Source organism: Moschus berezovskii, chromosome 25 (assembly GCF_049115385.1).
Source record: "Moschus berezovskii isolate FMDL1 chromosome 25, NW_MosBer_1.0, whole genome shotgun sequence".
Taxonomy (NCBI): domain Eukaryota; kingdom Metazoa; phylum Chordata; class Mammalia; order Artiodactyla; family Moschidae; genus Moschus; species Moschus berezovskii.
Genome location: NC_142484.1, coordinates 10,744,719 through 10,862,219, shown reverse-complemented (window position 1 = coordinate 10,862,219; position 117,501 = coordinate 10,744,719). Strand labels below are relative to the sequence as shown.

The following is a 117,501-nucleotide window of genomic DNA, read 5'->3' as shown; positions in this document are numbered from 1 at the left end:
GGGGACGGCAGAGAGTGAGTGGTTGGATGGCCTCATCGACTCGACGGACATGAGTTTGAGTGAACTCCAGGAGCTGGTAATGGACAGGGAGGCCTGGCGTGCTATGATTCATGGGGTCGCGGAGAGTCGGACACGACTGAGCGACTGAACTGAACTGAACAGAAAAAAATCACTGGCTGGCCAGTGTGAGTGAGTGTCCTGTCTCCTGGGCAGGTGGCTGTCTTACTTTAGCACTTTTTAAAAGGCGGCTGCTTAGTAGATCAGACTCTCATAAGCATAGTGTCTGTCTCATGCTAACGCATGTAATTCCTCCTCAACCGTCTGAACAGGCAGCCTGTACTGAGCGCTCGCACACTGGGCTAACAGTACCTGCACTGACTCAGTTCCTGTAAGAGCCCTATGAAGTGGTTGTCCTGTTGTCTTCATTTTGCCAATGAAGATACAGGCCCAGAGGAATTGAGTTACTCGCCTGTGGTGACGTTGGCTCAGCACTTGAGCAGAAGCAATCAAAGAAACTGAGGTAGGACCCTTAAAAAGTAGGAGTTCTATGTTCTGCACTAGAAAAACATGAGTAAAGCTACTGCCTGCTCTGGGGAGGAAGCCCATGTGTTCACCAGGCTGACAGCCCACAAGGAAGAGGCTGGAAGGCAGAAAACCAGTCACCCCTATTGATTGCTATTGGCTGCATTTGGTGAGGATTTATAAGGAAGAGAGGAGCTCAGCAGAGAACTACCTGGTGTCTGAAATTCACCAGGTATGAAAGGAAATAGAACCCAGAAATCTTGGGCCTTCCAGGGTTAACAATCTATACTCTAAATAGACAAAGATAAGATGTAGGCAAACCTTTGGGCAACAAAGGCCCAGTAAAACTTTCCCTTGGATGAAGTGTCTCAGTAAGGATCAGATTAAAGGTGTGCCTCTTACTTGTGTGTGTGAGTTGTTTACTCAGTCGTGTCCAACTCTTTGCGACCCCATGGACTGTAGCCCACCAGGCTCCCTTGTCCATGGGATTCTCCAAACAAGAAAACTGGAGTGGATTGCCACACCTTTCTCCAGGGGATCTTCCTGACCCAGGGATCAGAGCCTGGGTCTCCCACAATGGAGGCAGATTCTTTACCATCTGAGCCAGCAAGGAACCTCCTACTTAATTGTTCCAAATAGCTTCAAGATGTTTAGGAGAAAGGGAGAAGCATGGTGGGGAACCAGCAAAACAAGTTAGGCTCAAGAATTAGGTCTAGGAAAAGATGGTATGAGTGTGGCTACTGGCACATGAAACCTTTTCCTTTCCTTCTTTTCAGAAGTCAGCTTCTCTCAAGAGATGACTACACTCATCTCCACTTCCCTGTCTCTCATCCTTTCCTTGTCTTCACCCCTCTAGCTTCCCACCTCATTTCAGAGATGATAAAAGCATCTCTCACCAAGGTCACGAGGACCTCCAAGTTGCTAAATCCAGTGATCATTATTCAAAGTTTTACTGTCCCCTCTGACCAATGATAGAAACCTCCCTTGCTTTTATGATTCAGCATTTCCTTGAGTTTTCCTTCTGCCTTTCCAGCCACACCTCTACCTATTTGGAGGCACATCGGCGCCCCCCCTCCCCTGCAGTCATTAGATTTGAAGTCCCCCCGATGCTGTCCTGAGAGTCGTCCTTTTTTCTCTCGGTGCTCCCTCTTGTGATCTCAGCCACACCAGGGTATCCATTACCACCTTGTTACCATTGAGCCACCAGGGAAACTCCCCATTACTGCCTGAATGTGGACAATTCTCAAATCTATGTTTCAAACCATGCTTTCCTTTGAGCTCCAGCCTGCACATCTAACTGCCAGCTTGGCTCCTCCAGTGTATCTCAAGGGTCCTGCAAACTCAGCATGTCCAAAAGGGAATGAGGCTATTCCCCCTACATCACCCACCCCCCAAAACCTCCCTAGTCTTCCTCTGTAGTCTCTGTGAAGGGCATCAGCCTCTACCCAGTTGTTCAAGTTAGGAACCGTGCTGAACCCCTCCCTCTCCATCCATTACATCCCAAGGCAGGTGGACTTACCTCCAAAATAGCTCTTGCAAGCATCCACTTTCTGTCTCCAGCATCATCACCATGGTCAAAGCCATTTACATCCTTCAGTTGGACAACAGCTATGGCCATTCTGAACCCCTTTCAGATCTGTTCTCTACCTGCAGCCCTGAAATCAGTGTCTTGCAATGCACTGTACCAGCCATGGCTTCCCCCTCCTGAAAACCCTTCAACTACTTTTAAATAGAAATGAAAATCCTGGGTCTTTCCTGGTGGCTCAGTGGTAAAGAATCCACCTACCATGCAAGAGATGTGAGCTTGATCCCTGATCTAGGAGGATCCCACATGCCTTGGCGCAACTAAGCTGGTACACCGCATCTATTAAGCTGGTGCTCGAAAGCCCGGGAGCTGCAACCACTGAAGCCCATGCACCCTAGAGCCCATGTTCTGCAACAAGAGAAGCTGCCGCAATCAGAAGCCTGCACACCGCAACTAGAGAGTAGCCCCTGCCCTCTGCAATTAGAGAAAAGCCCGTGCAGCAACGAAGACCCAGCACAGCCAAAAATGATAAAATTGGGGAAAAAAAGGCCCACATGAAAAAAATAAAAATAAAATGCTGCTGCTACTGCTAAGTCACTTCAGTCGTGTCCGACTCTGTGTGACCCCATAGACGGAAGCCCACCAGGCTCCCCCGTCCCTGGGATTCTCCAGGCAAGAACACTGGAATGGGTTGCCATTTCCTTCTCCAATGTGTGAAAGTGAAAAGTGAAAGTGAAGTCGCTCAGTCGTGTCCGACTCTTCGCGACCCCACGGACTGCAGCCTACCAGGCTCCTCCATCCATGGGATTTTCTAGGCAAGAGTACTGGAGTGGCTTGCCATTGCCTTCTCCGAAAAATAAATAGATAAAATAGAAGTTATTCAAACCTTCTAGGGAAAAAAAAATTGGGGGGACATCCCTGATGGTCCAGTGGTTGGGAATCCAGCTGCCAATGCAGGGGACATGGGTTCAGTCCCTGGTCTGGGAAGATCCCATGTACCGCAGGGCAACAAAGTCCATGCACCACAACTACCGAGCCCATAGGCTGCAGCTACGGAAACCCAACTGCCCTAGAGCCCATGATCTGCAAACGAGAAGCCACTGCAATGAGAAGCCCACGCACTGCAACTGGAGAGTAGCCCCCACTTGCCGTAACTAGAGAAAGCCCACACACAGCAAAGATCTAATGCAGCCAAAAATAAATTTAAAATTTTTAATGAAAATATTAAAACGTGACCTGTAAGGGTCCTGTACGGGATGCCTACATCCTAAACCTCGTCTTGGCCCAGCTGCCAGTTTCTTTGCTCCAGCCTTTCCAAGGCTTCTTCAGCCTCTCATCCTCTCCATGACCATTCCCACCACAGGGCCTTTGCACATGTGGTTCCTTCTGCCCAGAATTTTTCCTCCCTTTCCCTCTTCACCCCTATCCTCTTTCAGATCTCTGCTCAGGTGCATTTCCTCAGAGAAGCCCTCCCTGACCTATCCATTTTGAATCCATCATTCTTTGAGTAATGACTGTCTCCCCACTGGACAAAGGTCTGTATAGTCAAAGCTATAGTTTTCCTCGTAGTCTTGTACAGATGTGAGCATTGGACCATAAAGAAGGCTGAGTGCCAAAGAATTGATGCTTTTGAACTGTGGTGCTGGAGAAGACTCCTGACAGTCCCTTGGACAGCAAGGAGATCAAACCAGTCAGTCCTAAAGGAAATCAACCCTGAATATTCGTTGGAAGGACTGATAGTGAAGCTGAAACTCCAATACTTTGGCCACCTGACGTGAAGAGCTGACTCATTGGAAAAGAGCCTGTTGCTGGAAAAGACTAAAGGCAGGAGGAGAAGGGGTTGACAGAGGATGAGATGGTTGGATGGCATCACCAACTCAATGGACATGAGTTTGAGCAAGCTCCAGGAGTCGGTGATGGACAAGAAACTTTATGTGCTGCAGTCCGTGGGGTCACAAAGAGTTGGACGTGACTGAGCAGTTGAACAACAACCCCGCTGGACTTCAAGTTCCGTGAGGACGAGGACTAGATCTCTTTTTGTTCACCTGAGATCTGTAGTACCTGGCACATCACTTGGCGTGTAGAAGGTATTCCTCATTAATGAGTAAAAGCTGATGTGTCGATCTGAGTGCAGAGCTCAAAGCAAACTTTCCCAACAGTGAGAGCTGTGGGTGTGCAGGGGTCCGTCAGAGCTTTCATGAGCCTCCTGCTGTCCTGAGATTTCCCCCGCTGTCTAGATCCAATGGTTCAGTGTGCTTGAAGGATTGGTCCCCTTCTTTCCAGGTGGCTGGATGCCCTCTCACTGGGGAGAAGGATTTTAGTGAATTAGATCTGTCTCTCTTACTGTGGAAAGTAGAGTTCTTGGTTCTCTGCCCAGGCCTCTGAAGGACCTGGGATGCTAAACGAAGCAAACTCCCAAAGCCAGGCATGCTTCAGGAAATAGATGCATCAGAGGACCCTGGAGTCCAGGCTGCTGGGGTCCCCCCTCCCCTGCTGAGGGTGGGCCTCGGATTTCCCCTAAGGAAGCAGAAGTACCTGGGCATCGTGTCTGTGTGGGTGCTCCATATTCGCTGGCTCTCTCCTTTTTTTCCTTCTCTTTTTTTCACCATGCCGCTTGGCATGCAGGATCTTAGTTCCCTAAACCTGTGCCCCCTGCAGTGGAAGCACAGAGTCTTAACCACTGGACCACCAGTGAAGCCCCTCACTCTCTGCTGTCTTACTCCTTGTTCAGTGTGGTGGACGTTCTTAGGATCTCTCCCCACCACTCATCCCCACCAACCATGTATCCTCCCGGCCTTGGATGTGTCCTTCAGGCTGTTTTCCTGGGTAGCAGTGTTCTCCACCCTTCCCAGATGCAGGCAGTGGAGTGGCGCTTACTGTGGTCGCCCAAGCTACGCTTTCCCTGGGTCATCTCACAACAAGCCTCCCTTCAGAGGAGATTGCGTCATCCCACTTCTACCTGAGGAAATCAACTCAGAGAGGCTTGCCCACAGCCACAGAGCTGGGAATCAGCAAAACAGGATTTAAGTTGAGGCCTCCCCAGAACTTGGGTACCTCCCAGCACCCCTTTGTCCCAGACTTGCCTTGTTCATTCATTGTCATCGTGAGCTCTGCCATCTATGCCTATGTACCATCTATACCAATATCTACTTACTTATCTCGAGTGCCTTTTTATTTAAACTAATTTTAAAAGGAAACTACATCATCACCGTAAGTGGAAAAAAAATCACATCAATAATGTCACTTGCCAAAATTAAAAAGGTAACTATTCAAAAAAAATGAGATGTTACTGAATTTTTCTAACAATTATTTTTTTAAAAAAGTCAAACATACAGCAATGTCCAAAGTGTTTTAGAGTATGTATCTGGTGGTCCAGTGGTGAAGACGCTATGCTTGTACTTTAGGGGGCATGGGTTCAATCCCTAGTCAGGGAACTAGATCCCACGTGCCGCAACTAAAAAGATCCATGCCACAACTTAAGACCTGTTTATAAAAATAAATATTTTTTAAAATCCACCCAGTTTTTGATACATTTCAAAGAAAATTATAGACATCACAACATTTCCCTTAAATACTTCAGAATGCATATTATTAACTAGACTTTGATACTTTGTATTTAAGTTTTTTTCTTTTGCTGTAAAATGTACATACAATGAAAAGCACAAATCTTAATTGTATGTTTGCTGAGTTTTGACAAATGCTTACAGCAACCTCCCATCAAGATGCAGAAATTACCATCACCCCAGAAATTTCCCTCATGCTCCGTCCCAGTCAGTCCCCACAACACACCTCCCCACAGCCCAGACAACCATATCTCTGATTTTTTCCTCTGCCATGGATTAGTCCTGCCTGCCCCAGAATTTCATATAGATGGAATCACACAGTATGGACTCTTTTGCATGTGCCTGCTTTCATTCAGCACAATGTTTTTGAGGTTCATCCATGTCATCACATACATCAGTATTTGTCCCTGTTTATTACTGACCATTTGTATTCCATCATCTGACTCAACCACAGTCTGTTTGCAAATCAGGAAGATCCCTGGAGTAAGAAGTGGCAACTTAATGCAGTATTCTTGCCTGGAGAATCCCATGGACAGAGGAGCCTGGTGGGTTACAGTCCGTGGGGTTGCAGAGTCAGTCGTGACTGAGCAGGCACGCACACGAACACCCAAGCTGTTTCCAGTCTGGGGCTATTATGAATGAAGATACCATACACAAGTCCTTCTCTGAACACATGTTCTTATTTCTCTTGGTGAACATCTAGAAATAGAATTGCCAGGTCATAGGAAGGTGTATGACTAGTTTCAAAGTGACTGCCAGGACTTTTTCCAAAGTAGATGTACTATTTTATACTCCCACCAAAAACGTGTGAGACATGCAGCTGTCCCAGAGGCTTGCCAGCATTTCGTGTTGTCTGTGCCTTAAATTCTAGCCATCCTGGTAGGTATGTGCTGTTGCCTCACTGTGGTTTTAATTTGCATTTCCTTGACAAGGAATGACGTTGAGTATTTTATTTTTCATGTGCTTATTGGCCATATGCATCTATCTTCTTTTGTAGAGTAGCTGTTCAATGGTTTAGCTCATTTCTAAATTTCGTGGTCATTTTATTATTGAATTGTAGGAGTTCTTTGTATATGCTGCATACCAGTCCTTTGCCAGATATTTGTTTGCAAATCTTTTTACCCAAGTCTGTGGGTCATCTGTTTATCTTCTTAAGAGAGACTTTTGAAGAGTTGAAGTTTTAAACTTTGATGAAGTCCAACTTATCGGCTTTATCTTTTATGGTTATTGCTTTTTGTGGCTCTTTTAAGAAGTCTTTGCTTGTCACTAAGTCACGAACATATCTTTATATCTCGAATGAATTTTTAGGTGTGGTTGAGGTAAAGTTTCAGGTTCTTTTTTTTCCAGTTGTTCCCACATCATTTATTAAAAAGACTTCCCATTGGATTGCTTTGGCATCTTCGTCAAAAATCACATCTGTGACTGTAAAAACAAAAAGCAGCAACAATTTTATTAAATTTTAATATTTTAAATAAAATGTTTAAATGAAAATTAAGCGCAAATAAAAGTAGTCTAAGTGAGTTACAAAAGTTCATATGTAAAAATAAGTTTCTCACTAAGAAAAATGGAACTGGTTAGGGCTCATCCGCCATCCAAAGATACTTAGTTTAATACCATTCAGATCTAGAATGAAGGCAAGGGACTTCCCTGGTGGTCCAGTGATTAAGAATCCACACTGCCATTGCAGGAGGCACAGGTTAGATTCCTGGTCAGGGGAACTTAGGTCCTGCATGCCACGTGGTGTGGCCAAAATAAATAAATAAATTGGAGGTGGAATTCTCCATTAAGTCAGTTTTCCTTTTAAGCCATGATATTATCCAGTGCTGAGAATGCCAACAGCCATATGTGTGTAGGTGGAGAGATTGAAAGAATTCAGCTGGCTTCTCGGACACACTTTTCCATTGGTTTGTCCCATAAAAAAGTGGTTTTCAACGTTCAAGAGTAGCGTTTGCCATGGGATCCCCCCACCTACACTGTGCATTGGCCACATGGCAAGAGAAACGCGCTGACAGGTGGTCGGTGTCCTGGTCAGTGTCAGGAAGACAGACCACACTTCTTCCAGCTTTGTCCTGAGACTAATAACAGACGTGCTTACCATGAGAAGCAGATTTCCAATTTAGCTCATTAATTTCTCATTAAGAAAGGTAGAGGCACTCTGGCCATCCCACTTTAACTGGGAAATGGTGCAGAAGGGTCATGCCACTGGCCTGTCAGCTGGGGAGTGGGAAGGTGGGACAGAGCCGGCAGCCTGGTTCCCGCTGCCCTCTTCACCTGCTGCAGTGTTGCCTGTTCCTAGTGAATATGAAAGTGTTAGTTGCTAAGTCGTGTCCGACTCTTTGTGACCCCATGGACTGCAGCACACCAGGCTTCCCTGTCCATGGAATTCTCCAGGCAAGAATACTGGGGTGGGTAGCCATTGCCTTCTCCAAGGGATCTTCCCGACCCAGGGATCAAACCCGGGTCTAATGCATTGCAGGCAGATTCTTTACCATCTGAGCCACAAGGGAAGCACCAAGAAAGAGCTTTCTTTGGTGGGTCACTTATGTGTGCTATTCCCATGACTCAGCCACTTAAGGATATAAGTTCTTAAAAACCTGTTTGGGGACTTCCTAGGTGGTCCAATTGGCTAAGACTCCATGTTCCTAATGCAGGGGGCCCAGGGTTCGATCCCTGGTCAGAGAACTAGATCCCACATGTCCTGTGCTGTGCTGTTCTGAGTCATTCACTCGTGTCCAACTCTTTGCGACCCCATGGACTGTAGCCCGCCAGGCTCCTCTGTCCATGGGGATTCTCCAGGCAAGAATCCTAGAGTCGGTTGCCATGCTCTCCTCAGATCCCACATGCTGCAATTAAAATATCACAGAGGCTGCAACTAAGACCTGGTACAGTCAAATAAATGAATAATACTTTACAAAACTGTTTGTCTACGCCCCCAGGAAAACCTCAGGGGGGCTGCCTGCTTTGGGAACCTTCTGCTCTTTGGGACTCACTGACTGTATCCTCCTACTCACTGCCTCTGGAGGCCTCTGTCAGGGGCCCAGCGCTCTCATCTCTTCCTCTCCCGGCCACCGCATTCCGCTCCCCCTACGCACCGAGCCCCACCCTGAGTTATCTGTCTCACTTTTCAGTTGTGGTAGCACACGAGATCCCACTTAATAAAATAGCCTTCATCTATGAAAACAAGCCCTCTGATTCAGCTTGAGAGTGATTTCCTCGAGGCATTTCCTCCAAGAACCATCAGAGAGCTATAATCAGGGAACAGACTTACTCAGATCTGTGCACGGAGCCAGGGGAAAGGCTTTCCAGGCAGAGCTAGTGCGAGAGTGCAGGGCATGTTTGCAGAGTCTTGATGTAGTTTCCCTTGTGAGGCTGGAGCAGGGGGCGCGTGGTGGGAGGGGTTAGAGATGACACTTGGAAGGGAGGATAGACAATTTTCTACGTCGTGATCAAACCTATGTGCTTATCTGGAATAAAATGACACGATAATGTTTAAAAATTATAATGCTTGGGAATTCCCTGGTGGTCCAGTGGTTAGGACTCAGTGCCTTCACTGCTGTGGCCCCAGGTTCAATCTCTGGTTAGGGTACTAAGATCTTGTAAGCCATGTGGTGCAGCCAAAAATATTATAAGTTAAGGTGGATTAGCTTGCAGCCTTTGCAGTCAGCCAGGCCTAGGGTAAGTGCATGAGTGTGTGTGTGTGTAGAACTTGCCACCTGCCAGGCAGTGTTCTAAGCAAGTGTATTACATGGATTCAACTGGGATTTGAACCCAACCAGGTCAGCCTCCAATACTCTTGCTCATTCTGCTACCCTCCATGGTCCCTGGGGAGCATAAAGAGCTTGTTTATGTGTAACCCTCCCCTCCTACAAGTTCCGCGGAGGAAGGAACCCTATATCACACTCCATTCTTTCCCCTGTTTTAACACAACGCCTGGCATGTCACTGGTGCTCATTAATGTTCATCGACTGACTAATGGACTGATCAGATAAATGAAGGTGGAGGCTCTTCGTGGAGCTCTCTCTACTGGATGCAAGACCATTCAAGAGTGTGGCCGATGGGGCCCGTTCATGAGAACCGACAAGTTGCTGGAGAATGTCTGAATGCGTTATGAGGCCCCTTAAACATTGATTCATGTAATTTGGCTGCTCCGGGTCTCAGTTGTGGCATGTGGAATCTAGTTCCCCGACCGGGGCCCAGTAGTAAAGAGTCCACCTGCAGTGCAGGGGTCGTAAGAGTCATGGGTTCGATCCCGGGATTGGGAAGATTCCCTGGAGTAGGAAATGGCAGCCTGCTCTAGTATTCTTGCCTGGAAGATTCCACGGACAGAGGAGCCTGGTGGACTGCAGTCCATGGGGTTGGAAAGAGTCAGACAGGACTGAGCGACTGAACACACACAGAGTCAATCCTAGGCATGCTACAGCTCTGATTTTCCTACTAGAAAGGTACTTGCCAGGTTAGGCTAGACGATGATAATAAAACCCCCACGTCTCATGGTTTCATGTAGCAAGGTTTACCCCTCACTTGTACCAAGTCCAGTGTGAACTGGGCCTCTCTTCAGCACAGCTCCTTTGTGTGGTGACCCAGCCATCCAGGCTCTGTCATCTCAGTGTGTAGTCTCCACAGCTGCCACTGAAGAAGTCGAGAGAGCGGGGAAGACTCTCATCCTCTCAACTCAGAAGTGACACGTGTCACTTCTCACAGCCTGTGGGCTGGAGATCATCATGTGACCCTGCTGTCTGCCAAGAGCCTGGAAAGGGTCATCCTCCCAGGGAGCGGGGAGGAGAACAGATCCGGCTGAGCCCTAGAAGTCCATCCCAGTCTGACCTTCTGATCTCCAAATACTGCATTTGATTCACTCTTCTTCCTCCACGCAACACACATGAACCCCCTTTCCAAGAGACAAAACCCAACCCCTGCCTCTAGCCCCGGGTCTCTTGGATACCCTGAGGTCTCCTTATGGGCCTAGATGTGGCCCCTCTTGATCCAGAGATACATGAATTTAAAAGACAATTTACCTGCTCCCCCTGCACGCTCAGAATACAAACAGAGAGCAGTGGCAGGATAACCCCGGTAAAGATGCCGTTGCGGAGAGGAGATTTCCCTGGTGGTGCAGTGGCTAAGCTTCTGCGCTCCCAGTGCAGGGGGCCAGGGCTGGATCCCTGGTCAGGGAACTAGATCCTGTATGCCACAATTAAATATCCCTCATGCCACAGGGGAATAAAAAGTATTTTTAGAAAGATGTGGGAGGGAGATGGGATAGAGGTTCAGGAAGGAGGGGACATGGATGTACCTATGGCTGATTCTTGTTGATGTATGACAGAAAACCACAAAATTCTCTAAAGCAATTATCCTTCAATTTAAAATGTAATAAATAAATGATTTAAAAAATGATGCTCTTGGGAAGAGGAGGATGGGAGGCACCAACAGCCATGGTTTGGAAGCCTGCTGGGCAGACACCATGTGGGTCCCTCCTCTGGGGCAGAAGAGACCCCGTGACTGCTCTCCTACAAGGAACCCCCTTCATCGGCTCTCCGGGGCACTTGGCTTGGTCACTGGAGCCTCTTTCTTTCCCATTATCCTCCCTGATCGCATCTGAAGCAGGGGTTTTGGGCTCTACCCTCTTTGAGAATTGCAGGAATTTCTTAATCTACTTCCTGCCCATAAAATTTAAATACAATCTTAAATTTTTATTTATTGTTTCTCCTTTTCTAGCTTTATTGAGGTGTAATTGACATAGACCAGGGGTAAGTTTAAAGTGTACAACATCGTGATTTGATATGCATATATTGCAAAATGATGACCACCGTAAGGTGAGTTAATGTATCTGTCATCTTACATCATTACCTTTTGTGTGTATATGGTGGAAACTTTTAAGATCTACTTTCTTGTTGTTCAGTCACTAAGTTGTGTCCGACTCTGTGACCCCAAGGATTGCAGCATGCCAGGTTTCCCTGTCCTTCACTAGTTCCTGGAGCTTGCTCAAACTCACATCCATTGAGTTGGTGATGCCATCCAACCATCTCATCCTCTGTCGTCCCCTTCTCCTCTTGCCCTCAATCTTTCCCAGCATCAGGGTCTTTTCCAATGAGTTGGCTCTTCACATTAAGTGGCCAAGGTATTGGAGCTTCAGCATCAGTTCTTCCAATGAAGAGTTGGTTTCCTTTAGGATTGGTTGGTTTGATCTTCTTGCAGTCCGAGGGATTCTCAAGAGTCTTCTCCAGCACCACTATTCGAAAGCATCAATTAGTACTTTTAAGTGCACAGTATAGCGCTGTTAACTGTAATCATCATGGTGTACGTTACAGCCCCAGAAGTTATTCATCTTATGATTAGAATTTTGTACCCTTGGAGCACCTTCAGTCATTCCCCTCTTCCCCACCTCCGCCTCTGGCAGCCACCAATTTACTTTCTGTTTCTATGAGTTTGTTTTTCTTAGATTGCATATGTAACTGAGATCACGCAGTATCCCTTTCTCTGAGAAATTTTTTCCCTTAGCATAATGTCCTCAAGGCTTCCTTGGTGGTAAAAAATTCATTTGCCAATGCAAGAGACATGGGTTCGATCGATCTTTGGGTCAGGAAGATCCCCTGAAGAAGGAAATGGCAATCCACTCAAGTATTCTTGCCTGGGAAATCCAATGGACAGAGGATCCTGGCAGTCCAGGGGTCACAAAGAGTCTGACACAACTTATAGACTAAACAACCATGCCTGCAAGGTCCATCCATGTTGTGGCAAATGGCAGGACTTGCTTCTTTTTTATGGTTGAATAATATTCCACTACAGATACACAGTTAGGAACTCTTATACATCCTATTGATTCTGTTTCTCTGAAAAGCAGCAAGACACCAAGAACAGGGGTCGAGAGGAAGCCCTCTGGATGCACAGAGGGCATCTGATTTTCAGAGACTTGACTCTGAAAGAGTGTGGAGAGTCAAATCTGTGAAAAACCTTTTGCTTATACTACAGCAGCAAACAGCATCCCAGCTCTCAGGGGCTGGAAGCGGCACGGTTTCTCTATCACGTCCCTGTCTGCTGAGCCAAGAGCCGCTTTCAGGGACAGCCTGCCTCCAGACAGTGACTCAGTGATCCAGGCTGCTTCCATCCTGTGGTTCTTCCATCCTTACATTCCTCTCTCCAAGCACAGGAAGTAGAAAACCTACCACCACTGTTGACTGCCTCAGACTGGGGACGGCACACCTCGATTCCTTGTGTAGCACATTGGCCAGAACTGGCCACATGGCCCTAACTGCAAGAGAGGCTGGGAAAAGAAAGACTCATAAGCACTCATTGAGTGCCTTCTGCACACCCAGCTATGCGCTAAGCACTTAAACATTGTCTTTTCAGAATCCTCAGGTATGAATTCTACCACGACCTCATCCGACAGCTAAAGAAACAGGCTTGGAGGAGCTGAGTCCCAGAGCACAGGTCCCAGAAAATCAGCTGTGTGAAGAGTCAAAACCAGGCCTCTGTGCATCCAGAGGGCTTCCTCTCGCCCCCTTGTCCTTGGTGTCTTGCTGTTCACTGGCAAGAATCTCTCTGTCCCGCTGGAAAACTGGGGCTGGGTTCTTATTTTCTGCTCCATCTCATTTCATCTTCCTCAGGCGTCATGAATTTTTAAACCTGGTGCAAGATCAACCCGTTCCCCCAGAGGAGACAGCAAAAGAACAGAACAAGCAGAAACAGAACAGCCATCAAATACGCTCGGCAGAGTTCTTCCAGGAAGCATCTACCGACAGGGGTGCAAATAAACTACAGGGAGTTATGCTAGCCTGGTGGGAGGTGGGGGGCGAGAGCGCTCTGACCAGCGAGAGAATCATTTCCTTTTAGGAAAAACAGAGAGGGAGAGGGGTTGGGCTTAGGTCACTAGGGCTAAGTGAGCAGAGCCTCCAGGGCATGTTTCAAAGGTGGAGGTTTTAGGACCCTAGGCCTGGGCGCCTCTTCTGCCTTATGGAGGCAGCGGCCTTCCTGGAGCCCCAAGTCACAGTGCAGAGACACTAGAAATGGGCAAAATCGATAGTGCAACCTGAAGTCATCCTGGCCTGGCTACTGGCCTGATCCCTGGACCCCGTGTCTATACCTGTAATACTCCCAGCCCAGGGAGCAGGCTGTCACAGGGAGGAAAGTTGTCCTTGATGGAGCTGGGATCTAAACGCAGGTTGGTGAGGCCCCAAACCCTGGACTTCCATCCTAACACCAGGCCGTTCAGACCCAGGAGCCTCCAGATCCCCTTCCCTCAATTCAGTTACCTGGCCATCCTGAACCCTTCAGAGGGCGGCCCCCACTGCCCAGGGCTGACCTGAGAGATGGTTATGTGAATCCAGGCCACCCTGTTACTCTCATGCCATGGACAAGAGGGGGCCATGGGCTTGGTGTGGACCCAGCCAGCCCTTCCTGCCATGACCTTTTCTATGTCATGTCCCAGTTTCAAGTTGCTCCATCTTAGAGGGTTGCTCCAAATAGATGAGATCCAGGTGATCACATGAGGGACACCTGGCCTGGATGAGGGTTGTCAGGTGGGCTCAGAAGAGTCTGGATTCAGAAATAGCATTCCTGCGGGCAGAATGAGGGGTTTAATGAGCTCTGTTCCTCAAAACCTGTGGCCTCCACAGACAAATCTCGGGATCTCGGCTGGGAGGTACTGCCAGCGTGGGTTCCATCAGTCCCAGAGGGTGAGGCTGAGTGTGGGCTAGGTGAGTCAGGCTCCCCTCCACACTCCCCTGTAACAAGGCAAAGAGGAAGGACTTGGAAAGAGGGTGGACTGGGGTCCTGCTGTCTCACAGATGAGGGGGATGGGGGAGACATTGAGCCAGTTATCATTTTAATATATTTGAAGAAAGAGTTCCAAGGCCTTGAGGCCAAACAAACAACACATCTCAAACTAAAAACAAACACGCCAAAGCTCCTGTTCTGGCCCAGCGCCCTCTTTCACAGACAGCCAGATCAGAGAGGGTGATTAATTAAGGAAAGTCACACAGCACCATTTGTGCCAGAAGCAGACTACAAACCTAAGTTATAGAAGAGGCTCAGAAAAGAGGAGAGATGTGACCTCGGCTCACCCAAGACATTGGCGTCCCAGCCTCTTCCTCTTTCACCTAAAGGAAGTCAGCCCAGGCCTTTTCTGGGGGCAGCACCTGATTCAGTCTCCTCCCCCAGTAACCCCCTTACCTGAGGACCCACCTGAAGTCAGGAACCATTACCTTTGTGCCTACCCCAGCCTCCAGCACATGGACTTTAGAAGTTACGAGTATGGACTTTAGAAGTGCTAGCAATTTCAATTCTAGGTTGCATCCCCCAAAACTGAAAGCAAGGTCTCAACAAACCACATGGACTCTCATGTTATAGCAGTATTATTTGCAATAACCGAAAGATGGACACAGCCCACGTGTCCATCTACAGATGAGTGGATAAGCAGCATGTGACATATGCAGATGCTGCTGCTGCTGCGTCACTTCAGTCGTGTCCGACTCTGTGTGACCCCATAGACAGAAGTATTATTCGGCTTCAAGAAAGAAGGAAATTCTGATACCTGCTACAATAGGGATGAACCTTAAAGACGACATACTAAGTGAAACAAATCAGACACAAAAGAACAAATATTGTATGATTCATGGGGTTGCAAAGAGTCGGACACGACTTAGCAGCTGAACAACAAAGAGCAGTCAAATTCACCGAGACAAAAAGTCTCACGGAGGTTGCCAGGGGCTGGGGGTAGAGGAGAACTGGGGAGTTAGAAAAACTGAGGCCCAGAGGTGAGACGTTCAAAAGTCAAATAGCAGTTGGATTAGTACCGGGGAGCAGCCCCTAGACTGCTGCACCTTGTGGGCTCCTGGCCCTTGCCGCGCCCACCCTTCCCAGCCCCCGTTCCCGAGCACTCCTTGCCCAGGCCGACCCCTCGGTCCTGGAGAACCTGGGTGTGGCCTGTGGCTGGGCGGTCTAGTAGCTTCTCTGCTCGCGCCCCTCCAGGAACCGCCCCTCCCAGGATTATGAGGGCTGCACAGTTCGATCACCTGCAGTTCTCAGTGATGGCCGCTGGGTGTCGCCACACAGCAAAAAAAGTACCCACTGACCGCCGCCTCCCAGAATTCCTCCCCAAGGTTTTCGTGGGTTTGACTCTGGTGTCCCCGGCGGTTCAAGAGCCCCCCACACAGCGCTATGGGACAATAACCTTTCACTATCCCATTTGCCTCGCATCCACTGGGAAAAGGAAAACCTAGTCCCAGCCTCCCTCCAGGCTGCCTCCCCCAGCTGAGCCCCTCCCTTGCACCCTGTGCTCAGGACACCGGGACCAGGCGGTCCCACCTTTGCCTAGCCAGGATTTCCACGTGGAGTGCCCTCCCTCGTCTCCGCCTGGTGCAGGCCTACGGCTTACTAGACACTGTGCAAAGGGTATTTCAGATTCACCAGCAACCCTGCCACACTGATGCTGAGTTCCTTCCATAAGGTGCAGAAAGGGGCTCCGAGAGGTAAAAACGGGTCGCACAGCTAACGAGTGGGAGTTCAGTTCAGTCGCTCAGTCGTGTCCGGCTCTTTGCGACCCCATGAATCACAGCACGCCAGACCTCCCTGTCCATCACCAACTCCCGGTTGGTTCACTCAAACTCATGTCCATCGAGTCGGTGATGCCATCCAGCCATCTCATTTTCTGTCGTCCCCTTCTCCTCCCGCCCCCAATCCCTCCCAGCATCAGAGTCTTTTCCAGTGAGTCAGCTCGTCGCATGAGGTGGCCAAAGTATTGGAGCTTCAGCTTTAGCATCAGTCCTTCCAATGAACACCCAGGACTGATCTCCTTTATAAAGGACTGGTTGGATCCCCTTGCAGTCCAACGGACTCTCAAGAGTCTTCTCCAACACCACAGTTCAAAAGCATCAATTCTTTGGCAATCAGCTTTCTTCACAGTCCAACTCTCACATCCATACATGACCACGGGAAAAACCATAGCTTTGACTAGACGGACCTTGGTTGGCAAAGTAATGTCTCTGCTTTTTAATATGCTATCTAGGTTGGTCATAACTTTCCTTCCAAGGAGTAAGCGTCTTTTAATATCATGGCTGCAAAACGAGTGGCAGAAGCACTTTTAAAAAATATTTATTTAGCTGTGCCAGATCTTAGTTGCAGCATGCGGGATCTTTAGTCGCGGCATGTGGAATCTAGTTCCATGACCAAGGCTTGAACCCAGGCCCCCTACATTGGAAGCACAGATTCTTAGCCGCTGGACCACCTGGTCCCTGATGTGGGTTTTGAGCTCAGTCCTCTCAGGCTCCTGACGTGAGTTTTTATTGGCCACATCATGCCAGCCGTGACTGAGACTGCTGTAGACTTGGGCTCCCAGAGGGCAGTGCCATGGGGAATTTATGTTGTTAACCCTAGAACCCAGTCTTTTGCCAAGACCTTTCCCCAACTCTTTGATGGCACCTACCACTTCGGTGCCAGTTACAGCCCCACAAGGAAGTACCCTATCACCCCCACTTTTCAGAAGGGGAAACTGAGCACAAGTAACATGGTGGATTGGTTGCTAAGTCATGTCAGACTTTTGCAATTCCATGGACTGTAGCCCACCAGGCTCCTCTGTCCATGGGATTTCCTAGGCAAGAATACTGGAGTGGGTTGCCATTCACTTCTCCAGGGGCTCTTCCCCACCCAGGGATTGAACCTGAGTCTCCTGCATTGCAGGTAGATTCTTTACCACTGAGCCCCCAGGCAAGCCTTCTCACCAAGTCTTCTGGTTATTAAGTGTCAGAGCCAGGGCCCCGCCATCTGGCTTCAGAGTCTGAACCCTTGCTTGTAACCCTTTCCCTGAGAACCTTTGGAGGAGTGCCTCCCCACTCTCTGTCCTAAGGGAGTCCCCACCTGTTCTTCCCTGTCTTGTTTCTCGTGCAGCGCTCAGGGGAGCCTCTGTCGTTAGACAGGGAGCTCCTGGCTGGAGGGCCGGGCTGTGGACATTCACTTCTGTCTCTGCAGCTCTTCTTTTTTCTTCTTCTTTTTCGTCTATCCCGTGCCCATGCTCCCTGCTGGCCCATCAGGGAAGTCCCTGTCCCTGCAACTTCTGATCCCCAAAGAGACTTGTCCCTCTGGAGGGCAGGTGCTTGTTACACCTCTGCTGGGTCCTGGTCACCTCTGGGTCCAGGGCCTCTCTGTGGGGGTCAGGTAGAGACACAGTCCCTTCCTCGGCAGGTCAGTCACTCTGGGTGAATGCAGCAAGGGCATCTCCTGGGCAAGGGCAGCCGCCCTTCCCGTGGCCTCGCTTCTTTCACATCCCACTTTCTCCTAAGAGCAGGGGTGCCCTGGAACCAGCTCATACAGCTCCTGAGAGCCGAAGGAGAAACCTACAGGAAATGTGCCAGCTGACTGATGAATGCAGCCATTGTTAAAAATTCAATGATATAAACTCATAATCTACTAAATTATATTAAAAATGAAGCAGATAAATACTTCAAAGTCATCACCTTCTCATCGCATGCCTACATCTTTCTGTCGTTCATGTTCTTGTGGTTGCTTCCGTCTACTGCATCTGGTTGCTGGAAGTACTATGCCGTATATAGCGGTGGGCTGCTGACTCCATCCACCCAGTCCTCTTCTCAGGGACATTGCATTGGTAATTTGAGAGCGACCCATGATGAGAGTATTTACATCATGAAAGTGTTAGCTACTCAGTCCTGTCCGACTCTTTGTGACCCTGTGGACTGTAGCCTGCCAGGCTTCTCTGTCCATGGGATTTTTCCAGGCAAGAATACCAGAGTAGGTTGCCATTTCCTTCTCCACAGAAATTGATAAATGCTACAAATCAGGACACTTCTCCCCAACCCCAACTGCTTAGTCCCCCTTCCCAGAGATCCAACTGTTAAACATTCACAAGCCTTACGTCAATAAGAGGTAAACGGGCCCTCACAGAAGGAGCGTGGACTTGAAATTTTGGGGAATTATCTTTTGTTATTTATGTATGGCCGTACTGGGTCTCGTTGCTACATCCAGGCTTTCTCCAGTTGGAACCAGCGGCGCCTACTCTTGATTGCAGTGCACAGGCTTCTCGTGGTGGTGGCCTCTCATCTAAGCTTCTGTAGTTGCAGTGTGGCTCCGTGGTATGTGGGATCTTCCAGGACCAAGGATCGAACCTGTGTCCCCTGCGTTGGCAGGCAGATTCTTATCCACTGCACCACTAGGGAAGTCCTTGACTTACGCCCTTTTAATTCAGGTGCCTCTGCCTCTTTCCCATCGCAAAATAAAGCTGAGAAGAGCTTTTAAAACCTGAGTCTCAACTACCTGCTAGGTACTGAATCCACACTCTCATCAAATCTTCCAACAGCCCTAGAAGCGGGTCCAGTGACACCCTCGGTGAAGATGAGGAAATGGAGGTGTTAAGAGGATAAATAACTCATCAAAGGCGACAGACCAGGTTTGAACCACACTCTTCACTGCTGTGGTTTATTGGCTCTGTAATAATAGTACCCAGTTCGAGGGTGGTTTGGGGGATTATACGAGGTAATATGTGTAAAAGAGCTTGGTACAGATTTGGCTCTAGCAGATCATAGTAAACATTAATTTACCCAGAGGCTTAAGAGTGGGATCTGGACTCACCCACGTTTGAAACTCAACTCTGCTATTTTCTGATTGTGAGATCTCTGGCCAGTCAAGTCACTTTGCTTGCCTAAGCCTCATTTTCCCTGTGTGAAAAGAAGGATAATAATAGCTACCTGGAAGAGCTACTCAGAGGACTGGAGATAAAAGATGTAAAGTGTCTGGTGAGAAGTGGGTACTCAATAAATGCGAGTGATTGTTCAGGATTATCTTTTATGTTGTGTCACTCGGACGGCAATTCTGCCCAGCTCTGGTGAGGGACACCACAATAGGGGCTGGAGCCTCGGAGGCAGGACATTGCTTGGGCAGCTCTTGGCCTCCTCTCTTGGCCAGGTCAGCCCCTCAGTGGGCCCTGGCTTTAGAAGGGCTTGAGAAGCCAGGGGACGCTGTTGCCAGGCACCCGTTGCTAGGCAACGCACTGTTTCTCCCGGCCTGGCCACCTCCCTGAGGACTCAGGCTTCTCTGGAGCAGCTCCTGCCTCCTGCAGCCTCTTGCCTGACCTCAGAGCCCCTGCGGAGGGCAGGTGAGGGTTGGCCCCCGAGAGAGCTTGAGAGAGCCAAGCCAACTTCCAGTGGGAGGTGGGCAAGGATGGAGGAGTCCAGGGGAGAGACTTGGAGCCTGGGGCTGAGAGTGAGCTTCTGAGCTGGGGAGGCCAAGAATTCCCAAAGAGGGCAGTAGTCTGGCCATTCAGTCCCCAGAAGAGGGCGTGTGGGGGTTCACATGGGACTGGGGACTCTTGAGTCCTGGCTCTGCCACCTATTGTGAGCTAAGCCTTCATCACTCGGAACCTCAGTTTCCCAGCTGTAAAATGGGGGAGGGGTTGATGATAAGGTGTGGGGAAAGCAAGATGAGACGCAGGGTGCTACGTGTTGACGATCACTAGTCCTTTCTTCAGTTCGGGGTGTCGGTGGAAAGGCACAGACCTAGGAGGAAGGCCGCTGTGAAGGCTTCCATCACCTCCTCCGTGGTCCCCACAACCTGGGCCTGGGGCAGGCTCTGGGGCTGCCAGACCTACAGGGCTCCGTGTGCTCCCTTCCTAGGCCCCCTGGGGGCCCTGCCCCACAGCACCATGATGGGAAAACTCCCCCTGGGGGTTGTCTCCCCTTATGTGAAGATGAGTTCGGGGGGCTGCACAGACCCTCTGAAATTCTACGCCACCAGCTACTGCACAGCCTACGGTGAGGGCACCTTTGTGTAGGAGCCACCCCCAGGACATGGGACAGGATGGGGACAGCCTTTTAGACCTTGGAGGGTGGGGGTGAAGTATGCTGGCCCTGTCTGGGAAGCCCCGGTGTCTGTTCTCCCACCCTGCTGACCCTCAGTCCTGTCTGCCTGTTTCCCATCTGGCAGGTCGGGAGGATTTCAAGCCCCGCGTGGGCAGTCACAAAGGCACAGGCTACAAATCAAATTACCGGCCTGTGGTCTCCTACCAACAGCACCTCGATGCCCTGGATAACCCGGCCATGGGGTACAGTCTGTCCAACCCCTCCTCACCCCCTGCCTTCCCAGGCCTTAGCCCTCAGGGCCATCAGACCGCATCAGACCAACTCCAGCCTCCGCGCCTGGGGTCTGAGGTCCTGGGGGACTCAGGGACTGGTCCTCAGCCTGGGACCCAAAGGCAAGAAGACTCCTGAGGCAGCTGTGGGAGGTTGGAGGGAGGTGGTCGCCCCGCAGGGGACAAAGACAGGTGGCGCTGGTGTTAACAGCTCCTGCCCCACCCTCAGGGAACAAGTCTGCAACAATTTCCAGACGGTGACCAGTCAGAGTTACCGCCCCCTGGAGGTGCCCGATGGCACATACCCACTGCCCTGGAACTTGCACCAGACCAACTCTGGCTACTCTCGGGAGAAAGCCAGTGCGGTCACCCCCATCAAGGAGGTCAGTGCTGGGACAGGGCCAGGAAAGATGGGGAGCCCTAGTCTGGGGTGGAGGAAGGGCTGGAGGGTGGACCGGGTGGGGATACCTCCAGAAGGTGGGGCTGCACTGCCAAGAGTTGGTCCAGGCTGAGATGGCTGGGCATGTCGGAGCCGCTGTGGGCTGGGGTCCGCTCACCTGCATCACTTTAGTCCTCACCCCACGCCCCATCACGCCCCCCTCCATTTCCAGCTCCACTCCCATCACCATCATCACCATCCCCCCCAGTCCTATTCGCTCCCCACTTCAACCCCAACACCGTCCCCGCGATCCCGCATCCCTTCCACCTCTCCATGGCCAATCAACCATCCCCAGTGCTGCCGTCACGGTCACTGTTTGCACAGGCATCCCCGTCTTCTCCACTTCTGTAATCGTATGACCGTCTTCCTTATTATGAAACCTTCCCTGGGGTCCCAGACTGTAAAGAATCTGTTTGCTAACGCAGGGGACCTGGGTTCAATCCCTGGGTCAGGAAGATCCCCTGGAGAAGGGAATGACAACTCACTCCAGTATTCTTGCCTGGAGGATCCCATGGACAGAGGAGCCTGGTGGGCAATAAAGTCCGTGGGATCACAAAGAGTCGGACATGACTTAACAACTAATACTTCCTTATTCTCATCACCACCACCAGAATGGATGCTGTCATTCATTCATGCAATCAATATGTTCTAAACACCTCTTTTACTATTTTTATTTATTAATTTTTTGGCCATGCTGTGTGGATCTTAGTTCCCCAACCAGGGATTGAACCCATGCTCCCTGCATTGGGAGCACGGAGTTGTAACCCCTGGACCATGAGGGAAGTCCCACCTCTTCTATTTTTGAAGGTGATATGTGCTGGAGGAAAAAAATGTAACAAGGAAGGGGCAAGGAGTGAAGAAGAAGTAAAAGTTTCCCCTGCAAGTCAGGAGGGTCAGAAAAGAGCTTGCTATGGCGACATTAGACAAAAACTTGAGGGAGGTCAGTGTTCCTCTGGATGCAGCTAAGTGAGGGAAGAGCAGGCAGTCCAGAGAGCAAGTGCAAAGGCCCTGAGGTGGGAGCATCTGACAGGAGGAGGGATGGCAGGAAGGAAGGAGACTGGAGCAGAGTGAGGAGCCGGGTCTTCGTGGGCTGCTGTCAGGATGTGGGATGCTACCTGGGGTATGATGGGGATAGTGCAGGGCTCTGAGCAGAGGAGGATCCTGGCTCAGTTTCATTGTCGAAGGGCCCTCGGGCTGCTGTGCAGGTCCTCTGCAGGGGTCAAGGGCAGAATCAGAGCCTGGAAGTGACTGCCATCCCCTCAACAGGATGGTAATTGACTGCCCCCTCATCCCAGGTCAGGAAGGTCCATTTTGACACCCAGGACTATGGGCCCCAGGCCATCACGGGGCTGGAGCCCAAGGATGTGCCCCTGCTCCACCAGCAGCAGAACAAGGGCTCGCTGGAATGGGAGAACTCCCGACATGTGAGTGCGTGGCTCCAATGAGGGCCCTGGGCAGGGCAGAGGGGCCAGAACCCACCTCCTCCTCCCTCCCCAGGACAGGCTCTGAGCTGGCTCACCCATGTAGCTGGCTCAGTGTGGGCTCAGGACCCACACAAAGACAGGGGCGAGCCAAGGATTTGATATTTGGTATTTCCAAGACAGCATCAAAGTGGTCCCCATGAGCACCCTTAGGTGTATCTTTGGATTTAGTCCCCGAGCTCCCATCTCTCCTGACCCCCTCCAGGGGCCCTGTGCCCTGTGAGCAGCCATTTCCTCCCTTCAGCCTGTCTCCTCTCTTTGGGTCCCTCCTGCTCTGGCTCTCAGGGGCTCCAGGCCTGGAGTCCACTGTGGGGTGTGACTTAGTAGGTCTTTCTGGGGGGCCATGGTGGGTCTTCTTTGCTGCACGCAGTGAGTGGGGGCTGCTCTTCCTGGCAGCACACAGGCTTCTCACCCTGGTGCTTCTCTCGCTGCGGAGCACAGGCTCTAGGCACGCAGGCTTTAGTAGCTGCAGCGCGTGGGCTCAGTACTTGTGGCGCTCGGTTGCTCTGTGTCATATGGGATCCTCCCAGACCAGGGATCGAACCGGTGTCCCCCTGCATTGCAAGCCAGATTCTTAACCACTGGACCAGCAGAGAAGCCTGGATGTGCCTTAGTTTCAGTTGTCACAGAGGAGCTGTGCTCTCATGGTGGAAGTTTGGGTGCTGTGGCACTGCATGAAAGAGATTTGTGGGGGGGGGCAGGGAGCGGGGGGAAAGTGTTGCCGGCCCTCCTGTCTCAGAGAAACACGTGGGGCTACTCAAAGCCCAGAGAATGAAGAGCCAGCACCGCCCCCACCGCCTGCAGGCCCTGGTCTACCTTGTGTCCCCATTGCTCCATTCTCTGTGCTCCAGGGCCCCTGCTTTATGACTTCCGAGTATAATTCCAAGTATCTCAAGGAGCTGTCACATCAGCCAGGTAGGCAGATGTGAGTCGGAGCTCTAGCTACCGTCCCACCACACATCCCTACTCCCGACCCTTGGGGAGGGAATCCCTGGGGATCCCAGAGCTGGCACAGCACTAAGAAGACATCAGCAGAAGACCAGAAGGACATATAAGCAGCTTGGGGAGACCATCCTCCCCTGCCTGACCTCTGTGCTTTAGGCCTGTCGATCTCCAAAGGACAACTCACTTGCCTAGGATGGCTGCTTGAAGCCTGCCCTTCCTTGTGCTCTCCTCATCTGCTCTCTGCCCTGGACTCTGGAGCCCCCACCAGTACCCATGATCCTGGTGGCTCAGGCCTCCAGATCCTTGAAGCTGGCTCCCTCCCCACCTACTGGGACCCTGAGCCACTGGCAGCCATATGGGTGGGGCCAGCTGGTCCCAGGCCAGCAAGGGGGGCTGTCTTTTGCAGATCTCTTGCAGAAGAATTCAATTGGTGCCAAGGAGGAGACTGGCTTCACCAAAGAGTCCAACAAGAACCCCATCGTCTTCCAGCCGCCCTCCCAGGCCCTTCCTGGGGACCCAGTAAGTCAGGCTGGGACCCACTAGACTCTCAAGATGATTGAAGCCCTCCAGGCTGGGGGAATTCTAGTTTTAAATATGTATATGCTGCAGATGCCTTTGTCTAAACACAAGATGAAAAAACTTGGGCAAAAATCACCACTTTGGTCAACTCCCCCATTTGACAGATGGGAAGACTGAGGTTCAAAGAAGAAAAGCAGTGTAGCCAAGGTCACTTGGAGTTTAGACAGGAGCCCTGGCCTGCTGGTTCCCATTCAGCACCACGCTCCTCCTTCCCTTCTTCCAGACTCTCCCGTTTCCTCTGAAAGTCCAATGGTACCCATTGGTGCTGAGCTGTCCTCTGTACTCAGGACAGAGGAGCTGCTGCCTCTGCTGGCCTGATGCTCCTCCATGGCCTCTTTCCAGGTCCTCCTCCCTGGCCGGAGTGTCACCAAGTCGGACTTTCTCCCCATTTCCCACCCTCGTGTAAGCTGAGCCAGGATTGGAGCGGGGAGGGGGATGTCTGTGCTGCTGCCTGGGGTCCTCTGGTGGGGCGGTGGGGGCCATGCCGGAAGCTGTGCCAGGGGCTGCCTTGATGCCTTAGGGGGATGAGTTCCTGCCGGTGCTAGCCAGAGGCTCCGAGCGGGAGACGGGCTTCAGCCAAGTGAACGAGAGGACCCTGAATCCCAGAGTGAGTGGCCTCAGGGGGCTCCCTCAGAGCAGGGAGCACTCAGAAGAGAGGGAACAGGGAGGTTTCTTGGACCCGGTGGCATTTGATCCAGGCAGGATGGGAAGAATCAGGATCTTTGGAGATGTGAAGGAAGGACCCCTGGGTGGAGAGGCAAAGGCCTAGGGGCTGGAAAGTGAGGGGCCTGTTCAAAGCAGTGACTTGGGTGTTGAAGGAGGAGGGGCGCCGTCCTGGGGCTGGGGCTGTTGGGGCTCTCTGCCTGCCCTCCATCCATCCTGCTGCCTTGCCTTGGCCACCCAGCCACCCTGCCTGTGGCTCTGTCCCTTTCAGGTGCCCCCTCCCTGCCCAGAACCCAGCAGCATGAGCCACTGGCAATTCCAGTCTCCCCAGAGGATGCAACAGACAAATGTTGCCCTGCTTGGCCGGGAGACCGTGGGCAACAAGGTGAGGTCTGCGGTACCAGCCCCCAGCCCCAAATCCCCACTCCCCTCCTGACCTGACAAGTCCCCTCTCTAACCTTCTGGTGCAGGAGCCCTCAGGGTTCAGCCTTAACAACCCCAGCTACGTCCAGAGCCCCTATGACCCTGACGTGGATAATCACTACCTGACCACCTACAACCAAGGGTGAGCCCCCTTCCCTACTTATATTTGAGTTTGCGAAGCTGGTACCCACTTTACAGACAGGGAGACTGAGGCTGGACAAGTAATGAGTTTACAATAATTAGGGAGAACCCAACACTTGATGAATGTGGTTCCCCCAGAAGCAGATCCCGAGCCAAGGAGTTGGGTGTGAGCCCTTTATTGAGGATATCAGGGAGGGAGTAAGCAGGATGGGGAAGGGCTGGCGGCCAACAGTAGTGTGTTATTAAACCAGCTATCCCATGGGAAGACTCTAGAAACCAGTGCAAAACATACAATTCAGAATGATTCCGACCAAGAAGCAAGAGAGCTGGGGTATTCATACCCACCTCTGCCAGCCCTTGGTTAACAGCTGTCCCCAGGGGTGATGTTAAATCCCAGGTACCTCCTTGCACAGGCAAAGTGGGCTTCAACAACCCAAGGGCAGCCTTCCCAAAGATGCTGTGCAGGCCATGGGTGGGCAGGGAAGGAATAAGGGCTACTACAGGGTCCACATGCTAAGACAACACATACAGTCCATGACAGGTGGGATCCACGTACCCTCAGAAGGTAAGCTCTGTGTTGTGTGAGCTCTGGGCAAGATATGAGTGTCCTGGGCATCAAGGAGGGCTTCCAGGAGGAAGTGGCCTTAGAGCCGTGGTGGGGGCTGCCCAGGCCAGCACTGGGTGGGGAGGGCATCACACAAGTGGGAGGAAGGAGATTAATTCTTAGGAAAATCCTGCCCTCACGGCATCTGTCATCTGTGTGTCAGCATGTGTCATCTGCGTCTACACTGCCCTCCCCCAGCTCCTCCATCTCCCAGGGAGCTCTCCCCACCCACCCTGGATCCTTGGAGCTAAACGCCCCCTCTTTTGGATGGAAACCCTGAGGCTCAGAGGGCAGAAGCAGTGCCTGAGTCTGATAGCAGATTATGATGTGTGTGGCTGCTGCAGTTCCCACGGAGGGCAAGGAGGAGGGGCAGAGCCTCCCTCAGGACACTGGGGGACAGCTGTGTCCCTGCCCCTCCCCAGGCTCCTACAGACCCTTCCGCCCACCCACCTTCTCCTTCTCCACCCACCCGTCCTGAGCCCCCGCCAGCATCACACACGCTGCTCCTTCCTCCTGTGCCCAGAACCCCTGGGGTTCTGATCACCGATTTTTTTCATTTATCTCTCTGTACCCCTTCTTTGTAAACTCAAGGGCTGAGCCCACATATTACTCATCTTGGCACCTTCAGAACCCAGCCCAGGCTAGCTCAGGGAAAACTGGCAAAATGGAAGAAATGTCGAATGCCTAGAGGGGAATGGATGAGATGGCGTTCCCAGCCTCCATCCTCTCCCACCCCCGAGATATTCACAGGCCAGGGAGGCATCTCCTTTATATATACATATGTATATATGTGTATGTATGTATTTGACTGCACTGGGTCTTACTCATTGCAGCATGCAGGATCAAACCCGGGTCCCCTGCATTGGGAGCGTGGAGTCTTAGCCACTGGACCACCCTGGAAGTCTCAGGGAGGCATCTCTGTTATATAGTGGTAAAGAATCTGCCTGCCACTGTAGGAGATGCAAGATATGTGGGTTTGATCCCTGGGTTGAGAAGGGATATTTATTTGACTGCTCCGGGTCTGATTAGCTGCGGCATGGGGGAATCGAACCTGGGTCCCCTACATTGGGAGCATGGAGTCTTAGCCACTGGACCACCAGAGAAGTCACAGGGAGGCATCTCTCAAAAGTCCTTTCCACTCGCAAGTGTGTCTCAGTATCCTGGGCGGCACAGAGGGGCATGAAGCCCAGGGCGGAGCCAGGGCAGGCTTCCGGGGTAAGAGGGGAGAGAGGGGCCAGGGCCTTCAGGAGAGCCTGGCGGAGGGGAAGGCGTGGGCAAAGGCACCGAGGCGGGAGGACCCACCTGAGTGTGAGCTCCTCTAGAGCCGAGATTCCCGCTGGAGCAGAGCACAGAGGCGGCCCAGGTGGACGGAGGCCAGTGTACGGCAACCTGCCCTTCTTTCCATGTCGTAGATACTTTGAGAACATCCCCAAGGGCCTGGACCGCGAGGGCTGGACTCGAGGTGGCCTGCAGCCCCAGAAGCCGGGAGGCTATGCCCTCAACCATCCGGTCACCCGCCTGGAGGCCACCCCCGCCCCCACGGAGAGCCTGAGGCGCCTGCACCCCCATGTGGGCAGGTAGCATGCCCCCGCAGTGTCCTTTGCTGTGTCCAGCGGCCTGTCCCCGGCCTCGCCTGCCTCCTGCGTCCATCTGTCCGTCTGAGAGGCCCCTTCCCCCTCCCTGGCTTATCCTTGCCTCTCCTGCCCTTCTCACCCCAGCGACCCCTCCTCTACATGGCTGCTCCCCTGCCCTCTCCTTGGTCCCGGGAGCTCAGCCGGCTCCGACATGCTCCCCGCCTGGCTGACTGGGGTGGGGTGGGGTGTCGGGGGACAGAGCTGAATGACTGTGGTTCTGCCTTGTCACTCTGACTCCTTTTTGCTCAATTCAATTCCTCTGAAATCACATTTACACCAACAATGGCCCGGAGTTGGCAGGCAAAGACTGGTTGCGGTTTGGCCATCCGGGCTGAGCGCCGGCCCCGCGGAGAGGGGGGGGCAGAGGGGGAGAAGGCCCGGGCTCCCTGCCCACCTCCCTTCCCTCACCGGCACCCCTTCTTCCCTGCAGAACCCTGATCGCTGCGGACCCCTACTACCGAACCACGCCTCCCAGCGGTCACGGGAGCCGCTTCACTGCGCCCAACTGAGCCTGAGGCCTGGGTGAGGGGCTGGGGACCCCCACTCCATGCCGGGGTGGTCACTGTGGGGCAGCCCCCCAGACTAAGTCCTGGGTCAGGCCAGCCCTGCCCAGGGACCCCAGCCCCAGAATAGGGGGTGGGAGGTCAGGGGCATCTAAGGAGAGTGGGGGTGGGGAGTGCAGGGACCACCCGGAGCCCCTCAGGCCTCATCTCTGTTCACACAGGTTTGCGACCCCAAGGGACAGGAGCCGGCTACCGTCTCTATTCCCACATCCCCCCGGGGGCTCCCCGGCTACTTTCCTAACGAAATAAAAGCAGTGAAGCCAAGCAGTGTGTCTACAGTGTCAGAGGGGGCTGGGAAAGGAGGGGTGAGGCTGGGGAGGGGGTGCACAACTGGAGTCAAATATGGAGTCAGGGAGGCGGGGCTGGACTTGCTGTCATGATCCAGGCAAAGCACTCAGTTTCCTCGAATGGGAATGGGTCACCTCAGGCCTGTGCTGAGTGCTCTGTCCAGTGTGGGAGGGAGGAAGCGGGGCGGGGGTGGGGGGGTGGGGGGGAGGGGAATCCGAGCAAGTCTGGTGGGGCCCTGCTGGGTCCCACATTGGAGAGTTTAAAGGAGAGGGGAGGGGACTTCCCTGGCAATCCAGTGGTGAAAGACTCTGCAATTCCCCTGCAGGGGACACGGGTTCGATTCCTGGTTGGGGAACTAAGATCCCACATCCCACAAGTTGCACAGCATGGCCAAAATAAATAAATATAAATAAATAAGAAGGGAGGAAAGCCAGGCAGGAAGAGTCCCAGAGATCTCTCTCTAGAGACAGACGCAGGAGGGTCCGCAATGGATGTCTCCCTGGACACTGGACCCTGGGGGAGGGGTGGGGGCTGGTCGCAAGGCTGGTGCCTCAGTACCTTCGTGAGAATGAGAACAAGCCTCCCTCTAGGCAGTCGCCCCACGTGAATACAAGACCTGCTTCTGGAAGAAAAGACTCCCTTCCTTCAGGTGTGGCAGCCTGAGACCTCTCAACCTGAAAGGCAGAAACTGGGCTGCCTCTTAGCGCCTTCCATCACCTCCACCAGTGCTTTTGCACAGTGCCCAGCTGTCTGACCATACGCCGTGGTCCTGATTGCACCAGCCCCTTGTTTTATAAATAAGGAGCCTGGACCCGGAGGGGAGGGGATGTCTTCAAGATGCTCAAAGTTGGACAGGGCAGAAAGGCAGCAGCCACCCCTCTGGGGATGTCCTGGATGTCCCCCACACCTTGCGGCTCAGCCTGGCAGGCAGAGGGGCAGACAGTGGTCCAAGAGCTGGGCCCCCACCCTCCACCTCCACCCCTGTGGGTGTGGGAGTCGTGGAACAGCTCTGCTGGCCCCAGGGCCTGTCTGTGCTCAGGAGTTTTGAGCAGCAGGCCTGGGGGCTGTCCACGGCCTGAATGGGGCTCCATGTGGGAAGTGGGTGGCTCCAGCTGGCTCCAGCATGGGAGGAGGAGGGGAGTGCAGGACATAGAGTATCTCGACTACAAACGCGCAGAACTCAGGACCCAGTGACAGCCCCACACACTGTGGGCGGGGCCTGCTGGTCCATGGTCCCCAACATCAGGGGTAAGTCACCAGGCAGATGGAAGCACACACGCACTCCTCACCCAGTTTCACCTCTCCGTGTCCTTCCCCAGCAGTGTCCTGTTACAACTCGTGTTTCCTCCTCGCCCTGCCTCTACTAGCTCAACAGGGGATAAGGTGACAGGACACCAGAGCTGGATGACACTGTCTCTCCACCACCTCCTGCTTCACTGTCCTAAACTCAGTTTCCAAGCCTGGGGCCACCCCCACGATGTTTCCTGAGCCCGGGCTGAGCCCAGACTCCACCCCTGAGCTCCCCTTAGCCCCTGCCTTCTCCCCCGGGCTCTCAGGCAGCCCACCCTGGCCTCCCTGTCTGAGTCCTGGGCTCCAGCCCAAGGGGTTGTGTGAGGATAGGGTGACCCAGAGGGTGGGGTGGCAGGACAGGAGTCCAGCAGGGGGCCAAGGTCAAACCTAGGTGACCTAGAGCCCCTGCCTGGTGCAGGACACAGGCTTCCTCATCTTTCCATGGGGAAGCAGAGAGATAGAGCAACTGGCCCAGGTTCCCCCGTCTTAAGGATTGTGGGTGGGGGCCTGCTGGAGAGGGGCGGAGTAGAACCCAGAGTAGAAGTCGCCTGGTGGAAGAGTGAGTTGACTCCAGCTCATACCTGGCTTCCTGACCTTTGCCCTCCTCCCCAAGTCTCAAAGGGAACGAACTTTGAAGTAATGGGCAGAGTGGCCAGCTGTGGGCCTTGAACCAGGGAAGACTGTGGGCAAGGACTCCAGGGAGGGGTCAGCGCAATGTTCGGTCAGGGAGCAGGAGCAAGGGAGGCCGAGAGGTGGGCATCCCCGTGGGGAAGGCAGAGGAAGGGGCCTTGCTGGCCACTGTGCAGGGCCCTTCTCTGCCACTCTCTTCCATTATGAGGAGCCAAAAGGGCACAGACCATGTCTGTCTTGTTCACATGGAAAGCCAGGGGCAGTGTCTGCACCCTTGCAGATGCTTGGTAAATATTAAATAATGGAATGAATGAATGAACAAATTCTGCCTGCCGGTGGGGGCACCAGATGTGGGTTCTGAGCATCACCTGCCCAACACCAGGAGGTCAGTAGCGCAGGCTTCCTGCATCTCGGCGACCCAGTGGCTAAGACTGCGTGGGCCCCGCCTCCTTGCCCAGAGGCCTTGGCTGTGGCCCCTGGGACCTCTGTGCTTTGCCCCCCAGGTCACCTCTTCTCCCTCTGCGTGAGCCCCGTTGCTCTCTTCTCTGGCTCGGCCTCTGACCTGCCCCAACCATGCTCCCTGGCAGTGGCCTGAGGACCCCACATTCCAACCTTGACCCCTGGCAGGTTCCAGAACCACAGCGGGATCAGTGCCAAGCAGTCCTCTGTGCCTTGTCAGGGCAGGAGGGGTGGACGTGTTCTCGCCCTGTGGCTATTTGTGTTACTGAAACCACATGGAAGGCACTGGCCTTTGCCTCGTCGGTCTCCTCTGGGCTGTCAGGTGAATGTGTTTTCAGGGTCCTGGCCCCTCACCCCTCTGAGTCCCGAGTTTCTCGCCTGCCTCCAGCTAGCATCAGCCCAGTGCCCTGTCCTTTCCTGGGCCAGGGCTGTCCACAGAGGGTAGCTGTCCAGGCCTGAGCTGTGGAGTCAGACTCTGGGGGTCCAAATTCCAGCTCCCTGCACCCTGAGGCTGCCTCCTGCCTCCAGCTGACCATTTGAGCTACAGCTAATATAACAGAGCTCACCCTGTGGGCTAAATGAGATGACATGTGTAGAGTTTAGCATGCGATGAATAGCTACATTGATGCTGGAGCAGAGGAAACCCGAGTTCCAGGTAGAAGTGGGGATTTGAAATTGTCACAGGGTCTGAACTTTGTCCCTTCTGCTTGGCTCTGGACGGGCCCCTTCTCTGGTCCCTTCTCTGCCAACAGGCCTCCGCTTGTCTGGGAGAGTTTGGGTCACTGATCTACCTGGACAGCCTTACCTGGAGGCCCCTCAAGGGGGCGCTGTTTCTGAAGACAATTCTCCCAGGCCAATTTCCCCAGGCCTGGAAGGGACTTTGCTCACCTGTAACCAGGCCAGTCTCTCCTGGGTTGGGAAGATCCCCTGGAGAAGGAAAAGGCTACCCACTCTAGTATTCTGGCTTGGAGAATACCATGGACTATACAACGTACAGTCCACAGAAGGGTCACCAAGAGTCAGACACGACTTTCACATTGAATCCGCTACCATATTGAATCCTGCCCACCCCCCACTGAAATTTTAGAAACTGTTCTGACGTGTCATCAACAATGAGGATGATTATTCTTTGTTAAGCCCCCACAGCCTGTTGGGAGCTGGGAATATTCTGTGGGCCTTCATCTTTTGAGCAAGAATGTAGAGGGGCCTCCCTCCGGAGGAAGTCTGGGGACGCAGGTGGGTGCTGCGCTGACAGCATTGGTCTGGGGGAGTGGAGCCCTAGGCGGCAGGATGCAGACAGGTGCTGGGTGCTGTGCAATCGGCAGGCAGACATGTGTGAGGCTGGTGCCCATTACAGCACCGTGGCAGCTGATGTTGATGGGCACCATCTGGCCTAGGTCACATGGCGACCCACAGATCCACAAGCTCATGGGCTTGACAGCTGGCCAGCTGGGAAAAGGCATTGGTTGGTGGGAACTGGAGGCCTGGGGGGTGGCGGGAAGCCCTGCATGGGGAGGCTGCGGTACAGTGGTCTGCTACACACAGAGAGATGGGGACCTGAAAGGCAGGATCCGACCCCCAACTTCCTCTCTGACTGTCTGGAGAGGTCCCCAGTCCCATGGAAATGTTCCCTGAGCAGCAAATATTTTTGGAGGGATCAGACTCAGGAACCCCCTTCACCCCAAGGTCTCTCTTCGGGGTCAGAGGAGGGCCTGCTGGGTTCTCCAGCTCCAGGAATCCTGACACTCCTTGCTTCTCAAGATGCTGCTACAGACAGGTTTGCCAAGAAAGTTCTTTGAGTCATAAAACTTCACTGCTGCAAAGACCTTTGTGAAAACAAGTTCAGCCTGAGCCAGAGGGGTGCAGCCAGCTCCCAGAGGCTTACGGCTTAGTCTCTGCTAGGCATACATGGCCTTTCCTATCACATCACTGCACTGGGGGTCTTGGATTGCAGCTGGTGAAAAGCGTGGGGCTTTAAGCTTCCCTGGTGGCTCAGATGGTGTAGAATCTACCTACAATGTGGGAGACCTGGGTTCTAATCCTGGGTTGGGAAGATCCCCTGGAGAAGGGAAAGGCTACCCACTCCAGTATTCTGGCCTGGAGAATTCTATGGACTGTATAGTCCATGGGGTTGCAAAGAGTCAGATACGACTGAGCGACTTTCACTTTCACCATTTGTTGAAGTGGTATGTGAATGTGTGTGTGTGTGTGTGTGTGTGTGTGTGCACTTCAGAGGTCCTCAGGTAAAGAGGCCAGGCAGGCATCTAAGACAGGCATTCCAAGAGAGAGACTGGACAAGATCCTGAAAAAGCTGGGCTCAGAAAGGACTTTAGGAGGCTCTGGACCCAGCAAGGTGTGGTCCCTATGGCAGGACAGCTTTGCTGTAGATCCTCTTTCTCCTGGTGGGCTCTGACACCAGGTGTGGGAGGCCGGTAATGAAGAACCTGGGCAGACTTATTCCTGAGCATATATGAGGATGAGGAGGCATCTGGCAGTGTGGGGCCTCCTAGTTATGACAGTGAAGGCCCTGTGGATCTGGAACAGTGGGCCCTCCACTGTGATCACGTGACTCCCTTAGGGCTCTGACCATGCAGGGTAGCACTCAGAGCTCTTTGCAAGCATCAGAAACCAACTTTGGGGGCCTCCCTGGTGGTCTAGTGGCTAAAATCCCACCTTCCAATGCAGTGGATTCAGGTATGATCCCTGATCGGGGAATTAAGATCCCACAAGCCACTATTGTCTCAATGAAGATCCCGCATGCTGCAACTAAGACCCAATGCATCCAAATTAATAAATAAATATTCTTTAATAAAAGAAAGAAAGAAAGAAAAACCAACGTCAGCTTATTTAAGCTAAAAGAAATTCATTAAAAGGCTTTTGGAGCTCACAAAATCTTCAGGTGGACCTGAGAATATAGAGGCGACCCAGTCAAGAACCATGATCAAAATCGCCCCGTGGACCCGGGCCCACCAAGAGCTCGTGCCTCCCTCCCTGTGGGGCCCTGGACGCTGTTCCTCCTGCTGCCGCCGCCCCCACACATCCTCAGAAGGGACTCCACACAGTCCCTTCTGCTCTGCATCTCTCATATCCGATTCAAAATCTGGAACGGGTACTTCTGCTGGGTGGCTGCAGCCAACTTACCAGGGAGGCTGGGAGTTCCCAGAGTTTTCAGCTTCCATCGTAGGATGTGTGGGTTCTGTTTGGTAAAGCAGTTGGGGTTCTCCCACTCAGGAGACTGCTGGGAGGCCCAAAGAATTCAAATGTCCTTCACATGTCGGTTACCATCAAGAAGGGAACAAGCCAACTTTCCTGGTGGTCCAGTGATTAAGACTTCACCTTCCAGTTTTGGGGATGTGAGTTCAATCCCACATGTCTCGGAGCCAAAAAACGGAAACATAGAGCAGAAGCAATGTTGTAACAAATTCAAGAAAGACTTAAGAAAAAAGAAGGGAATAAGCATTTGCTGTATGCCACCCATGAGCTGGGAGCTTCACATACCTGGCAGGGCTGCTGCTGGTCCTTAAGGACTCTCTGTGGGACATGTCCTAAGCTCTTAGGACAATCTACCAATCTACAAGTTTCCTGATGCAACTGGAGCCCCTTGGACATGGTTCCCACGTGTAGGTGCCATCCCCTCTGCACAGCAGATGTAGATTTCACAGGCACATACTCAGGAGCTTGGAAACGTACCTCGGTCTGTCTGTAACTGAACTTAGATACCCATCTCTTTGTTTCCAGACCAACTCGATCCCCTTTGAATTAAAACTGTCAACTGAAAAAAAAAATCACGACGTGAGAGTTGTGAGTGAAGTTTTACTTGGGGCAAAATGAGGACTATAGTCTGAGAGGCAGCATCTCAGATAGCTCTGAGAAATTGTTCCAAAAAGGTAGAGAGGAAGGTCAGTGTACATGCGATTTTAATGAAGGCGCAGTACATGAAATTAAGCACATATTTTTCTTGGACTGTAGCCCGCCAGGCTCCTCTGTCCATGGAATTCTCCAGGCAAGAATACTGGAGTGGGTTGCCATGCCCTTCTCCAGCAGATCTTTCCAACCCAGGGATTTAACCCAGGTCTCCCACGTTGCAGGTGGATTCTTTACCATCTGGGTCGCCGGGAAGCCGCCTCCCCCACTTTTTTTTTTTTTTTTTTTACAGAGGTTGCTGCTAGTCTCATGAAGGTTACTGCTATTCACAAGGAGCAGACATCACCATGAAGGATTTTAGTGCTTTTCTAGGTACGAGGATATGCAAGAATTGGACCCAAAAAACCTTTTTCTTGAAAATATTTAACAGTCTGAGGACCAGTTCTGCCAGTTTTTGCAGGAGCAGAGAGTGCCTAATTCGTGATCATCACCCTGAACTCCTTTTGGGGGTATTCAAGGTCAGCAGCTGCACCAGCTCATAATGTAATCCTTGTAGAGGTAGATGCTGCTGTTGCTGCTGCTATTTAGTTGCTAAGTCGCGTCTGACTCTTTGCAACCCCATGGACTGTAGCCCAACATGCTCTTCTGTCTATGGAATTTCCCAGGCAAAAATACTGGAGTGAGTTGCCATTTCCTTTTCCAGGGGATCTTCCTGACCAGAGATCGAACCCAAGTCTCCTGCTTGGCAGGTGAATTCTTTACCACTGAACCAGCTGGGAAGCCGGTAGATGGCAAGTGCCAGCGTGTAGTTGGCAAAACTGTCCATCTGAGCTCCTGTTCTCTTTCATCTCCTTCCCCCGGAGGGTGCATACCTGCCTGGAGCTTGCTGCCAGGGGAGAGGCATTCGTCTGTGGTTGACTCCCCCGAGATGTGAAGTGGGCTTTGGTCATCCACACCTGTCCTGCCTGCATCTGCCTGGAAACAAGAGTGACACTCTGGCCTCTGGTTGCCAGGGTCACGGAACCAGTCCTTCAGCTGCCTTACCTGGACCACACACTCAGCACCTCTAGGTTCATCCGACACACCAAGACATCCTTGGGGGTGCATAAACTTCAGCATGCTCCCCCTCAGGACATAGGGGTCTAGCGTGGATTCTGGGAAGGGTCCAGATCACTTCCATTTCTACTGAGGCTTCTCCATACAGGCGGGGCGGGAGGAGCTGTTATATCCTCAGGACACACCTGGTAAGAGAAGTACTGGTCCCTATGCCCTGGTATTCCCCAAACACACTTGGGACCTTCATATGTAAATATAACTTATTTATTTGTTTTTGGCTGTGCTGAGTCTTCAGTGCCGCATGGGTTTTTCTCTATTGCTGCAAGCAGGAGCTTCTCACTGTAACCTTTTCTCTTATTGTGCAGCGTGGGCTCCAGAGCACAGGCTCTGTAGTTGTGGCGCATGGGCTTAGATTATCCGTGGCATGCGGGATCTTCCTCGACTGGGGACCGAACCAGTATCCCCTGTATTGGCAGGCAGGTTCTTTACCACTGAGCCAACAGGGAAGGCCCACTTGGGATCTTTTCACGGCACCCTCAGGCTCAGCCCGGGCCAGCATCCGTGTTTAGGAGTGCGGCTCTGCCCCCGCCCTGCTTCTCTTCCGCCTGCCTGTTGAAACTTCATCTCCTGTTGGGTGCGATCTTGACTTCTGTGATGACACGCGCTTCCTCGCCCCAGGGCTTACAGCATCAGTTACCGGCTCTCCAAGTTCAAAGCCTAGCTTTCTGACTTAACAAAAAATATTTCTCTCTTAGAACCTGCTCTGTGTTTCAAAGCCTCTTTTGCAACTTAAAGCCAAGGATTTGACTCTTTGTTCTGAGTTTCCTCTGAAGAGCGGAATTTGAGAAGCCAATTTAGCATCTGAATGGAAGTGAAGGGATATAAGGAAATTGCCTCCAGAGGCGCATCAGTTGCTATCTCAAGCTAGTACCCAGCTCCTGCGTTATCTCACTGACACATGATCCTTCGAGGAGAGGAGGATTGGATTCTAGATCTGGTACTAGGGTGAGGCTAGTGAGGAACTTCTTTGGGCAGAAGATTTGAAGAAGTGCCGCCAAACAAGGAATGCAGATAAATATTAGTTTAATGCAGTAATTCAAAAAATCAAAATTAATGCAAAAAACCTCTTGAGGAACACAGTAGCAAAATTTAAACACAGGATTTGTACTACTGACTTTTCCTTTTGCCACATGATCCATTATGGATCACAGCACTGGCTACGACCCTGCTTTTATTGCATGAAAATATTATTTCTCTTGACTACTGAGTTTTTTGGTGCCCCCTTAAATTTTACGCCTGGTGCAAATAACCTAGCTATCCCTAGCTGCCCTCTTCCCCCTTCTTCCCCACTCGCAATTCCACCAAGGTTTGGGACTTCCTCCAGATGTGAGAACTGAGGTTCTGAGAGGGTGAGTAGTTCAAGTCAGGACAGATGGCCCCAGGGATCCTGTGGGAGGGACACTTCCCATCCATTCATTCAACACATGTTAGTTCAGTAGGTACAATGCAGCAGGCATGCACAGGGCTGAGCACCATGGAACATCCATGAACAAGGTCTCCACCTTCATGGATCTTATATCTTTAGTACAGAGGAAAGTGAAAGTGTTAGTCATTTAGTTGCTTTCGACTCTTTGCAACTCCCTGGACTGCAGCCTGCCAGGCTCCTCTGTCCATGGAATTCTCCAGGCAAGAATACCAGAGTGGGCTGCCATTCCCTTCTCTAGGGGATATTCCCAACCCAGGGATTGAACCCAGGTCTCCTGTATTGAGGCAGATTCTTTAACTTCTTAGCCACCAAGGAAAAAACAGACTTCAACTAATTCACAGTTATTTATTTATTTAATTATAATTGGAATAAGTACTTTGAAGGAGAAATGTGGGAACTGAAGAATCTGTAACATCGGGGCTTGACTCCTGTGTTCTGAAGGATCTGGGAAGATTCTTTGAGAGTGGGAGGTTTCTGAAATTTTAAGGGTAAGCAGTGAGGCAAAGAAAATGGGAAGAAGATGGACCAGCATGTGCAAAGCTCCTGGGGTAGAAAGAAGCTGGTGCATTTGAGAAACTGACAGGAAGTGTGTTAGACCAGGTGAATTCTGTAACAAACAGCCTGTATGTCTAAATGGCTAAACATATTAAAAATATATTCCTCATTTATTTCATAGTCTAACATGAGTTAGAGAATGCACCTCCAAGGGATGACTCAGGGATCCAATTCCTTTCCACCATTGACACTGCAGAAAATAAGAGAGGAGGACTGTGTAGGGAGGTGGCATGTGTCACTTCTGCCGACATCCACTGGCTCAGGGCTCATCCCAGGGCCGCACCCCATCAGCCTGAGAACTCAGGAAGAAGTGGGGAAAAACAGAAGTTGGTGACCCTCAACAGCCCCCACCACAGGGAGGGGGACCAAGATAGGCTAGACCCTGGTGGTCATGGTTGGGACCTGAGTTTATAGTCCTGGAGCAGAAGATTGGACCTACACTGGCCACAGGTCTAGGAAGGTATTAACACATGGGCTGAGCTGTGACCACTGTGGCCCATTTTGGAAGGAAGTGCTCAGAAGTCATTTTGGAATGTGGAACCTACTAGAACCATTACTTTGGTCGGGTTTGCATCCACAGTGTGGAGGCAAGGCCCTGGCCATTGAGTCAGCCTCACTCTCTTGGCCATGTTTCTCCAGCTCCTGTGTCCTTGGGAGAAATGAAGAGGGTTTGTGGAGGTAGGGGTGGCTACTGAATGGAAAATGACACTCTCAGCTTTCAACAGACCAGGCAGGTCACTCTCAGAGCTCTGGTTTCAGGGGAAAATGATCCTCCAGGGTATGTCTAGGCTCCAGTTTCCAGGGAGCCTGGGGAGCAGATGCTCAGAGGCTGAGGCTGGGCTAACCTTGTGAGTCTGTTTATCTAGAGAAAGGTTCTGGGCCAGTGAGGGGCCAGAGACTACCTGGAATTTGCTAAAAGGCACACCCTGAGCCCAGATCACAGCCCTACAGACCTCTTTGCTTGGCCCTCTCCAACTTGTTCTGGGGTTCCTAGACTCACGCTAGGAAGAGAAGGGGACGACAGAGGATGAGATGTTTGGATGGCATCACCGACTCGATGGACATGAGTTTGAGAAGGCTCTGGGAGTTGGTGATGGACAGGGAAGCCTGGCATGCTGCAGTTCATGGGGTCACAAAGAGTCAGACACGACTGAGCAACTGAACTGAACTGAGAGTAGCACTGTGGGCTCTAGGACACCCCCAGTTGGGCAAACACTGAACCCCAGGGCCTGGAATCAAGATCTCCAAGTAGGACAGTGCTGGAAGTTTTTCTGTTGTCGGCAGGGTGGGAAAAAGCACTTGGGCATCCTGGGTGGTTCTTCTGATTTCCCACAGCCAAGAGGGGCAACAAGATATAATGGGAGGAGGCCTGGCTCGCAATAAGATGGATTGGGTTGGAATCCTGCCTTTGCCCCTGACCAGCTGTGACCTTGATCAAGCTACATAACTCCTCTGAATCTGTTTTCCTCATCTGTAGGGCAGCGGGATTTAGTACCTGCCTGGCCAAGGTGTGGAGAAAGGCAAATCAGAAAACCCGGAGGTACTCAGTAAATGGTAACCATCATCATTTTTGTGGCCCAGAACCCGGATGGGGTGGGAGCAGCACAAACTCCTCCCCGGCCTCCTCCCCCAACCCCGCACAGGCATGCGTCTTTCTTGTACCTGCAGCCAAAGGGATCCTGTTAAAATGTGTGTCAAATCATGTCACTCCTCTGCTCAAAGTCCCCAGGGATCTCTCACCCAGGGCCAAAGCCAAAGGCTTCACAGAGGGGGGAAGTTGAAGAAAAAAGGAAAAAGACTTCACAGGAGGCCACGAGCCCTCCGTGGTCTGCCCTGTCCCTTCCTCTCTGTCCTCATCTGTTGCTGAGCCCCACCCACCCTTGCTCCGTGGGCATTCTGTGGCTCCAGAATGCCCAGGCACACTCCTGCCCTGGGGTCTTGGCATTGTCATCCCCTCTGCCTGGAACCTATTTTCCTCAGACATCTGTGTCTGCTTCCTCCTTCCTGTCTTTGCTCAAATGCATTCCTGCCGGCGAGGCCTCCTTGGCCACTCTGTTTTTACTTTTTATTTGTGTTTTTCACTTTGATATTTATTTATGTGTTTATGTATGGCTGTATTGGGTCTTGGCTGCAACCTGCGGAGTCTTTCATTGCAGGTTCGCAGGCTCTTCTTTGGGGAGTCCGGGCTTCTCTCTGGTATCTGCGTCTGGGATTAGTTGACCTGACATATATGAAATTTTAATTTCCTGACCAGGGATCAAGCCCACATCCCCTGCATTGGAAAGTGAATTCTTAACCATTGGGCCACCAGGGAAGTCCCTGGCCACTCTGTTTTAAGTGGGGTCTTCAGTCCTCTATTTTAGCTCCTCTATAACTTGGCCATTGCCTGACACATTCAAATGCAGTTTGTTGATTATCTCCACTCAAAGGAATGCAAGTTTCACAAAGGCAGGGTTTTGGTTTTTTTTGTCTCTGAGGTTCATATGCATAGCCATCCCGTGTCTGGGCATATGAGCAGGAGCTTCATGGTTGTTGAATGAATACTTGAATGATGGTGAGGACTCAAGTTCTGGCTGGTACAGGTAAAGAGAGTGGGCCATGGTACAAAGGACCTTGTCCCTTCCTTTTTGGCCAAATGAGGAAGTTGGACTAGACCCTTGGGAGATAAGGAATCATGGGAATTGTAGGTGTCATTTAGTTCCTGCCTCCATGCACTTTTCTGGGGTGAGGGTCCCTGGCTTCTTAACAGAACCTGTGATCTTCCAATGTACCAAGCACCCTCCCAGGGCTGGCATTTCATGGTTGGCTCCAATAGGCTCAAAGCCTTGCTTTCTAAGAACAGATATGCCAACATTCCTTGATCTTATTCAAGTCCCAGCAGCCACAGAAGTCCTGGCTCCAAAGATGGGGGGTGGGAGGTGAGGGGGAGGTGGGGGGTTGGAACAGGGGATGGTGGGGGTGGGAACCAGAGGGGTTGTGGCTGGGCCAGTGAGGCAGGCGGTTGGGGTGCTCGTGGGGGCACAGGAGGGGCGACAAAGGAGACTTCTACATGACATGTGCTGTTTTCTTCCTTTTATTTAAAGGAAACTAGATATAAAGCAAGCGTGACACAATGTGAGCAGCTGTTGGCGCTGGATTCTGAGCACAGGGGTGTTTATCGCAGAGAGCTCTGTGTGTTTTCTGTATTTCAAACATTTCTTAAAAAAGAAAAAAAAAAAAAAAACAGATTTGGAGGTGGGCAGGACAGTTCTAGCTCCTGACTAGGAATGGAGAGGCTGTTTCAGGGGGCCTGAGGGGCTTGGCCTTTGGACATTTTTTCCAGCACGTGTGGGTAGAGGGGCTGGCCGGGGTCCGGATGAATTCCTGGAGCTGTCAGAGCCCCTCCTGGCTCCCAGGTTTCAGTTTCCTGCCTTTCCAGGGAGTGGGGAAAGGCTGAGAGGCCCCGTGCTGGGGCTGAAGCTAATTCATTAGTGACGCCTCGACAAGGATTGGGCGCCCGCAGCGCCGGCGTGATTCATCAGCACGATTGCCCCGCTGCCAGCCTGCGTGGGCCCAGAACGGCAGTGCATTTTACCTTTCCCACTGAGAAGGGCCTGGTGGGAGGCGAAGGTACAGCGTCTACTGAGAGCAAGAAAGAAAGAAAGAAGAGGGCTGGTCCCCTGTACCCTTGAGCCCAGGAAACTGCCAAGGCCGGGGCTGGGGTGGCAGGGGCTCAGGGGTCCTGCCCGTGCTGGCAGAGCCCAAGAGGGCTGCCTGGTGTGCTGCCGTGCCAGCCCTGAGCATGTGGTGAAGGGGGCTGGCTGGGCTCCCTCCTCCACAGCAAATGTTCCCTTGGGGAAACTAAACTGCTGGCGGGGGTGGGGGGGTGGCAATAGGAGGTGGGGTGGGATGGGGAGGTGCCCTTTCTTGTCCCAGCTACCTGGCTGGGTTTTCCTCAGCTTTCTGGTCTCTGAGGTGTCAGCTCTTCCCAGAAGTTCTCCCAAAGGAGTAGAAGGGAGAGAGTTGGTTTGGGGCTTAGGGGACCAGAAGGAGCTTGAAATCCTGCTGCCTGGGGCTCGAAATCTTCCTCCATCCCAGAGCTGGTGTCTGAGCCCCACTCATCCTCTGCCTGGTTCCTCTACCCAGCTCGCATCTTGTTAGTCTTCATTCCAGGGCAGCGATCCGAGGCTGGCTCTCGGCAATATCTGCCTCTGTGTTTCCCATCACCTGTTCGCCCCGTGACATCCCTCACCTGATTACAACTGCTATTGCTCTGCCCTTTTGTTCCCTTATCCAACACACAGATATCAAGCATCTGAGCAAAAGATGCCAGGACCAAAGAAAAAAAAAGGTATACATGGAATAATTCCATTTATATGAAATTCAAGAGCAGGCAAACCTGATCCATGAAGATAGAGGTCAGGATCACCGTTGCCTCTGGGAGGTGGGGATTGTCTGGAAGAGGCAGGTGGGAGGGAACTCAGTGATGGAAATATTACACGGTGTTTACATTTGTCAGAAGTCACCAGACTGTATACTTATGGCCTAAGCATTTCAGCATTTCACAGTATGTAAAGTTTGCCTTCATCTTTTAAAATATTGACAATTTTCATTGAACCACTACTATGTGCCAGACCCTGTACCAGCAGGGAAGGAGACAAGCATGCCTGCCCCGCCCAGCTTACATTTCAGCGGTTGTGGTTTTCATCCTCTTCTTGCATCAGCCACTGCTGTCTGCCCGTGGACTGGCCTCCTGCCCGGCCTGTAGTGGGGGAAAAAACGGGGATGGGTCAAAGGGCAAGATGCAGTCTAGAGGTCTGTCCCATCAGCCGATTATCTTTTTTCTTTTTATTTATTATGTTATTTATTTGGCTGTGCCAGCTCTTAGTTGCAGCATGCAAACTCATGGTTGCGGCATGTGGGATCTAGTTGCCAGACCAGGGATGGAACCCGTGTTCCCTGCACTGGGAGCATGGAGTCTTACCCACCAGACCATCAGAGAAGTCACTCAGCCAGTTATCAACACACCAGCCAAGATGGGAAGGCAGCACGGAGGAGGCTTGGAGCCTACAGACTTGACTCCCTGACTATTCTCTCATCACTCCGACCTTCGCAAGTTGTCTAATCCCTCTGCGGCCACTTTTCTCATCTTTCTTATGGGATTAATAACCATAAGAATTAAAGGCTCTGCCATGAGAAAACTCATGGTCAGAAGTGGAGTCATTTCCATTTATTGGAGTGCTACATGGTTAAGACTACTCCAATAAATGGAACTGACTCCACTTCTGACCATGAATTTTCTCACGGCAGAGCCTCTAACTCTGATGACAAAGGCATTCTTAATCCCATAAGTACATAAGAAGGGCTTCCAAAGTGGTACTAGTGGTAAAGAACCTGCCTGCCAAGGAAGGAGATGTAAGAGATGTAGATTCGACCCTTGGGTGGGAAGATCCCCTGGAGAAGGAATTGACAACCCACTCCAGTATTCTTGCCTGGGAAGTTCCATGGACAGAGGAGCCTGGCGGGCTACAGTCCATGGGGTCGCAGAGAATCAGACACGACTGAGCACACACACACACACATGGTTAAGAACACAAGTTGGAGAGGCAGTCTGCCTGGTTTTATTTTTATTTATTATTATTTTTGGCCAAGCAGTGAGGCATGCGGGATCTTGTTTCCCAAACCAGGAATGGAACCCACGCCCCCTGCAATGGAAGCGCCAGCCTTAACCACTGGACAGCCAGGGAAGTCCCCTGCCTGGTTTAAAATCCCAGTCACTAGCCAGAGGCTTGACCTTGGACAAGTCACCCGTACATGTGTGCATGCTAAGTCACTTCAGTCGTGTCTGACTCTGTGCGACGCTATAGACTGTAGCCCACCATGCTCCTCTGTCCATGGGATTTCCCAGGCAAGAATACTGCAGTGGGTTGCCATGACCTTCTCCAGGGGATCTTCCTGACCCAGGGATCGAACCTGTGTCTCCTGCATCTCCTGCATTGCAGGCGAATTCTTTACGGCTGAGCCATCGGGGAAGCCCCAGGCAAGTCACCCAGCTCATGTCAAACCTCTCTGAGCCTCAGTTTCTCCATCTTTAAAATCAGGGCAGTGAGGGTACCTACCTCATAGGTTTGTGGAAAGGATTCAACGCAGTGCTTTTAGTACAGTGCTGGGCACATGACAGGTTGGCAATAAACCAGAGGGAGTGTTTCTGCTGGCAGCTCTAGCAGGAGGGCTTGGAGTAGGAGGGGAGAAGTCAGGGGCAAAAAGGCTGCTAGTGAGAGCGTGTGCAAGAGGAAGCGTTACAGAACGACTGTGGTCACCGTTTGTGGTGCTCAAAGGCGCTCGTGTGTTCCCGTCCTCTATCACCGCAGTTACCCACCGACCTTGAGCACAGCTGGAGGAACTTGGCAGGAGAAGGGGTGAGTGCAGTAACCGGGAACCTGCGGCGCGCTGAGGCTGTACCGGGCGGGAGGGGTACGGAGCCAAGCTTGGGTCCCCGCAGATCCTCGTCCCATCCTGAAAAAGCCCAGAAAGAGCACTGTTCTGAGCTACTCCCTTAATGTGACCCTAGCCGGAAGACTGGATGCTGGACACGAACGGCGGGCATTGACCTCGCTTCTCAGTCCCTCCTGGAGAGCCACTTGTCCAGAGTCCTGTCGCGCACCGGCATTTCCTCAGTCCTTGTTTCCTCCTTGGACTTGCAGCTTTGAGCGCCTACAAACCGCACACCAAACGGCTCGCTGTGGCTGGAAGCGCAGACAGCGTCAGTCGTCGGGTTTGTGTTGGCACGGCGCCAGGCTTGCGGGGCGCGGTTCTTGGGTTCCCTGGCTTAGTGCTGTCTCCGGGGCCCGACGGGTGGGAAAGCGGGCCGCGGGCCGGGGCTCCGGGACCCAACTCGGCGGCGCCTTGGCCCCGCCCCTCCCTCCTTCCACTTCATTGGCAGCCGCGCGCGCCACGGGGTTGCCAGGGCGACGGGTCTCCACGCTGAGAATCCGCGCTAACCCGAACTAGTCGGCCTCCGGCGAAGGGAGCGGCGGAGGCCAGCGGGCGGGCGGCCGAGCGCGGCGCGCAGCGGCGGGGCCCCAGGGGGGCGCCTCCTCCCCGCCCGGCACGGCCCCCCTCCCGGAGCAGGGACAGGCCGGGGCGGGGGGCCCCGGAGCCAGCGCGGCCTCGGCCCCGTCTAGGAGGCCCAGTGGCCGCCAGGGCGGGGCGATGCCGGGCGGCGGCGGCGGCGGCCCCGCCCGGGGCTGGTGACCATGGGCATCGCCGAGTCTACGCTGGACGAGCTGCCGTCGGACGCTGAGGAGCAACTGAGCAACGGCGAGCAGCAGTTGGAGCTGAGCGGGAGGCGGCTGCGGCGGCTGCCCAGCGCCGTGTGCGCGCTGAGCCGCCTGCAGAAGCTGTACGTGAGCGGCACGGGGCTGCGCGAGCTGCCCGAGGAGATTGAGGAGCTGCGCGAGCTGCGCATCCTGGCGCTCGACTTCAACAAACTCGAGCGCCTGCCCGACGGCCTGTGTCGCCTTCCGCGCCTCACGCGCCTCTACCTGGGCAGCAACCGGCTGCTGGCGCTGCCCGCCGACTTCGCGCAGCTGCAGAGCCTGCGCTGCCTCTGGATCGAGGGCAACTTCCTGCGGCGCTTCCCGCGGCCGTTGTTGCGCCTGGTGGCGCTGCAGTCGCTGCAGATGGGCGACAACCGGTTGCGCGCGCTGCCCGCGGAGCTGCCGCGCATGACGGGCCTGCGCGGCCTCTGGCTCTACGGCAACCGCTTCGAGGAATTCCCGCCCGCGTTGCTGCGCATGGGCCGCCTGCATATCCTCGACCTAGACCGCAACCGCCTGGGCGGCTTCCCCGACCTGCACCCGCTGCGCGCCCTGCGCGTCTTCTCCTACGACCACAACCCGGTCACTGGGCCCCCCCGTGTGGCCGACACAGTCTTCCTTGTGGGCGAGGGCGCCGTCGAGCGCATGGCCGAGCGCGACGAGCCCATGCCCCGGCCGCCGCCCAGGCGCCCAGCGCGGGCCTTTGAGGATGAAGAGGAGGAAGACCTGCTCATAGGGGGCGGTAGCTCCCGGGCTCTGGGGGCCCCTGGGGACAGCCTCCGTGCCCTGGAAGCAGCTCCAGGACTAGGCACCTGAGCCTGTGCTCTGGGCAATGGGCTTCGGCCATCCTGGGAGGAGGGGCTCCGGGAAGGTTCGTGGGAACGGTGGGTCCCTACTTAGGGACAGAGGAGGGGTCAGTTTGGGCACACTGCCAGGGACAGGCAGGCCTGGGGGCCATCTTCAGACATTCCAGGGTGATGAGAAGACTGCCTCCTGGCTGGTCCTTGGGCGGTCGTCAGGCCAAGAAGTCCCAGCTCTCTCCACCTATAGCCCGTCTGGCCCCTGATAGAGTCACTGACAACACAATAAAAGCACTAGCTTCTTCCTGGAACCAGGGTCACCACTGACCACGGAATCATCTCCTCGGCTAAGTCTGGATGCCCAGGGCCCCCACCTCTGACCGGAGTTTGGATCTTCTAGGTCCACCCTTTCTGGCGCAGGAGCCACTACCTCTGGGGTGGACCACATGCCTGCATGAGGCAGAAGTGCAAACAGAAGAAGGCCTTGCCCAGGGGCGGGGGTCTTGGAGCTGGAGCCTGTGCCCTGGACAGATAGGCGTGGGAGCCAAGGATTGGGGACCAAACACCACAGCTGCCCTTGCCCTTCCACCGGGGCTCATGGTACATGCCTTCCTCTCCAGGCCTCCTAAATTTTGTGTGGGGAGGGGGTGGGGATGGGGGGACAGCCAGAAGGCAAGGTCTCTGCCCCTGCCTTTTCTTCTGTTCTCCCAACTTGTGTGCCGAATCTTGCTGCAAAGAGAACAGGCCCTCCCTTCCCCAAGGCCTGAGCCTTCCAGCTGTCAGGTTTGAAAAGAAGCCACTGTGCCTCCAGGGCCTCCTGCACCAAGAGAGAGGCTCTCTGCTCTGGGCGGCTGCTCCTGTGTAGCCACCGCCTGGACTCTCCATTCCCTTAAATGGGCAGCGTCAGGGTGGCTGGCACGGCGTGGGACAGGGGACGAGCCCTGTGTGCCTCCTCTCCGTCACCAGGACAGCCTCCAGGGGGTGAGGAATGAGGCTTTGCTCTGCAGTTCCCAGGGTCAGATCTTTCCCATCCAAGCAATAATGGGAGGAAGGCCCAGGGCCAGGGCCACTCAGGGACACTGTCTGGGGCGGGGGCCCCACATGGTGGTGTTTTCTTTAGGAAGAGAAAAAAAAAAAAACTGGCTGTAAACATAAATTATATTTCTTGGAGGAAGAATGTGCGTTTCCCACATGCCTGTTTATTTATAATCCCTGGGAGCACTGGGTCCCGTTGCTGTGGGGATTCTGGGCTGCCCCTGGCACTGCCCTCTGTCCATGTGCCCGAGCTCTGCGTCACAGTGGCCCCGGCCAACTGTTGTGTCCTGTCTGGGGCAGGAGAGCTTGTCTTCAGTTACAAATGGCTTTGGCTGCTCAAGACTGCTCTTCCGTCTGGCTGTATCTTTCTGCCACCCAGCCACTGCCCCCCACCCCCAGCCTCCCTTTCCCGGTCTTCTCCAGCTTGGTTCTCAGATTCCTGACTCTTAATATATTTTTGAATCTCAGGCTGGGCTAACCTTTCTCTGTTCTTTCACTGGTACTGACCCTGTTCCTCCCCATCTGTAACTATTCTTCCCTCCGATCTCCCTGGCTCCATTTTCCCCTCTGTTTCTTCCTCTTAGTCGTTTTTTTTTTTTTTAGGTCAGTCATTAATTTCTCTCCTCATTGTTAAGGGGGAAAAAAAAGAGTTAAATATTTTAAAAAAAAAATTGTAAAGCCTCAAGCCTAGAGGCCCATGTCCCATGAAAAGATGCTGCCAGGCCACCATCACCATGGCAACAAGGATAGTGTCATATAAGGCCCAAAGGTCAAGCATGGCCCAGCAGCTTGCTGGCCACTGGGCTGGGCCTGCGGGTCAGGAGGAGGCCAGGGGTGGATCTGAAGGAATCAGCTTGGGAGAGTGAAGGCCTCCAAATGCACAAAGTGCTTGTAGAATGGGGAAGACTAGAGGCTGCCTTCTTCTCAAGGAAGAAAAGGAGCCTGGGCTTTGGCTGCTGACCGTGTCCCTCCCAGAGACCCTCAGGTGCCACGCTCCTCCTGTTGAGGCTCCATCAGGGCCGGTGGTCCTTCCCCACTGGCCCACCTGCTCCCCAGCCCCCAGCTGCCTGTGACTTATCACTTGGCCTTGGGGGAGCAGGGAGAAAGGGAGATGATTTTTATAGGGGCACTTGTAACAATGGCCAGGTCAGTGGTTCCCCACATTGTTGGGGGGACAGTCAGGGGTGGGTGGGTTGTGGGGAAACAGGGCATGGAAGCCCTGGAAGAGTTCAGTGTTTGTGCCAGGGATGCCAGGGCAGAGGCAGGCTGTGGGGATGGTGATAAGATGAGAGCAGAGGCAGCAACAGGGCAAGGAACAGGCCTGGGGAGGTAAGTGACTTACCCATAAGTGGATGTTAGGCCTTCTAACCCAGTACTCAATCCGAGTCATGGGAGATGCTACCTGCCTGTGGCTGGTGGTCAGGTCTGGGTGTGGAGTAAGTAGGAATCATAGTCTCTCTTCCTCCCGGAGCCTCCCAACAGCCAGCCCTCCCAGCCGGCAGAGCAGCAGAGACTGGATGCCTTCCTGGATTCGTTACCGCCATCCCCCTCTTTCCGCTTCAGAAAGCAGGAGAACAGGGTGCTCAGAAACTGGGGGCCCTGCCCAGAAGCACCTCCCTTGCTTCCAGTGTCATCACATGGGCTTGCTTAGCCATTGCCCCAAAGCTTCCTTAAGACACCTGGGCACTCTTGTTCTCAGAATGGACATTTATTAGCACACCCGAGTGTGCCACGCAGAACATGTGTTCAGACAGGGGTCCCTGCCCGGGGGTGGGGCTCACAATCTAAAGGTGACACAACACATACACACAGGACACAGACTCAGGGAGCGGGGCATCTTCAAGGGAGACAGGTGGTCGGGGAGCCACAGGCTGGGGCGTACAGCGTGTTCAAGCCTTGTCCTTCTGGTTGTCTTTGTGGGGCAGGGAGATGAGAGCAGGACGTGGCCTGAGACGGCCTTCCAGAAAGCAGTGGAATCCAAGAGGGACTGGCAGGAGAAAGAGACCAGAGGGCAGTGGTCCCAGGCACAGGGAAGGATGGGGGAGTCTCTGCAGGCAGGGATGAAGAGAAGCCCCATGAAGTGAAGGCAGGAGAAAGACAGAAGTGCAGGAGGAGGGAGGCTTGGAGTCCACGGCAAGGGGCTGTCACCTCTGCCAGGCCGAGCTGTCCTGCTTTTTAGCCTAGATTTTCCAGATGGAGCAGAAGTCCTGGCAAGAACTGCTTGTGAGGCTTACTTACCTGACCCTAGGGCTCCCTCCAACCTCTGAACCAGAGACATTTAAACCACATTGTCAGTATGGGGCAGAAGGGGAGAGGGCGGGCAGCTTCAGGCGGGGGTGCTTAGTGCAGAGTGAGGAGAACGCTGCCAGCCCCAGGTGCGGGGGAGCAAGAGGCGAGGTGACCCCTCTAATAGGAGTGGACAGGGGCCAGCAGGTGGACACACGACAAGGGAGGGCTCTCCTTTCCTGTGCGCCCATAACACTTCCCTTCTGAAAGCACCTGGAGAGCTGCCAAGCCTCGATTTCCCCTGGGCTGTGTGAGGGACGGAAGGAGAAAGGGCACGGATGGTTATTGCTCTTCTGTGGACGGAGGGAACTGAGACAAGGAGGAAGGAAACAGCTTGCCCTGGGTCCTCTGTGTCTACTGGGGCCCAGCTTCCTAGGTCCTCAGGCTGGGACTGGCCTTGGATGCTTTTGAGTTGAGACTTTAGAATGAAACCAGAAAAGGGTGGAGAGAAGGCTCAGGTCCAGCCAACAGACCCAGAACTCCACAGGGAACACAGAGAGGACACATTGGCCTGAAACCACAGAGGCCCTGTCGGAGTTCACGTTGGTGGTGGGGAAGGCGAAGGGTCTCCCTTTGGTTTGTCTCACCTGCCTTGGAGGGTGGTGAGGGTCCCCTGGGAACTGTGCGGAGGGGGTGTTGGACTGGGTGAACTAGAGGGGCACCCTGTAAGCCCTAAGGAGACTCCACTCCCAATAAGCCTTGCTTTAGGCTTGATCCAGGGTGTATGGCTGCTTCCTGGCTTTCTGGGTAGCTGGTGGGTTCATATTCTCAACCTGAAGGATAGGCTAGAAGGGCCTCATCAAGCGAAGCTGAATCCCAAAGGTTACAGGTGAGGGGAGACTTGGCCCCAGGTTACCCGTCCCCATCCCCCATTTCCTCTTCCCCTGGGAGATAGTGGAGGGCTAGGACCCACGGAGGAAACAGCCAAGGCCCTACTTTTTCACGATCCTTTATTAATCAGAACGGGCCTTGCCACAAAAAGCAGGCCCCATCCCCACAAAAATATGGTTTTGCAAAGAGGAAATCTTGCTGGCTTAGAGGGTGCATGTGGTGGAAAATTTTTGTATGGTTTTTTTCCCCTTTTTTCCTTCAGTTTTTCTTCATTTCTCTTCGCTGCAATTTTTTTTTTTCCTGACAGTGGGTTTTTGTCGTATTTTTTTTTTTTTATAAAACACTTGCGCTCAAGGACTCAAACACAATACAAACAGAAACCACCAATCCCCACCCCTGGGGCCCCAGTAGGACTGGGGACTCTGGGGACTCCCCTTGGCTTTTTGTGTGGCTGTTTTCCTTGTCCCTTCCCTGGCGTCTAGCGCCGGTGGGCAGGTGCGGGGTCCTGGGGCAGGTGGAATTTATACAGCAGTTACGTGGGGTGATGGTCACAAGAAAGGATACCTGAACAAGTTAACAACTAACTCTAGGGTGCCCACAAAGATGGTGGATGACGCTCAAGAAGGGAGCAGGGACACAGTGGAGAAGAGATAGGTGGGCCCAGGCCGGCCTCAGCTATCCCTGGAGGCTCTGTGGGGGGAGGGGCAGGCGGGCCTTGCCTTCAGGCTGCGGTAATAATACTTTGCTCGCGGGTAGCACCTTCAGAATCTTCCTGCCTCCACCCCCAGGTCAGGTGACGGCGGCCTTACAACCTCCCCCATGAGGTAGGTGAAGTATTATTACCATCATTTTACAGATGGGGAAACTGAGGCCCCGGGAGTGTGGGTGATCTGTCCATAGTCCTGGGATGGCGACAGGGCAGTGCCTTCCCTCCACCCTCAAGTTCCCCCTTTCTCTGTTCCCTAAAGACTTAGACCTCCCCCGCCCTCACCCATACCACCCGCCTCTTCCCTTGCTAGCCCACCTTGCCCTTGGCCCGCCGCTTGCCACCCCTCCCCCGCGTCCCAGAGCTCAGGCTGCACGTCGGGGGTTGGAGAACTCCAGGCGGGGTTCTTCGCTGCGCCTGGGTGCGGTCAGCTTTGGAATAGGCGGGGCCCGGTGATGCTCTCTGCATGTGATTGGCTAAGAGCCTCGTGGGCGGGACTCGGAAAACGGTTGCCCCGCCCACTCAGCGCTAGTTGGTCCAATTCCCGAGAGCTCCGTAGCAGGAAAGGGGACCCGGGGCGGGGCTTGCTCTCCCACCGGCCTCGAGGTGGAGGGGCACGGGATTTGAAGGCGGGATGGAGGCTGGCAGAGCCCCTCCGCTTCTCAGAGCTTCCAACAGCAACCTTTCTTCGCTTCCACTGCCTCCGGAGCCGCTGCCCTCCCTCCCCGCTGGGGGTTGGTTCCCCGGCCTGCCTGATAAGGGCCGTGCCATGAGGGCAGAACCCCATTTTAAGTAAAGCTACAATATAGAAAAATTGGGACTTACAAGGAATGTGGGTGACTACTTGCTTTACGTTAGCACTCTTCACTCTACAAAATGATTCACTTACTTTGTATGATATTCCTCCAGATCCTTGGGGTCAGGGGTAGGGGCGAAGGCGTGACAGTCTATGTAAGAAACTTTGGATATGGGCAAAAATGTGAGCAGAACGCTCAGCTCAAAGGAAAGTCTACTTAAGGAACATGGTTCCCAACTGCCCATGCTTTTGCCGTGCAAAGTGGGGGACCTTTTTCAGAGTCTCCTTTCCTGTGGCGTCAGACCCCTTTGTGGGTAAAGCCGTGGTCCCAGGCCTCGTCCACAGACTGTGGTGTGCCGGCGCCACCTGGCGGCGTCTGCCGGGAATGTCAGGCGCAAGCGCGCGGACCCCGGGATTCGAAGGCCGTCGCCAGCTATCTTGTATCAACACCGGGACCCACGTGGGGATGAGGGGGCTTAAGCAGGGATCATCTTGAAATCTTCCCTCTCCGTGGAGCTGCCAGTTCTGGTCTCTGCAGCCGCGGAGGCAGGGAAACCACAGCCTCTTTGTGCGGGAGGAGGGCAACCTCAAAACTCACAGGATCCGAGAATGCTCTCTGCTTCCTCTGCCTGAATCGAGGGGTAGAAGGAGCTGCTCTGAGGGACCAGGGGCGGTGGGAAAGGTGGGAGGACAGCCCTGGAGCTGCTCAAGTGATGCAAGACAGAGACCACGATGGAATGAAAGGGAAGGTCTCCAAGCAGGGGTGTGGGCATGGGGTGGGATGGAGGAGAGGGAGAATGTGTGTGGCAGGGAGGTCGGCAGACAGAGAGGAGGAAGGGGAAGGCAGCTGGAAGGCATGGTGGGTGCCGCCAATGTGGCTGGGATGTGACAACTGGGAAGGGGGCGGGTGTCTTTGGATGAGGATGTTAGGGAAGAGAGTTAGTGGGGGCTTGGGACCCCTGAGACAGAAAGGAGCAGAGGTGGAATGTGATATACACAGTGGGTGCCTAAAAGGCTTGAACCAATGCTGAAGAGATGACACTGCTGGGGAGGGAGCTGGTGGAGAGCTCCGGGGAGGCAGGAGGAGAACAGAGCCCCGGTGTAAGCCCAGCTCCTCTCTGCCCCTCTTCCTCCATCCCTGCCTCACCCCGCCCCCTCACCGGCCTCTCCTCTCCCACCCCCTAGCTCTGCGCCTTCACTTCTCAAGCCTCCAGCCCACCTCGTGTCATGAAACCCCGTCCTTTCTGCATTGTCTTCAGCACATCCAGGGACACAGGGAGCACGTGCTGCCACCCCCACACGTGCACGCACATACACACATTACACACGCACGGTGGACACAATACAAGTACACAGGACTGCGGCTCCAGGACCCCCGGAGCAGGCTATATACTATCCTCAGCATTCAGGGCCCAGCCGGCTCCTGAAACTGCCCTGGAACAGGCCTCTCTCTTGGTCAGGCCAGGCCAGGCCGGGGCCAAACGCCTCCAACCTCCCCTCCCCTGGGCCCATGTGGCGGGCGGGGGCGGCCTTCCTCCACTCCAGGCACTGCCTTAAAGAAAACGGGGGACCGTGCCCACCTGGCGGGCCTCTGGAGGGATCTGCCCTCTGGCTCTCAAGCTCACCTCCCCACTTCTTGAGTATCAGCAAGTCAGGAAGGAAAGGGGCAAAGCAGGCAAATGGCTCCCAGAGCCCCTCCCCCAGAGCTGGACCGGTGGGGAACGGGGCTGGTGCTCCCTAGAAGCAGGGCCTGACTGGTTCCTGGGACCTCTCCCTGGCCAAGCCCTCGGGATCCTTCCCTCACCCATGGCTGGGGGGGCCAGGCCGGGCCTTGTGCATAAAGTGGTGAGGGCGTGATGGGGACCCGGGCCCTTGGCCCCCTGGGGCTCCCTCGGGCCCCATTCAGGCCTTCAGCTGGTGCCACTGGGCCACAGGCTGCCGGGGCCGGGCAATCATGTCCTTCCAGTGTTTGACCTCCCCGGGCCCACTCTTCCAGGACAGGTAGATCTGGGGAGAGAGGGAAGAGGAGGCGTTAGTGGCACCCTCTGAGGCACTGTCCCTTCCCCCACTGGTGGTGACACTCCATGTCCACGGTGGCGCCCTAGCTTGTGATTGTGGGGACCAAGGGGGTCTCTGCCTGCAGTGACAACCTACCCTATAGAGGCCCCTCCTATCCCCACCCACCCCCCACCAGCCTGACCTATCTTCCTTGTTGTGCTTTCCCTCGGGAGCCTGGGCATGCCTGGTCCTTTCAAATTAAACTCCCAGTCAGTTTGTGTTGGGAGATGGATGGGGATGGAGGCAGGATTCTCCCACGCCCTTCCCTCCCCTACCTGCTGGGCACTGTATATCTCTCCTTACTGACAAACACTCCCACACTTCATAGGCACTTACTACCTACCAGGCACTGAGCTAGGGACTTTGCATACATAGATCATCAAATCCTTACCGTTGAGGCAGGTATGTTATTATCCCCATTTTACAGATGGAGATACTAAGGTACAGAGAGTTAAGAGACTGACCCATAGTCACAGGATTTATAAGTGGTGCAGAAAAGGGATTTAAATCTGGGTCTTTGGGGCTTCATTTGTTGTTGTTCAGTCGCTCAGTCGTGTCCAAGTCTTAGAGACCCCCTAGACTTTATACTATCAACCTAATCCTACCTGCCTCCATGTGAGAAGTTTAGGCTGTGCACATGATCCCCTGGCTAACCTCAGCCTTGTGACTGGTGGTTAGCTCAGGGCACAGGGCTTCCTAAGCTACTTGGGCCAAAGGGAGAACAAATCCACCTTCGCCTCGGTTCAGCCAGCAGAAGGTAGGACTCACCCAACTCCAAAAGACTAAGCTTGAGAAAAGACTCGGAGAAGGCAATGGCAAGCCACTCCAGTACTCTTGCCTAGAAAATCCCATGGACGGAGGAGCCTGGTAGGCTGCAGTCCATGGGGTCGCGAAGAGTCGGACACGACTGAGCGACTTCACTTTCACTTTTTACTTGCACACATTGAAGAAGGAAATGGCAACCCACTCCAGTGTTCTTGCCTGGAGAATCCCAGGGACAGGGGAGCCTGGTGGGCTGCCGTCTATGGGGTCACACAGAGTTGGACACGACTGAAGTGACTTAGCAGCTAGCAGTAGCAGTAGCAGAGAAAAGACTAAGCTGGTCAAGGAAGGGCTCAACACTCATGGTCCCACTGGGATGTGGGTGATGCTATCCTAGGGACCTGTCCCACCTGTGACCACAGGTCAGCAAGTCATACATACTCCCTGGGCCTTGCTGGATGGCCGGCAGGGCCAACTCTCCTCTTTGGGGCCAGCTGCTTCCCTCCCACCCCCAATAGCTAGGTTCTCCATTCCCGTCTGTCTCAGGGGTGCCTCCACCTCGGCCCTCTTCCCTGTGGGTGCCCAGGCCACTTCCCATTTCCCTCATACTGGGCCATCCCCTAGGTGACCCACCTTCTCCCCTCACTTGCTCCTGGCATCGTCCCTTCCCCTGTACCTCCCTGATCAGTTGACTTCCTGCATTGTTCCCGGTCAAACCTGCACTCCTGATTGAACACCCATGCCCTTACTAGGAACTTCTCAGTAATAACCTTCATTACGATAGTAGCTAACATTCATGTTCCATGTGCTGTGTTAAGCATCTTGCCTGTGTTATTTAATCCTCCCAGCACCCTGTGAGGCTAGGTTTGTCTTACTCTCATTTCAAGAGGAAGAAACAAGGCTCTTAAACGTTATGACTGTTAAGAGGTAGAACTGGGCCCTGGATCCAGGCAGGGTGACTCTCAAGCTCACACTCTCCACACTAAGCCATAGCCAAACAAAGGAATAGACATTTCAAAGTAGAAAAGAGATGGCTTTACGGAACAGAATTGCATCCTGGAAAAACTCAAGGCCAGGCATGGATTTTTGGTTAATATATGATGAAGAGAGGTCAGTTTCTGCAAGGAGAATGTCCACATGCCTCAGGCAGTTCTTACAACACCCTGGGAAGTGCTGTAGGCTTGGTATTATAGCTCCATTTGCAAATGAGAACACTGAGGCTCGGAGAGGCAAGGTCCTACAGCTGCTGAAGAGCAGAGGAGGGAGGAACCAAAGCCAGGTCTTCGGAGCCTGACTGCAGCTCTCAACACAAGCCCCAGGCCACTTACCCTCTGCAGGCAGAACCCAGGGCGACACTGATTTACCTTGTCAGAGGGTCCTGCCCAGAAAACCCCTCTTTTGGGAACCCAGGACACTTTTCCCTATCATTTCCTTCTTTCCCTGCTCTTCCAGTGGTCTGTCCTGAACTGATGGACCCATGGGAGGACACTGAGGGGCAAATCTCGACCAATCCTCTCCTTTTCTGATGAAACAGAGAGACTGACCCCCTCTCCCTCCTGCTGTCCAGCCCTGCGGTCACTCACTACCCCGGCAGCTCCTTTGAAGGACACACCCTTGCCGGGTGCCCCCGCTACCTTGCCAATGACGTCATTGCGGCTGAGCTTGTCCTTGTCCATGACGGTGATAATGATGGTCGTCTCCCTCAGCTTCTCCGTAGGGATGTCAAAGGCAAAGGACTCGTTGAAGATGGGGTTAAGGTTCCTCTTCATCGTCACTGTCTTCTTCTTCTCCACCCGCTTGTCCTTGTACATCAGCCACACCTTCACGTAGGGGTCTGGGGGACACCAGGGGGAACGGTCAGAGGAGCAGAGAGGGGAAGCTGGGGCAGGAAGGGCTGCACACTTTCCCTGTGGGGTGAGGATGCCCAAGGAAGAAGGAGGTGGGGGGACCTGGGGCATCAGCAGATGGAGGAGCTGCCAGGGACTGTAGCCATTGCCTAGTGCCCTTCTGGGAACACAAACGGGAAGACTGGGAGGCTCAGGTCTCACTCGAGGTCACAGATAAGACGTGTCGGAGCTGGGGCTCGAACCCAAGACCCCCCCTACCATCGTGTTCACTTTCTTCCCGATCCTGAGCAGGACAGAGTTCAAGATGATGCTGACCCTGAGGGTACTCCAAAGGCGGCCACCAGGGCTGTAAAGGTGTGGGGACTGGAGGTGGGGCCTGGGGGTCGGGGGTGAAGCCCACAGCCAGGACCCTGATGTTCACATCCAGCATGACTCCTGTGCACCAGAAGCTCCCTGGCCTGTCCGCCCCCGGCCGTGAGAGGTGCCAGCACCTGACGTGCCCCCGATGTCCATGGCTTTGAGGTTCCGGGCTTTGATGATGTTCACAATGATGGAGTTGGCAGAGGGGTTGTAGCAGAGAGACAGGAGCAGCTCGCCTCGGCTCCCCTGAGAGGGAGAACAAGAGGGCCGTGGGGACCAGGGGACCCCTCCCCTTGCACCTGGGTGCTTACCCACCGCCTCTGTCTGTCACAGCCTCATAGCTGGTTTCCCTTCATCTGGCAGGTCTGGGCCCTGCTCCCCAGGCTCTCTATCACCACCCAGCCTCCCTAAGTGCTGAGCATTGGTATTGGCCTCGAGCCAGCTGGTGGGAACTCGGGTCAGCCAGGCCCCGCCCACCCACACCACCCACAACCCTCCTGATTCCCCGCCATTGAGGAGGGACTAGGACCCCATCTGGACTTCCCTGGTGGCTCAGATGGTAAAGAATCCCCCTGCAATGCAGGAGGTATAGGTTCAATCCGTGGGTGGGGAACATCCCCTGGAGAAGGGAATGGCAACCCACTCCAGTATTCTTGCCCGGGGAATTCCATGGACAGCCTGGTGGGCTACAATCCATGGGGTCGCAAAGCATCACAGACTCAATGGAGATGAATTTGAGCAAATTCTGGGAGATAGTGAAGGACAGGGAAGACCGGCAGGCTGCAGGCCACGGAGTTACAAAGAGTCAGATACAACTTAGCGACTGATCAACAACCAGGATCTGGTCTGTTAGCTGCCCAGCAGGGGACCTGCAGGTAGGGCCTTACACTCCCATCGCTGCATGGCTTCAGATCCTTCCAGAAGGTCTGCATCTGGGTCAGGTCCACCTTGTTGAGGGGGATGGACACCTCCCCTATGGGGTCGTTGCGGCTGAAGCGGTCATAGTCCAGGACCTGGAGGTAGAGGACCCTCTGCACCACCTTCTCGTAGGGGAAACCTGGGGGACAGACAGTGCAGGTGAAGAGCAGGACAGAGCGGTCACACAGAGCCCGGGCGGGGCAGCGCTCCCGGGCAGGAACATGTGCACTCAGACCTCCCTGAAGTGTCAGCAAGGACCGTCTCATTTGTCTCCCTCAACAGTTCTGCGAGGTGGATGGTATCATGTCCATTTTACAGATGAGGACACTGAGGCTCAGATGGCTTAAATTATTGGCCCAAAGTCCCACAGCTAATCAAGAGCAGACCATTCATTCACTCGTTCATCACGAGTCTGTCCTGGAGGCTGGGCAGTGGCCCCCCCTTGCCCTCTGGGTGGCCCTGCCAATACCAGTCATCCTGAGACAAGTCTGGGCACGTGGCCGTGCCTGAGATGGCCACAGCTGCTAGAGAGAAAGGCCCAGGAGGACACAGGACAGAGGGAAATGGCAAAGGTGGAGAAAGCACTAGACACTCGTCTTAGGACTCGGCATTTTCACCCTAGCCTCCCACAAATGCGTCAGCCTGTCCTTCCGTCCTTCCTCAACAGGTCAGCAGCCATCCCCGTCTCCACTGACACCTTGCCATCCAAGCCACTAGCACCTCTTGCCCAGAGAGTCACAAGAGTCTCCAAACAGCCCTCCCTGCTCGTGAGCTTTCTCCTAGAGCCCATTCTCAACACAGCAGCCAGGGTGAGCTTTTAAAAATAGAAATCACATCATGATACTCTCCGACTTAAAGCCTTTCAATGGCTCCCAGTGCACTTAGGATAAAAGCTGGGAGCCCTGCCTCGGCCTCGAGTCCTTCTATAATTTGGCCCGCTGTCTTCTCCCTGCTCACCTCGTGACCGCTCTTCACTCAATGACTGGGCTCCAGCCACCCTGGCTTTTCTTGCCTTGGCCCCACCACTCCGTGTCTCAGCTTATCCTCTTCTGTCAGGTCTCAGCTTTCTTTCCCGACGTCCCAGAGGGGCTCAGATCCCCTGTTTTATACACTAGCCCGTTCCTTTCGCAGCACTTATCACAGGCTGCACTAGAGATTTATGTTTCCTTGAGTCTGGCTTTCCCAGTAGGCTAGAATTTCCAGGAAGGCATCTCTGTCCTCAGCTACCACCGGATCCCAGCGTCTAACACCATTTCTGGCACGTAGTAGGCACTCGATTAAATATTTGTTAAGTGAATCAATCATTGAACAAATGCCCGTGAAAGGGCCTGATGGAACAGCTGGAGTGTTCTGGGCTGGAACAGGACCTCAGGCCAGAGCGGAGAGCCAGGGGAAGGCGCTGGGACAGGATGGAAGATACTGGGGAGCCAAAGGAAGGTCTGAAGCCTGAGTCACTCACTGGGCTCTGGGAGGCTTAGTAGGAGGAAGAGCTGACCTGGGAGGGCGGCGGGTGACGGCCAGCCTGGAGGCCTCAGGTGATGCGATCCTGAACCAAGGTGTGAGCAGGAAGGAGAATACTTAAGATCTTAGCTCAGCTGGTGGAGAAGATGAAGGGAGAGGAAGAGTTCTGCAGGATTCTAGTGCCTTCTACCAAAGATGCTAGAAGCACGGAGTTGCCTCTGACAGGAGCAGGCGCACTCGAAGAGGAAATTCTTTATCCCTTGAGCACCCAGCTTCTGAATTCTTGAGAGGGGGCCCGTATGGCTGGGGGCATGGGCTATGTCTTGCTCACTTTGGAGTACCCCAGGCACCTGTTCAAGTGACTTTGTTTTCACCTCACCATGCGGTTTATGGGATCTTAGTTCCCTAACCAGGAATTGAACCCAGGTCCTTGCCAGTGAAAGCATGGAGTCCTAACTACTGGACTTCCAGGGAATTCCCTAGGTGACCTTTGGCATCTGTTCAGGTGAAATGCATGCGGACAAGTGTTCTGGAAAGGTTGAAGGCTCCAAGAAGTCCCTAAACCTGAGTCAGCTCTCTTCAACACCAGTCTCCTATCTGGCAAACTCCTATTCATCCCTCAAAATCCATCAAGAATGATCCTGCTTCTGGGAAATGGTTTTCAGTGTCACCAACAGTTTATATTGGGCTCTTGCGCATCTGCCATGCAATGTATGGTTTACTTATCTACATATCTGTGTTTTCCAAGGAATGCCTTAAGGGTCATAATGGTGCCTCATTCTTTTCTATACCCTCAGTACCCAGGACAGTGCCCAGCCCATAGCTGATGCTGGGGAAATGTTTGCAGAAGGGATTAGTGGATTGAGGCTCTGCCCTTAAACTTCACCCGACCAGTCGGCCACCTACCCCAGCAGACAGCTGAGCCTCTCGCTGGTTATGCCATCTCTAAACCGGCCCTCATGCAGAACTGAGGAGGGGAGTAACAAACAAGCACCGACTAGCTCACCCTTAAGGAATTATTTAGTGGATGAGCTGGCTGTCACCCTGCCAAAGGTGTTTAACAAACTGATATAAAGTGTTTTCTGGGTGCTGTGAGTGCTTTTACAATTCCCTGATCTGTTTAACCCTCACTATTATCTTAACTTTACAGATGGGGAAACCACAGCACAGAGAGGTTCAGAAACTTGCCCCAGATCACACAGCTAGTAAGCGGCAGAGCTGAGATTTGAACTCAGGCAGCCTGGGCCACAGCCCGGGCCCTTACCCTCTACACTATGGTCACTGTAGGTGTTCCTCCTCTATATCCTGTGGTTGTCTCCCCTCCTTCCTGCATGCTGAGGATGGGTCCTGTGTCCGGGCAGTGGCCCAGCTTTCCTCCTCGCCCTCTGGCTGTGATGCTGGCTCCACTCAGCCCTGTAACCTCATCCCAGCCAGACATGAAACGCATCAGGGTGACTGGGCCGAGTTACTGGGCCTGTGTATGTGTGTGTGTATCTGAACAAGTGTGTTTGTGCACGTGGTCATCTGTGTGTGTGTGTGTGTGTGTGTGTGTGTGTGGCTGGGCGGTGCGGGGGACAGCCAAGGGGAAGGGGGGACTCTGGCGGTGGGGGCGGCACGGCCTCACCTTCGAAGAGGAAGGTCTCGTTCCAGTGGGGGTTCAGGTTCTTTCGCTTCACCTTGGTCTCCAGCTTGTGCTTCTTGTCTGGCAGCAGGTAGATCTTGACGAAGGGGTCGCTGGTGCCGCTGAAGTCCTTGGCCGGCAGCTCCTGGGCCTTCATGATCTTCACGGTGAGCGTGGACTCCTGGAAGTTGTAGCCGACGCTGAACTGGATCCGGCCCAGGTTCTCTCGGCTACAGCCCTCGTGGGCCTCGTCCTCCTCGGAGCCTGGGGAGAGCTGGGGGCAGGGGAGAGGCAGGCAGCATTGGGGAGAATTCTGCTTCCCCGAAGCCCCCTCCACAGCCCAGCGGGGTTGGGAGGCCCCCCTGTGCCCAAGGCCGGTCCAGCTACGGAGAGCTGCCTCCATCCCTGCCCCATCACCACGTAGCGGGGTGGTGGCACCTCTCCTGCTCACATCTTGGCGGTGAGGATGCTGAGGCGGAAGCCAAGTGCCTTGATCAGGATCACACAGGGAGAGGGGGCAGAGCCAGGGCAACCCCTGAGCCCCAGAGCCGTGTGCACCCCACTCCCCCACCTCTCCTCGCAGCCCTGGGTCTGCCCCCACCCCCAGCTTCACCACAGGCTGCTTTGCCTCCCCTGGTGTGCCCCGGGACCCCAGCTCCCCCCTCCTCCTTTCCACCCTTCCATCAGCCTATGGGAGGGCCCCCTGTGAAATACACCAACACAAAAACCGGGGCTACAAAACAGATGAGGGAGATTGTTCTCATCTCAAAAACGTTTACCACGGTATTTCTTTAGAAAGTGACTCTCTGGGGTTCTGAGGATAAAGAGATTTACAGAATGAGAGAGGTGAATTTTCAGAAGCAACATCTATTTGCGTAAGGCAGGGACATGCAAAGTGCAGATTCCCAGGCCGCACCCCTGGGGAGCCTCCTTTTTGGGGGGCTAGGCGGCAGAGCTTTTTCCTAGCAGCCTCGGATGACAGCACTGCCCACTGGATGGCCGCGCCTGCATTCAGTCCTCATCCCCGGGGGCGGCACTTGGTTGGGCCAACCCAGCAGCCAACAGACATGCGGAGTGGCACGGGTGTCCCATTCCCTGGGGGAAGTCAAAAAAATGGGAAGGAACTGGGGGAGGGTCTCTCAGCCAAGTGTTCCCAGCTGTGGTTGCTCACTGGGGACACCTGGCTAGGTTTTAGAATCCTGTCCTTCCCCAGCCACCTGCTTTCTTCCCTGGGTCCTATCCTAAATTCCACCCCTGACCCAGGGATCCACATGGTCCAGGCATTCCGTTCTCTGGGCTTCCCAGGTGGCTCAGTGGTAAAGAATCTGCCTGCCAGTGCAGGAGACCCAGGTTCAATCCCTGGCTCGGGAAGATCCCCTGCAGAAAGAAATGGCAACCCACTCTAGTGTTCTTGCCTGGAAAATCCCATGGACAGAGGAGCCCAGTAGGTTCCAGTCCTTGGGGTTGCAAAAGAACTGGACACGACTCAGCAACTGCACAACAATTCCTGTCTAAAAGCTCCTGAGGTGATTAAAAGCCAGGGTGGGGCCCAGAGTACCATATTTAAGACAAAACTACTAGAACCGGTTTGCTTTCCGCTCCTTCCCCTGCAGAAGACTTTTCTGTGCCCCCTCCTTCTTCCTGAAGAGGCGGCCCCAGGCTCTGAACTACTAACTAATACAGATGATACGAATACGTATGATGTGCGCCAACCGCGGCAGAAGCCTCCTACATCATCTTCTTGCTGAATCCTGACAACAGCCGGGAGAGGCAGTTATGACCACTCTCTAGCTGAGGAGACTGGTTCAGAGAGGTTAAGTCACAAGTCCAAGATTGCACAGCAGTATGGATTCTCTCTGACTTGAAAAAAATCCACTCTTTCCACCAAAGCAGGCCCACATCCCAGGGTGATTTTGAGACTCTTGCACCATCCACCCTCAAGTCAGTGTGTGGACTCCCCTGCCCCAGGTGAGAGGCACCCAGATCACATCAATAGTAACCACCCTGGGCCCAGCCCTGCCCTGTTCGCTTTGCCCTCAGCTACTCCCTCTAACTTCCTGATGAAGCAGACACTACTGGGCTCCAGTCTGATTTGGGGCACAGAGATTACTGCCTCAAGCAGCCTGTGACTAAGTGATGAGCCAGAATTCGAACGCAGGTCAGTGCCCAGCTATCATGAATGCCCTTCCAGCTGCCCTCACTCTTGCACCAGTGTCTGGGGCTTCACCAGCCACACCCCTGGTCCTGTCTGGAGGTGGGAGACAGGCGGAGCTGCCTCCCCTGTTCTTCTCACAGCAGAAGTGGGTCCCCCCTCAGCCCCACCCCTTGGCCAGATCCAGGCAGCCCCGTGCAAGCTCCATCCAGGCCCACTGAGAATCTGGCTTTCCAACTCAGGTCCAGTTTTCCCCAGGAGCTCCTTCCTTCTCCTCCTACTGGCCCCACTCCCTCTGAACCTCAGTTTTTGCATCTATAGAGTGGGACCATGAGACAGACCTATGTTATGGGGTTCCAGGGAAGGTTAAAGAGACCCTTCTGTGGTCCTGTTCTGCAGCCTGGCCCCTGCCACTGCTGGCCATGGACTGAGAGCCTGGGGCATGCAGTCCTTTCCAGGACCACTTGCCCCTCCCCATGCCTTCTAAACTTGGGGTGGAGACCATGGTGACCGGAGCGCAGGTGGCCCCAGCCCCACCTGGTCTGGTTATTTGGATCTTGGTTCGCAGACAGGGTGGCCTGGTGCTGAGAGTCTTAACCTGGGCCAGTGGACTTCACCTCAGAGTTGGGCAGTGGCTCTGTGCCCACTCCCAGTCTTCCCAAACCACAGCCCTGAGCCCTAATTAACCAGCTGGGGCAGCTCCTGGATCTGTTTCCATGGCAACCAAACTAGCCACCGCCTCCCCACCCCCGCCCTCCCCACCAAGGGCTGGAGGAGGTGCTACCTCAGCCCCAGCTCTGGTAGAAGTAAGCAGGCAGGAGTAACCCAGATGGGGGTATGGCTAGGCCTCGTCTCTGACCCCCTCCCCTCAGTCCCTTTGTCTGAAAGGCTATATTGGGTGCCCGACTTGTTTCCTGACCCCTGAGCTGCGGACAGTCTGGGACCTGGATCAGCCTGGGGCCTGGTTTCCTTCTGCCCTATTCATCTTCATCACCACTGTTAATGCCAATGACCCAGCTGTGGCCTAAGGCTAGGCAATTAGACCCTGCCTGCCCACCTCTGCGTATCCGCTGAGCATGTGAGAGGGCTCTGGGGCCTGCACTCCCTTCTTCTGCCTGAGGCTGCCGGCCCCTCCCTGGAGGCAGCAAGGGGCAGGCGAGCTGGCTGGGAAAGGGCCGTCCCTTCTGGGAACCTGGCTACCAGGAAGCTGGAACCAATTAAGAGGCTGTGCAGGGAGGCAGGATGGACTGTGCCGAAGGCCCGTCCAGAGGAGAGGAAGGCCAGGCTGATCTACACGAGTCGGGGAAGACAGACAGGAAGGTGGTGGACGACCAGGCAGGCAGGGCTCAGGGCAGGCAGGAAGAAGGGGAGAGAGGAGAGACTGAAGGCAGCCCAGATCTGGGATGTGGAAAAATCTGATACTCTAGTCTGTATTCCAGAGAGATGCAGACTTGGGCCCGTAGCAGGCCTGCTGACTGGGAATCTGCATTTTAATGAGATCTCCCAGTGATGTGCCTATAACAATATAGAAAAGGGGAGTGTGGATGGGTGATCTGAGCCAGCCAGAACCGTAAATGGCAGGAGGGTGGGGTCTGGGGCTCCAGGGGCCTCTGGGAAGGTGGAGGGTGTGGTGTCAGAGTGGTGAGCAAGGGAACACTGAATTGAATGATGTCAGGTCTAGCAAGGGCCCAGGAGCCCACCATGGCCCCTTCCTTCTCTACAGGAGGGACGGAGAAGACAGGGAGGAGCTAAGGGGAGGAGGGTGGGGGACCCAGGTCCAGGGACGGGAAATGATTTGTCCCCACTAGGAATCTAGCAGGCACTGGGTCCCCACCCTCAGGTCCTCGCCCAGCCTTCCTGGGACTTCTGGGCTGCCAAGCCTTTGCCTGACTCCGGCCTGACCTCTGCGGCTGCCGAATCACAGAGGGCTCGCCCTGGGGCCTTGGGCCCTCCAAGGATCCCTTTGGAAAGTGCTGCTGCTGCTGCGTCACTTCAGTCGTGTCCGACTCTGTGTGACCCCATAGACAGAAGCCCACCAGGGTCCCCCGTCCCTGGGATTCTCCAGGCAAGAACACTGGAGTGGGTTGCCATTTCCTTCTCCAATGTGTGAAAGTGAAAAGTGAAAGTGAAGTCGCTCAGTGCAGGTGGGGCAAATGGCTGTGACTCACTGCAGCCACCAGGGGGTGCCATGTGAAGCCACGACCTCTCCCTTAGAGAAAACACCCCAGATCCCCAGGGCCGGGATCCCAGGAGGGTGGGGTCCACTCAGAAGGACTAGGACCAGAGGGGTTCTGCTCTCCTGTTCTCTTTGGGCCTCGGCTGACCCCCAGCAACCGGGTTCCTGGGAAGGAGATACCCAGAGTGCCACCTGACAGCTCCACTCCGTGGGCGGTCCCTCCAAGAGAGGGGACACCTTCCGCCCCAAGTCTTTGGTCCACGAGCCTTTCCTCCTAGGATCATGTATCAGATTTTCTAAGGCCCTGGCTCCACCTAGAGATGGGTGGAGGATGGGAATTCTTAGTCTGTCTTGACAGATGAGGAAACTGAAGCAGAGAGAGGCTGATGGGGTGAAAGGTGGAAAAGGACGCAGGGCAGGCTCACTTGGCCACCAGGGTCATTCTCCTGCATGACTCACCCCTACGCTCCACACCCCGCACCCCTTGCCTTGGGCCTCCTGCCCTTCTCACCATGAGCATCTCACTGGTGAGGGAGTTGACGAGGTCTGAGACGGAGGAACGAGGCTCAGTCCGGCGGTCAGACTCATCGTGGGGCGTCTGGCTGGGCACTGGGGCTGTGTTCACCGCCTTCCCTCCTGCAGGCAACCTGGGGGCAGGAAGGAATCCGAATGAGTGTGGACTCGGAGGTGGGCTGGGCTGGGCACCACCAGCCTGGGAGGCAGCAGGACCTTCTGGTACCCAAGCAGCTGCCACCTCCTGCGGGCCAGCAGGAGCTCTCCCCCTCGCCTCTGCCCCCGCGTGATCTGGCTGGACATCCCCTGGCAGGTGATTTTTGGCCCGTGTTCCCACTCCTTCTGTCCCCTAGAAAGTACCCCACCCTGCAGCCCCTGCTCACATGGTGCTCTCTGAGCACCTGCCCTCCCTAGAGGCTCCCTCCACCCCTGCTGGCCCCAGCCCAGGAGGGAGGCTCCCAAGACGGTGTGTCCAGCTCCCCTGTCCGCGTCATTTCCCTTGGCAAACACGCCCAGAGCTCCTGTCTCCTGGAGGCCCCACCTGTTTGTTCAGGCTCAGCAGGAATACAGGTGCCCTTTAGACACGAGACTGACCAGGTGAGGTTGGGACCAGTGTCCATGCAGCCCTGTCCACTAGAAATTTTCACGTCCACGTGTGGGTATTGAGCGTCTGAAATGTGGCCAGTAAAACTGAGAACCGATTTTTTCTTTTGATTGACATAATTTAGATTGAAATGGCCACCTACTGGACGGAGCAACTCTACACCGCCGTGCTCCCCAATCTCCCTCCTCCTCCCACTCTGAGGACTGCCCTTTGCTAAGGCTCTCACCCAAGCTGAGAGGAAGACAGGGTCCCACTGAAAAGCCCCCGGCTCTGACGGTTCCACTCCAGGCCCCTATCTACCCCCTGACTCTGTGTGGCCCCCGGGAAGCTGGGCTCTCTGGCCCAGCGGCTGGGCGGTGAGCTAGTCTCCATCTAGCCGGGATTCAGGAAGCCAGCCCGGGGACCAGGCTGGAACATCCCATGAGAAGAGGGGGCGGGCAGGCAGCAAGGAAGGGACCGTGTGGTGGGGAGCATGGGGCTCGTGACGGGCTACGGTGGAACAGCTTCGAGGCTACCAGAGCCATAGACTTGGAGACACACACAGGCTGGACGCAAGCCATGGCCCGCGGAATGGACCAGCCACCAGCACCCACGGTTGGCTACGACAGGCAGACAGGACATGCATGGAATATGCCAGGCCCTGGAGGGGAGACACCAGGACCCAACAGCAGGGTGTGTGAACACACACACACACACACACAAACACACATAAACACACACGAGTGCACCCAAGCATGACAGACACCCAGGCAACAGGGAAAGAAATGGCATGGGCAACCAGGTGGATCGACCAGAGAAGCAAGATGACGCACACGCAGCGCTGTGCACACTTAGATCCCGAGGACACACATTCGGGGAGGCCCGAGCATGCCAAGGGGTGCGTGGGAACTGGGACGCGCTGAAACAGAAAAAGCAGCGGGCGGTTTCGGGGACAGACGCCACGAGAGTCAGACGCGCGGTGCACCTGCCGTGAGAACGCGGCTGTGTCCGGACGACCCGGAGAACGCCCCGCCCGAGCCGGGGCGCCCCCCAGAGGCGGGGCCGCAGCAGCGCACACGCACGCAGGCACGCACCACGCAGACGCGCACACACGGACACGTGCTCACGCAGACAGGCACGGGGAGGAAGAGGAGACTGAAATAGCTGGAGAGGTAAAGTCAGGTTAAAAATAGAGCGGGAGCGGAGGAGAGAGCCGAGATTGACTGCGAAGGTATGAGAGAGTCGGAGTTATTCTGGCCACACCACAGCATCAGCACAGCTGCCAAGCAGCCTGGGAAAAGATGGTCAGCGCCACTGACGCTGTCGGAGGTCACAGGACAGACAGACAGAGGGCCGGGGGCGCAGAGGCAGAGGGAGAGGCGGAGGGGCCCGGCCCGGCCCAGGGGCACCCCTGTGAGGAGCAGATGGGAGGAAGGAGACAGGGAGGGAGGGAGAGAAGCCGAGAAAGGTTAGTTGGACACGAGTGAACAGGCCGCAGGGCGGACAAGGGGACAGGGAGCCAGGCGGCCGAGAGGACGCGGGGACGCACACCGGGGCGGAGGAAACATGGTGGCTGCGGGGCGGGGGCAGCGACGGGGGCCAGGTCCCGCCCTGCCCGCCGCCCCACTCTGGGGGGTGGGGCCATGGTGGAAGCCATTTGGATCCCGAGGAGCGATGGTGAGCCGGACGGACAGGGCACGAGGCATGCGCAGGTGCAGGGCAGCGCGGGTGAGGTGGGCCAGGCGAGCGGGGCGTGGGAGCCAGGGGCAGCCGTGGCCTCCTTCCCTCCCCATTGCGGGCCCAGGAGCCATCTGCATCTCTTGGGGCTCCCGCACTGAGGCCTAGGGGTCTGGGGGGTCCTGGATGGGAGGCGCTTCAGGGCCACCAAGAACTGTGGGAATGGGGGGCAGCGACTTGCTAAATGCACCCCCACCTTGCTAGGGACCTGGAGTGGCCACGCCTCCTCCTAGGCCTCTTCTGTCTCCCGGGAACCTGTGGCTAACAGACCTGGGGGGCTGGATGCTCTCCCCAACAACGGCCGAGGGCCACCCATCTGCTACCCTGGAGACACCCAGCCAAGGGGTCAGCTGGGTGGAGAAGGGGGCACTGGGACTGGAGGGCGAACCCTGGACATGGAGGCAGAAGCTGAGGCGGAAGGGAACAGCTGACCCAAGCTCACCATTGCAAGGTCCATGCAGCCAGGAGCCCAGAGGGGTGGGCCCTAAAGTGCCTCGTGCCCCGAGGGTGATGCCAATGCCAAGCTTGGGGGAAGGGAGAGTGCCGGGCAGGAAGCACCCTAGCAGTGGCCCATCGCCCGAGAAACACCCCAACAGCCATGAGAAATGAGCTTCTGGGATGGAGTAGGCGTGACTGGATGGGAGTGGCCTGGGTCCACTCAGAAAGTCAGGCTGGGTGGGGGTGAGGGCGCAGGGCCCCTACCTCCACACCCACCTTTCCCAGAAAGGCAGGGGATGACTGATGCAATGATCAGAAGGGATGGGTGTGTTAAAATATGGAGTGAGACCTGAGTGGCAAGGAGGTAAAAATAGGTGGTGGGTGAAAATGGAGCCAGTTAATTAACACATGGGTGATGTGAAATCTCGTTTCCAGCCTGCATCTGCTCCCTCACGCTTCACACCTTTGTCGGCCAGGAGCTCGGGTTCTTAACAAGGCTTTCAGAGGGCTCCAGCTCCTCTCCTGCAGCCCCTAGCCCTCTCCCCCACCGCCCTCTGGTTGGCCTGCGGGAAGCTGGGACTCCTGTGGTTCCAGTGGCCTGGAGGTGGCAGACTTGGCTCCTCCCACATCCCAGGACCTGGGCTCGGGGTGTGACACCAGTTGTGCCCGTGAGCGGAAGAGCTGGTCCCACGCTCCCCTCCCACTCTGGTCACTCGAGGCTTTGCCCACCAGACATGCAACTGTGAACTGGAATGGGAAGAAAATAGGAGAGTTGGGTTTCCAGAAGCCACTGCAGAGACAGGGAAGTCGGCTAACTCGGCCTGTCCTCCCCTCCCACACAGGCCCCCGGCAGCAGCCTGGGACAGTCCCTCCTGCGCCTTCCGGGCTCTTAGTGAGTGAGGGTCAGGGTCCCTGCCTGGCGGACAGGCTCTGACTCGTGCCTCAACCCGAGGGGCTGCTCCCTCGTTCAAGGCTTAGCATGTCCAAGCTGGAAGGGGTCACCCTGTCTAATCCCTCACTTGACAGACAAGGAAGCAGAGGCCCAGAGAAGAACTGTGACTTGCCCAAGGTCTCAAAACCAGAGCTAGAAGGAGGCTGCCTGGCTGCCAGGCCACACAACTCTCCTGTAGGCCTTTGGTCTGATGAAAAGTACAGCCTGATCAAGGGGTGGGTCCTCCTCCTGCGATTACAGGTATGTACCTGACCCAGCCCAAGGTCAGGCGGGAGGAGGTGGCCAGACCAGGTGCAGGGTCATCCCACCTTAGTGATGCTGCATGAACCCTGGGTCCCTTGACCTTTGCCCATCCCCTTCCCCATGAGAGCACTCCGCTTCCTCATTGAGACGGGGGCATCAGATGATGCTTCCCTTGGCTCCTGATGACCAGGGTGACGGTTAAGTGCCCAGCCCTCTGCTCAGCCCATGCTGGGGCCATGCGGGCTACTCCCAAAGGCCAGCAGCAGGGTTCCCAGTGACAGAGGGCCTGACCAGCCCCTGCCACCTGCTCTCACCCCCCACCCCCTCCTGGTACCTCAGGCTCAGGGGGGGCTGCCTTTCTGGCTCTTTCTGATCCCTGGCCCATTCTTAGGCCCCAGACCTTCCCCGCCAGGGCCTCCTCTTCCATCAGCCCTGAGCAGCTGGGTCACATCTTTGCAGGGGTGGTGTGTGTGTGTGTGCGTGTGTGTGTGACCATCACCCCAGCGGGACCTCCAGGCAAGAGGGAGGTTGAGGTGGTGGGGATGAGGGAGAACAGGCTGACACCCCCTCCCTAACATCCCCGCCGCCCACCAACCACCAGAGAAACTGGGATTTCTGGGTCGGGTGGGACAGAAATGAAAGATGACAGGGCAGCAGAGGGGAGCCAAGCAGGAAGATGGGGCCGAAAGGCTGGCTTGCTCCGGGCCAGGGCAGGCAGGCCCGGGGAGCAGGCTTGATCCAGAATGGTCCCAGGACAGCCACACTGGCCTCAGGCCCAAGGGACACCACCAGTGTGCCGGGTGTGAGGGTGCCGGCTGGGGAGGGGTCGTCCTCCCGCTCCAGCATCCGCAGAAGGTGCCGCCGCCTTGTCCAGCAGCCGGGGGTCGAGGCTGGCAGCCTCTCCACGCCTCCGTCTCTGCCACGGCCGCTGCAGGCCCTCGCCTGTGCTCGTACCTCTTGTCCCCCTGAGCGTTCTGGTTCTGCTGGGTTCCTGGGTTTTGCAGGTCAGGGATATTGGCAAAGTCATCCTGTTCCGAAAGCCCTAAGACCAAGGATAGCACCACCATCCGGCCTTCCCTGCCCGGGGGGCGGGGTGGGCAGCCCAGCAGCCGGGGGAGAGGAGGAGGAGGCCCCGCGGGGCGGCGGGGGGCAGGGAGGGGGAGGAGAGAGAGACAGAGACAGAGACAAAGAGAGAGAAGAAAACGGAGTGAGAAACGGGACCTGCGGAAGAGAAACCGAACTTCAGCACTGTCAACAGTTTCGAGCAGAGAGGGGAGAAGGCGGGTGGGGGTGGGGAAGGGAGGGGAATGGAGTGGAGGTGTCTGCAGCCTGAGACCCGGCTCGCCGCCGGGGAGGGGCTGGGCAGAGGCGTGTGGCTGGGATGCCCCGAGAAAACCCACGGGGAAGGCTAGGACGAGTGGAGCCCAGGCCCGGGGACACGGTCCGTATCCAAGGTTCACTCATCTCTGACTGAACAAAGGCCAGAGGCTACTCAGACCATCTGGGCCCCTGGGAGAAGCCGGAGGTTGGTGGGGAGGCCCTCTGCTGCCATCTTGCTTGGGGACACTGTGGACGGGTTTGGGCTTCCAGGTAGAAAGTTCTTAGAAAGCTTGGAAACCCAGAGGGCACTGCATTCAGTGAAGTCCCTCATCAAGACATCCCTGGGTCGTGGTCGCCAGGAGGCAGGTCTGGGGCCTCCCTCCCAGGTCCTTAGAGACTCGGCCCATTGGAGGAGAACGTTAGGCTCTTCTGGCACATGGTGGACCGGCCATCCTCCGCCTTCTCCTGGGTCCCCCTTCCTGGAGATCTGGGGAATAGCGACCAAGGCTTTGGGGTCCAGTTCAGGGGCCTTTCCTTGGAGAATCAATCCAGAAGGCGCCAAGGGGCAAAGAGAGAGAGACAGAAAGTGCAGGAAGCTGGCAAGGTCTGGAGAGGGCCTGGCAGGACTCGAGGGACCTGTGTCCAAAGTCAGGGTGGTCTGGAGGAATCCTGCCCTGAGGAAGGTTTGGTTCAGACAGCCCAGGAATCATCACGTGGGCAGCAGCGTGGGGCCAGAGGTCAAGGGGTGACGTCTTCTGGGCCAGCTTCTCTCAGAGAACCGCTGGGCAGCTGTGGGGCTGCCTGCCCTTTCCAGGGGTGAAAAGTGCCCCTCTGCCCCTCTAGGCCATCGCAGTTTGTGGGCATTTTCCGGGTGCTGGCTGAGCTCCCCCAGCTTTGGCTTCTCAACTGAACACGGAGAGCGATTCTCGGAAGCGGCAGGCATGCATCCAGCCTGATGGGATGTCCCAGAGGATGGGACTCCTGGACCAGGAGGTCTCCCACTTCAACCACCATCCAAGAGAGCAAAGAGGTGGGTCGCCCTGGAGAGTTCCTGGAGAGGTCGTCAAAAAGGCGAGTGAGACATGATGACAGAGGGGAAGGGGTGGGGGTCTCGGAAAATGGGGGACGACCATGGGGTCCGAAGCCGGTGGATGCCTTTGTCTTTGCATCTTCGTCCTGGGCACGGCTGCTCCAGGGTGACACCTGCACTGGCATCTATCTAACTTTTGGAAAGAACGCCCCCTTTCCTCAGGACAAATCCTCGTTTTTCCTTTGTTCCCTGCCCACCGGTACTGTTTCACAGTTGGTAAAATTCCATTTGACTGCCTGGAAGCTGGTTGTGCTGGGGGAAGTCAAACCCAACGAAAACAACATGTTTTTCCCTGGTTAATGTATTTTTCAGATATTCCTTTTGCTCTTCTTAAAAACAAAACGGCTGCTCTGCATAAGTTCCTGATCTGTCATTCTCTGTGGTTTCGCAGGCCACAGGGGCGCGAGTGAAGGGCAAGAGGAGGAGATTTGGGGAGAAGCTGGTGGTGTTGCGGGGAGGGTCACATCCTGGAAGCAGGAGGAATGCCTTCCCCCTGCAAGAGGGGGTGGGATTTTGGGGGGTCTGGTAGCCTTCTCACCCTGACTCTCTGTGTGGGCCCCCAGCATTTGGGGTGAGAGAAGGATGTCAGAAGCATGCCAACTGAACTGTGAGAGGGGTCAGGGGCCGGCAAGCTACAGCTGGTAGCGTGTTTTGTGTAGCCCACAAGCTAAGAATGGTTTGTACAGTTTTAAAGGATTTTTTTTTTTTAATGTGATGTGAGACCACGTGTTCCTTAGAGCCTAAATTATTTATAAATCTGCTCCTTCAGAGAAAAAGTTTGCCGACCCCTGCTGTGAGGGACTACAAGTGGAGGAGGTGGGGTGAGCTCTGGGGCTGGCCGGTGGGTGAGGGGCACAAACCGCAGTGGACAGAAGAAGCGCTGATGCTGGCACGAGAGTGATGCTCATCGAATCCCGGCCGGCTAGAGAGAGGGTGGGCAGGGGAGGGGGTCCCAGAGGCCTTTCTGAGGCTGCTTGCTTTCTTCCTGGAGCCTGGGCATGGCCCCTGCTCCCACATGACAGCTACAGAATGGGAGGCAGGGTGATGGCTGTGCAGACGGCCGCCTGCAGTCAGGAGGAGCAGAGGGGTGCAGGGTTCCCGCCGGCTTTCCGTTCTGCTCAAGCCATGGCAGAACTGATTCCCATCATTCTTCTAATCCACTCCGGTGCCCCGGCATCCGCCCCAGGACAAACAGCCCTTCTGGAGGCCAGGAGGCTCTGTCAGCTATCTTGTCTCAGGCTGGCGTCCAGCTGAATTCCTGACGGTCCTTGGGTGGGGAAAAGCCCCAGCAGATGCACTGCCTCGTTTGGCCAAGTAGAGTCAGGCGGCATGGCATGTTCCTGCCTGGCTGGGGCCAAGGGTATGGGAAGCTGGCACAGGGGGGTGTCTTCCGCTGGGCTGCCCCTCCCAGGGGTAGCACTCTTGACCGCCTTTCAGGCTGGGGTCTCAGCCGGAGGCACGAGCTCTGAAGGATGCTCAGAATCCTCACATTTTGCCAGTGAGCTGGGCCTTCACCTTGGCCTTCCCCTTCCTCCTCCCTTTCTCCTCTCCCAGGCTTAGTGTGCTGATCTCCTGCTCCATGAAAAGTGCTCCCAGAAAAGACCTGGGTGTTGAGAATAATCCCCAGAGCCTGGAAGGAAGGTCATGTTAGGCCAGAGGAAGGAGGTGATATCAGGGACTGAAGCCCAGGCCGGCCCAGGGCTTGGAGAGTGAGTGTAGATGCCCAGAGGGACACTGGGCAGAGGGCACCCTGGGTGGGGCCCTGCCAGTGCGGGAAGGGCAAGCGGGCACACGGCAGGGGCTGGATGAGGGACACACCCAGCGGAGGGGAATGGTTAAGGCCAGACACGGATGGGGTGTTCTTACCTCTCTGACCTGTGCACTTCAAAAAAGCCTCTGATTCAGAGACGTTTTCTAAAGCTTTGGGGGAATGTTTTGAGGTTTGTCCTCAGGGAATGAGCGGGTCATGGTGGGAGCCAGGGAGGGAAGTGGAGGGCAGGTGGCTATGGAAGGTCGTCAGAGGGACAGAGGACAGGGCCCAGGGCAGGGACAGGGGAAGTGGGAGGGGGGGAGGGAGGAAGCGCAGGGCCGGAAGGTGAGCAGAGTCGGGTTACAGGGACCGGAGGAGGCGAGGCCTGGGCGCTGGAGTGAAGGAGACCAAGTTCAGGAGAGGAGGAGGAGAGAGGTGACAGGGAGGCCAGGAGAGCCTGGGCCTGGCCAGAAGGGGAGAGACAGATCTGGGGACCTCAGTAGCATCCCCGAGTGTCTCCACTGGCTTTGGGGGGCATGGGGGGTGCTGGGGTCTTCAGGGGGTGGCTCAGATACAAGTCCTTCCTTGGGAAAGGGGGTGCTTCAGGGACGAGCCACAAGCCACAGGAGGCTGGGGACAGGGTGCCTGAGTCTGCCGGGCACCTTGCCTCGGAGACCGAGGCTAAGCGTGGTTCAGAGTCAGCCGCTCCGAAGGAGGCGGGGAGGAAAAGAGGCTGGGTCAGGGAGACGGGGGCTGGGCCGCTCAAGCGGGGCACTTACAGGAAGGATTTCATGTCCAAGCCTCGGTTTCGAATCTGCCCCACCACGTGGTCCCAGCTGCCCGGGTTGGAGCGGCTGCGGCCGCCGGCCGGCCGGTACTTGGAGCCGGCCGAGGAGCCCTGCCGTGCCTGGCCCCGGCCGTGGGCCCTGGGGTTGGGGCCGGGCACCGAGGCCGCGTGGGCCTGCAGCTGGCCCAGGCTCTGGCTGGTGGTGGGCTGGCTGGGCTGCCGGCCCCGCTGGTGCTGGCTCAGCGGCTGCTGCAGGCTCTGCTGCCGCGTCAGGGTGCGGGGTCGCTGGCATTTCGGCTCTCCCGTGGAGCTGGGGATAGACTCAAGGGTAGTGGCCGTGGACAGGGTGGAGTCCTCGAAACTTGGGGCGGGTGGAGGAGAGGAGAGAAAGGAGAAGCAGGTGAAGGGATCACAGTGGAGGAGAAAGACGCCTAGGGCCAGGGCGAGGAGGCCCCAGTGCCGGGCGCGCTCTGCCGGAATACCTCGCCGGGCCTCCATCCGAGCTGTCAACGCTGCCGTCGCCACCACCAACTCACCCAGGAGGCTGCCGCCGGGCCCGCGCCCACCCAGAGGCCCCCAGGGCGGCCCGCCCAGCCCCCCACCCTGGCCCTGGCTCAGCTAGTGCCCGATACCTCCTATCTGAGCCGACCTCTGTGCTGGTCTGAGTGGGCCGCAGAGCTGCGCCGCTGGCCGCGTGGTGAAGGCGGGTCCCAGGGCCCCGTGGTTGCCTGTCCTGCTGGAGCGGGAGCGGGTGGAGGGAGCTGGGCCACCCCCTCCCACCATCTCACTGGGGGACCCCAAGAAAGCCCGCCTCTGCGCTCTAAGTGCTACAGGCCTTTGGAGACGCCAGGAAATCCAGGCCAGCATGGAGCTGGCCCAGTAACGTGTGGTGAGTCAGGCGCAGCCAACAGTTGTCCTGCTTTGTCCTCGGAGGCTGGGGCGTGTCCCGGGCCTCCGGGACCTCTGCCCTCTGGCCAGTGCTCCCTCAGGGTTCGGGCTCTGGCACGGGGAACCCTTCTGGGGTTCCTTGTTTCTGAGGCTTAGTTTCCTTTCCCAGTATCTTGGGAATGACTCCCAGTCGGAGGAGGGGACTCAGGAAACCACTCAGCCGGCTGCTTGGCAGAACTGGATTACCCAAGTTCTGACAAAGAACAGGGTAATTATCCTGTCCACTATGCATCTGCAATAGGGCACCTGCCTCATGGGCTACCAGCATCTCTGAAACACGCTGGGAACAGGACATGGCTCATCAGAGGCAGTCTGGGGTCAGAGACCCAGGGTTCAGGCCCCATCTCTGCCGCTTCCTCACTGAGGGACTTTGGGAAAAGGAGGCAACCTCTCAGTTTACTCATCTGTAAAACGGGGTAAAAATTCTAAGCTGCCTCCATCACAGGGTTGCCATGGGGACCTAATGAGGTCAGGCCCAGGGAAATATGCTACTGGTCCTTGCTCCCTTGCCAGGGGAAGCTACAGATGTCTCAGGAAATGGAGGCAGAAGGAGGAGGTCTCAGAGACCACTGGCCTCCTCCGGCAACCTGTCTGCTTCGTCTCCTGGCCAGAGATTTCAGCACCTGCAGGGCCAGAGCCTCAGGAGGCCCACCCTCCTCATCTTCTGATCCTTCCCTCCATCTTCCATTCAGTCGTCCAGGGCAGGGGTTGGCAAATTACGGCCTGTGGGTCAAATCTGGCTCGCCACTTGTTTTCGTAAATAAAGTTTTACTGGAAAGCAACCACTGGCATTCATTTACATGTTGTCTATGGCGGCTTTGGGGCCGAGTAGCCATAAAAGAGACTGCCTGACTTGCAAAGCCTATTTCCCATCAGATTCCTTAGAAAGACAGCTCGCCACCTCCTGGTCTGGGGCCACAGGGCAGATGGGACCACCCCCCACCCCTGCCTGAGCTGCCCTAGAGAGGCCCCGGGGCCCCTGGAGCCACGTTCACCACCACAACCAGGCAGCCTGGCTCACCCCCTGAGCCCACCCTGGGAACCAAAAGGACAACAGTTAGGCTGCCCCTGTGGGCTGAGAGAGAGAAAGCGAGAAGAGGGAGAGCAGAAGAGGGACAGAAAGTCAGAGAAGAATAGAGAGAAAAGGAGAGAGAGAAAGAAAGGACAGAAAGGAAGAAAAGCAAAATACGGCTTCAGCTGGGGTCTTGGCAGGGGCGGCAGCCTCGCCTGGCTCAGGCCTGGCATCGGGGCTACCCCCAGGGGCAGGTCCTGGCCTGGCTGGCCGGGTGGGCCCACACTCCCCGGGGGGCAGGCTGAGGAGTGGGGAGGCCGGCACCGGGGCAGCCGCCGCCGCCGCCGCCTCCTCGCTGACCTCATTTTGGTTTTCTATCACATCCAGAATTAGTCCAATTTACAACCTCTCAGTCACAGGGAAACTAAAATGGGTTCCTCCAGGCCTGGAGCCAGTGGAGGGCATGGAGGCCTCAGCCGGCCTAGAGTCTGTGGCCGGAGTAACTCGGTGAGGACGGGGCGCGGGGCCTGGCTCTCTGAAGGATGGTGGGGCTTCCCTCTGGGGCCTTCCTGAGGCTCCATGTCAGGGGGCACATCGGCTCGTGCTCCTTCGGACCGATGAGCAAACGAGGCCTCAGAGTGGTGGTCCTCAGTGGTCCCATTGGTGGGAACCACAGGTTTGCTGAAGAGGACCGGCCCAGCCACCAAGAAGGGGTCAGGGCTGTTGGCCTTCTAAGTGCGAGGCTCCTGCATTAGCTGGGAACGAGGTGGTTCTAAAAGCCGAAAATGGAGCCTACATCCCAGTAGGTGAGAACGGTCATAGTTCAAAGGATTTAGAGCTTGGGAGGCTTAGCTGTGGGGAAACGGAAGGTTCTAAGAGCCAAGATGAGAATAAGGCTGCCCCATGGGGGGAGGGAGGAACTTAATATCTGCAGGGGATAGAGGCCCACCCTATGTCTGTTGCTCGCAGGGAGGGACTGTACTGCCTGTTTGGCCAGCTCAGAAGTTATTAAAAGGGAAACGGCTCTTCTGTCTGACATCCAGACCACGCTTGTCAGAAAAGAGAAGTTAGCTGGGGGCTCAACAACCCAACCTCCAAGAACATCCAGTCCCAACAGCTGAGAGTGGGACAGGCCGCCGACCAAGAGTGGGACAGTCAATGGGGATGAGCCAACGGGGACCTCCCAGCTGCTCGCAGCGGCCCAAGGAACAGACGGTGTCATGATGCAAGCAAGACTGGGACAAGCCAATGGAGTCACCTGATGGTCAAGATGAAATGGCTCAACCTCTGGGTCTAGAGCTTTGTGCTGGTTGCAAGAGGGAAGGCCCGGTGGCAGATGAGCGGCAGAAAACAGGCTGAGGCTGGGCCAGCTCCCCAGGGATGGATGGTCCAGTGGCTAACAGTTGTGGCCTGGTGCCCATGGAGGTCGAGATGGGGCAGCCAGTCAAAGAGGATGGGATGACCCAAGGACTGAAATGAAGCTGCCCTGGGGGCAGAAAATGAAATGACCTCGTCACTGGCAAAGAGAGAAACAGATGGGGGTGGCAACCGGAGGCTGAAATGCACGGTGCATGGCTGAGTCAGTCATGCCGGGTGGCAAGGACGATGGGAGTTTCATGAAGGGATGGGATGAGCCAGGGGCCGAGGACGGCACCTCTGGGGGCAGCAGCGGGCATGCCAGGGGTCCCGCTGTCCACACTGGCGGGGGCGGGGGGTGCGGGGGCAAGCCTGAGCTCACGGCTCTGGCCGCCGTGGGGCCATCACTCACTTGGACAAGTTGAGCTTCCCGGCGGCCAGGTGGCTCTGCACCGTCCGCCAGCGGCCTCTCCCCGCCGCCTTGCCACCGCTGCCCGGCTCGCTGGGGGCAGCCCCGCCGCTTCTCAAGGCGTCCTCTCCGGGTGGCGGCGCCGCTGCCGGCTTCTCCCCCAGCCGGCCTTCCCGCTCCACCGCCAGCCCTGCCGCGGCGGCCACTTTGGCGCCCGCCAGGAGGGTGCCACTGGACGTACCACGAGGCAGCCGGGCCAGAGGGGCAACCGGGGGTGGCGGTGGGGGAGAGGGCAGGCCACACGTGGGGGTGGGGGCGGGGTGGGGTCAGAGGAGGAGAAACAACGACAGATAAAAGGAAGAAAGAGGCAGTGAGAGAGGAGGACAGAGAGACGGACAGACAAGAGACAGAGAGAGAGAGACGTCAGCACTGCGAATGGGCCGCCAGCAGAGCCTGCAGAGAGGAGAGCGGGGCGGGGCGGGCTGGGGGTCGGCGAACAACGCACCGCGACAACGGAGGGGGGCCCTCCCCACCGCCTGGGGCCGGGGCGGCGGGGGTGGGGGAGGGCAGCCACCTCCAAGTCTATCCCACAGGACAACGAAGGGTTAACGACGGAGGAAGAGCGGGCTGTCCAGGCCAGGAGGCCCCAAGGCAGGGAGAGAGAGAAAGCCGTGTTAGTCAGAGTTCATCACCACCACCACCATCACCGCCACCACCTCCAAGAGACCACCGACCACCAACCGGAGCAGCCAGGGCAGCAGCAGACAGCAGGGAGGAGAAAGCGAGCCACACCGAGAGAGGGGGGAACCAAAAAAAAAACAACAAAACGGGCAACCCCATCCTGACTGCACAGAGGGGGCAGGGGCCGCGGGGCCAGCTGCGGGGCCGGGTGTGGCTGCGGAGTGGGGTCGGGGGGCGCTCCTGGTGGCTGGCCCTGGGGGCGGGGGCGGGAGAGGGGCAGGCAGGCGAGGGTCGGGGGGGCAGGAGGGGTTGCTCGTCTCCATGGTCAGCCTGCCCATGGGGTGCGGGGCTGGGAGGGGGAGGGAGGGCGTGCGAGGGTACTGGGTACGTATGATCAAACCAGGTAAAGTCACTCACTTGAGGGACAGTCGTGGGTCGCCATAAGGGGCGTAGGGTGAAATGTTTAGAATAAACTCCTTGGGAGGGTAGGAGCTCCATTTCTGCTGCACTGTGCTCTCATTGTTATTCCAAAAGTCTCTGTCTAGATCACTGGAGGGGCAGAGAGAGAGGGGAGAAAACAGGGAGATACAAGAAGAAACAAGAACGGCCCAAGTCCCATGTGGGCAGAGGGGCCGGGCCCCCGGGGTGGGGCACTGAGGGCGGGGCGGGCCGGGGGTCGGCGCCTGCGGAAGGAAGAGAGGCGGGTGGCCCAGGCACACGCGCACACGCACACACACCGCACACACACACGCTCCAGGGTGGGAGAGATCGGTGAAAGGAGGCGAGCTGCAGGCGGGCAGACTGGAGCCTTGCACCCCGGAAGCTGGTGGGAGAGAGAAAGATGGTGAGAGAGCAGGTGGGGACGAGGAGGGGCTGGGACGCAGCCTGGGGTGGGATGGTGATGGTACAGGGACGGGGAGGATGACGGGGTGTGCTGGCTTCTGGCTGGAAATGACTGGAAGGTAGATCAGACCCTACTGCCTACCCGCTAGGTGCCCCCTTTCCTGGCCTCGGTCTCCCTGCCTGTCAAACTGGAAGGTTGGCTGCAAACACTGAGCCACAAGACTCGAAATTCACCTGCCCTTCCATCTACTTAAGGGAGCCACACTGGGGACAGGCCCCGCTCCTGGCTGGTCTCTCGCCCTCCCACTGGCCCCAGGTCCCCCTGGCCTCCTCTGTTCTCTCCCTGCCTCAGGAGAGGCTGGGATACAGCCTTCACAGAGACTGTCCCAACTGTCAGCTGAACTGAAGGCACCCTCTGCTCACTGCAAAAGTGGTAGTTGGGTCAGCCCAGAAAAGGGTGTGAGCAGGGTCAGCAGAGGTCCTTCAGGTGGAGGTCTGAGGCCTGCATGGAGGGAAACTGCCCTTTTCTGGGCAAGGGGAGTGATGGGGCAGACCCAGCCTCGGCCCTTGGCGTGTACTTGGCCTATCCCTGTCCCTTTCCAAAGTGGAGCTGCTGGGTCTGGAGGGGACCGCGTGTCCGCCTCCCCACCCCCTCCTGCCCCGTGACATGTCCTACGGAAGAAGCAGGTATGCTAGAAGTGCAGAGAAGGTGGGGATCTCCCTTGATGGTGGGCAGCAGAAGCCTTGGCAGGAGGCGTGGCCTGGAAAACCCGGGAGTCGAAGGCCAGGGGTTCCAGCAGCTCGTTGAGTTCCTGGGAACCTCCCCAAGAGCAGAACTGGAGCACAGGGAGAGGAGGGCAACACCCAGGCCAAAGGAACATTCCAGAAAGAAGTCATGTCTAAGCCTTCAGGAAGACATCAATGGCAAGGGGCTTGGGGGGTGTGTCAGGGATGGGCATGGGGTGTGCTTAGGCCATGCCACTGCTCAAGGCCAAGCTGAGGGCCCTGTTGGCGGGGGGGACACCGTCAGGAGGCACCACCCCTGAGGACAGAGGAAACGTGTTCTCGGGGGACCTGCTTCTGACCTCAGCCTTGGTTCTCAGCCTCAGACTAGGGAACAAAGGAGAAAAGGAGGAAGTGGAGCTGAGGCTTCCCAGGCCGGCGAAGCCAGTGCCCCGGGCCTGAGCGCGGGCAGGGCCCCCTTGGGCCTCCCTGGTATGGAGAGTCTCTGCCAGAGTGGGCCTTGGAAATGTCTCACAAGCCCTGAGCCAGCTTGGGACAGCGGGAGCCAGGGGTGGGAGAAGCGAGGGAGACCACTGGAAGGGAACCCACGAGGTGGTGGGGGGCTCCCCGGGGAGGTTCCCTCCCCAGAAGACCCTATTCCTTACTCTGCTGGAGACATGCTCTGGTCCCCTGTCCTAGCGTAACAGAGCAATGGAGCAGCTGGAAGGCCTTTGTTCCTCTGTCCCCTCCAGATCTCCAAAATCGAGGCCCATCCCACCCAGGGTCATCACTGCCAGGCTGGCCTCCTCCGCTGTGTTCCAAGGAGCCCCACGGTCCCTCGGGTTGTGCGCGGTAGTACCAGAAAAGAGGCTCTTTCATTAAAGAAGTTTACCAAACACTGATTCCTTTACTGCAGGGCTTCTCAGAGCCTTTAACATACCCATGCATATCAGTGTTTCCCAAACCTAGTTGGTCACGGACCCCTGGTTCCATGGGATCACTATCAATCTTTTACGGGGGCACGAGTGCTCTGAGGAACACAGTTTGAGAAACACTATTAACAGTTTGAAAAACAGCTATTAAAGGATGCATCTTCTCAGAATCCTTGATAACATGATCCTTTGGGAGGAGGTCCCAAGCCCATGGGGAGATTGTGCAGCAGGTAAACCCTGTTTCCTGCTGCCCCACTGGCTTTGTGTGTGTGTGTGTGTGTTAGTCGCTCAGTCCTGTCCGACTCTTTGTGACCCCATGTAGCCTGCCAGATTCCTCTGCCCACAGATATCTCCAGGCAAGAATATTGGAATGGGTTGCTACTCCCTTCTCCAGGGGATCTTCCCAAACCAGGGATCGAACCCAGATCTCCCACATTGCAGGCAGATTCTTTACTGTCGGAGCCACCAGGGAAGCCCACTGGCTTGGGTCCAGGCAAAGCCAAAGGCTAGGGACCTGGGGGCATACAGCCATGAAAGGTGGCTTCCTTCACCTGGGGTAGAGGGTCTGATACCCGCGGACCCTGTCCCAGCCCACAGTGCCTGCTGCCTACTCTCCCTGCTATCGGAACCCCATCTCCTCCCATGGCCCTTTCTAGAACTGTCTGGGACACACACACCCTTATCCAGGAAGGTGATGGTCACCTGGCAGAGACAGGCCCCCTGGCCCAGACTGTGGCTGCAGAGGCTATTGGAGCCGGGCCTGGAGGCTGCACAGGAGCTGTGTTGGCCCCCTGCTCCCCTACGTGGTCCCTCCCCTCCTTCCGAAAGCCTGGGGCCTGGGCTCTTGCAACAGCCCCTGAGACCTGCCAGCTCTCAGCTTTGAAGACTGGAGAGTGTGCAACCAAACCCAGCTTCAAAGGCTCTCGGCAGCCTCCTCCCGAGCCTCCTCCCCATCCCCAACCTCGGCCTGGCCCACCCCTCCACTTACCCGGCCCCCCACAGCCACACACCCACAGCTTCTGTGAAGGCACCAAACAGGGTCAGAGCAAGAGATGAAACAAGAGGAGGGGGACTGAGGAAGGGCAGGGAGGGAGCCCTCAGGGGCAGGGCAGGGGGGAGGGAAGGAGGGAGAGAGGAAGATGGACCAGGGGGAGGGCAGGAGGGGAGGCGTGGGCAGCAGCAGTGGGGCCTTGAGTTGGGCAGGGGGCGCTGGGGAAGGCCCCGCTTCCAGGCAGAGACCTTGGCTGGCAGGCTCGGCCCTGGCAGGCTAAGATGGAAGGGTGCCCAGCCGCCTCTCAGTGAAGGCCGGGACTAGGCAGAGAGGAAGGGGCCAATCCATCGGGCCAGAGGGCAGAAAGCCCTCTAGGAAGAGGCCTCTCCCTTTACCCAGTTCCTAGAGTCCCCATTGGTGGGGTTGGGAGCTTATCCCAGTGTCTCCCAGTGACCCTCAGGACCTGCAGGGCAAGGCAGACCTGCCCACTTGAAGAGGGATCACAGAGCCAAATGGGGAAACCGGCAGAGTCAGGGCAGCAAGACAGACGTGCAGTGGGGACTGGGTGTGACCAGGGAGACCTCCCCCTTTGCTCTGCTTCCAAGAGCTGCCCAGCACTGGGTTCTGTCGGGGTGCCCAGGGTTCTTGTCTGTTCTCCTTCCAGGTGACCCTCAGAACATGGGTGGGGTCTGAGCCCCCTCCACCCCACCCCCAGAGAGGGGCTCCCCAGCTGGGGGAGGAGCTTGGAGGTGCAGGGGAGCCAGGTAGGACAGGGGGACCATGTGTGCGATGTTCAGGTTGATGGAGCACCCAGTACCCGGATTGAGGCAGGAGGAGACCGTGCTGGGAGTGAGGGCAGCCAGAGATAGGGCTGGGGGCCCTGGAGCCTTGAGAGGGTTCTGGGAGGCACGGGCAGAGAATGCGGAGCCCTGGAGTCACTCTGAGGTGCTGGGAGGGCGTATATGGGGGTGTGGGGCGGAGACAGCACAGCACCCAGGTGTAAGGGGGAAACTGTGTGACCACATCCAGGGGGGCTCCTCCCACCTGGACTGCCTGCGTGCCCCACCCCAGACTCGAAGCCTGGCACCTACTTGATGGCCTTCTTCTCACTGCGCCCACGCCCTGAGTCTGGCGTGCCCACCGTCTCCAAGGAGTTCTTGTAGCGTTTGCCCTGCGGAGACAGCACCGAGGTCACTCCTGGGAGACAGGGCCTGGACTCTCCCTGCCTCCCCAGAGCAAGGTCTCAGCGGGGAGGGGAATGGATGGGAGCCCAGCCTCAGCAACAAAGGCCAGGGCCAACGTGTGAGGGTGCCACCAGCTGGGGGTGCCAGCCCCCAACCATCCCTGCCTCCCCAAAACAAGGTCCCAGCGGGGAGGGGAGTGGATGGGAGCCCAGCCTCCGCTGCAAGGGCCAGGGCCAACATGTGAGGGTGCCACCAGCCAAGGGTGCCGGCCCCCACCCACCCCTGCTCCCCGGTTGGCAGTTCCTGGGCTCTATGCCCCGCGCCGTTGACCTGAACTGCATCCCTGACCCCTGGGGACAAGGCCCCTCCTGCCTGCCTGTCTCTTGGGGCTCTGGCTCAGCTCCCAGAAACATATCTCCCTCTGCCATGGACAGACGGCTCTCAGGCGCCTGGCCACGTCACACGGGCCACGTCACTGCCCCCAGATGGTGGGGGTGGCATCCTGCAGGGCAAGGTTGGCAGTGGCCAGTGACGTGAGCAGCGGGGGCGGGGAGAAGGCCCGTGCCTAGTCCTGCCAGGGCTGTGTCCCTTACTGTCTGGGGGCTCCTTGAGGCGCTTCTGCTCTGGGCCCGTGAGGCAGGGCAGAGCCTGAGGACCCACCGCAGTAGGAAGGAAGCAGGGCTGACCACGGACTCTGGGGCTGGGGGAATCCAGGCTCAGCCCCCTAGAGGTCCTCAACCAGCATAAGTGGAGGGACGGGCCAGGCAGGATGATGGGCATGGGGGGGGCACGCCAGGTCCCCTGGCTGGAGCAAGGGCCACGGCTGCAGCAGTGACTGGGCCTGCTGCCGGGAAGGTGAGCACCATTCACCTTCTCGGTTTGGGTTTCTAAATTTAGCTCCTGCAGAGCCTGGCACCATTAACATTCCTGGCGGCCACCGAGCGTCCTCACGCGCACCCAGGGGCCACGGGCCTGGCCAGGGAAGGGGGGTGCAGGGGCTGGGACTGTCACCCACTGGGCACTGGCCTGCCCCTGCCCAGTGGAGTAGAGATGGGGCCACACATACACACATACACGTGCACGCATGCACACACGCGCACACACACACACACACACACAAGCAGGCATACATTTCCCCAACATCCCGTCATGTGCGCCAAGACCACAGCCACAACAGTCAATTATTCCATTCTCCCTAAAGCAAAATAAAAGCCGCACAGCCGTGTTCCCCAGCGCTCCTGCCAGCTGCAGCCCCTTCCTGGGACCGGAGCTGCCTGTTCAGGGACAACAGCGGAGCCTGCAGGAAGAGGAGTGGGGGTGAGGGGAAGGCCCTCATGCCACCCTCAGCACCCCTATGCCTTGGGGGCACCAGGGCCCTGTCCCAGCAGCGCCCCACACTCCCCATGTCACCCCGCTCATGTACTGCCCTCTCCAGCCTCCCTTCATTCTTTCTGAAATGGTGTGGCATCACTGGATGAGCCCTCATCCCTCACCCTTCAGCGTTCTCATCACGGCTTTACTATTTCTCTTTACCTACTTCAGCTCCCACCCCTGGGAACGTAGCCCCCAATTGCAGGGACTGTATGGGCTCTGGTACTTGGTGTGGTGCCCCACCCACTCTGACGTCCCAGCCTCAGGCTGATGCTCTGAGCCAGAACCCAAAGAATGAAAAAAAAAAAAAAACAAAAAACCCAGAGCTGTTGGATCCCTTGGGTCCACAAAAGCTGCCCTCTCTCAGCTCAGCTCTGGTCCCTCCCATCATCACCCAGAAGTTCAAGCCCCAAACAATTCCTAGTTCCACCTGGGAAGGTGGATAGCCTGGAGCACCTCTGTGGTGGCCCACTGCCCTTCATGGGCAGGACCCTCAGGAGCCCCAACCCTGTGGTTTTCCAGCTGTTCAGGAAGCCTGGGGCAGGGAGCATCAGCTGGCAGTCCCCATCCTACCCCTCATCCCTTCTCCTCTTTCTTCCTGGTCTTCAGGGAACTTGCTCTGGTCAGCACCCTCTTCCAAGACTGGTCTGTTGCCTCAGCCCCAAGCCCAGGCACTTGGCTCACCCAGGGTGTTCTGTAAGCTTCTGCCTGCCCCTCTTCCTGCCACAGCTCAGGGAAGCTTCCCCTCCAGCTGCAACGATCCTTTTGCAGAGGAGCTGGGGCATATGGGGGATAGGAACTGAGGCAAGACTTGCTTTAGGGGTCAGGGGGAAGTAAATGGGGCAAAGAGAGGAACCCCAGCTGGGGTCCTGGAGACATTGCTGCTGACAAGTGCTCAGTCATGGCCCATTCTTGTGACCCCATGGACTCCTGCTCGCCAGGCTCCTCTGTCCATGGGATTTCCCAGGCAAGAATACTAGAATGGGTTGCCATTTCCTTCTCCAGGGGATCTTCCCAACCCAGGGATCAAACCTGGGTCTCTTGGCATCTGCTGCATTGGCAGGTGGATTCTTTACCACTAGCGCCATTTAATAAGCACCCCCCACTGGAGAATTAGGTGGCTCCAAAGGAGCCTGATCCCCCCAGCCTGCTTAGCAGGGAGGGGGTTGGCCAGGCTGATCCGGAAAAAGCCAGCTGGAGATTAAGGAAGTTATTAATGTTTGGAAATGGGATCTGGGCTGTCAGGTATCACGTCACTGCTGCTGAGGGGACAGGCAGGCAAGGAGAGCCCAGCAACTGTGTGGGGGGTGGGGTGCATTTGAAAGCCCCTTCCATGGAACACGGAGACAATCTGGACAAAAAGCTCCCTGGCTTCTGAGACCCAGGTGGAGGGGCGGGGGGGAGGCGTGACAGGACTGGGGGTCCTGGGCAAAGTAATGTTCTAGCAGCAGCTCAGAGGATTAAGTCAAAGAGGGACATGTGCCGGTCTGGTCTGGACTCCAGAGGAAGCTCCTGGCTGGAGGCTGGGAGGAGGGGCTAGGCCAGGGAAGGTTCTGCAGCTCTCAGCTTCCCAAGGCACTTCCTGCAGTGACAGCCCCCAACCTGCTACAAAAGCTGTCATCTCTGAACTCCTGTCTCCAGGTGAGTGGGGGTGAGGCCCTCAACAAACACAGAGATACGCACGCACACACAGACACACGCACGCATGCACACACACACACACACACACTGCAGCACTTACATGGGGATGTGATGAGATGATCCACATCCCACCATGCAGGGCGGAACACACACACACGCACACAGCACTAATGTCCTCAAAATTGACACCCCCAGCACAAAAGAGCCCCCACTCAAGGTCACCAGCAGTGCCTGTTCAAACAACAGTCCCCTGCTTTCAAATACAGACAGACGGGCAGCCTAAGGGGCCCTGCAATGAGACACACCGGGCTGCAGTGCAGGCTCAGCCCCTCCCAGGCCTCTGAGGACACTGGCACACACAGGCACGTGGCCAAGCCCCCTCCTCCACCTCCCCTGAAATTCTGAGACAGACACAGAGACAGGAAATCCAGGAACAATGCAGGGCAGCCAGCCTGGCACCTGCACACAAGGAGTGGGCCGGAGTCACACACACATACTCGCACACTCTCGCGCGTGGGGCTGGGTTGGCCTTCTCCCTGGCTCTTCCCAGGGAACAGGGCTGCCTGAAACCGCACATCCTGGGATGAAGAACACCCCCAACTCCCAGGCTTGCATTTCCTGAAGGGAGCATAGTGGCCTGTTGGGTCTGGCCCCAGGGGTATCTGCCCCTTCTCATTAGGACTAAGGCATGGAGCTCCCACCTACACGGTACCCATGGCCACAGCCCTCCCCGCCCCTCGCCCCTCTGTGATCGGGCAGGGAGAAAAATGTGGCACCCTGCCCTCACTCCTACCATCCTGGATCTGGGGCATGGAAGGTGTCTGCCAGGGACCCTTCTTCACCAAAGCCTCAGAAACGCCCCACACCTGGGACACCTCTGGGCCCACCTCCGGGGGTGCCCCCTGCAGTCCTCAAAGACCCCGCAGCACTTCTAAACTGGGGCAGCAGAAAGGGGAATGGTGGGCGGCCTCAAGGGCAGCCACCCTTGGGGAGCTGCGGGGGTGCAGGAGGGTGATTCAAGCCGACTCCCCCTCCCGGCGCCCTCCGGTGATGAATGTCCCTCCTGACGGTCTCGTTACTTATTGATGGCCTAATCCTACTCGTTAATTTCCCAGCCCTCGTTAAAAATGAAAAGAAGCCGTTTGTGCCTGTACAAACCCCCGAGAACCAGGATGGATGAGAGGGCGCCGGGGGAGGGGCGGGGCGGGGCGGGCGGAGCCTCCTCATTGGACAGGAGGCCTGGCTCGGCCACGCCCAGCCCTGGGTGGCGGCGGGAACGCGCGGGCGGGGGGCGGGGGCGCGCGGCGCTGGGTGGGAGGGGGGTCTCCATTCTCAGTCTGCGCGTGTGTGCCTGCGGTCCTTTCTGCGGGAAGTGGGCCGTGTGTGCGCGTCGTCACGAGCGTGCGAATGCCCGTGAGACCCCTGTCTGTCCACCAGTGTGTGCCTCGGTGTGTGACTCGGTGTGCACAGACATACAGGACCAAGCCCCAGCAAACACAGAGCGCCCGGTGTGCATTTCCACGGAAGTGTGCCTGGCTCTGTGGTCAGGTGGGTCGTGGGCACGCGCCCTTGAGAGCGTTCACGAGCCTGTCATTGAGGAGGGCGGGGTGCAGGGCCAAGCCGCCTCCCCAGGGGGCCCTTAGGAGCCTCACCAGTTTGCGCTGACACCAGTGGCAGAGGCCGCAGAGGACGACAGTGACGCTAAGGCTGACGGTGATGATGGCAGAGACCAGCAGGACATCGCGGGTGGGCGCCCCTGGAGAGGACATGCACAGGTCAGACCCTCACTGGTCATGGCCAGCCATTCTCCTGCAGCCCAGAGACCCGCCCCAGAACAGCCGCCCAACCCACACTGGGAGCTGTGCGCCCCACGTTCTACACTCAGCTCTGCCTTGCGGGCTCACCTTGGGCTGTCTGTTCCTCTCTCTGCACCTCCCGTTCCTTATCTGTAAAATGGGAGCCTCTGGTAGGTCTCTCCCAGTCCCTCACTGCATGGACCCTGCATGGGGTACTCCCCATCCCCCAAACTTCATGCCCCCCAAGGGAGAGGTCAAGTGTACCCCTGGCCTACCTAGACCTCACTGGGCTTTCTGTGCTGTGCTGTGCTTAGTTGCTCAGTTGTGTCCGACTCCCTGTGACTCCATAGACTGTAGCCCTCCAGGCTTCTCTGTCCATGGGATTCTCCAGGCAAGAATACTGGAATGGGTTGCCATGCCCTCCTCCAGGGGATCTTCCCAACCCAGGGATGGAACCCAGGTCTCCCGCATTGTAGGCGGATTCTTTACTGTCTGAGCCACCAGGGAAGCCCCCACTGGGCTTTCAAGTACCTCTTAAAGAGCTTCTGCCAAGAATGCTTCCACCCTCCCCCACCCCACACACATACTCTGAGCCACAATTCCAGCCTCATTTGCCAAAAGGGTTAGTTCCCACAGCCCCTCTGAGGCCATGTGCCCTATGGGCCCTCACAGACCCTCCTCAAGTGCTGGCCATATGTGTAATCAAAAAGGGAATCTGGACCCCCCTGAGCAGTCCTCATCCCCTTTAGCTCAGCTTTTCTTGGGCTGGAAGCCCACCCAACTGACCTCTGCACACCTGGTCCTACCCTGCCCTAGTCCCTGAGCTCGCCTCCAGTCCTTCCCCGCACCCCCTTCCCCTCCAGTTCAGCCTCACCTTGGTTGCTCACAGTGCCCCTGCGTGCTCCTGGCAGGGGTGGGTGGGGAAGGGTGTGCCCCGCTGCTTCCATCCTAAGAGCCCAGGGGCCCTAAGCTTCCAGGGTGGGAACCTTGATGGACTTGCCCTGGGAGCCAAAGCCCAGGTTTCTGTGCAAATCCCACTGCTTGCTAGCTATGCAGCTTTAGTCACCTAACCGCTCGGTTTTCTCCCTCTGTAAATGTGGATTAACCTTCCTCCCTCCCTCCTCACAGGTGGCTGTGAACACGAGCTCAAACCTAAATGTAAGGACGGCGAAACTTGACCAGAGAGTGAACATGTGGGGGAGTGAGTCTACAGGGACCCGCACAGATCACACGTGCTCTGTAAATATGTGTGCGCCCGGATGGATCTTCAAGTCAAGGAGACGCTGTTTATTTACAGAGGAGCCTGTGTGGGCTTTTTGGTTTCAGCGATGGTGGTAATTAAAAGTCGATGATGTCTGTCTGTTCCCGGTTCCTGCGGTTTTAGCTTCTGGGTCCCAGGTCCCTGTCGTTTGCTGTGGGGCCTCATGGAGGAGGGCCCAGCGGTCAGCCCCAGCGCTCAGGGCCCTCGGGCTGCCTCCCACCATGACTCCAGCGCTCTGGGCAGCTGGTCCTGTTGTCTGGTCTCCTCAAAATCCCACTTGGGCTCCACCCCTCCCACTCCAACGTCTGGAGTCTCCAAGCTGTGGGAAAAGGCCACTCTTGCAGGGCCCTTCCCTGTCCACCTGTCAGGCCATCTACGCATCCTCCTGTCCTGAGTCCCCAGTCTCAGCCCCTAGAAAGCCACTGCACCCAGCTCACTGTCAACCTCAGAGTCCACAGCACCCAGGGGCTCTGGTCTGGACAGCCTGCAGACACCGGGGAAGTGGTCCTACCCTTCCTTTCCTCCAGCAGAGGAGCACAGCTCTTCTGAGGCTGGAGGGGCCACTTGCATCATGGTTCTCAGCCCAGATGGGAGGCTTCCATCTTGAACTTTCAGGCTCCAGGGGGTGCGGCGGGACCATAATACCATTAATTATTTTGTTTTATTCTTTTGACCATGCTGCTCGGCATACAGGATCTTAGTGCCCCGACCAGGGATCGAATCTGTGCCCCTGTGATGTAATACCATAGGCCCTCAGACTCAGGCCTGTGGTCAAGAGATGTGTGGACATAGCTTCTGGGAATGGGGCCAGCACTCTTTCCAGCTCTCTCCATGGGAGTTGGCCCCCACGGAGAGAGCCTGGGGGTGGGGTGCTGTGTGGGCTGGGAGAACAGACATTCCTTTGCTGAACTCACTTTTAAATAAATTCCTTTCTTGGACTGAGCTTTCTTCAACCACTGTCTATTAAGAGCCGACCCTGAGGCCCAGGGGGACAGGTGAGAATTCAGCTAATTGTTCTTAGGACGGCTCGTGTCCTAGAACCAGGGAGTGGCAGATAGACACCCAGGCTGAAGCTCAAGACTCCAGAAGACCCGAGAACAGACTCAGGTGTGAGTACAGTCTTTGCCTCTTAATAGCTGTGTGGCCTTGAACAAGTGTCTTAACCACTCCGTGTCTCAATTTTCTCCACAAAGTGAAGATAGGGGATATCCCTGGTGGTCCAGTGGTTAAGACTCAGCTTCCACCACAGGGGCACAGATTCGATCCCTGGTTGGGGAACTAAGATCCTGTATGCCGAGCAGCATGGTCAAAAGAATAAAATAAAATAATTAATCCCCCCCCCCCCACCACATTTAAAAAAATGAAGTGAAGATAATAGTGGCACCCATTCATGGAGTTGTTGTTAGTACTCAGTAGATACAGATTGGGGCTCCCCTAGTGGCTCAGCAGTAAATATAATCCACTTGCAATGCAGGAGCCGCAGGTTGATCCCTGGGTCAGGAACATCCCCTGGAGAAGGGCATGGCAGCCCACTCCAGTATTCTTGCCTGGAGAATCTGATGGACAGAGGTGGGCTATAATCCATGGGGTTGCAAAGAGTTGAACACAGCTGAAGCGATTGAGCAGACATGGATTATTATTAGGGTTGGCAGTGTCAGTTCTCTTTCAGGTGTACAGAGAGCTCCAGGAGCACACACAGAGAAGTAATTGCTAGACTAGGGAGCTATCTGGGAAGGCTTCCCTGAGGAGGTAGTATTTGGTGTGATCTGGGAGAGGGACAGGACGTGAAGGCAGCACAATCTGGGCAGAGGGAACAGCAAGAGCAAAGGCATGAGAGGGGAAGAATGGTTAGGCATGTTGTTGGAAGATCTGGACTAGGGGATGGGGAGGGAAGTGGTGAAGGCTGGGTTGGGAATGCAAATAGGGCCTGATGGAGAGGGGCTGTCTTTCACACCAAGTGGATCCTTGTGTGTGGGCTGTGGGAGCCATAGAAGGTTTTTGAGCAGGGGAGGGCAGCATCAGAGGGGGAGTCAGCAAGCTCGTGAGCTGGGAGCTGTGGTTGGCAATTATACCCCAGGTGATTCCTCTGCTCTGGTGCCCTGTCTGCAGTCACCCTGCCCCACATCTCTTGGCTACGGGGCAATTCTCCATGGGGTCACCTCCCTGGAGCTCCCTTTTCTCTTTGTCAAACAAGTTCCTTATCAGAAACTGCTCCTTGACCTGTGCTGTAAGTTGAAGAGCCCCTGAGGACAGAGCCTGTCAATCCCAGAAGCCAGTGGCCCCTCCAAACAGTCCCCAGAGATCCAGAAAACACCTGTCTTAAGCAATCAGCATTCTGCAGGCATGCAGAGTGAGCACCGAACTTGGAGTCTGGGAGAAGGAGGCTGAGGCCCTATTCTGGCCACTAACCAGATGTGTGGCCCTGGTTGCAAGGCACTGAGCCTCTTAGATGTCAGTGCCCTCCTGTGTGGAAGAGCTGACCTGTCCTTGCTCAACGAGGAACAGGTGTTCAACGTGTTCTACAGGCAGTGACAACCTGGCCTGCATGACAGCTGAGGGGAGCATTAAGATTGTCCCCATCTTACAGACATGGAAACTGAGGCACAAAGGGGGTCAAGTACCTTGTCCAAGATCATTCACCTAGTAGGTAGTGGAGCGAGGGCTCAAACCCAGACAGTCTGACTTCGAGCCTACACTCTTGGCCCAGACATCACACCCACTACAGAGGAGGGTGATCAGTGGTTTTCCAAGTGTGTTCTTTGGGACACCTAGGGTTCCCAGGAATTTCTCAGGGGCCACAGACAGAGATGGATGCTAAGTAGATAGGGCTGTGTCCCCTCAAGCCATTTGCAACCAAAAGAACCTGATTTCCCTGTTTCATATACATGGAATGTCCCCAGTGAAGAAAGGGAAATATTACTAAGGAAAGTTGAACCCTCCCAGATCAGTGACCCTAGGACCCCCTGCAGCATGTGGATGCTGTCACCGTCCACACAGCTGACCTCTCTCCCAAAGATTCCCTGCCCACCCCCCACCCCCCACCAAGCAACCCTTGAACAGTCCTTGAATCTAGGGTAAAACAAAATGCTTGCCAGTGAGAAACTGCATTGATACCGCAAACAAGTGGCACAGCGCCTTCGGCCAGCACGCGATATTGCCACCAAGGGGGGCAAGCATACTTTTGCCTGCCAGCCAGAGTGAAACCACTCCCAGAGCATGGGGTCACTGTGTCTCTGGCTGCAAGGGACCTTGGAAGTCAGGCCCCATCAATGAACAAACACCCTGGGCAGCCCTGCCAGGGATAGGAAGCTGCTTCTTCGGGAGGCAGACCCTCCACAAACAGGCACTGGTAGCTGGGGCTGCTGTGCCTGTCTCCCTCGATCTTCCCCCCAGCAGTCCTAAGCCTGCCCTGTGGAGCTGCTGGGAACAAGCCGGCTCCCTCTGCCACATGACAGGTCTCCAAATGCCCGCCGACAGCTCTCATGTCCCCTTCCGGTCTTCTCCAGGCAAAGCCGCCCCGGCCCTTCTAACCCTTCCTCCGATGACATACATGGTTTCAGGTCCCCTTAGCGTCAGCATATTAACATTTGGGGAAACAAACTAATGCAGCCCTAGTCAGCCTTTTGACAGGGCTGAGTTCTACGACCTACCCTTGGGCAGAGGAGACGTCTGGGTCCCAGGGGCGAGAGACAGACAAGGGCAGACAGATGACTTCAGGAGACCTGGGAGGCAGGGGGAGCCAGGAAGGAGAACCAGGCCTTCGTGCTCCAGCCCCAGGGGTGCCAGGATGCGAGACGTGAACTCAGGCATGTCCTGCCCCTCTGCCCGGGACTGTGGCCACCATGTCAACGGGTCAGAGCCCAGAACTGATGACCATCTGGCGGAGTGCTGTGTGCAGAGACCGTGGTCCTGACCATGCTGTCCCTCCGGGAGCTCTCAGGGTAAATAAAACCTGTGTGCTTGATGAAGTGGTCCCTCTGAAGGTGGAAAAGATGTCCACACACAGTCTTCCCTTCTAGAACATCAGCTCCACAAGAAGGGGGCTGGGCCTCGTGTTCACCACTGTCTTCCCAGCACTGAGGACAGCTGGGCGTATAGTAGGTGCTTGATAAATGCTTGTTGAAAGAATGCATGAGGAGGAATTCCAAGCCTCTAGGGATAAATATAATAATAGAGGCTACCATTTATTAAGTGCCTACTGTGTACCAGACTATAAAGGAAGGGGCTGTTTCTGTTTTGTTTTTTCCCATAACCCCTGTGACAGGCCAGTGCAGAGAAGGTACTCAGTAAATATCTGTAGAATGCCCAGTGTTTGCATATGCTACCTCCCTTGTCACCCAAGCAAGATGGGAGAGAAGAGGTAGGAGGGTTTGAGGGCCTCTCTCTTTTACACACACACACACACACACCAGGATTCATTCTGGTCTTCTCCCATACCCATCTTTGCCTGACAAGTCCTAATTTTTCTAGACCCAGGTGAAAAGCACCTCCTCCAGGAATCCTTCCCTAATCTGCCCAGTGGGAATTTCTCCTGCCTCTGAGCTCCCATCACTCTGTGTGTGTACCTTTCTTTTAGGGTGCAGTGATTAACTGCCAGGGCTCTGGGGCCAGACTGTTGGGCTCAAATTCTGATTCTCTGTGTGCCTTGGTTTCCCCGTCTATAAACAGGGGCTAGAATAGTACAGGCCTCATAGGACTATTGTGAGGTTTAAAGGAATTAACACATACAATGCATTTAACACAGTGCCTGACACAGAATAAGTAGGCAATAAATGCTAGCTATTATCATAATATTACCACATCGAGCCCTGCATTAGAGACATCTGGGACATGAAGTTGGCCCTCAGTGAGTGGTGAATGAAATACTAAAAACACATTTAGTTTTCCCCACAGGATAGCAGAGGTCAGGGGTCATGTCTCACTCAATCCTGTGTACTCCTGACCCCCTCCCCAGGACCTGGCCCAGGGCTTAACAAGAGCAAACCTCGGTGAACACGTACGACAAGGAATGGGGAGAGCTGAAGCATGGGGGCGGGCAACAGCTGGAAGGCAGGCAAGGCTTCAGATACGAATCGCAGAGCTGACCCCATCCCTTGTCAGGACTCTGCCCCAACTCCCAACTCCACCTCATGTCCTCAGCAAGCCATGATTTATGGATGAATAGAATCAAACAGGCTGCGGCTGCTGGGATGCCCTGGGGAGCTGTGGGAGACGCACTGGACTTCTGAAGGCAAGCTCACAGCTGCCCAGGGGGAACAGGAGGGGAGCCACAGGGGGAGCAGGTACACACACACACAGGCCAGAGACACCCATGGCTCACCTACACATACACAAGTCATGGAGACTCAGCCTTGGCGCAGACATCTATGCCCCCCTCCCCCATGCATAGATGCACACACACACACACACGCATACATACATATACACAAGCCATCCCGACTTACCCCATGAATGGACTCCCATGCTCTCACACACAACAGCGAATACACAGCCACAGTCACAGTCATGAACAGATACCTAGTCCACTCTGCTGTCCCTGAGGTCCAAGTGTTCATGCTCCTCTGGCCTGGAATCCTCTCCCCTTGGACCCCGTTTGTCTTTTGGGGCAGAGCAGTGGGACAGGAAGTAAACTTGAAGGCAACTGACCTGGGTTCAAGTCCCACCTCTGCACCTGGCCAGTGACCCAGGGCAAGTCTCCTTCTGGGCCTTAGTGTTTTACCTCCAAATGATGAGAAGAACCCCGACTTCTCTTGCTGGGGTGTCATCGGGATCAAAGAATAGCTAACACTCATTAAACACGTGCCTTTTGTGGCAGACACTGTGCCAGGAAGCTTATATGCACCATCTTGTGTGATCTTGTCAACCTTATATTATCTCCATTTTGCAGAGGAAGAAACAGGTATGGAGAATTAAGGCAACTTGAACTTGGCCTTGATCCTGCTACGGCTGCCCTCCTCTGAGCTGAAGCATGTGAGAACATTTTGTAACATGCCACACTGCATGGCCCAGCCACAACCCACTTCTCTCCTTCACGAAGGCCAACCTCTTTCACACTTGAGGCTTCACATAGGCTGTTCCTTCTGCCTCAAAGGCCCTTCCCTCTATTCTCTACCATCTGTTCTCTTCCTTTATTCTCAAGATCTCTAGACAAAGATGGTCTTCATTTACTCCCACATTCCTTTCTACCTCCCCTGTAACTATGGCAATCCACCCCTGTGGATTAATAATTAGCATTTTCCATGTCTTTCCCCTACTGGGAACACTTGGAGGTTTGAGGCCCCTGGATCACTCATCTCTGTAGCCCAAGGTCTGCTGCACAGGAGAGGCTGGATAAATAAGTGGTAAACAAATGCATGAAATTATTCAAGGCCCCATATGAGCTTACCTCCTCCAGGAAGCCCTCCCTGATGACAAGTGCTCACAGCAGTCTCTTCCTTCTCCAAACTTAAATTAACTGTTTTCTGTCCAACCTCTTTTTCTTGGGAGTAGGTCTGTCCCTCAAGCAGGGCCTATGGGGTTCTCCTCATTGCTCAGGTTTCCCACGCCCATGGCCCAGGACACAATACAGAGAAACTAGTGGACATGCTGGGAATCTGGGCACACAGGCTCTTTCCCCCAGAATTCACTTGCTCTGACAGTCTGATGGTGACATTCACACTCCCCACATCCAGCCCTTCCCAAGTTGTTCCATTACCCTCACACCCTCCTAACCTAGATTGCTTCCCTCTTTGGGGGATCCTCAGATGGCAAGGCCTTGCTTTCCTCACCAAGTGCCTTTAATCCTAGTAACTAGTGTATGCTCAACACTGAGTCATGTCCAGGTCCTCAGCAGCCCTCTGAAGGTAAATCCTCTTATCCTCATTTCACAAAGGAGGAAACTGAGGCTCAGAACGGGTAAATACTTGCCTGAGAACACACGGCAGAGGAGAGACAGAGCCAGGAGTGGACCTGGAGTCTGGAAGGCCTCAACTCTGTGCCCTATGGGAGTTAAGCCTTAAAATAAGTTGCTTCAAGGAGAGACGGAAGGGAAGAAAGAAACGAGTGAACACAAAATGTAAGAGCAGCCAGGAGGACTTCCCTGGCAGCCCAGTGGTTAAGACTTCACCTTCCAATGCAGGGGGTGCGAGTTTCATCCCTGGTCAGCTGTGTGTCTTGTGGCAAAAAACCAGAACATTTTTTAAAAGTAGCAACACTGTAGCAAATTCAATAAAGAATTTAAAACTGCTCCACATCAAAAGGGAAAGGGGTTCCACTTCCCACAAACTTCTCCAAACACTTCTTGGAGAGAAGTGGGTAAGAGACCCCCTCCTACCCACACACATTTGCTCCTTCCTTCCTCAACTGGTCCAGCCCTTGGCCTCAGTAAAGCATCCTCATCAGAGAGATGCTAAGATGTTCTAAAGTCTCAGAATAGGTTGGGGATTGGGTGTCTGGGGTCGGACAGGGTAGGAGCAGGAAGGAGGGGTGGGTGGGGTATCTGAGGACTCGCCCAGGGTGCTGTCTCAGGTGCTGAGTAGGGTGCAACCACTCTTCCAGAGATGAAGCAGTGATGTTGGGGGTGGTTGGGGCTACATCTGCCATCACTTTCCCATCCCAATCCTGCCTCCTCCCACTTGATTCTGCACCGCAATGTATCATGCCCCAGCACCTCCCCCCACCATCCTTTGGTGGCTGCAGGATGACGTTCGAGGTGGAAAACAGTGAAAGCTGGAGTCACAGGTTTCCACAGGAAGCACCTCTCCACGTGCATGCAGAGCAGATGGAAACGGGGGAGGGTGGCAGGGCAAGGGCAGAGCCTACCAGCCCAGGGCTATTTGGGCATAGGAAGGGGAACATTTTTGGTGCCTACCCCACCTCCTTTCCTCTTCTCGACCCAACATGCACAAGGAAGCCAGAAAAAGGCAGAGTGTGGGAGAAAGCAACAGAAAACCAGTGAGCTAAACTCTGAACCCCAGACAGCCAGGCAAAGCTCCAGGCTTCCTGTCATGCTGAATTTTCTGCCCTCTCTTCACTTGAAAACTCCCCCACTCCAGGCCACCCACCTTGGGAATGGGGGCAGCTCATTCCTTTCAACAAGAAAAAGAAAATGAGATGGACAGGTAGAAGGAAAGAAGAAAAAGGAGAGGAAAGAGAGCCTCTCATTTCCCAGGAGAGCTGGGCTGTGGCTCTACCCCCATACCCTCCAGACAGTCTCTCTGAGTGTCCTTCAGAAAGCAACGGAGGCACCCACAAGCCCTCTGGCCTCACCTGGGGCAGGAACAAGCCTGGTGAAAGAGGAGGCCCAAGGGGAATTGTTTTGGAAAGTTACAAGTAGCTGAAAATAGGGGCTTAGCACGAGCAAGCCTCCTCAACCTTGACTGTAATAAAAACAGATAATGCGTGAGTGAGCCAGGGAGAGTGTGCTGGCAGGGGCCGCAGAGGCCGGCTGGATACAGACAGTTTAGAATTCAGAAGAGATGCCAAGTGAGTAAACAGCGAATGAAGGATTATCTGGACGGGCCAGGAGCCATTCCAGCAAGAAATTGGACAGGGACATGTCAGGATCCACAAGAACTCTGACTCCTCATCAGGCAGTGGGGCCTGGTGAACTACGAGGACCTCATCCATGCCTTCTCTACCTCTACTCTGTCTTCCAGCAGAGAGCATGGCCTTGGTAACACGGCTCAGGTTTGTTTAGTGCAGAACAGTTGACAGAGTGCTCCAGAGTTTACTGAGGGTTTTAAATCCATTGTTATGTTTAATGGAGGTGTCGGGGGTATCTTCTACCTGGTGATTCCCTCCCCTCACTATAGCCACACCCCCAAACTCCTACAGTTCTTGGCTTAGGGAAGTCTGGTGCATCTGGTCTCAAAAGAGGGTGTGTGTAGGGAGGGTGACAGGACATCTGTAGACCCCAGAGACCTACTGAGTCTGGAAGTCTTCAGGGTGAAAGCCATTCAGGGCAGAGAGGACCAGGTGCCAGGTCTGAGCAGGCAGCTCAGACTGAAGTGTGTCCAGCCAGAAGCTAGCCTGGAATCTGTCACTCACCCTGACCCCAAAGCTGATGAGTTGGCTGGGCAGCCATGAAAATGATCATGTCCATCAGGGCAGCAAGAGCCCAGGAAAAGGAGAAGCTCAGATAGAGGGCCTCTCCACCAGGAGGGTGCAGAAGGGGCAGGATCAGGGATGTGTGATGATTAAGTGCAGGCCTTGACCACTAGTTACTCTTATGAATAATGCATTGTTGTGCCTTGGCCTAAATCAGCAGCTTATTGTTATTAATAATACACAGCTGCAAAGAAGCTGGGATTGGAATGGTGTGCTATATTTTATTTGAGGACCTCAGAGCACTTAAGAGTTCTTTATGCTGATGACTCAACTTTACCTCTGCAAGTCATACACTTCCTTACAGGACAGGACACCTGTCCTGCCATGACACCTTTCCACCTGAGGCGTGGAGCCATGAAAGCCATGGGGGCTAGGAATCTTCTCTCCTGGGATTCAGATTCCCGACTTGAGTTTTTGGTGGGGGAGGGGGTACACTTAATCCTTGCCAGCTCAAAGTTCTGGGGGATGCAACATAATGTGAAGCTGCTCCCAGAGATGTTCAAGAAGGAGGGATATAACTCTCTGGGATCCAGGGGAGGTGGATGAAGAGAGACCACTGAGGATCTGAACCCAGTTCTGCCACCCACTGTCACTGTGGCTGTGTGACCTTAGGCAACTAACTCAACTCTCTGGCCCCGTCTCCGCGTTAGAATATAAAATATCGGAGATTCCTTCTTGGAAGTGTTCTTCCGTATTCTGGTGGTATTATTTGCACCATAAATTATTTGGATGGATCCACAGAGCCCGCTGCTCTGAACTCTGTCCGCGGTGCTGAAACAACGATCGGCACATCACCTCTGTCCTTGGTGCTGATACAGAAATCGGTCCCAGGGCTGAGACCTTTTCCGGGACTGCAGCCTGGCGGTCCCGCTTTCCTCTGCTAATTACTCCCTGATAAGTCCCAAGTTGAAGACACAGCAGCGAGCTGCCAACCTCAAGAGCCCCCTTTTCCTGGATGAGGCCTGCAGATGCCAAGAACCCCAGTCAGCAGCCCTGCTCCCGATAAAAGAGCTTCCCAGATAACGTAAACGCGGCATCCCCTTCCCTCAGGCAGCTCCCCCACCACACTGCCTCCTGGCGGCTGGCGCGGGTACTGCGCTCAGTGCAGGCACACAGAAGGTCCCCAGCGGTGGCGCCGGGAGTGCGGGGAAGGAGCGGCAGACGGTCGGGCCCCCGCCGCCCCCTCACCCCTCCTGGGGCAATCTGGAGCTCTGAGCTTGCAGCGCTGCCCAACACCCAAACGCTGCAGGCTGTCCAACTGTTTTCCGGCCGCCTTGGGGTGCTGTGCTGCTCCATTCACAGCAAATTCAACCTACACAGCTGGACCCTAACAGGTGAAACTTCCTGTTCTCTCCTCCAAGGTGGGTGGGGTAGACCTGTTTAAACAAACGCAACCTTTTCTCCTGCTGCCAGGCCAGTCCTAACAAGATGAACACTAAGGCCTGTAATATGCCTTCACCATGGCACAGGCTCTCTACCTCATATCTACCCAAATAAGAAACGTGCCCACAGCTCTTTCCTATGAAGAATGGGGGTTGGGGGAAAGGGCCACAGCTGCAGCCCACACCTGTTCCCCCCACCCCACAGGTAGTGGCTCTTGAAGAGGCAGAGCAGCTTGGTGTCTCTAGGGATTGCTTGTATTAGCCTCACTGGGTGCAGAAATTCTCCTCTTCCTAAAACAAACAGCAAAACAAATCAAACCACCTGAAGACAACACCCCGAATCATCTTCTCTGGATCCAGGCAGGGAGTAAAGATAATAGCCTTTAATTACAGTGAGTGAAGTGAAAGTTGCTCAGTCGTGTCCGACTCTTGGCAACCCCATGGACTATACAGTTTGAGGAATTATCCAGGCCATAATACTGGAGTGGGTAGCCTTTCCCTTCTCCAGGGGATTTTCTCAACCCAGGGATCGAACCCAGGTCTCCTGCATTGCAGGAGGATTCTTTACCAGCTGGGCCACCAGGGGAGCCACTTAATTACAGCAGATATGGCTAATATACACTGAGCACTTACTACAGGACAAGCGCTGTGCTGAGAGCTCTGTGAACATTATCTCATTTAGCCTGGCCAAACCCCGCTGCCCCAGGGAAGCATCATGGTCAGCATCCTACAGATGAGGAAAGTGGGGTTCAGAGAGGTGAGGTGACCACTCAGTTGGTGCAGCTGGCGAGTAGTGAGACCAGCAAGGGAAACCACATGTATCTGCCCTTAAATGTACAGCTCAACTGGGTCTACCACCCCATCCTTCTACGTTCTTTGGGAAGCTGCAATGCCCCCTTAGGTGTTTCCAAAGCCACCCCACCCCTCCACCATCCTCATGTCTCAGCTGAGAGCCACATGGAGGAAGACAGTAACACTTCACCCTCCCATAGCACTTTACAGCCTGCGAATTGTTTTCAAAGCCACGGTTCAAATCAACTCTCATGATAACCTCTTTCGATTTTACAGGGGAGGAAAAAACAAAACAAAACAAAATTAAGGCTGAAAGGAGTAAGTTTTGTCCCAAGTCACACCATGAGTAATGGAGCCAGAACTCAGGTGAAGATGGTGGGGCTCCCAGCCCGGTGCTCTCTCCCTACTTCTTCATGGCTGGGGTCCTGCAGGCAAACCAGCAAAGGGGTTTTAAGGACCTTCATCTCCTGGGGGGCTTCCTGAAGCCCTGACCTGAGCTGCTTCCCTTCTCCTGCTCCCTAGGGGCCATCAGTTGGCTCAGCTGTAACTTGGAGTCTCGGAGTCTCATTCGAAATGATTTTTTTTCCAGGCAATTACTTCCTGCTAATTAGGAGGCAAGACTGCCAGTCCCTGGGCCCTGGGCTGACCCCTTTTCTCAACTCATGGGGGTGGGGGATTGTTGAGATCCCAGGGAGCAGCACCAGCCACAGAAACTGCCTGGACCAGCCCCATCATCGGAAGGTGGCCAGGAAACTTTTGAGGGTGGGGGGATGGGTGGTGGAGTCAGGTGCTCCAAGGAATGGGAAGAGGGGAGGCGGGGATGCTACAGCTCTGATGTGAGAGCGAGCCAGGGGATAAGAAGCTGGAAGAAGCCTAGACATGCCGGGCAGAGTGAGAGAGAGACCTGGGCGAGCCGGGAAGATCCAGAGAAACGGGGACACGTCATAGGAAGGGATAAGGAGGCATCTCAGGAAGCAGGGAGACAGAGGAGGGAGAGATTTCCCCTCTGCCGAGGGAGAGAAAGACGGAGCCCTGGAAAATGGTCAAGACGGCAGAAGTGGGAAAGGTAGAGGCGGGGAGATACCGGGGGACTCCAGGAAGGGGGAAGGAGAGAGGAAGGAGGCATTGCTGAAGGAAAGCCCTGGGGAGAAGGGGAGGAGAGCGGGGGAGGACGCCAGAGTGGCCTCCCAGGGCCCTAAGAAGAAGGGCTCTCTCTACGTCATTGCCCTTGAGCCTCCCCCAATGTCAGTGCCCAGCCAGCCGGGCCCGCCCGCCCTCCTACGCAGCCACAGGTGCGGATGGGCAGGATGGCAGGCCACCAGCCGGCTGAGGCCCCAGATGCTTCACTCATCCAGGGCAGCCAGCCGACTCTCCTTACTGCCAACCTGCCGACCCCTCCAGCAGGCTAAGCCAGGACCCTCCTGGGTCACAAAGCCATGCGACCAAGGGGCTCTGGGACTGTGTGGTCCAGCCCCTCCACTTTACGGAGGGGAGGATCAAGGGCTTGAGAGGAAGCAGAGCTTGTCCAAGGTCACAGAACAAGTGAGTGAGGAGGCCAGATGAAAAGGGCTCAGGGGCCAAGTCTCAGTGGTGGGTCCCGTTCCCTCCTGGGTGAAGCCAGTAACAGGAGACAGGACAGGTCTTGGTTGCCAGCAAGTCAGTCCCTGATCCGTCTAAGCCTTGGGGAATGTGGGGTGGCAGGCAGAAGGGAACGAGAGTTGCCAGGGGCTGGAAGGGAAGCAAAGGAAGTCACCATTTATGGAGCCCTGGGTGGGAGGGTTCTGCATGGGTTATAATTGCAGCCAACATTATTGAGTACTTACTAGGTACAGTGTTCCAGCCACTTAAGACATCACATGCAGATCTCATTTAATCTCCACGATAACCTTATAAAGTCCGTATTACTGTTATTCTATTATAGGGAAGAAATGGAGACTCAGGAGGGTTGAGTAATTGGCCAAGTCTGCAGACTAACCCAGAGAAGGCAATGGCACCCCACTCCAGTACTCTTGCCTAGAAAATCCCATGGATGGAGGAGCCTGGTGGGCTGCCGTCCATGGGGTCGCTAAGAGTCGGGCACGACTGAGCGAGTTCACTTTCACTTTTCACTTTCATGCATTGAAGAAGGAAATGGCAACCCCCTCCAGCGTTCTTGCCTGGAGAATCCCAGGGATGGGGAGCCTGGTGGGCTGCTGTCTAATGGGGTCGCACAGAGTCGGACACGACTGAAGCGACTTAGCAGCAGCAGCAGCAGCAGACTAACCAGTGGCATGGCTCTACCTCAGGTGGCTGGCCACGGCTCTGAGGACCCCTGCACCTTGGCATTATCTGAAGATGCTCAGAGCCCTGAATTTGCAAGATCCTACCCAGCCCTGGTAGAATCTAGGCCCCAGATGCCAATAGGGTTACCGTTCTGTGTTGTGGAGGCTTCCAACGGCCCAAAGGAGATCCTAGGCTTGGCTAAGCTCTGTCTTACAGCACTGGTGTCCGGGTTCTAATTCTGGCTCTGCCACTAACATACTGTGTGATGTTGGGCAGGTCCTTTGCCCTCTCTGGCCTTGGTTCTCCCACCTATATCATCAAAGAGCTGTTATTTAGTCACCAAGTCATGTCTGACCCTTTGTGACCCCATGGACTGTAGCCCCACCCACCCCCAGCTCCTCTATCCATGTGATTTCCCAGGCAAAAATACTGGAGTGGGTTGCCATTTCCTTCTCCATCAAAGGGTAGGACCAGATAATAGAGCTAGTATGTATGTGTGTGTGTGTGTGTGTGTGTGTGTGTTCGTTGCTCAGTCATGTCCAACTCTTTTCAACCCCATGGACTGTAGCCCACCAGGCTCCTCTGTCCATAGCGTTCTCCAGGCAGAGCTGGCATACATGACGCTAACTTTGTGACAGACACGGTTCTAGGCGGTGTATGGATGTTAACTCAGCAGCCCCTCCCAGCCCACTCTGAAGTAAGAGCTATTATTGTCTGTTTTAGAGATGGGAAAATGAGGCAGTGAAAGGTTAAGTAACTTGCCCAAGGCCACGATTCTAATCAATACATGGCCGATCTAGGATTTGGGCCCCATTACTTTTGATCCAGAGCCCATGCTCTGCCTGCCACTCTGCACTGTTTCCCTAATGACTCTCTCGGCCCCTGCTTGGTGCCCCAGAGAGATCCGCCGATGCCCCTCGGCCCTGGCACACATGCCATCACGCTTCCACATGGGAGGCACGCCCGCTGTCACGTGTCTGCACATGCGTCTGCTCACGCTGCCACACCCACCCCTGTGCTTCCGCCCAGTTTCTGTCTGGAACAGCCACACACGACCGTCCGTGTCTGCAAGAAGAGGCCAGCTCCGGCAGGCCCACATGAACGCACACGCACGGCCCCCTTTCTGGGCACTGGCTGACTCGAGGGAGCCGTGTGCCAGGCTTCAGCATATGGCCACGTGGCAGTGACGTGGGTCGCCACACCCCTTCTCCTCTGCGTCCCCCTCCCCCCCCCAGTGCCTGGGTGGCTTGCACGTCACATCGCGCACCTGCCGGCACCCCGGTCCACGCTGCTTTCCTCACGCCTCTCCCCTAACAGAAGCAGGCACCTTCTCCAGGAAGGAAGCAGGCACAGGCCCAGCCTGGCTCCCACAGCCCAAAGATGCCAGCCAACCCGGGGGAGGAGAGGGAGAAACAGCCATTGATTGGAGGCTCTGGGGGTCCGGGGGCTATGGTTCTCATCTGACACTAAGCCCTCCCTTAGGTCTGAGCGCAGAGCTGAGCTCCTCAGGACCCTAGAGATGCCAACTCCCCTTTGTCATCGCCAGATATGGGGCCAGACAGGGAACCAGGGGACAGAGGGTCTGTCCACCACTGCCGAGCAGGACTGTGGTGCCGAGAGGGCTACTCTGGCCAAGTTACTGGTGCACCCCACCACCACCCCATCCTTGGTCCCTGCTCTCTCCTCCCCCTGCCCAAGCATCTCAGAGTCCTGTGTATTTTTAGGCCTCAGCTGACAGGCTGTGAAATCGCTCCCTTCGCACCTCCCTAACCAGGCGGGGGCTGGAGAGGGAGGAACGGGGTTGTGGGGGGGGGCACACACACAGCCGATTCATCAGGCTCCTCCAGGGCTGGCAGGTGCCAAGTAGGGAGTAAGGGGTGCCTCCTTTTGAGTGAGAGGATCTTTCCACGGCGCCCGGAGAGAGGGAGAGAAGATATGCTGGGAAGGAGGCTCCGCCCCACTCCAGGGGCCTGGGAACAAAGCTTGAGGGGACGCCGGGCACTGAAGCAGGTGCTGGGACACACTTTGGGTCCAGCTCTGAGGCCAGTACCCATCCCCAGTCCTCCCTTCTGAGCGATGGACCAAGAGACAGGCTGGCTCAGATCGAGTGGGATAAGGGCAGTGTGGCGCAGTGGTTAAGACTTGAGAGTGAGGCTGACATGCAATTCCATCCCTGCTCTACTGAGTGACCTGGAGAGATGCTCCACCTCGCTGGGCCTCAGTTTCCTCATCTGTACAACAGCAGTAATGATATCTCCCTCGAGGGGCTGCTGTGAAGAGTAGACGAAAGCCATCCATGTAGAACAAGGTGGTCTGTGGATCCACCGGGCACAGCTGAGAGATCCTTCTTACGTCTTTCCCCTACTGGCAAATCCTCCTCCTTACCATGATCCTTGAGGCAGGAGCAGAGGTCATCCGTTTGGTGCCCACTGGACCTTCTCCCCCGGGGAAACAAACCCCCAGCTAAGGTGCACAGAACACAAAGACCGTTCCCACCCCCTGCTTCCTGCTATGGGGCACCCATACCCATTGTGCATGCACACGGACCCAAATGCCAGCACGCTCATCTGCTGCCAGTGCCTGGGTGTGAGGGCGTTTGCTTTGGGATGACCCCCTTAGGGAAGTGGGAAGACGTACCCAGGCCCTGCTGTGAATGGGCCCTTGTGCCAGGGGCCGTGGGCATGGAGAGGGGGGCGGCCTGCCTAGTTGCTGTGGAGACGGGCTGGCTCCGGTAGGTTTCTGGAGCTCAGGCCTGGCAGCTGGAGCTTGACCAGTACGGCTCCTCCAGGGCCAGGCCCTGATGCCCGTGGTGGGGGGTGGGGTGGAGGACTGATTCTCAGGAGCCTTTACTGTGTTCACTGGGCCCTGGGACCACCCTACTTGGCTCTACATCTCTCCCCAGGAGACTTCCTCTGATACCCTGGCCCCCTAGGTAAGCCCCTGGGGGTGTACAGCCACGCCCCCCTGAACCAGGCTGTTCCCTTGACTGCCCATTACCCACCACAAGCTTTCCAAGGGCAGGGCCCCAGACCTCCTGCTATGGATGCTCTGGACACAGCCCTGTGCAGGTATGAGACAGCGGAGGGACTGGACAGAGGAGGGAACAGAGACGTTAATGGCTGTGGATCCAGTTCCATAGACGGGCCTGCCACCAGGCTTCCCACCCTCCACACTGCTGCGTTAAAGTTCTTCATAGAGATATGCTGAAAAGCCATCCATAGCCTGCCATTGCCCAAGTTAAAAAAAAAAAAAGTCCCATTTTCCCACTTCACAATGCCAGGAGCTTCATCAGCTGGCCCAGCCTGCTGCACCCAAGCCTAAACTCCTGTGCTTAGTTGCTAGGTTGTGTTGGATTCTTAGAGACCCCATGGACTGTAGCCCACCAGGCTCCTCTGTCCAAGGGGATTCTCCAGGCAAGAATACTGAAGTGTGTTGCCATGCCCTTCGAGACTCCTACTACGGCCCCCAAAGACCTCCGTTCCAGCCCCACAGGCTTAGACACTCACTGCTGCCTCGACCGGATGAGACCTGACACACCTCCGGGGCACTGCATGTGCTGTCCCCACCACATGGAATGACTCTTCCTTGCCTGCTCATCTGGCAAGCTCTTATTCTCCCTCCAAAACCCAAAACCCTGGACCCAAGGCTCATGCTCCTGAGTCTGGCAGTGTGGCTGGTCCCAAATCATCATCTAACTGCAAGTTCCCCCGTCCCAGGGTGGTCTGAGGATGGACCAGCTAACGTATGTTGGGGGCTTAGAAGAGCACCTGGCATCTACCGAACTCTCCACACATCTTTGCTGTTCTGAAGTAGACGGACCGACACTGCCTCCATGAAGCCCTCCCCACTGCCGGCAGCGGGGTGGAGTAGGGCTGAGGCCTGTCCTCCTTGGAGCTTCCAGAACCCACATCCCACACGTCAATCACTCAGTGCAGGGTAATGTTGATAACAGCTGTCACTGGTTGAATGCTTACTATGTGCTGGGCTTTCTGCTAAAGACGTTTTCTATCTTATCTTGCCTCATCCTCTGACTCCATGGGAGGTAAGAACCAACATCATACCCATTTAACAAGGGAGGAAACTGAGGCCAGGGTGGTGGGGGGACTTGCTCTAGGGACACAGTTGCAAGTGTCTCTACCAGAAGCTGTTTGACCCCAGAGACCTGGCTTAAGCAAGCCATCCCTTGCTGCATGGACGTGAAGTGTGTAGCACATACCAAATGCTCCACAAATAAGAACTTTATTATTGTCCTACTGTTATTATCAGGGGAGGGAACAAAGTCTGTTGGATGATCTAAGAGGGGTTTCCTTAGGTTGAACCCCCTATAAAGCAGGGTGTGTGGGCTCAGTCAGTCACGTCCAGCTCTTTGCAACCCCATGAACTGTAGCCCTCAGGCTCCTCTGTCCATGGGATTTTCCAGGCAAGGATATGGGAGTGGGTTCCCATAAAGCAGGAAACTCCCATTTTCCTGGAGAAAGAAAGTGAGGGTGCAGAGGAAGCCTTGGGCTGCCAGGAATGGGGGTCGGGGTGGCAAGAAGGTGTAAAGGGAGCCCCAGGATCTGGACCCAGGGGACTTGAGGAACCTGAGGGATGCTGGAGGGAGCCAGTGCCCGCAGGTGTCATGGCAGGCCCAGGTTGGGCAGGGCGGGAGAGGGCCGGCCGTGCGCTAGCTGAGCTGGCCACTGCTCTATGGCCCCGCTGACACCACCCCGCGGTAATGAGACGGATCCAATTTGTACCCAGGGCCCCGCCGGGAGCAGCTGCTGCGGCAGGGTTTGAAGTAATTTAATTGGACACATTTGCCACACAGCTCCCTCCTCTGCTCCCCTCATGGAGCGCCTCATGCCGGCACCCCTCGAGGCCTCCCACACCCCATGCCACCCCCCACCCCAGCTGGAAGCAGGGTGCACGCTTTGCCAGCCCACGCTGTGAGACCCCCACGTGCTAGGACGGATGCCTTGGCACCTCTCCTCTCTCGCTCTGGGGGCTCCTGAGCGCTCGGGAGCCACGGGGCTGGCAGGGTTCTACAGATGCAAAGTTCTCCCCTTTCTCCAAGGCAACCAGCACCTCCGGTTCGCCTCTTCTATTGGGCAGAAAGGGTCACCGTCTTTCTACCCCAGCCAGCTGGAGAACCCCAGCTCCCTCTGCCTCAGGAAGGGCATCGGAGGAGCAGAGCCACTACCAACATGGTCGGGGGCAGTTCTCCTCTGAGAGCGCTGGCAAGGGGTGCATACACACACACACATCGAGTCGGAGAAACACGTACACACACCCAGTCACACACACACACGTTGACAGACTCACACGTTGTCCTAGACCTCCCCGTCTTGGAGGAGCACACCAAAGCTCCAACTGCCCCCCATCCGCCCGAATATGTCTGCCATGCACGCCGCACAGCCAGGTGAGGCCCTGCTCCCAGCAGATGGAGGCCTCGGAGGCAGCCAAGCTGGCAGGTGGGAGGGCGTGGCAGGGGGCAGGCAGGGCCCCTGGAGGGCACGGGCTCCGCCTGGCTGGGTACAGGGCCAGGGGAGCTGCCCTCCCCCAACGCTGTCACAGCTCCCCACACACCTCGACACACCTCGCTACAGATCCACTCGTTAGCTCCTGTTTACAGCGGGCACGGCGCTTGGATGAGCTATTAGGGCCGTCCAGCTGCCACCCTCACGCGCCCAGGTAGGTACACACACAGCCCAGCACTTCTGCCCACTGGCCCCGCGCTCCCTTTCCTGGGTGCTGGGGCCCCATACCCGCAGTCACTCGGATCCATCAGTTCCCCAAACCTCCCCGCTCACCGTCCGGGTCAGCTCCCAGCTCAGCCCCGCAGGCGATATACTTCTGCCAAGAGACCCCTCCAGGCAGACGCTGCAGAGCCTCCCGAGGCAGGCCCGACTCACCAGCCCACCTTCCGACCAGCTGGGTCCAGAGCTCCAGGCACAGGCTCTGGGCGCCATCCAGCCCCTTCCACAGGTCCCATTTTGTCTGCCAACTCTGTTCCAACCCTTGGGGAATTCTGCTGGGTGAGACGAAGCCCTGCCCTCTAGACACGAGCTGGACAGGGCCCAGCAAGGCTGCCCCTGCTGCCCGGAAGGTCAGGGACATCCATGTCCGTGGAACTGGCACGGTCCACCTGGTACCACTGGCTGGGGTTCCCTGGCAAGGCGGGCAGACACCCGGGCTAGATCTGGCACAGGCTGGCTCCGGCATCAGGCCAGACCAGTGACCGCCCCAACAGACAGCGCTGACCTTACGGGTGGCATGTGCCACCTGCCGGGCATGCCCAGGGGACAGGATGCTGGCTCCATGCAGGGCCGCTCGGGCCCACTGAGAGGCCTTGGCACCTTTGGCGAGCCTGTGCAGCCAACTCCTCTTCCAGCCAAGAGTCCTCTGCTCAGGACTGGGCCTCCCACCTCTACCCCCTAGCCCCCACACCCTCCTCGAGGGCCCCCTCACCAAGCCTCTCTCTGCTGTTCCCGCCCTCACTCCCCTGGGGGAAGCAGCTATTGAAAACGGTCCAGCGGATTCAATAACAATTCAGAGTCCCTGAGAGAATAGGGGGTGGGTTGGCAGGTGGGGGGGGAGGTGGAGGGGGAAGGGGGGACCGCCCACTCCTCCTCTGCCTGTCCCTTGGGCAGGCGGGAGCCGGCAAGAAGGGGACAGTCCTCCATTGTCACCAGTGTCACCCCTCGCTGCTTTCACTGTCCCTTGGGCCTGAGCTTGGGGTCAGCCAAGCCCTAGCTGCCCGGGGCCTGTCTCTGCCCACCTGACGCCCACCTGTTCCTCTGCCTTCCAGCTGCCCCTCCCCTGTCATCTGCTGGCCTGTGGGTTCCCACGCTGGTCCAGCCTGCTTCCCGAACCAGGAGGGGCTGTGAGGTTCTCTTCCCCTCCACCATTCCCTGGTCCTGAGCCCCCAGCCTGTTAGTCAAGCTGTCCCCATAAGGCCACTGAACAGCACAACCCAAGAGGGTGGGGAGTGGTCCTGTCTTCCTGGAAATGCTAGTCTGGGGGTGCTGGCTACCTTGACCCAAGCCCCACAGAAGTCACACGTCCAGCCCTGCCTTTCAGACCGGCCATGGCCCGACGGGAGGTCCCGTGATCTTCAGCTCGAGACTCTGACTCAAGCCCGGGAGACAGGCCTGGGAGGTCTGGGCCGGTGCAGGTGGGGTGGGTGGGGGGTAGGAGGGGAGAGTTTGTCTGTGAAACGGTCAGACGGTCAGGCCTCCCTGGGCCGTCCCACACCCCAGGCCCCGTCCCTAACCTTGATGGCCCTCACGGTGTATAGCCCCGATCTGCCCTTTCGGCCAGGCCCTGATTCTTGTCCCACACACCAGCCAGCAGTCTCTGCCCCTCACTTGTGCCCACAGGTGGAGGGGTTGGTCTTGGGGTTGAGAGAGAAGACCTGCTGTGCCAAGGACCCCTGGCCCGTGGGGTCTCCCCCACACTCCCTAGGAATGACATACCCGGCACAGCTGCTGTTGCAGGGGGAGCAAAAGTCCACTAGCAGGTGGACAGACAGAGGAGACTTTAAGTACTATTATCCCCAAGGACAAGTTCAGAGAGGGCTGGGGCCAGGGCTGGCGGCCCTCAGGACCTGAACTCTCTCCCAGAGCAACCGCACCGGCCCAGGCTTTCCTTCTCTGGCCTTGCTCACTCGCTCACCGCAAGGTCACCTCTCCCTGCCTCCCTCTCTGCTGCCGTCCTGCCTGCCCACTGCAACGCTGACCCCTGTGGGCCGGCCGAGGCTCTGCCCTGCCAGGGTACAGGGACACAGAACAGCCAGGCCAGCCCAGCTTCGGGATGAACAGAAGATGGAGGCCGTGGGCTGGGAGAGGGCTGCCAGTCTATGGGAGGGTGGAGGAGAGCTTGCAGGCCTGGCTGGGGGAGGCGGGGCAGAGTTTGGAGCAGGAGTGACGGAGGTGTAGGGTGGGGGGCGGTCTTCCTTCTTCACTGGGCTCGGGCTTTGCCCCACAGTCCCGTTGCTTCAGCCAAGGAAGAGAATTCAGACTGCAAGAGAATGACCCGGGGGCCAGGGGCCCACACACAGCTTGCCTGTCCCCTGTTGGGGTAAGGGTCTTAGCAGTAGGCCGAGCCCTGTAGGGACTTGCAGCAGAGGGCATGGGTTACAGGACAGAGTACCACAGGGACCTTCTGGAACCAGCCTGGGGCAGAGGGGAGCAGGAGAGGACGGGAGACGAAGATCTTTTTTTGAAAGGATTGGGCCGCAGGTGTTCCAGGCAGTGGGATGAAGTGATGAGGATGTAAAAGGTCCTCTGGCCTTTGGGGGACGAGAGGGATGGGCCTGAATCACACAGGAATTCATTGGTATATCTTACTCTCACCCAGTGGCAGCCTTGGGGGACACACTTCCTGACTCGGGGGACACACTTCCTGACTCGGGGAGCAGAGTCCAGGGAGCCAGGGGTGAGCTGGGGAAGGGGGAAAGCCTGGCCTGGAGCTGTAGGAATGAGAGGAGGTGGGCAGGGATGCCAGGGGGTGCAGAGTCCAGACTGAGGTCCCTGGCTCCTCAGAGACCCCCAGAGATCTAGGATCAAAAGCAAATTCTGCCTTCTGCAGCCTAATTCTGACCCCATCCAGCCCACTGCCCACCTCAGACAGAAGTAAACCGGTCGTAAGTAAGGCCAGTCTGTTTCCACCAGAACTGGCTCTGCCAGAGGACTGGTGAGTCCAGCAACTGGAGTGGGCAAGACAGGTCTCCGGCCCAGAGAGGGAGGCCCATTCAAGGAGGAGAAGGAAAAGTCTAGGGGCTGCCAGCAGGCCAGGGGGCAGCACTGGGTTCCAGGCCCTCTGCCCAGAAGATGCCAAGCACATCAAGTTGGCCTCCGTGGAGAGGGCAGAGGTGCTTGGGGTTGTGGTGATGTCATGGTGCCCAGGCGTGGGAGGAAAGAGGAGGGAAGGAGAGGGGACAAGGGCAGGGCCAAGGCCACTGACCTAACAGGAGGCTGCTAGCCTGGCAGGGGGAGGGGAGTGTTCTCATTGCATCCCCCCTTCCATCTTCACACCCTAGAGCTGGTCTCCGCACTGAGCTATTGGCTTCTGAGAGGGCGATCCAAGCAAGAGAACGCCTCTGTCCTTGGTCCCAGTGTTGGAAGCTGGCAGCCCACTTGGGGGAAGATGCCAGGGTGGGTGATCTGGGTCCCGAGAGATGAAGGGAGGGGTCTCCAAAGGCAATGTCCCTTCAGCCGTCACCTAGAGGACATTCACAGGTGGCCATGAGGCTGCAGAGTGGGAGACTGAGTCCTCTTTCACGCATATACGCAAGCACAGAATGAGTGCAACGCCTGGCACCCAGGAGGTCCTCCTGGGTGGGCTCGAGCTGCTATGACTTGATGAGGGTGAGGACAGACGCGGGGACAGGCTGAGCCTGCCCCTAGAGGGAAAGAGCAAATGTGTGGCTGGGGCAAGAGCGGGCAAAGCTGGCACCACAGGAGTGCCCTCAAAAGCCTTGGGGCTCTAGGTCCCTTCTGCAGAGGGCCTCAGAGCTGTCCCTCCCCCCACCCAGGGACCCCAGACCCCGGAGGTTAGCATCAGTAAACCTAGAGGCTCTTGGTCTGGGAGCAAGTCCTCGGGCTTGGGTGTCGTGCTTTCAGCATCAGAGAGAAATCCAGAAGCAGAGACCCTGCTGCTAGGACTGGCAGACTGGGGGTGCTGGGTCCGGGGTGGGGCACCCCAGGTGGGAGTTGAGTTGAGACTGAGCCTGGGCAGGAGCAGCAGGGGACCTGCCTACAGGTGGGCACTGTGTGAGGAGGCGTCATCAGGAGCCAAGGAGGAAATGGCAGAGCAATTTCCCGAGAAAGGTGGAAAGATTCCTGCTTCCAAGACGCCTAGCAGACGTGGGCTTTCAGGCCACTCCCCGGCTTGGGTTCCGCAGAAATGCAAAGGAGCACGGCCCCTCCCCCTCCCACCCCCGACAGGACAGGAGTGAGTTTGGGGTTCTTTGCTTCCCCCCTCCCCAAGGCCAGGAGAACATTCCCCTGGCACCCCTATTCTCACCAATCTCTGCTCTCTTTCCCTTCAGGTACCCCTGCCTCCCTCCTCATCGTTCCTGGGGCTCACCGCCCTCCAGAAGCCCCCCTCCCCTGCGGCTGCACCAGATTTCCACTTGCCCCCTGGCACCCTCTCGGTTCACAGTTGTCACGGCCGATGTCACTCCGCTTCCCCGTGCCCACAACCTTGGCCGAAAGCTGCCCGGGATCCTTGTCCTGGGGTCCCCTAGCACTGGTACCTGGGTACCAGTGCTAGGGGACCCAGGGGTGCCTCTGAGGGCACTGCGGGGGCGGTAGCTCCCCGCTCCGCCACACACGTTGTCCTTGGGCTGCGGGGGGTGGGGGGGAGGTCCTTGTGGGGACACTGCGAAGCCGGCGCCGGGCATCAAGCTTGGCAGTGCCCGGACTGACTGCGGGGGGCCGGGGTCCGAGCTGCTACCGCTCCAGCCCGCGCCCCCGGGGCTGGGGTGACCCTGGGTGAGGGGTGTCCGTGCGGTTCGGTTGGACAGCAGCCCCCGGCTGGGGCTCCGAGACGGCGCCCCGGCGCTGCCGCCGTCCTGCCCGCCGGTGCGGGGCGCCCCAGACCGCGCGGGGCCGCGCTTACCTGGGCTGGCCGCCTCCGGGTCCCGGTACATGGTCCCCTCGTCGCCGGCTCCCTTCGGGCTCTTCAGAGCCGCCCGCGGCCGCGCGCTGCTCCGCCGCCGCTGCAGGGCATGGGGCCGGGCGACCCCCGGGGGCGGGTCCGAGGGCGGGGGCCGTGCGGGCTGCACCGAGCCGCGGAGCCGGGGAGCGGGGGCCGCCCGCCAGCCCTCCCGCCCGCCCGCCGAGCACGCTGCCGCCGCCGCCGCCGCCGAGCCGCGCCGAGCCTCCTCCCTCGGCCTGCGCGCCGCGTGTGCGCGCCGGAGCGTGTGTGAGTGTGTACGAGGCGGTGTGTATGTGTGTGTGTGAGCGCGTGTGTGAGCGCGCCCGGGACACTGCCGGCGCCGCCCGCCCGCCGCCGAGCGCCGCGGCCACCGCCACCGCCTGGCGTCCGCCGGTGCCCGCTGCCGGCCGCGAGCCGTACTGCAGCCCGCGCCCGCCGCCGCCCGGAGCCGCCCCGAGGGCACCGCCGCCGCCCCGCGCCACGCCCGCCCGCAGCCCCCGCGGGGAGGGCACGGAGCCCGCCGGCGGGGCTCTTCGGGCCTGCGGGTCCCACCGCACCGGGCGCCCCAGCCGGCCGGGGCTCCCCGGATGGCAGCGGCTTCGAACCCGGCAGGGCGGCGAGGCCGGCCACCTCCTCCGAGGTGCCCTTTGACTCCGTTCCAAAAGGCTAGCAGATCCGCTCCGCGTTTTCCACTCGGTGGCGGCTGAAGGGCGTCAGCTCGGGGCTCGACAGAGCGGCGGTCCCGGGAAGGGAAGCGGGTGTGTGCAAAAACCAGGAGTGGATTTTTGCCAACGCTGGGCTGGGTCCACCACGTTGGCCATGCCCACAGCTTGCGCACAGCTGGAACCGAAAGGTCTAACATCTCGACCCTCAGCGAGGAACTAGGCCTAGTGACCCTCCCCACTTAACCCAGTCACACAGTAGAAGAAAACAGACATCTCAACCTCCGTCCCTGCTTCCCTCTCACCACTCCACTGCCCTCTGGTTTTCCTTGACCCCAGCCCTTCAGTGAGTAAGAAGGAAGGGCCTTCTTGCCCTCCCAACCCTGGGTCTCACTTGGCCTTCTCTGCCTCTGTCAGCTCAACATAGTCCAAGTCAGGTGAACCCTAATTCTCCTCTCTCTACAGAATTGGAACTGTTTGATTCTGGGGCAGGGAGGAGAAGGGGCCATCTCCCAAGGCTTGTCAAAGCCTGGAACCAAACCATTGCTGGTTTCAGGTCCAGAAACGCCTCCCTGCACGTTAATCAATGACACCACCTCCACAACACTCTCCCCCCACCGCCAACACACACACACACAGGCACACAAATACACTCCTACACAAGGAGGTACAGACACCGAAGCATCAAACAATACAGGGCCTGCCCCTACCCTGAACTGAAGGGGATAAGCAAGAGGGCGTTATCCCGGGTACTGCCGCAGCGTCGTCCCCTCCCCTCCACTGAGAATGCAGTCAGCAGGGAAACCAGGCTTTCCAGAGTCAATGATTCCTACTGTCACCTCGAGAAATGGACTTTATACTGCACAGCTCACACCCAGCCATACCTCCACCTTCCCACAGAGCATCAGGCAGCCAGCACCCCAGGGACAAGCCTCCATCTCAAGTCTCCCCCAGCACACTCACTCACACACACACACCATCTCCGTGAACTCACATGGAGCCTATAACACACACACATTCACCTCCACCCACAGCTTTTCTGGTTGAGAAACACACAAGGAAATTCCCCCAAGCAAACCTCCATGAAGATTGTTCCGGTAGAGAACAGATTTCCTTGGATTGAATGTTCTAATTAAAAATGGAAGGGGAAAAAAAAAAAAACGCATCTGTAGGTTCTAGCCGATAATTCCTCAGTGGCCAGAAATCTCAGCTCCTCCACCCCTGGTCAAGGGCCATTGTTTCACACACTCTGCAGCCAGTCACATCCACAGCCAAAAATTCAGGTACTCTCCACACACCCCTTTTTCGCACACCCCAGAAAGCCAAGCCAACAGGCTGGGATTCCAGGGTCTCTAGGTTTGGCTTATCCCCACCCCCACCCCCAGCTGCCTCTCTTACTGCCCTGTGTTAGTTGCTCAGTCATGTCCGACTCTTTGCAACCCCAGGGACTGTAGCCCTCCAGGCTCCTCTGTGCATGGAATTCTCCAGGCAAGAATACTAGAGTGGGTCACCATTCTCTTTTCCAGGGGACCTTCCTGACCCAGGGATTGAACCCAGATCTCCTGCCTTTCGGCAGACTCTTTACTGTCTGAGCCACCAGGGAAGCCCAGTACCCTGGTGAAGAACAAATAGTGCACCCCTTCCCACACCCACCCTTTCCATCCCTTTGCCCACACCCCTGTCATGAATGGATAGTGCACAAAAAAACTCCCTGTTCAGGAATCTCCCGAATCCATCAAACTGAGAATCCAGAAGGGGTACAGCAGAATTCATCACTATGACTCATAGGTCTTTATAAGCATCTAGAATCATGGAGTGTTTCAAAGTTGGTGGAAAGGACCTCTGAGAGATGACCCAGGCCACCCCTCAGGTGACAGATGGTGAAAATGAGGCCTTGAGGGGAAGCTAGAGGCCTAGAGCTAAAGCCCAGGGAGCTGGTGGGAGAATCAGGCATAGAACCCTTGGTCCTGACTCCCAGCCTTGTGCCAACCACTGTGAGATTTGTGAGAAGACCCAGTGCTTGCTCCTACTCAAGAGCTTATAGCTTATCCCTTACGAAACTAAAAACCTCAATCTCATTCCCTGCCAGCAGGCATTAGACAACCGTCATTCCAGAATGTCAGAGCTGGACAGTTCCTTGGACATACTAGATAAACCCCATGAAATATCAATGTGGAATCTGAGGCTCTGGGGGCATTGGGAACCTCAGGTGGGTTTTTGTTTCCTGCTTGACACAGGAAAGCTCTAAAGACACTCTTTCACTGGGCCTCAGTCACTCTCTCTAGGGGATGCAGAGTCATCGGAAAGAGGAAAGAAAATAGATTTATGTGGCTCTGCCATTCATGGCAGTGTGACTTTGGGCAGACTACTTGACACCTCTGGGCCTCAGTTTCCTCATCTGTACAATGGAGATAATAATGCCCACTTCCTTCGACTATTATAAAGATTAAATGAGATGGTACAATTAAAACACGTAAAAAGATACTGGGAGCATAGCACTTAGTCTTGATTGATTCTGAATGCCATTATCATTTGTCTATCCTTAACAGGGATACCACATACTCCCCTTTCCCATGCTTTGCCTGTCAGGGAAGTTCTTCCAGATGTCTAACCTTGCACCATTCTCCTGCTTGTGAAAGCTACCCTCTCCTGCTGGAGCATCACTGAAAGCCAAGCCAACTGTGAATGCCTGTCTTCTGAGCACTGCCCGAGGGCTGGGCACAAGCAAGAAATGAAGCCTGGGGGAGTGAGCAGGTTCCCTGAGAAAGGAGACTAGAGGGTGTGAATCACCCCATTCTGCCCGGTCCCTCGCAGCTGGTGAGGGTCTGGGAATTTTGCTTCCCCCTGCCCATCTCTCTCTCGTTCTCTGATGCTGCTGGCCCCTGTGGCCTGGGTTCCATGATGTGGCAGGAAATGCTGGCAGCACCAGGTTCTCCAAGGACTGGTGCAGTGCTTGCTCTGGACCCCTCAGGCCTGTTTCTGATACAGCGCAGTCATCAGAGCCCAGGTGTCCTGGGTCGGCTTCAGGAGGGACAGGGAGCAGGGAGGGACGTTCTGTCCCCGCAGGAGCAGATGCCAGGCCTGCACTCTCCTAAACAGGGCCCCTGAGGCCGCCTGGCTCCGTTGCTAGGTCACGGCGGGAGGCAGGGCTCCTGGGTTCCCCTGGCCTCCACCTGAAATGGTCTCCCATGCTGCTGTCTCCCCATAGCTCCTGTCCCCCGCTACCC

The 117,501-nt window shown here is 56.0% G+C and overlaps 3 protein-coding genes and 1 non-coding gene across 8 annotated transcripts; 3 read left to right on the top strand and 1 right to left on the bottom strand.

The window, feature by feature from the left end:
* Positions 1-19,529: 19,529 nt before the first annotated feature.
* SAXO4 (stabilizer of axonemal microtubules 4) lies at positions 19,530-28,413 on the top strand. Of its 2 annotated transcripts, XM_055414972.2 has the most exons (14): positions 19,530-19,705; positions 20,223-20,360; positions 20,533-20,650; positions 20,907-21,060; positions 22,412-22,540; positions 23,449-23,512; positions 23,949-24,061; positions 24,464-24,523; positions 24,642-24,728; positions 25,056-25,169; positions 25,255-25,349; positions 27,365-27,529; positions 28,017-28,108; positions 28,311-28,413. In XM_055414972.2, the coding sequence occupies exons 2-13, from the start codon at positions 20,252-20,254 to the stop codon at positions 28,093-28,095; spliced, it is 1,287 nt and encodes a 428-aa protein (XP_055270947.2). In that variant the 5' UTR covers positions 19,530-19,705; positions 20,223-20,251; the 3' UTR covers positions 28,096-28,108; positions 28,311-28,413. The 2 variants fall into 2 exon arrangements, with proteins under 2 accessions (XP_055270947.2, XP_088688327.1); XM_088832201.1 differs by lacking the exon at positions 24,642-24,728.
* A 15,727-nt stretch (positions 28,414-44,140) lies between these two features.
* LRRC10B (leucine rich repeat containing 10B) lies at positions 44,141-47,052 on the top strand. The gene has a single exon (XM_055415789.2). The coding sequence runs from the start codon at positions 45,013-45,015 to the stop codon at positions 45,889-45,891; it is 879 nt and encodes a 292-aa protein (XP_055271764.2). The 5' UTR covers positions 44,141-45,012; the 3' UTR covers positions 45,892-47,052.
* A 3,077-nt stretch (positions 47,053-50,129) lies between these two features.
* Positions 50,130-113,954, bottom strand: SYT7 (synaptotagmin 7). 4 transcript variants are annotated; one of them, XM_088832057.1, is made up of 14 exons: positions 113,574-113,806; positions 88,041-88,144; positions 83,284-83,363; positions 79,121-79,252; positions 78,026-78,253; positions 74,930-75,025; positions 74,290-74,658; positions 70,305-70,427; positions 65,396-65,531; positions 60,560-60,830; positions 57,444-57,613; positions 56,688-56,802; positions 55,984-56,183; positions 50,130-53,536 (listed from the first exon to the last, which is right to left on the bottom strand). In XM_088832057.1, exons 1-14 carry the CDS (start codon positions 113,602-113,604, stop codon positions 53,432-53,434), a joined length of 2,160 nt encoding a protein of 719 aa, XP_088688183.1. In that variant the 5' UTR covers positions 113,605-113,806; the 3' UTR covers positions 50,130-53,431. The 4 variants fall into 4 exon arrangements, with proteins under 4 accessions (XP_088688183.1, XP_055271762.1, XP_055271763.1 ...); XM_055415787.2 differs by lacking the exons at positions 70,305-70,427; positions 74,930-75,025 and having other exon boundaries at positions 113,574-113,804; XM_055415788.2 differs by lacking the exons at positions 70,305-70,427; positions 74,290-74,658; positions 74,930-75,025 and having other exon boundaries at positions 113,574-113,800.
* Positions 61,856-61,927, top strand: TRNAG-GCC (transfer RNA glycine (anticodon GCC)). The gene has a single exon. It is a non-coding gene; the product is annotated as a tRNA-Gly (tRNA).
* Positions 113,955-117,501: the final 3,547 nt, after the last annotated feature.

What these genes read in the sequence shown, in the direction of transcription:
- LRRC10B (XM_055415789.2), top strand. Translation starts at nt 45,013, where the DNA reads ATGGGCATCGCCGAGTCTACGCTGGACGAGCTGCCGTCGGACGCTGAG.
- SYT7 (XM_088832057.1), bottom strand. Translation starts at nt 113,604, where the DNA reads ATGTACCGGGACCCGGAGGCGGCCAGCCCAG. An exon ending in CCCGGAGGCGGCCAGCCCAG is followed by an intron (nt 88,145 to 113,573) that starts GTAAGCGCGGCC and finishes TGTCCTCTCCAG; the next exon opens with GGGCGCCCACCCGCGATGTC. An exon ending in TTGGACATGAAATCCTTCCT is followed by an intron (nt 70,428 to 74,289) that starts GTAAGTGCCCCG and finishes CCCCCCGGGCAG; the next exon opens with GGAAGGCCGGATGGTGGTGC.
- SAXO4 (XM_055414972.2), top strand. Translation starts at nt 20,252, where the DNA reads ATGATGGGAAAACTCCCCCTGGGGGTTGTCTCCCCTTATGTGAAGATG. An exon ending in CAGCTACTGCACAGCCTACG is followed by an intron (nt 20,361 to 20,532) that starts GTGAGGGCACCT and finishes CCCATCTGGCAG; the next exon opens with GTCGGGAGGATTTCAAGCCC. An exon ending in AGAGGACCCTGAATCCCAGA is followed by an intron (nt 24,729 to 25,055) that starts GTGAGTGGCCTC and finishes TGTCCCTTTCAG; the next exon opens with GTGCCCCCTCCCTGCCCAGA.